This window comes from Heterocephalus glaber, unplaced genomic scaffold (assembly GCF_053883595.1).
Source record: "Heterocephalus glaber isolate CG9 unplaced genomic scaffold, H.glaber_assembly_v1.0 deba00001764, whole genome shotgun sequence".
Taxonomy (NCBI): Eukaryota; Metazoa; Chordata; class Mammalia; order Rodentia; family Bathyergidae; genus Heterocephalus; species Heterocephalus glaber.
The window spans coordinates 6,966,079-7,078,676 of NW_028258461.1; the positions used below are offsets into that span (position 1 = coordinate 6,966,079).

The following is a 112,598-nucleotide window of genomic DNA, read 5'->3' on the forward strand; positions in this document are numbered from 1 at the left end:
GTGGGCCTGCACCAGGAACAAGTGGCCTTCCTGCGGTGGCGGCCAGAAGCGCCCAGCCGGTCCTCCAAACTCCCAGCAAGTTCCCGGGCTTGGGGGCGCGGCGGGGCGAGCTCAGCAGGCCAGGAGCGGCTCCACTCCCACCGCGCCCGCCCGCACTCAGGGGCCGCGTTGGGCGCCCTGGCTCGGGTCTCCCACGTGAGGATGGCGGCTGCAGGGTCCTGGCGCCACCTCGGCTCGCCGAAGCCGCTGGCGGCCAGGCTCTTGCTCGGAGCCACCGGCTGGGCGCCATGGACCCCAGGTCTCGGGCTCTACCCGGACGGCTACACTTTGGTGCCCGTCGAGCAGGCGATGCCTCTGCAGGTGGACATGGCCATGGCCCTGGAGCGCGCAAGGGTCGCCGAGAAGTACGGGAAGAGCTACCTCTGCCTGCTGCAGGCTGTCTTCCTCGCAAGTGAGTCCCGTCCCTCCCCGCCCTTCAGCTCCTGCCCAGCGCTCCCGCCTCGCTCCTCGGCCGCTCCCTCCCGGAGCACCGGCGCGCACGCGCTGCCCCTCTGCAGGGGCGCTCCCGGCGCGGCGCTCGCCGCCTCCTCTTCCCGCACCCGCTCTGGCGGGGGGCCGCGCTGCGGGCCGGTGCAGCCCTACCCTCCGCTGCTGCCACTCGGCGGTGGCCGGCCGGCCAACCGACTGCGAAGAAGCCCGGGAGGCGACGTGAGACTGGCCCCGGGCTCGGTTCCTTCGGGGAGGTCTCTCCTCCCTTCTCACCTGCTTCGGCGCGTCCCGGGAGAGGTGGGCATAGACGGCGTCTTCCAGCGCCGCTTCCGGAACACCAAAGCCAGCCTCCCTAGGTTGCACGTGCCTGTGTAGTCCCTGGAGTTGGAAAGGCCAGGAGGCTAGCCTCCCTCCCTCCATCTACCCTCCTTCTTTCCCTCCTTCCACCCTCCCTCCCTCCCTCCCTCCAGCCCCCCCATCTTCCCGCCTGTCTTGTCTGCCCTTTTCCTCCCTTCTTCCTGTCCCCCCTCCCATCCGTCCTCCCTCCCTCCTTTTTGTCCTCCCTGCCTATCTTTTCTTTCTTCTTTTAAATAACATGCACAGGGGTAAACCAAGTCAAAAAGACGCACTGCTTCTGAAACCAGCAGGTGGGACTGCAGTCAGAGGAGGAGTTGGAGGCAAGCGGCAGCTGTCCAGGATTTGGGCTTTTTACCTGGGATCTTGGCAGCTTGATGGGTGAGAAACTCCTTTGTCCTGAAGGACAAACCGAACCAAAGCTAACAGTCACGGAGCCTCTCCTGCCACTGCTGCAGTTTGGTTGGGGCTGTGCTTGCTTGGTGTAACTTGGCTGGATGCACCAGGAGCCAGAGCTGCCCAGCTTCAGGAGGGGTGTGGGAGGGCGGGAGTTTCTCCGGGAGCCTTGTAATGGGGCGGGGGCTTCTGGAGGGGCCGCCAGGCGGGACCTGGCTTCCTGTGCCCCCTGGTGGGGCTCTGGGGCTTCCCATGGGTTACCCTCCAAACGGGAGTGTGGGTTTTCAAAACGTCGACTCGGAGGCCGTTCTTTTCGCCAATCAAGTCGCCACGCAAGCAGGGTCTGGCCCGATCTGGTCTGAGGTGGTCAGTGGTTTTTCCTGGGTGTAACAGTAGGCAAACACCTTCCGGTCTTAGGAGCGATTTGAAAGGCTTTTGGAAGGCTAAGCAAAGAGCCTCCCAGAAAATTTCTGTGCGGTACCATGGAAATTACTTTTGTCTTGTTCTCATTTACCTCCTGCATCTTCCAAAGAGTCAAAAAAATCTTCACAGGAGAAATGAATGCTTAATCACAAAAGTGAGATAGAAGTCGCCGTTTCCACTGCCAGGGATTTCTTTTATTTCTAGAGCTGTGTGCTGCTTCATGTCCCTGAACCGTTGAAGGTGCCTGCATGTGGGGCAGCTCTCATCACTGTGGCACTGCAGTGTCACAGCACCTAAGTGACACCAGTTGCTGTGTCACAGGAGCTGCCAGTACTTTCATGTCTTTCCGTGTTTTCAGCAGTATCCTCTGCCCCCCGGCAGCATGCCCTAGGAGAGATTGTGTAAGAGCACACACCATAGTACTGTAACGTGACTTTTTGCTTGGTTTTTGAGACTGGTGTGTTGCTATGCCACCCTGGCTGGTCTCTAACTCATGGTCTCTAACTCATAGCCTCCCAAGTAGCTGAGACAGCAGGTGCATGCCACCACACCCAGCTTGTATTATACCTTTAAATGTGAAATGGGTTCATATGCTTTGAAAATCTTCATATGTCTAAAATTGTGTTGACAAAGCTCATTAAAGAACTTTCTGGAAGATCACTCCAATAACGACTAGTTACAGACTGCTGGGTATCAGGAATTGCATGCAGTGTAATTAGCTAGTTCCATACACGTGTGCAGGATCTGTCAGGGCAACCTGAAGAGGGAATGAGTGACTTCCGTGAGGGAGAGGGGAAGACTTCATAGAGACAGCAATGGAGACAAAATGCGAGGTGGACAAGCAGCGGGGACAGAGTGTGGTAGGGGTAGGTGGCGAGGAGGGTATTCCAGGTGCAGGAAATAAAATGGGGGAAGAGAAGCAGAAAGCAGAAAGCACAGTCAGCTTGGGGAATTGCGAGTGTTTTAAACTGACGGGAGCCAGGTGCTGTAGCACAGGCTACTCAGAAGGCGAGGAAGGAAAATTACATGAGCTCAGGAGTTCTGAGACCAGACTGGGCAGCAAAGCTACACCCTGTCACTCCCCAAAGTATAGGGCTGGCGATGTAGCTCAGTGGTAAGCCCTTGGCTAGCATGCACAAGGCCATGGGTTCAATCCCCAACAGTGCAAAAAAAAAAAGTATAAAATGATTGGAGTATAAAGGGTGGAAAGTGCTGGAAAGAAATTTGGGGGGATAGGGGTGACATCAGCCGGAGGCTTGTAAGAGATCTTAAAGAGTTTTACTTTATTTCCAGGGAAGGCTGGTTTGTATGGATTCATGGGTTGTGCACTGCACAATTCTTAGGGGCTCCTTCTATACAGACTATGCTGTTAATGATGCCCTTGCTAGGGTGCTTGACAGTAGCTGTGCCTGTTGGTGTTACTGGGATCTTGGGGTGCTGGTCACACTGAAGGTAGGAAAAAACAGGCTCTCCAGAGTGAGTTTGGGCCAAGTAAAAGGAAAAAGAAAAAAATTACACCCTACAACACGGGGCGGGGTGGGGGGGTCCTGTCATGAAGAGACACGCTAGCGAGCACTTAGTGGCAACTATCCCTCGCTCATATTTCCCACCCCGGCCTCACTTCAAGGCCATCCTATCAAAAACAACTAGCTCCAGTTCTCCTGAGAAGTCCACCTGCAGGGGTTTGGGAGCTGTTCTGCCCATGTGTCTTGGGATTAATAGATCTCGCCACACCTCACCTTCCTGCCTCATTGGGACCCTGTGCTTTTTATGTGGGTCACTCTGGGGGCCCTGTCAAGGTTGCAGTGTGTGGAGCACGCAGTGCACAGGAAGAGTACTGGAAGTGGTGACTACTTAGAAAGCCAGCGCAGTCGGCCAAGCAGAGTGGTGAAGCCCTGCAGGGCCAGTTCTGGGGATGGGGCCCCAGGAGGAGGCCTCAGAGGGTGGAAGTGATTTGACTTGTGGACTGGTTATGACATCTGAGGGACAGGGAAGAGACTAGGTGGGTACCAGGCTGCTGGTTAGGGCGACGCGGTGGGGAGGGATGGGGTCAGGGTTAACACAGGGAATGGGAGGCCAAGTGTGGGGCTCCGTTATTTGGTTGCATTTGCAGGGCTTCCGGTGTGCTCTACCACTGAGCTACACACCCAGCCCCAGGTCACTTGTGAGTATGGGGGTCTGTGGGGCGTACTGTAGGGCAGACCAACACAGCTGAGTTGAGAAGAAGTAAATCTTTCCTTTTTCTTTTTGGAAATCTTGTTTTCTTGCTGCCATCTGTAGGGCCCATTGAATACCTCCTAGCACGGAGGTTCTTTCCCTAAATCTATGGAAGAATGCAAACCGCTCTGATCTAACTTAACCTGGGACAACTCAGAAGTTCACTACGACTACTTAACTATTCACTGCAGATTTTGTTCCATCAGGTTTTAGCTTGAGCTGTGTAAACTGCATCCATATTTACCTTTTCAATGTACCTTCCAGGATGATATAAAAATGTACTCAGGCGATGAGCCCTTCATGAGCCACATTATACTGATTTTTCTGGATATCTGAGGCTCAGCACTTTGAGTGGAGCGGTACTGAGCTTTGAACCCAGAGTCTTCGCACCAAGCTATATCCTCAGCCATTTTTATTTTTAAATTTTGGGACAGGGTCTGGCTGTGTTGCTACATTACGTTGGCCCAGGCTGTGCTCAAACTTGTAACCCTCCTGCCTCAGCCTTCCAGAGTGCTGGGGATCCAGGTGTGCACCACCACACTTGGTAAAGATTCAGCGTTTTTAGTGCCTGATTTTTTTTTTAATCTCTCAAAATCTCTAACCCTTTAGGATGGAAACCTTTTTCAAAAGGATGATTTACCTTCCTAACTCCTGAACCTGGAAATAGCTGCGTCCTTTCTTGAAGACTCAGGATTGTACTTAAAAATAACATCTGTTGTTTCAATGTGCTGTGTGCAGCGCTGCCTCCAGTGGACAGCTGTGTGTCCCTACAGTAAATGGGCCTGTTTTTGCTAATCTTTCCACACCATCCCTTCTCTGTTAGCTGTCATTTCTTGCTGCTGTTAATGTGTTTCTGCAAACCAGCTGTTACTGCCTTGTCCTCCGTTGCTCTGGTCTGTGTGTTAGGAGCTAGGGTGTGAGATATCCACACTGGCTAAAACTGTCGAAGAACAGGAGTAAATAGACTGAGTAGTGCTGCGAGGAGTCTACTTCTAATGCTTATGAAGTCTAGTACAGTACAGAGACTCTGTGATATCTATTCCTATTGCATAAAAACTCTTCATTTTCCTTTCTGGTTCTTGCCTGGGTTCTGGAGGACTGATGCTGTGAAATAAATTATTAGGAAAATCTGTGTAATACTGAGATACTACAGCATGCAAGATTGTAATACTTTACTTCCTTGAAAAACACACCAACAAGCGTGATCAGAATTACTAGCTACATTTCCCCCCTTTCCTTTCTCCAGCACATCTGTAAGCACTCGGCACTAGGAAACACTGCGTTCTTGGAAGATGCCCCTAGGATTGAAAGCAAATATCCTTGTCCCTGGCTGGCATCTTCTCAAGCCAAGTACCCACTGAAGGCTCAATTAACAAACTATCCCTTCCCTGCCCCAGGGCAAAGCAGAGCCCACCCATATGAGGACAGGCACCTTCAGTCTGGCTGTCCACAAAGCTAGGGCTGCTCTCTGTTGCACCCTCATCTCATTCCAGAGATGGCTCCGGACAAGAGGCCAGTGTCACGGCTGCAACTTCTCATTGATTTTCTCATTTCAACTTTCTCATTTTATGTGTGTGTGGGAAATTGAATCTGACTGACTTTCTATTGCTTTCAGCACCGGAAAGGTGACATTAGCCAAAACCTAAAGGTGATGAGGAAGTGAGCCCTCAGTGGTCTCTGGGGCAGTATGGCCGGCAGAGGGGCCTGAGGTGAGACTACTGTTAAGTTCTTAGTTTTTTTTTTCTGGTACCAGGGATCAGAACTCAGGTCCTTGTGCTTTCGAGGCAGGCAGCAGAACCACTGAGCTAAATCCCCAGCCTGTTAAGTTCAAGGAACAAGAAGAGGCCATGTGGCTGAAGCATAGTGAGTGTTCTCATTTGTGTGCGTGTGTGTGTGTGCGTGCCTGTGTTTGGTAAAGCCATAGGTTCAACAGGGTCTGGATCCCACAAAGCTTGGTGAAGACTTAGCCTCCTACCCTGAGTCAGCTGAGGAGCTGTGGGAAGGTTCGAAGTGAAGGACTGATTCTGTATTCAGGGCTGGCCCTAGATGCTGAATGCAGAACAGGTTACAGTGGATACCAAGGCACTGGGCCCAGGGAGCAGACTATTAGGGTTGACGACAGCAGCTGAAAGCACAGAGGTGACAGTGCAGGTGGTGTACACATCACATGCTGGACATCACGTGCTGGGTTGATTGAAGATACAGCCACGTGGACTTGCTGATGGTTTGGGATTGGGATATGAAAAAAAGAAAGGAGTCAAGGTTGATGCTAAGATTTTTGGCCTAAGCAAGCTGTTGGCAGAAATGTCCATTATTGGAGAATTGGGATCCTGCAGGAGGACCAGAAGTTTGATGCAGGGCCTGTTAACTTCAAGGTCCCTATTAATATTCATGTAGAGCTGTTAAGTAGGCAACCTGGCATCCAAGGGAGAGCTGTGGGCTGGGCATCTACATTTGGGAGTCTTCAGCCTTATAGATGGTATTTGAAGCCTGGATGAATGGGCATAGAATATGCAGAGAGAAGAGATCACTCAGAAGAGACAATTGTTTGTATCCCCCATACCATGAAGACATGAGCTTGGCCTGTGGCTCTTCCCCAAGGCAGCATGTACCTGGGGAGGGAGGAAAGGACAATGTAGAAGAAAAATGGCAAATCATTTTTGTGGTTTGTTGCTCAAATGTTTGTGCTGTCAGATTGGGTGACAGGGCACCTCGACTCGTGTTCAGTTGCTCACAGTCTGGAACCAACTCAATCCATGCTGACTGGGTCTGTGTTTAAAACTCTCCAAACAGGAAGCTCTGTAACTTTTAGTGCTAAGTAAGCTTTCTTTGTGGATACCAAAAAGTCTGTAGTTTAGTTGTTTATGGTTTAAATCCATGCTGCAGATGAATCCCGTCCTATCTGATTCTTTTTTCAGTAGGGATATTAAGCAGCCACGTAACTGCTTTCCAACTGAGAAGACCTTTATTCATTTACCTCTGTCATTTTCAATACATGATAAAAATTTTTAAAAACCCATTTTGGTGGAAAAACCAAAGGCTGATGGCAAATTGGAAGGAAGGACCATTTTACATCCAGAGTAAAGTTTGGGACTTGTAGTTGAGTTTTATCCTTCTAAGGCACCCCAGAGAGCAAATAAAGCAATGTTTTACTATAGGGCAATTTACTCTTAAGGGTAGATTGTCTTCTCTCTGACTCTTTTTCAAGGATTAATTAATCATACTATAACTTCTGTCATGAAGAAGTTAGCTGTAAGGCTGGGGGCATAGTTCAGTGGTAGAACATGTGCTTAGCATGCAGGAGGCCCAGGGTTCAAAACCCACCACCACACACACATAAATTGTTTATTTTAACTGGGCAGATGCTGGGAAAGAAAGCTTTTTAGCAGCAATTAGAATTTAGTTATGTGCATTCTGTCCCTGGAAAATGATGAGCCGGGTTGTTTCTGGAGATACGTTTGCTGTTTCCAGGTCTAAAATTTTTGGAGGGGCAGTACTTGGGATTGAGTTGAGTTTTCACACTGAGCTACATCCCAAGCTCTTTTTTAAAAAGTTTTATTTTAAAACAAAGTCTTGCTAAGTACTAAATTGCCTGAGCTGGGCTCGAACTTCCAATCCTCCTACCTCAGCGTCCCAGAGTACTGAGATTATCGGTGTGTGCCACCAGCATACCCAACTTCCAAGTCAATTTTTTTCCCATCAATCTGAAAAAGGAATAACAGCCAGCCCTAGAAAAGGGGAGCAGGAAGAAATAGAATCCCAATCTAGTTGAACCTGAGCTCATTTCTTAAACAGCTTTTATTGAGATAATTCATACAGTTAACCTACTGGAATATACAATTCAGTGGCTTTTAGTATTATCATTAAATTTTGCAACCACACTACAGTCTAGGCTTAGAGTATGTCCCTCATTCCATAAAGAAACCCCATACCCCATTGGCAATCTCTCATTTTCCCAACAGCCTTTCTACCTAGATCCAGGGAGCGACTAATACAACTTTCTGTATCTATTGCTGTACATATTCTGGACATTTCACATAAATAGAATCATAAATATATGATCTCTTTTAACTGGCCTCTTTCCCTGAGCATAGCATTTTCAAGGTTCATCCTTGTTATAGCACATGCCAGTGTATCATTTATTTATATAACTGGATATTGCATTATATAGATACTCTACATTTTAACTATCCACTCGTAAGTTGGACATTTGGGTGGTTTTCACCTTTTGACTGTCATAGATGTTATGAGCATTTTTACACAAGTGGACATATGTTTCCATTTTTCTTTGGTATATATCTAGGAGTGGAAATTACTCGGTCATGGGGCAACTCTTTGTTTAGTTTGGGTGCTTTTCCAAAGCACCTGCAAGATTTTACAACCCCATCAGCAATGTATGAGGATTCTACATCCTTCTCTGTACTTATTAATCTGTCTTTTTCATTCCAGCCATTCTAGTGGGTGTGAAATGGTTTCTCACTGTGGTTTGGATTTGAATTTCCCCAGTGACAGGTGATACTGAGCACCTTTTCATGTACTTCCTGAGCACATGTACATCTTCTTTAGATAAATATCTATGCAGATTTTTGTGACCACCTTCAAGTTGGACCCCCCTTTTTACTGTTGACTTGGGCATCTGAATTTGAAAGATCCTTATCAAATGTTTGATTTGCAAATATTTGCTCCCATTCCTCAGGTTATATTTTTACTTACTTGATAGGTCCTTTGAAGCACAAATGTTTTTAATTTTGACGGAGTTAAATTTACTATTTTTTTCTTTTGTCAGTTGTGTTTTTGGTGTTAAGTATGAGAACACATCGCCTAATCCAAGGTCACAAAAAATTACAAATGTTTTCTTTGAAGAGTTTTACAGTTTTAGCTCCTGCACTTAAGTCTTCAATCTATTTTGAGTTGATTTTTGTGTATGGGTATAACATAGATGTCCAACTTCATTCTTTTGCATGTGTATATCCGGGTATCCCAGCACTATTTGTTGGAAAGAATGAAATGTCTTGAAAATGTCTTTGAAATGTCTTGGCATCCTGGCTGAACATTGGTTGACTTTAGATATAAAGGTTTATTTGTTTACTCTTAATTTTATTCCACTGATTATTAAATCTATCTAGATTATTGTAGCTTTTTACAAAATTTTGAACTCAAGAAGTGTGTATTTTCCAACATTGTTCTTTTTCAAGATTATCTTGGCTCTTTCAGGTCCCTTGCATATCTATATGAATTTTAGGATGAGCTTGTCAATTTCTGTGTAAAAAGCCAGCTAGGATTTTGCTAGGGTTTGCATTGAATGTGTAGACCAATATAGGGATTATTTAAAGCTCAGTTTTATAATGTTACAAATTGAGGTTTTCCAACTGCGGAGTATTTAAATTTAAGATATTTGTCCATTCTGTCCATCGATGCTCTTGTTGGTTAGCTACTCATCTTTAGTTCATCATGAATTTAGAAGGATCACAATATATTAATACCTTCCAATTATGAGAATTCTTCTAGAAACCCTGCTGTAAGTGTAAGAGACAGGAAAGTATTAACCAGTGTTCTTCCAAAGGAAAACAAAAACACAAATCAAAACAAAAAATATTATCACTGACTCCATTGCCTTAGGGTGCACAATTCACCCTTAGGCAGGAAAGCAAGTCTGTGTAGGATGGAGAAGGGTAACAGAAAAAATGAGAGGCACATGCTTTGATACTACTGACCAGGAATCTATGCAGAACTTTCCAGGCTGGACAAGACTATTTGTTGATCAAATGTGTGATTCCCCCTCCCAGTGGCAGAAAGATGTCTTTTAGGAAAATAATTTGCAGTGGCTAGACAGACATGGTTTTGAACCTGCTCTGCAGTAGGTTTGCTGCTACTTTAAACAGGAAGGAAAACCATTTACTTATCTCTATTTTTATGTATGGCAAATCATCACATAAGTAGGTTTTGGTTTGGTTTGGTGTGTGTGTGTGTGTATGTGTGTGTGTGTGTGTGTGTTACAGGAACTTGAACTGAACTCAGTCTTTGAACTGAGGTACAACCCCAGCCCTGATTGATTGAGAGAGAGAGAGTCTCGCTAAGTCACTAAGTTGCCCAGGTTGGGCTCAAACAGTCCTCCTGCCTGTTGTCCCAGAGTGTTGAGATTATAAGCCAGCATCACTATGCCTGGTTTCCATATGAAGTTTTTTATACAGTGATTCAATCCCTCTTAAAATTAACTTACACGGTTTGGGTCTCTGAGTAATGAGTTCATTAGGCAACAGTTGTTGGTTGAATTCCCAAGACAAAGGCAGCACCTCCTACTGCGCAGGGAAAACTTGGCGATCTCTACCAGTCTGAGGGAGGCTAAAGGAAAAGGTTTCCACAGACAGACATAGTCAGCGAGTAGCAATTTTGGACACCAAGCTCATGGGTGGAGGGCTTCTCACTGTCACTTCCTACCCACCAATTGTAGCTCACTTTTCCTCATGCAAATTTTTTTTTTGGTCCTCTCCTTTCATTCATTCCTCTTTTTTTTTGTTGTTTAGAATCATATTTTTATTTTTAAAAAATAAAATGCAAAGTTTAAAAGTAAATACTAAACATAGTATTCTCATGCATCGTAGTAACCATATGTATTAAACATATGTATTCTACATTGCATTTGTTTGGTAACAAGAGTCCCATATGTTTATCAAGTTAAAAGACCTTAGAAAATCAGAAAAAGTATGTTAAAATTTATACTAGATGGAATAAGGTAAGAGTACAAGAATTTAGAGTTAGATATATAAAGATATTCTTTCAATTTGGCCAGATTTTATCTATATTGTTTAAGATAATTACTTTTACAACTTACAGAAGTCTAATTAACGTAATGAACATACCTTAAGCAGCAATTTGGAATGACAAAGTCTAGGGGAAATCTGCCTTTAAGTATAGCCAGAACCCTTGAGTGCAGTGTTTTAAGAAGATTGTACATATAGGGTATATATTTTATTTTTTGTTTTTTTAAAGTTTTTAAAATTTATTTTTTATTAGTACATGTTTCTAGAGTTGGTACATGCCCATAACATCTAAATTCTTTTTGTCCCTTTCCCCTCCCATCCGTCCTGCTCCTTCCAACTCTTGGTCCCCTCCCCATTTGCAAAGTCTCTATTTCTATTTTTTGTTTTTTAATTCTTTTTTTTATTCCCCTTCCTGTTCTAACCTCACCACTTCTTCCATCTCTTGTTCTTCCCACTTCAAAAAGCTCTCCATACTTCCTTTAATATGTCTTTTATTCTTTATATTTTGGATTTTGCTTATAAGAGAAACCATGTAATATTTAAGCTTGTGGGTCAGATTTATTTTACTTAACATTATGGTCACAAGGTATACCATTTACCTATGACTACCTTTATGGCAAGTTTATCTTTATTTATGGCAAAGTAGTACTCCATTGTGTATTTGCCACATTTTTTATCTATTCATCTGTTGATGGATATATAGGTCATTTCAATGATTATAAATTGTGCCGCTATAAATATGGGTATACATGCATCACTATAATATGATGACTTTAACTCTTTTGGAAAGAAACCAAGAAGGGGAATAGCTAAGTCAAATGGAATTTCTATTTTTAGTTTTTTTAGGAATTGCTATACTAATTTTTGTAGGTGTGTAGTAGTTTACCCCCTGTTCAGCTTCACCAGTGTTTGTTGTTGCTGTTATTATTATTATTTTTGGTACTGGGGATCGAACTTGGGACCTTGTGCTTGGGAGGTAGGCAGTGGAACCACTGGCTAAATCCCCAGCTGTTATTGATTTCTTGATGATAGCCTTTCTCACTGGACCAAGATGTAATCTCAGTGTTGTTTTAATTTGCATTTCTCTAATGGCCAGCTGTAGGGAACAGGGAAAAGGCGTGTTACTGGAACGCCTGCAGGGGGTCCTGATCTCCTGTGAGCCATGACAGCACAAGGTGAAGAATAAAGACAGGAAATGAGACATAGAGAAGAAGCTGGGTTCTGGGCCTGATCAATGCTCCTCTGGGCAGCAAAGACAAAGGCACCCCGAGCTTGTCACTATTTATTGGGTTCATGGGGATTAGCAGATAACTCAGAGGGTGGCAATAATCCTAAATTGACAAGGCTCTTATAATCAGAAGAAGTATCAGATAGCCTATGACCATGAGGATCTTATACTGATGAGGAGCTTAGGTTGATGAGAAGCTTATGTTGATTAGGACATTACAATGAGGAAAGACTTCTTACAGTATGTGGGATGAGTTAAGCTGATAAGGAAATTGTCCCACCCCAGGTGAAATCTTTCTCTTACTACTCAGTTCTTAAGGAACCAGGATGTCTTCAGCTGATGCACTCTTGCCCTTGAGTGTCACAGCATCATGGGACCATTGAGGTCTCAGCTGTGACTGGAGGCAAAAATGGAGTTATGTTTCTGGCATGTCATAGCTGGCCTGTTGGCAAGAAGACTAGGCCTAATTATAATTTAATTGTGAAATGAATTTTCCCCAAAATTATGTAGAATGGCTCTCAATAGCCAGCAATGTTGAATTTTTTTTATGTGTTTACTGGCACTTTGTAATTCTTCTGAGAAATATTTATTTCAGTTGCCCATTTTGTGATTTGGTCCTTTGTTTTAGGAGGACTAATATTTTTGAGCTCTTTATATATTTTAGATATGACTTCTCTTTCCAAGAAATAGCTGGAAGAATTTTTTCTCATTCTGTTTGTTGTCTCTTTAATCTGTTGATTGTTTCCTTTGTTGTACAGAAGCCTTTTGGTTTATATGATCCAATTTGTTGATTCTTAGTATTATTCCTTGTGCTATTGGGATTTTCAGAAAATCCTTGCCTTTGCCTATATCTTTGAGATTTTTACCTATTTTATCTTCCAACAGGTTTTTCTGTTTTAATATTTAGATCTTTGTCCATTTTGATTTTAGTTTAGGGCATGGTGAGAGATAAGGGTTTAAGTTCAATCTTCTGCATGTGTACAGCCAGTTTCCCCAGTACCATTTGTTAAAGAGGCTATCTTTCTTTCAGCATATGCTTTTGGACCCTTTGTCAAAGATCAAGTAGCTGAATGTGCCTGGAGTTGTTTATGCATCCTCTGTTCTAGTCTATTCATTCACATGTCTTTGGTTGTTAATACCATACTGTTTTTATCACTGTAGCTTTGTGGTATAACTTGCAATCTGGGATGTTGTTGCCTCCTACCTTGGTCTTGTTATGCAGGGCTACTTTTTGCTATTCCAGGTCACTTCTGATTCCATATGAAATTTAGCATAGTTTTCTCTAGTGATATGAGGACTGTTACTGGTATTTTTATTGGGATTGTTTTAAATCTGTATCTCTGTTTCAGAAGTGTGGCCATTTTGACTATACTGATTCTACCTCTCTAGGAACAGAATTTCTTTCCATTTTCTGATGTTATCTTCAATCTCCTTTTTTTAGAGTACTGTAGTTTTCATTGTAGAGATCTTTCACTTCCTTAGGTTAATTCCTAAGTATTTAATTTTTCTTGATAGCATTGTGAAAGATATTGTTTCCCTATTTTTTCTCAGTGAAGTTTATTATTGTTGTACAGGAACACTATTAGTTTTGTATGTTGACTTTATAACCTGCTATGCTACTGAATTTGGTTATTCTAGGAGTCTTTTGGTGGAATTTTTTCATTGTTCTCTGTGTCATCTGAAAATACTAATTTGACATCTTCTTTTCCTACATGTATCACTTTAATTTTTTTTTCTTGCCTGATTACTCTGGCTAATGTGTTGAGAACTATATTGAACAGAAGTGGAGATAGGGCTCTTTCTCTTGTTCCTGATTTTAGGGCAATGCTTTCAGCTTCTCTCCATTTATTATGATGCTGGCCATTGGTGATTCATAAATAGTTTTTATCAGATTGATATAGTCCTTCTATACCTATTTTCTTCAGGTTTTTAAAATCATGAATATATATTGGATTTTGTCAAAAGCCTTGTCTTCATCAACTGAAATGATCTTGTGGTTTTTGTCCTTGCTTCTATGTGGTGTATTAAATTTATTGATTTACATATGTTGAACCATCCCTGCATCCTTGAGGTGAAGCCTACTTGTTCATAATGTATGATCTTTTCAATTATTTCTTGCATTATGCTTGCCTGTACCTTATTGAGAATTTTTACCTCTATGTTTACACTATAGTTCTCTTTTTTGGTTGAGTCCTCTTCTGGATTTGGAATAAAGGTAATGATAGCTTCCAGGAATGACTTTGGTAGTACTCCTCCCCTTTTAATTTTATGAAAGACTTTGAGGAGTACTGGTGTTGGATCTCTAAAATTCTTGTAGAATTCATCAGTGAATCATACAGGACCTGGGCTTTTCTCAATTGGTAATTTTTAAAATTACTTCAATTTCATTACCTAGTATTGGGTTATTCAGGTATTTTTATATATTCTTGGTTCAGCTTTGGTAGTTCACATATATCTAGGAATCTATCCATTTCTTCTGAATTCTCCATCATATGGGGATACTGGTTCTCACAGTAGTTACTAATGCTGTTCTTGATTTCAGCAATCTGTTGTGATTTTGCCCTTTTCATTTCTAATTGCATTGATTTGTATCTTTCCTTTCCTTTTTTTGTAGGATTGGCTAGGGGTTTGTCTATTCTTTCAACAAACCACCTCTTTGTGTTTTTCTTAGTCTTAATTTTATTAATTTCTGCTATGATGTTTATAATTGTCTTCCTTGTACTAGCTTAGAATTTGGATTATTCTTGTTTTTCTAGTACCTTGAGGTGCATTATTAGGTTATTTGGACTTGCTCTGTTTTTCTGATATGAGGATTCACAGCTGTAAACTCCCCTCTTAGGACTGCTTTCGTTTTTTCCCATAGATGTTGTACTGGCATTATTGTTTGATTCTATGAGCTGTCTAATTTCTTCATTGATTTCTTTAATGATACATTGATAATTTAAGAGAGTATTGTTTAGTTTCCATATGTTTGCATAATTTCTGTGGTTTCGTTTGCCTTTGATTTCTAGTTTATTTGCACTATGATCTGATAATAAGTTATAATTTCAATTTTTTTTTGCATTTACTTAAGTTTAAGAGCTAGCGTGTGGTCTATGTTGCAGAAAGTCCCAGGTGCTGCTGAGGATATTTGTCTTCTGTGGTTTTTTTGGTGGAACACTCTGTAGCTATCAAGTCCATTTGTTTGAAGTTTTGGTTCAACTCTGATATTTATTTGTTGATTTTTTGTCTAGATCATCTATTTGTGACAGCGGGATATTGAGGTCCCCCATTACAACTGTGTGGTGCTTTTCTAATTTTTTTTCACATATAGCAATGTTTGTCTGATGAAGCTGGGTACACTGGTGTTTGGTAGATATGTGTTTATAATTGTTATTCCTTCCTACTGAATTGTTCCCTTAACTAATATGTAGTGCTCTTCTTTGTCTCTTTGGATGAGTTTTGGCTTGAAATCTACTTTGTCTGAAATTAGGATACCTATGCCTGTTTTTTTCTGAGTTTCCATTTTATAGAATATTGTTTTTCATCCTTTAAGTTTGAATCTGTATACTTTTTTGAATTAAATATGTTTCTCATATATGGCATATCACTTGGGTTTTGATTCTTTTTTATTTTCTATTTTTATTTTTATTTTTATTTTATTAGTACAGTTTGCAGTATATGAAGTTTATATTCATCTTGGGAAGTAGGTACATGTACATGACACAGCTTGTTTCTTTTTTAAAATCCCCTTTACCTTCCTACATAACGCCTTCCCTTCATCTCTTTTTCCCATTTTCATTCTTATTTTTGTTATTATTCTTAGCTCATGTTTATGACATATAATGTTTGTATTCATTGTGGATATTTGGTACCCATACATGGTGTATGTTAAATCTTCTTTTTCCCCTTCTCCCCTAGCCCTCAATCTCCTGGACCTTTTCCCATTTGCAAGAAATCTATCTCTTTATTTTTTCCTACCTCTCTTTTATTTTGCTCTTTGTATGTACTTTGCCTTACTCAAGTGAGAGATTTCATATGGTGTTTAAGCTTGCATGTCTGAGTTATTTCACTCAAAATTATATTTCCAGGTGTATCCATTATCCTACAAATGTCTTGAATTTATGGTTTTTTGTTATAGCTGAGTAGTATTTCATTATGTATAGATACCACATTTTCCTTATCTATTCATCTGTTAATGAGCACACAAGGTGCTGCCACGATTTAGCTATTATGAATTGTGCTGTTATAAACATTGGTATGCATGTAACACAGTAATATGATGTCTTTAGCTCTTCTGGGAAGATACCTAGAAGGGGAAATGCTGGGCCATATGAAATTTTAAATTTTAGTTCTTTGAAAAATCTCTATATTGATTTCTATAATGGTGTTAAAGATCAAATAGCTCAGTATGTCTGGGGATGTTTCTGTATCCTCTGTTCTATTCTGTTGATCCACATGTCGGTTTTTGTACCAGTACCATGCCCTTTTTATCATTGTTTCTTTGTAGTATAGCTTGAGGTCAGGTAATATGATACCTCTTGCTTTGCATTTGTTGCCCAAGATTGTTTTTACTATTCTGGCTCTCTTTTTGTTCCATAGGAATTTTAAGGTTGTTTTCTCTAGTTCTGTGAAGAATGGTGTTGGTATTTTGATTGGGATTGTATTGAATCTGTGTAAGAATTTTTAGAGTATGGTCTTTTTTTTTTTTTTGGTAGTGGGGGTTCAAACTCGGGACCTTGCGCTTCCAAAGCAGGCAGTGGAACCACTGAGCTAAATCCCCAGCCCCAGAATATAGTCATTTTGACAATACTGGTTCTGCCATTCCAGGAGATGGGGACATTTTTCCGTTTTCTAATGTCCTCTTCAATCTCCTTTTTCAGAGTACTATAGTTTTCATTGTATATGTCTTATTTCCTTGGTTAGGTTAATTCCTAGGTATCTAATTTTTCTTGATGTTAATGTGAGTGGTATTATTTTCATAATTTCTTTCTCATTGAGTTCATTATTGGTGAACAGAAATACCATTGATTTTTGTGTGTTGATTGTGTATCCTGCCACATTCCTGAAATGTCTTATAAATTCTAAGAGTTTTTTGGTGGAATTCTTTTGATCTTCCATGTGGAGTATCAGGTCATGTGCAAATAATGATAATATGAGTTCTTCCCTTCCTATGTGTATCTCTTTTATTTCTCTTTCTCGCCTGATTTCTCTGGATAATATTTTGAGTACTATATTGAATAGAAGTGGTGATAGTGGGCATCCTTGTTTTGTTCCTGATTTTAGAGTTAATACTTTTTGTCTTTCCACATTTAGTATAATGTTGGCCATTGGTTTGTCATAAATTGCTTTTATCAAATTGAGGTATGATCTTTCTATATCTATTTTCTCTGGTTTTTTATTATGAAGGCATATTGGATTTTGTGAAAAGCTTTTTCTGTGCATCTATTGATATGATCATGTGGTTTTTGTCCTCATTTCTGTTTATGGAGCATATTACATTTATTAATTTGCATATGTTGAAACATCCTTGCAACTCTGGGATGAAACTTTCTTGTTCAGGATATATGTTCTCTTTTGATAATGTGTTGCATTTTATTTGCTGATATCTTATTGAGGATTTTTGCATCTATGATCATTAAGGAGATTGGCCTGTAATTTTCTTTTTTTATTTGGGTCTTTGTCTGCTTTTAGGATCAGAGTGATGCCAGCATCTATAAATGAATTTGGATGCCTTTGTCCCTTTCTATTTCATTGACGAGTTTGAGGAGTATTGTTGATATAACATCCTTAAAGTTTTTGGAGAGCTCAGCAGTGAATCTGTCAAGTCCTAGACTTTTTTAGTTGGTAGGTTTTTTTTATTCCTGTGTTAGTTTTGTTGCTTGTTATTGGGTTGTTCAGCATTTTTTGTCTTTTTGGGTTGCTTTGGTAATTTGTATGAGTCTAGGAATCTGTCCATTTCTTCAAGATTTACCAATTTGTCAGAATAAAATTTTTTGTAGTAGTTACTAACCATCCTCTAGATTTTGACAATGTCTGTTTTTTCCTTTTCCTTTTCTTTTCTTTTTCTTTTTTCTTTTTTCTTTTTGGTACCAGGGATCGAACTCAGGACCTTGCGCTTTCCAGGCAGGCGGCAGAACCACTGAGCTAAATCCCTGGCCCTTGTTTTTTCCTTTTTCATCTCTAATTTCATTGATATGAGTCCTTTATTCTTGGTAAATTTTGCTAAGAGTTTATCTATTTTGTTTATTCTTTCAAAGAATCAACTCTTTGATTCATTGGTTCTTTGTATTGCTTTCTTATTCTCAGTTTCATTGATTTCCACTCTAATCTGTATGATTTTCCTCCTTAATATCCATTTGGTCTTGGATTGTTGTTTGTCAAGTATCTCAGGGTTCCTCATTGGGTTATTTATTTGAGATTGCCCTGTTATCCTAATGTGAGCATTGATGGCAAGGAACTTCCCTCTTAGGACTGCTTTCATAGTATCCCAGAGGTTCTGTTGTGTTGTACAGCCATTATCATTAATTTCCAGAAATTGTTTAATTTTTTCTGTGACCCATTGGGTGTTCAGAAGTGTATTATTAAATTTCCAATGGCTTATAAATGTTCTGTGGTTTCTTTTGTGGTTGATTTCTATTTTCATTGCACAGTGTTCTGATAGTAAACATGGAGTGATTTTGATTCTTTTGTATTTATTTAAGCAGACTTTGTGAACCAGTGTTCGATTTATTTTGGTGAAAGTACTGTGGGCTGTAGAGAAGAATGTATAGTCTGTTTTAGCAGAGTATAATACTCTCTAGATATCTGTTAAGTTCATATGTCCAAGTGTGCAGTCCAGCTTTAATACTTCTTTTTTTTTTTGGTACCGAGGATTGAACTCGGGTCCTTGCGCTTGCGAAGCAGGTGGCGGAACCACTGAGCTACATCCCCGGCCCTTCAGCTTTAATATTTCTTTATTGAGTTTTTCCTTAACTCATCTTTCTGCAAAAGGGTGATATTAAGACGCACCCACACTATGATTGTGTTAGTATTTATTTGATCTTTTATATTCAGCAATAGTTGTTTTATGAAGATAGGTGCTCCAGTATTTGGTGCATACATATTTATAAGCATTATCTCTTCTTCTTGGATTTTCCTCTTAATTAGTATATAATGACCTCTGGGTTTAAAATTGCTACCCTACCCCCTACTGGTTTTTCAGGGTTCTGATGCTATTGTTTTTCATCCTTTAAGTTGTAGTCTAGGAATATCTTTTTGATTAGAGCAGTTTCTTGAATGCAGCAGGTTGTTAAGATTCTGTTTTTTGATCCAGTCGGCCAATCTGTGTCTTTCAGTTGGAGAGTTGAGGCCATTAATATTGAGCGATATTACTGAGAGGTGTTCATTACTATCACTGTGGTCTTTCTCTGTTGGTGACTCCTTTTTTTCTTTCTTGGCTGTCATTTTTTGTTGTTATTGTTGATCCATGGACCTTGCAAAGTGTTTTCATTCCATCTGGGTTTTTGGCTTTACTCATTTTGTCATTTTGGTATAGGGTATTATTGAGTATTTTCTGGGGTGTTGGTTTAATATTCATACATCTCTTGAGTTGTTCTTTTTCATGAAATGTCCTTATCTCTCCATCTATTCTTGGAGTAACGTTTTGCTGCATATGTTAACCTTAGGTTGCAATTTGTTTGCTCTTAGGGATTGAAATACTTCACTTCAAGCTCTTCTGGCCTTTAAAGTTTGTGTTGAGAATTTTGCTGTAATTCTGATGAATTTACCTTTATATGTGATTTTTTGGTTTTTTCAGACTGCTTTTGGAATTCTGTTGGGTTTTTTCTTTGTTGTTGGACATCTGTCATTTTAATTATAATATGTCTTGAAGAGCTTTTTTGTTTTTTGGTATCAGGGATTGAACTCAGGACCTTGCACTTGTGAGGCAGGCACCAGCACCACTGAGCTAAATCCCTGGCCCAAAACTGTACACCTCTTTCTTTTCTTTTTTTTGGTACCAGGGATCAAACTTCAGGACCTTGCACTTGTGAGGCAGGCGTGGTGCCACTGAGCTAAATCCCCGGCCCTTTGAAGAGCTTTTTTTGATTTTTTGATTTTACTTGATTTGTGTTCTGGAACCCTTGCTAACTTGTATGTTGAGCTCTTTTCTCATATTTGAGAAATTTTCTATTATGATTTCTATGAACAAATTAGTTATTATATCTCTGTTATCTTCTAGTTTTTCTATAATTACATTTAACCTTAGTTTGGTCTTCTTAGTGTTGTCTAGATGATTTTTTTTCTTGTTTTCTTATGGTTTTTGAGGTTTTTATGAGTGCTTTGTCATAGTTTAACATCTTGCTCTCAATTTCAGACACTATGTTTTCACATTGGTCATTTTTACAATTTATGAGTTCTACACAGTTTTTAAATTCTGGGATTTCTCCCTGATACCTTTTTGTGGATTCTATATCTTTGGTGAATTTGTCATTCATGTTTTGAACCTTTATTTCCAGCTCTTCCTATTTTTTATGTATTTTTCCCAAATCCACATTGAGAATTTGGGGTGATAATTCCACAAACTTTTGGATCATATCCTCTTTGAACTCACCATGTTTCCTCATCCCTTCTTTAAACAATTCATAGAGTTTTGTTACCTGGTATTTGCTTTTATTTCCATTTGTGCCCCTTGATCTGCCGTAGGAAAGTTGGGAGACCTTGGGATTCTTTATTTCTTTGTTTTCCCATGATGGTATGTGTGTGTATATCTGTTTTATATTTTCTCCTTTTTCTTTGGTACTAAGGGTTGAGGTCTATCAGGATGGGGAGAACTTGTAATGTGTATGAAGGGTTTTTAGTAATATACTGCTTTCCCATGATATATTTTCAGCTTTGTATGTCCAGATGTAGTATTTACCCCTTCTGTTATTTAGGTGATTTGGTCTCTGTGCGTAAGTTTTGAAGAAAGAATTACTTCTGGTTGTAACAGCATCAGCAGATCTGGTCATACATTGCTTATATGATAGACCTTGCATTTATGCTTTACCCTTTATCAGTACTCTGTGCAGCCTATGTTCAATTATTATTAACAGTTGTTCTGTGATGTGGACAGAAAAGTGGAGGGAAAAGATTGAAGGTCAGTGAAAGAAGAGTGGAAATAAGGAAGGCGGGAGTTTGGTAGAAAATAATACGTGAAAATAAGGAAATTTGATATGAGGTCAGATTCAGTTTGAGTACTTTCAGTTGGGTTGAAGGATTAGTGTTGTGGGTTTTAAGAAGATATTTGTGGGAGTGAGGACGAGATATAGGAGGAGGAAGATGTAGTTCAGGATTGTGGAAAGCTATGTGGCTTCCAGCACCTGTTATAAGTTTGTATACCTATAATGTAGAAAAGAGGTATGGGAGGACAGGGCTATGTAGCATACAGAAGAGCAAAAGAAGTAGGATAGGGAGGGTGGAGGGTCAATAGAAGAGAAGATAGGAGTGGCTGAGAGAGAGAGAGAGCAGAATATGGCAAACTAAAAACTTGACAGGAGGAAGTTAAAAAGTGGGAAAAATTAGAAATAATATAATAGCATTGCACAGGAGCTTGAAGTGAAGAAACTAGTTAGGGAGATGAGTACAGGGAGAGAACAGAGACACCAACTAAATCAAAGAAAACAAAAGTAAAACAAAACAAAAAACCAAACAAAAGCAAAACAGAAAATATCCGACAGGAACTCAGTTCAAATACTCCAACAAGAGGATGTATCTCATTCCATTTTGCAGGAGAGCCTGTGTGATCACGCCATTCCCTTCTTGCGTTGATCGTGCGGTGATCATATGCAGCCACACCAGTATCACCTCTTACCTTGCCACTACAAAACTGAAGCTAACGCAGTATCAGGACTTCATTCCACTGGCTTTCAGGCAAAGTCTGATACTGTCCCAGTTATTGGGTTAGGATCTCTCTCCCTATCCCTCCCTGGGCATGATGGCGGAGTTGGCAGGCAGGTTTGGTGGTAGTTGAGGGACTGCCGAGTTGGGGACTTACTTCTGTTCTGGCATGGGTTCTCTAAGGGGTCTGCTTTCATGCACTGCCTGGGAGTCTGCAAGAAATGGCAGTGACTAGTGTCGAACTGTTTAGCTCTTCACTCTTAGGAGTCTACAGATTCCTTGGGGGGGAGGGTGTGTGCACCCGCTGGAGTCCACGGTCCGTGCCACTCTGCCCAGTGTGTGCGTGAGGTTTCTTTGCCCTCGGTGAGCGCTGGTACAGTGTCTGCTCTGTGCCTACAGATCACAACAACCTGGACTCCCCCTGGATCGTGGGTTGCTGGCCTAGTCCACCACCATTTCTCCTCTGAGCTCCCACCGCTCACTTGGCCTCTGCAGAGCCAGGCTCCCCGCCCCACAATCCATAAGCTGAGAACTGGGAGCTGAGAAGAGAGTCCACACTGTTTTGTTCCCTTTTCTATGCTGCTTTCCTGTCAGTTCCTTCCTGATTGCCAACAATCTATAGTACTTCTCTTTTTCTTCTTCCCCAAGTTGTTATTTTCCAGTGTCTAGATTCTGGATCTGGGAGAGGCTGAATTTTGCTGGAGCCCACTACTCTGCTATTTTCCCTTTAAAAGTTATTTCATTATGAAATATTTGATATATATGAAAGAGTACAGGAAAGAAGTGATATATCATATACAATCACTTTGGTATGTGATTCTTAAATATTTCTTTAATTTAGATCACAAAAAGCATCTTTCAGCACAGAGAAAGCATTTGCCCAATTTTGCCTCAATGGACTTGTAATTTCAATAAGCCCACAGAGAAGACAGGGTATTTGGGAATGATACATTCTATACATAGTCGTCTACTGATTATGTCTGAATAAGCAGATAAAATTTTAAAGCTACTTTCTATCTTCTTGTAGCATGGACCGATTTTCTATTCAGACCACCTCCATCCACTCAGAAAATTACTTTAATTAAAATGAGATTCTAACACATGAGTTATTTAATACATTAATAATGCATGTCTGAAATACATTTATGGTTGTAAAGAACAAATGGCTTTAAAAATAACGTCAGTGTCACCATTATTACTTTAAATTCTTAATATTCAAGTGATCCTTTAATTAGTAAGAACTGGAAGTTAGGACTTCAAAAAAAATGTAAGTATCAGCTCCCACCTCCCAAAACAATCCTACCAAAACAGAATATTATTCGGTAATATTCTTCAATGGAAGTTTAGGGGTGTTTTGTTTTGGGGGTGCCGGGGATTAAGCCCAGGGCCCAGAACATGTTGAATACATGCTTTACCACTGATCTACACTTTTAGTCCTGAAAATTGAGTTTTAAAATGAAGCTACGTATATACTTTATGTATAATATATGTTGTATACATAACATATATATATGTGATTAGATGCTGAATTTTAATTGATGATGCCTTTCTCTTATTTTTGTTTAAATTCTTTTATTGTTACATTTAAGGTATACAATACATTTACATTTATCATCGGGTGCTTGTACCTGTACATGATGTATCTTGGTTCTTATTTTTTCCCCATTCCCTGCCCTCCCTTCACCCCCTCCACCCTTCCCTATTTACAGAGGATGATGCCTTTCTTTTAAAAGGTTCTAGGTGAAAGAGAAAACTAATAGATGCTACTAGAATATGAATTTTGAATAAGCTGTGATTGGAGGGTTTGGTAGAAATTGAATTTCCCTTTTAAATGTCACTTGCCTGGGTCAGCATCAGCTTCTGCTATCAGCAAGGAGTGTTCTTCGTTTTGTTTTGCTTTTGAGACAAGGTCTCTCTATGTGGTTGAGCCTGGCCTTGAACTCAGGATCCTACTGCCTCAGCCTCCAAAATACTGGGATTATAGACATGTGCCACCATGCCTGGCTGCCAGGAGTGTTCTTCAAATTCCTGGATACCAAGAATTCTCTGGTCATCAATTTTTCGTTTGCATTCTTCATCACACTCAATTAAGTCGAAGTATTAGCTGTTGAGTGCCCAGTCTGATGACAGGAAAACCTTAGAGAGTCATTTTCACTATTTCCTCTCTTAACAGTGAAATTGCCTGATTAGGTATGTGTATTCTTAGACTTTCTCCTGACACCTTGAAGGAGTAGACATATTTGGAAACAATTTTGAGTTTGCAGTTGCAATCCAGATTGGAATTAGTCACAGAGCAAAAAGCAGCAGTCCTGGTTTTTTTTTTTTTTTTTTTTTGGTCGATATTTTGTACTTGTCGTTTTACAAAAGAGGGTCAGTTTTGTTGCCTTTGCTACCACATTGGAAAAACTATTAATAGATGTTGTGTGTTTTTCTGCATGTATATAAACCAAAGGAAGTCATGTTAATTGAATTTATTATTGCAGCTGCTGCCTATTTCAAAATTAGACTTTCTGAACCTAAGAAGAAATGAATTGCCATGGAGTAAGAGACTTGGCATTTAGTCATATGTCTATGGGTGGTGTGAATGCTGACATTAGTGGGTCATCTTGTCTACTTTTATAGCTTATGCCTTAAATAACTTCTCTCAAGAGGTCTGATGTTATAATAAAAATTTAAAAGAGACTAAAGTAAATACTGATTGCTAAGGTATATTTATTTTTTTATTTTTATTTTTTTTTGGTACCAGGGATCGAACTCCGGTCCTTGTGCTTGTGCAGCAGGTGGCGAAACCACTGAGCTAAATCCCCGGCCCATAAGGTAGTATATTTATAATTACTTAGTTGGTGGTTATGGCTATAGTGGTTGGTGACTATCACTGTATTTTTAAACTCAAATTCAGACATATCTTTACTCATTTGCACTTTGGTACTGTATGATGATGACTTGCATGAAATAAAATACTGTACTTTGAGACCATAATGTTAAGCAAAATAAACCAGACACACACGGTTAAATATCACAGGATTTCTCTTATATGAGACACCTAAATATGTGTATGAGTTAAAGAGCAAAATAAAAGATAATAGGAAACAGGAAGATAGATCTTTTGCAAAAGTGAAGGGGACCAAGAAATGGAGGGGGAGGAAGGGAAGAAGGGGATGAAAAAACTGTGTTATGTACATCTACTCACCATGATGAATGTAATCATTATGTACTGCAAATGTGTACTAATAAAAATTTTAAAAACAGAAACCAAAGAACTAAAAGGATGCCCCTTTAGTTGTTTTTTTTTCCTAATTTCTATGTTAAGGAATAATCCAGGACATTCAAAATTGTGTAATGAAGATTTTTTAAACTGTGCTTTCAGAATTACCCAAGAAATCTAATTCTCAATGATAGTTACATATTTTCATGACAATACACACTTTTTTTCTGCTCTGATCTACATCCCTGGCATTTTTTTTTTTCCGGTTGAGAGAGTGGCTTGCTAAATCCCTGAGTTGAGCAGACTGGGCTGAAACTCCTAATGCCTAAACCTCCCAAGAGTGCTTGCATTACATACCCAGCTTACTTTTGGGGGAGGTACTGGTGGGGATTGAGCCCAGGGATGCTCTACCATTGAGCTATAGCCTCAGCCCTTTTGTATATTTTACTTTTAGACAGGATTTTGCTGAATTGCCTAGGTTGGCCTTGAATTTGTGATCCTCCCACCTCAGCTTCCTGAGTAGCTGAGATTACTGGCATGAGCCCCATAACCAGCTACAATGTATACTTTTGGAAATGCTACCAATGCATATTTTTGCAGTACTAGGGATTGAACCCAGGGCCTCTTATTGAGCTCTATCTCCACTCCTTTTATTACTTTTCTATTATGAGACAAGGTTTTACCAAGTAACTAAATTGCCCAGGCTTCACTCTTTGCAATCCTCCGGACTCAGCCTCCTGGAATGCTGGGATTTTAACACACCTGACTGCAGTGCATTTTTTTTCCCATACTGGGGATTGAATTCAGGACCTTGTGCTTTCGAGGCAGGAGTGGTGCTACTGAGCTACATCCCCGGCTCTGTAGTGCATTTTTTAAAAAGCCCCTTGATCATATATCTGGCATTTAGCAAAGATTTTTGTCAGTTTTTATGAACTGTAAATTTTAAAAGACACATGATCAAGTCCCCAAGGAGGTTTAACCCCAGAGTAGAGTTAGAAAAACCTCCATGGAATGAGCTTTATCTTTTCATACCAGTTTCAGCTTTTTCAATTCACACATTGACTTTACAAATGGTATTAAAGAGGGAGTGTAAACTTATCAGGCTGTCTACTTTAATCACAATACTTACTATTTCCATGTCTTCACACCATATGAGTGCACATATGCAAATATGCATCGGTATTCACAAAGGTTACCCCTTGACATGCAGCACATGCAAATAGGTCTGATTCATATAAAGACAGGGAGCTTGTGATGGTACCACTGTCTTTGGAAACAGGTCAGACAGCCTTAGTCATGTGCTGAAGGTCTCTTACATAGTATTTATCATAAGTTAGGAAGTAAACTTTTTTCCCCATTTCTTCTATGTGATATATTTTATCAGTTTGGTGCTACACGTCTTTTCATTGTGTGCTCAGTATGATTGTAACACTTATCACTCTGGGTGGAACTGCCTCCTTCTTGATGAACAGAGGCCCCTGAGATCTGGGCTAGAGGCTAACTGATTTCTGTAGCTCACAGTGCACATGGCCTGGCACAAGCTAGGAAACTAACAAAGGTTTGCTGAATGAATAATTAGAGTGGCTGGTAGATACAAACCTTTAGAATTGTATTGAAATGTGGAATCCTGTTTTGTTTTCCTGTTCTTTCCTTCTATCCTCTCATTCCCTCATTCTATTTCCCATTTTCCTGTAGAATTCCACTTTGTGGTACTAGAATAAAATCTTCCCATGGTTATTTCCTTGAAAGCACAAATAAAAGACTGAGCATGGCTTGGTATAATCCTAGCACTTGAGAGGCTGAGGCAAGAGGATCCTGAGTTCAAGGCCAGCATGGGCTACATAGTGAGACTGTCTTCAAAAATAAAAAAGAAGAAAGGCTGAGAAGAGCATCCTAGGACAGCCAGCTCTGTGTATGTTTTTCACTGATTTGGAACCTATTCGTTATTATGTCTGTGTAAGCAAGTCATAAATGACATTGACTGCATAGTAGGTACTCAGACAACACTTCTGAATATTTATTTTGACATTATACATGTATTGAATGCCATCTCAGAGTTTCTGTGATCTTTGTTGCCACATCTAGAGATTTTTTTTTCCCATTTCAGACTTTGTGTTCAGTTACCCATATGTATCCTTCAGCACTATCAATGTAAAACTCTACTTGGTAAATTTCTGTACAGTTATCACTATGATAATCTTTAAGATGTCCTTCCAAGCTATCTCTTTAAGATGAATGAAAAGTAAACGCGTAGTAAGAGCCAGAGCCAAACCCCAAATGTAGTCTGTATCATTATATTGGTGCACAGATATGTGTTTGTTAATGTCAGAGTTTTAAAAATTGTTACTTAACTCATGGGTATAAAAGTTATCCAACTGCACTTTTAATTTGCATTTCACACATTAAAATGTAGTGGAACATCTTTTCAAATGTTTATTGGCCATTCCTATTTCTTTTGTGAAATTCCCATTTTTGTTATTTTTTCCATTTATCTTTCCAATCATTTGTTGCTTTCTTAATGGCATATAATCCTTTATATATCCTCAGTATTAACTACTAATTTTTGCCAGTTATATGTGAATAAATATCTTCTTCCAGTTTGTGACTTGATTTGTTACCTTCTTTTTGTTTTGCTGGTTTTGGGGATTGAATCTATGGTACTGTGATCTCCCACTTAGCTATAGCTATGTCCCAACCTTAACACTTTATCATGTCTTCGGTGAAAGAAATTTCTTTTATGCTTCATACTTCTTGAAGCCTGTTTAAAGAACTCTATCCTACTCACAGGTTATACCAGTGGTAGCAAACCTATGGGATGCATATTATTTGGGTTCTTTTAAAGACAAAAGATATCAATGTATGAGTTGTTTTTTCTAAACTAAAACCTCAGTATTCAGGTTTAATTGCAGTATTGGCACTTTACAGTATATAAGTGGGGTTTGAGTTGCCGTTTGGGCACTTGTCTTTAAACCTAGCAATCATTAGGTTATATAGATAATATCCTATATTTTCTCTGATCTGGTTCCAAAGCTGTAGAATTTGAATTCTCATGCAATGAATGACCATTACAACCAAGCTCTGAGGGCTAGGGGGTAGCTCAGTAGAACACTTGCCTAGCATGCCTAAGGCCTCGAGTTCAACCCTCAGCATGGAAAAAAAGGAAGGAAAGGAAAGGAAAAGAAGGAAAAGAAAACCCCCAGCTCTCAGCTACCTGGGAATTGGCAGATGTTCAGGGACAAGTGTTATTCTCAATTTGCTTCTCCTGTAAGGTATTTGCCCAAGTAATGTTTTTTGCCTCTGATGATTTCCTTATCCTTCCTGCCAGCTCAGCTATGATTAAAAAGAATTTAAATTTTCTTTTCCCACCTTATTTTCATATTTTGTAGCAGGAAGGCTTTTGACGACTTTAATCTCCCATATGACCAGTAAGTGAAGTTCTTCCACGTTTTTCACACTTGGAAATTCAAGCTTTTATATTCAAATATGATATCTAATGTAAGAGTTTTTCCTGACTTGAGATATGTATAAGAAAACATTAGCCATTACCCTATTTGGGAGTGACCTAAAGAGGGAAAAGATGAGCCTGGCATTCTGATGCTGCAGTAGTTTGTGATTCTTTGGAGAAGATGATGCAGAATTAAAATCTTTGCATAACTATAATGCCAAATTCATGATGTCAACCATTGCTTGAACCATCACTTTTATGTTAAATCCTTTAAATGATAATGTCAATTTTTCATAACAATGGCTAACATTTATTGAGCACTTACATATGCTCAGCACTGGTGTGAATGTGTTATGAATATTGCAATCTTTATTTATTATAACCTGTGAACTAGGTACTAATATTGCCACCATTTTTGTGGTAAAAGCTCAGGGTCCTGTAACTAGCAAAAGGCAGAGCTGGAATTAGAAGCTAAGGAATGTGTTTCTGGAATATGCATACATAAGCACTATGCTATATGGCTTCTGTAAGAAATAGGTATTTGTTAGAAAAGCCCAGAATTTAATGTGTGTCTGATTACCCAAGAGAAGAACATGAATTTATAACTACAGTGTCAACCTGTTGGTACTGTGATGTCATTGTAGTTTTCTTTTATGTACAACCTTCACTTTTTTCCTTAGTGTACATTTCTAAAAGTTGAGCCTATTTCTTGTGTTTTTAAATATTTTTATTAAAATAGATTTGTTTTTATGATTAAATTCCTTTGAAATGAAAAATGAACAAAATATATCCATTGTTCAAATGAACTATTTTCTTACAAATGAGAATTCTTTCCTTGATTTTTGTAACAGTTTTATTGAGATGTAATTCACATACCATACCATATCATTTAAATATTTAAATTCAGTATTTCTCACCATATTCACTGCCTTGTGTAACCATCACTGCAATATATTTTAGAACACTTCCTGACCCCCAGAAGGAAACTCTTTCTTCTTTAGCTATCATTTTCCTAATTCCCTCATTCCCCCCATAGCCCTAAGCAACTTCCAGTCTATTTTCTATCTCTCTCTATGAGCCTCTTACCGATATTTCATATAAAGGGAATCATATAATATGTGGCCTTATGTCTTCTTTCATTTAGTATAATTTTTCAAGGTTTATTCCTATAGTATATATCAGTTCTTCATTCCTTTGTTGCCAAATAACTTTTCATAGTACGCATATTTAACATTTTGTTTATGCATTCTTTAGTTAGTGGACATTTATTTTAACCTTTCAATTTTTATAATATTTCTCTTAACACAATTTTTGTATAGATACATGTTTTCATTTCTCTTGGATATATGCGCTATGATTAAAAACTTCAGTGGCTGTTAAATTTAGAAAATTTATTACAGTGAAAAACACATTGCCATCAATCCACTCCAAATACTCCCCCTCACTTGAAACACTTATTTTATAGATTTTGCTACTTTTGAAGCATTTCTGGAAATCCTTTTTTTGTGTGTCTTTAGTTGTGCTGTCCTGGATACCAGAATGTCATGGATCAGTTCGACACATTTATCTGTCATGGTCATTTTGACTTTGGGAAAGAGCCAGAAGTCACACAGTGCCAGATCAGGTGAATAAGGTGGATGAGGACACACCATGATGTTTTTATGAGCCTGCTTTTCTATCGGATGACACTTGGCAGTAGCATTCACTTTATTTTTAAAATCACACCTTTTAAAGACACTCCTGAAAGAACTTCCAGAACTGCCTCATAACATGGCAAGGCCAATGGGATAAGTGTGTTTCCAATGAGGGGAGTATTTTGAGAGGGATTAATGGCAATGTGTCTTTTACGGCAATCATTATTTATTTAAATATTTACTGTATAGTTTGAGCACACCTATCATTAGAGGTAGAATTACACTGTATTGGACTGTATGACAACTCTGTTTATCTTTTGAGAAATTGCAAACTTGTATTCCATATGGGCTGAACCATTTTATATTCCTAGGAAAAGTATATGAGAGTTCCAGGTTGTCTGCATACTTGTCAACACTTGTTATTGCCCATATTTTTTATTGTAGCCATTCTTGGGTTTGAAGTGGTATCCTTGTGGTTTTAATATACATTTCCATAGTAACTTAATGATATTGAGCATCTTTACATGTACGTAATTGTCACTTATATGTCTTATTTGTTATATCCATACAAATCTTTTGCCCACTTCTAATTATATTTGTCTTTTTATTATTTATTTGTAAGTATACCTTATGCATTCTGTGTTCTCTTATCTTGTATATGATTTACAAATATATTTTCCCACTTTCTGGTAATCTTTTCTCTTTGATAATTTCCTTTGGAGTGCAAATGTTTTAATTTTGTCTAGATGTCTTGGTATACATGTGTAATCCCAGCACTCTGGGAGGCTGAGGAAGGAGGATTGGAAATTCAAGCCCAGCCTGGGCAACTCAAAGACTCAGTGAACCCCTGTCTCAAAATAAAAAATAAGGAAGGCTGGGGATGAAGCTCAGTGCCAAAGCTTTGGGTTCAATCCCCAGTACTACAAGCAATGTAAAACAAAAAACAAAAAACGTTTTTAATTTTGATAAGGTCCAATTTACCTGTTTTTTTTTTTTCTGTTGTCACTTGTACTTTTGGTGTCATATGTAAGTAATCTTTGCCTAATGCAAATATTTACTTCTGTATTTTATTTTATTTTTTTGGTTTTTTTGTTTTTGGTACCGGGAATCGAACTCAGGTCCTTGCGCTTGCGCAGCAGGTGGCGAAACCACTGAGCTAAATCCCCGGCCCCTGTATTTTATTTTTAATAGTTATGTTGTTTTAGCTCATCGTGGTGTTTGATCCAGTTTTAGTAAATTTCTGTATATGATGGATGTGGCTGTCCTGTTATTTCATCACCATTTGTTGAAATGACTGTTCTTTTCCCAGGGAGTGAACTTTTCTTTCTCAAAAGTCAATCAGGTCTAAATATATGGGCTACATTTTGGACTCCTCAGTTTCATTCCATTGATCTTTATGGCTATCCTTATGCTAGTAACACACTGTCTTATTTATTGCAGCTTTGTGCTAAGTTTTGTTTCAACATAAGTTAGGTTAATCTAGTTCCCCTCATTTCTGTGTGAGTTATAGGACCTTGTCAATTTGTACAAGAGAAAAAGCCAGTTTTTTTTTCTAGGAGTTGCTTTGAATTAGTATAACAATTTGGGGGTGTGTTGCTACCTTAATAATGTTTCCCAATCCATGGACATCGGATGACTTTACACTTATTTGGATCTTTAATTTTTTCAATAATATTTGTCATTTTCATAGTATCAGTTTTGCACATATACTTTGCACAATAGAAATACAATTGATCTTGGTTATTGATCTTGTATCCTACACACTTGCTAAACTTGTTTATTCATTTAACAGGTGTATGTGTTTGTGTGTGTGTAGTTTTTGCATACAAGATCCTGTCATTTCTGAGTAGAGATAACTTTGCTTCTTGTTTTGAAAAATGACTGTGTGTTGGGGTTAGAGTATTTGCTACGTGGACTTAGGATAAAATCATATTTGTGGGTAATATTATTGTAAAATATATGTATCTGTATATATCTTTCAAGTATAAAGAAATAGTATTTTTCTTCCAAATTTCCTATTTTTGTTCTTTTTTGTTATATATATATTTTTCTGGCATATGTTTGCAGTACATAATAATGACGTTCATTTTGGGGAATTGGTACATGCATATATCTTAATTAGTTGTGATCTCTTTACTCCCCTTTCCTTTACCTCCCTCTGCCTTCTGATCTCCTTCCTCATATCCAGCAGTCTGCCTTATTGTTCCTAACCATTTCTCCTTTATTTTATTTATTTATTTACTTTTTTGATTATATTTGATTAGTTCTATGGCACTTAATATGGAGTTTGGGGAAGAAAAAATGAAAAAGTCAAATCTAAGGAAGACATTCAGATCTAAGATATATGTAGATTTCATTAATAGTAATATTTGAAAAAGTGAGCACTTTAAAATAGTACTCATGCCAGGTTTTATAACTCATGAAAAAGAGCCCTCCTCTTTTTTTTCCCCCTGCAATTCCTACACATTTTGCTCTATATATTCAGCACAAGTTGAATTCTAGGGAAACTTCAGTGAATTGCCTTAGATTACGCTGAATGATGGTAGGTAATTGATTGTCGAATCTACCACTTTCTACACCACTGCTATTCTACTGCAGGCTTGCCTGGTGGACAGCATCTGAGTTGCTGAATTGGTTGATTCTGGATCAGTGGCCATTGGCCATCCAGAAGCCAGCTTTCCTTCTCTGGAGCCTATACAAGTTTCTACTGTTTGCATCTAGTCTTGCTTTCTCACTTTAACTAGGCCATAGTTTGTATTCAAACTACATCAGTCTATATATAGTCCCTGATTCCTTCACCTACTCCTGTATTGGGGCCTTGTTTCTTTCCCTTGGAATCTCTTTCTCTGTTTCTCTGTACATGTATTTGAATCTTAAATTTCAAGGCCCAACTCATATATTGCATCATCTATGAAACATTCCCTTTCTCTCTCCTTCAATTTTGATGTAATAACCCTTTCCTTCCACATACTGTGTATTGTGTATTGTGTATTTCTCTTATAGCATATACTGTAATCTATATGGTGGTCAGTACTTTATATATTATATCTTCTGTTAATTTTTAAGCTTTGGGAGGTGAAGAGCTGTATTCATATTTCCATGGGGCACAGTACCTCGCTGCGAGGATCAAATAGGAACTCAGTAGATGTTTGCTAAATTGAATTACAACAGATTGGAAAGAGGCTGCATTAGGTGTTAGCAGAAGAATGATTTAGCATGAATCTTGGTTTTATATTGCTAGTAGAGAATTATGAGTCTTTCATACTGTACCTTTATTGCAGAACAAAGTACTACGTAGTTTCTTCTACTGTAGTCTAATGGGAATTCATTTCATGATAGTTTCAGAATTACCCTTTTATTTGTTCCACCTTTTAAAGCATAACATTTGTCAAGGCATCATTTCAATTTGTTGCATGTGCTAAGGCATTACTGTTTACAGATGGTATAGAGTATCTGTCATTCAAATTGAAAGGAAAAATTACACTCATAGACTCCCATCTGCCTTGCAGCAGGATTGAAGACTCACAATCAAATCTAATTTTATTTACCTTATACACCAGCAACAGGAAACTTTCAAAGAAATGATTGCTAGAAGTAAGCATCACTGTTAAGAATTTCAGGCTGTAAAAATAATGAAGTTTCTTGCAAAAATTTGTTTATAAACATTATGGATAAGGGGTGAAACCCATCTTTGGAAGAAAATGTGAGTTATGAAGCCATAGCTAGTTAATAATTTGCAGGAAAGCTAATTGAACATATTCTTCTGAGTCTATTTAGGTGGCCTGTCTGAAGGTTAGTGAACCAGACACATGACAGTGCAAAAGCTTTTCTAAATCTGCTGAATTCTAGTTTGAGTATGAGCTGTGCTTGACACCTGGAACTTGTTCAATCTGAGTCTTTTGAGTAAATAAATTTATCCACAGTAGCCTTTCTGAGCCTGTTTTGCCATCTGTAAGAAGAGGGTTGTGTTAATATCCACTTTGGAGGATCGTTTCTAGGACCAGAGAAACAGCATTTACAATGTCTTGTGCAGTGTCTGGCAAATGCTAGCGGCTCTGCAAATGCCATCTAATGTTAATCATTTACCACATTCCCCTCAAACCCTGTTCTCATATTGGTGGTGGCGGTGGGCTGATTGCCATGATCTTTCTGGTTGACATTTCCTTTATTTTACTTTCTATTTTTATTTGAATTCCATTTTTGCTTCTCATTTTTAGAAAAGCACATGTCAATAGAGGCATTGCTCTTTGAAGCAGTTTATTTACCATGGCCCTGTTGTGCTTGGACAAAGTGGCATGCATGTGCATCATGGGTCAGAACTCAAGTTCTTGTATTGATATGAATAAGAACCCCAGAGAGGGGATAAATGGACAGGAGCAGGTGTCTCTGTGAAATCAAAGCACAGTGGTTACAATGATCATTATTATACTCCAGGATCTGGGGTAAAAGCACTTTTGATAAAGTGGGAAGGCTTGTAGATACCCATTTACTTAATTTTTTAAACGATCATTTTCTCCATAGGAGTCATTAATAAGCGCAGTAGAATTTGAGTTCCCTGGAATGGTAATCTATACTTCAATCATGGAGGCATAGAGTCTCAGAGAAATAAGACTTGAGAGATCATTGATTCCACCCCAGCTAGAAGCTTCAATGTCCTCTGTGGCAAGCTCAGCGCAGAGCTGCTTGGCCTTTGTTTGAATGGTACTAGATGAGAAAGGACTTCCCTAGCTCGGATGGCAGTCATTGCACCTGCAGATACCTCTGAGATTTAGAATGAAGTACTTCTTCATATGGAGTATTTATAGCTTTTTCTGTTACTTTTTATTTGTCTTCCTTCTCTGAGAGGAAAATCAAAACAGCCAATCAACCAAAGGAATTCTTGATCAAATAGGTTGAAAAACACTGCGTACATAGGCCATACCGAAGGAGTCACAATGTATATGGGTATTTTCTGGGAAACATTGCTGTGTTTAGTCTTGGGTCTTTACTTTCCCCCAGAACATCCATCTAAAAACAGCTTAGCATAGTATTTGGCGTATAGGAGGTGCTCAATAAATATTTGTTTAAAAAGTGAATGAGTGAAAAATAAATCTATGAATTTTAAAGTGCACCGTGTATCAAGGTGACACCTGTTCTGTCTGCATTTCTGCAAGTGACATCAAAATGGAGAAACTGATTGCATGGATATACCTTCTTTCCATCTGTGAATCATCCCAAATATATGGGACTTTAAAAATTCTTATTTGAATTCTGAGCTTATATCCTCATTTGTACAACTAATTTTTTTTATTACAAAAGAAATATTAATGGTATTTCTGCCATTTATGCCAAGGTACTGGGAGGCTGACTCTTGCTTTCTTGTCATGTGTATATGGTAGAATGAATGAATTGGCAAGTGCTTTCCTTACCATTTGTTTCCAATTTGTGCCTTATTGTGTTTGATGGTATGAACATGAGATTCTTCAGCAGTAATAAAGATATGCTTCATTAGGGTGTTTTAAGTGCTATTTGTCAGATTAGCTACTAAATTACAGCCCTTAGTTTGGTTTCTCAACCAACCCTTTTTGGTTTTAACAACTTGTCCAAAGTAAGGGGAATTGATGTCTTTTATTTGTGCTTAATTGAACTTCTCACATAGAACAGCTTGAAAAACTTCCTATGAAATGTTTATCTGCCCAACAAGGAACCTGCTGTAATATGGGCTTGATCCAGCTTTAGTGAGGGGAGTTTTATTTCTCAGTCTCTGGTGTAAAACAGTTTAAAGGGTCAGCAAGAGAAACATTATAAATCATATTTGTCCTCGCTTTTGGATTTTGGAAGAAATCTATGGAAATGCAAGAGGGTCAGATACGAAGCAAGATAACTTCCTATCTAGTTCTCTGCTACTCTTTTGTTCTCTGCAACAATCTCGCCTTGTCCTCTAAGGCTGCTCAGTGATAACTTTATGTATTCTGTTGCCTTTCCCAGCTTCTTTTCCCTTCATCCTTATTTCCAAACCAAAACTTTATAATTTCTTAAAGTAGCAACATCTTCCCTTATCATTATCTCATCCTTTTTTTATTAGTATGGAAATGTTATTTTATTGGTACAACTGTGGGAGACATTTTAGGAATAGAAAATACCAAATGTTTTTTATATCTGTGGATTTCACATGCTTTTGGGTCTCACAGAATGTGAGGGGCCTTAGAAAGCATTTGCGATACTGTCCTTGCTTCTAAAATGGGGGCAACGGGGGAGAAGTAGGGGGTGATTACGGAGGAGCTCAGTGACTCAACTAACATGAGGGCCTGGGCCTGGTCCTTCTACTCTAGGCCACCCTCCTTTTATTTTATGCCCGAGGCCTCTCTTATTGCATGAATGTTTAAATTGTCAAGTAAGTAGACGTAAATAGCTATGCAAGAATCTCAAGGGTATGGGAAGAATTGAGTTGTGCAGTAGTACTTTCAGATCTGCCGTCAGACATAAAATTCTTCAATTTGTCTTCACAGGTATTCCTACTGATCAAGTGGAGAAATTGGGGTTTCTTATTATGTAGGAATATTTTTATGTTGAATACACTTCTATTTAAATTGCAGACCACATTGGCACTTTTTGTAGGCTTTTGAGGACAGAGAGAATTCTAGTCCTCTTTTCACAATCCTTCTTCCATGTCTCCAGGCCTAAAAATATCAGTAGGTCACATATTCATGACTGCTTAAACATTTTCTTTTTTGTTTGTTTGTTTGTTTTGTTTGTTTGTTTGTTTTTTGTACCGGGGATTGAACTCAGGTCCTTGTACTTGCTCAGCAAGTGGCGAAACTACTGAGCTAAATCCCTGGCCAACATTTTCTTTTACGTGAGGACGCACATAGTATTGAAAGAATAATTGCAAATCTCAATATGCATGCCTTGGCCTGGGATATGTGAGGAACCTTAACATGAATATAAATCTGCATATGTTAATTATGTTTTTAAAAATTGATTTTTATGTTCTGCTCATTTGCAAGTTTTAATGACTTGTACCTTGTCAATTAATTGCTTTATGTTTCAAATCTAGGGAGCTCATTCCGTAACGGGGACCATATTCTACTACTCAATGTGACTCACTGAGAACTTGCTTAATTCCCTTGAGGAGGGTGGATCTTGAAAAACTGTATCCATATGGTATGATTCGAGGAGCCCTACGAATGGTGATGTGCTACCAGCCCAACACCACTAGAGACCAGGACTTTGAAGGCTCTTTTTATCAGAGAGCAGGTGGAAAATATGGCATCAGTGAGAGATGTAGACCCACAGGCAATCTAGCAATCCCAAATAGCCTACTTCAGTGACCTATTTTCTTTTAGAAAGTCATCCTTGTTCATGGAACAGAGGCAGAGAATGGACTTTGATTTTTGGCCCCCATAGAGTTCAGTAGATTTGAACATTTCAAGTTAGCACTTAAGATCTGAGACAGCTAAAACATATTGAACAAGGTCGCACACTGTTCCATATGTAATGATAAGAAATGAGTTGGCATGCTGTTCTTCATTGAACACCTGCTGTTATGCCAGCTATTTTACATTGGCATAGCACCTTGTGAGGTAGATACTGTTATGTCCAGTTTATAGATGAGGAAACTGAGGCTCAGAGAAGCTAAGTAACTTGCCCATGTTTGTGCAGCTAGCAAATGCAACAAACTGGATTTGAATCCAGGCCTGTGGGACGGAGAATCCCGCATGATGCCCCACTCCACTGAGCTCTTCACAGACTCTTTTCCTGACTTGTAAGAAGGAATTAATAATACCTTCTTCAGGGTCATTTTAAGGACGCAGCACAATAAAAGATCCTAAAAGTTCTTTGTTATTATTAATACAGTTTTGTAGAAAGAAAAGCAGCATTATAAGAAGTAAAAGACAATGTATTACAATATTTCCACATGACTATCCATCCTTCAAGTAAATCTGGAGGCTCTGGAGTTTGCACCTTTGCCCTTGGCTTTCTGGTGACTGAGAGTAGTTTGTATCCTGGACAGAGATTCTGAGAACTTGTAACTCGTCCTTTGCGTCCAGTGCTGTTCTCAGGTGCAGGATTTCCTCGCCCTGTAGCTGAGAGGTGTGTCTGGAGGGACAGATCTGCAGGAGCCTCAGAGTTCTTTTGGCCACAATGAGAAACCACGGGTGTTTCTAGCTGTGCTTTAGCATTAAGTGTTGTTTCTTCCCCTTTCTTGTTTTTCATAGAAAGAGAGCTGATCTTCCATGTGAAGGACATCAGTCATTTCTTAATGCAAGACATCGCCTTCCTGTCTGGTAAGCAGACTTCCTCATGTATTTAGTGCAGATACATGTATGAATTGATCAGCGGAGTCAGTTCGCCACATATTCTATAGTTCATTCTCTCTCTCTCTCTGTCTCTCTTTCTGTCTCTCTCTCCCTCTGTCCCTCCACATTTAAGAAGCATTATTTTAATAAACTTTAATATATTTTGTACCTAGTTGCTGAACAAATGGACATTTGTAGAATATTTAGAGGTTTTAAAGATGTTTAAATGTGTGCTTGTGCATGTACCATTCAAAGAAGTCTTCAGATATCCATGAGAGAGGAATATGCTTGTCTCCTAGGTGGGTGCAGGCTGGGTAAGATGGTAACAGGTGAGGTGGTTTATGTGAGGTTTTCTTTTTCTCCTCCACTGAAGCTCTGTTTACTTCAAAGGTTTATTGCAAATGTTAGCAAGTCACCCTAATTAAGCAGCAGGTGTTTAATTTTGTTTTTAGGATTTCACTTATGCATGATAAACTTAATTTTCTCAAATATGTGTATGTATTTTATATAATTTTGAATATTGTAAATATACATAATAAATATTATGTACTGAAAACACGTGCTAAGAAAAAACCATAAGAACTTTACAACTCCAACCATTTTTAAGAATACGGTTCAGCAGAATTAAGTATATTCACATTTTTGTGCAGCCATCACTATTATATAGCTTCAGAATGCTTTGAATTTTGCAAAATTGAAACTCTGTACCTCTTAAATAGTAACTCCCTGTTCCATTTTCTCCTCCTTTTACTCCTTGGGAACCACTATTGTCCTTTCTGTCTCTGTGAATTTGATGATTCTAGAGACCTGATATAAGTGGAATCATATAGTATTTGTCATTTTGTGACCAGCTGATTTCACTTAGCATAATGTCCTCGAGTTTCATCCATGTTGTAGCATGTGTGAGAATTTCTTTTCTTTTTAAAGCTGAATGATATTCCATTGTGTGTATATACTACATTTTGTTTATTCATTCCTCCTTTGATACAGTACTTGTTTTGCTTCTGCCTTTGGTTTATCATGAATAATGCCACTAAATAACATTATATATTTTTAGAGGCATAACTGGTAAACCATCATGCCCCTTTTGCTCCTGGTCAGATTCTTGGGAATATTTTGCTTAAAAGCAAGAAAATTCTTTTTAAGTATTAGAGTAATTGGAATGATACCATTAAACATGGTTATATTAAACTGAGAAAAGAAAATTTTACCATTATATGCATCACTTTTATGTAAATGAGTACTTCCTGCATGTTGAGAATACAAGAAACTAACAGTCCCTTTAAATATCTATTTCTCCTAAGATGATATCTACATGTTCATTTTATTAAACAAGCATTTACTTTATAGGTGATCCTAATTGGACACTTCAGTCTGGCCTCTGCTTTTAAATGATTATAATTAGTTATAAGTGTGAATTAGTGGTGACTTAATTAATGAAACTTTATTAATTTTTTAATAAAGGACAAAAATGTGTGGCATAGTATTACTTCCTTATCTGCAGTTTTGCTTTCTGAAGTTTCAATTACACATGATCAACTGTGGTCTGAAAATATTAAGTGGAAAATTCTAGAAATAAAGAATTCATCTTTTTAATGGTATGGCGTTCTGAGTAAGGTGATGAGATCTTCTAGTGTTGTACTCTGTCCTGCCTAGGATGTGAATCTCCTTTTCTCCTGCATATCTATGCTGTATAAATAAGCAGACTTTTAGTTACTTAGTAGCTATCTTAGTTACCAGGTTGACCAACATGGTATCACTGTGCTTGTATTCAAGTAACGCTTATTTTTCTTAATAAGGGCCCTAAAGCACAAGAATAGCGATGCAGGGTCTGGGGTTGTAGCTCAGGGATACAGTGCTTGCCTGGCCTGTGGTGGCCCTGGGTTCCATTCTCCACACTGCCAAAAAAGATCATATTGCAGAGAAGCCATCAGAGCATAAAGCATGGAAGGACAGATTAACTCTGGTACTGTATGCAGACCTGCAGAGAATGTGGGGGAACACATTTCTACTGGAGTGGATCTTATCTGGTTTCAGGCCACTGGGGGTCTTGGAATGTATGCCTCAAGGATAAATGTGGACTACTCTTCTGTCTTAGTAAATTTCGTGGTATCTTAGGTTCACTTTTAAAATTTTGGAGATTTTACTTAAGATTGTCCATGTCTCCTGAGCACTTGCCTAACATGCATGAGGTCCTAGCATCCCCACAAAGCAAAACAACACACCCACCCACTCAATGCAGAACACCAGAACATATTGATAATCTTTGGGTGGAGGGAGCGCTGCGGATGGAACCCCAGGTCTCATGCATGCTAGCAAGTACTTTACCACTGAGCTACACCCCTGGCCTCAGTGTTTTCTAAACTGTGTTCTGAATAGAACCATCCTTAGGGTTTCCTGCACTGTCCAGTTGCTCTGCACAGTTTTCCTCGTGGGCTTTTTGTACTTGTTTTTAAATTGCTTCTGCTTAGGGTTTCTTTTCTTTTCTTTTCTTTTCTTTTGGTACTGGGGATCAAACTCAGGACCTTACTCTTGCAAGGCAGATACAGTGCCACTGAGCTACATCCCTGGCCCCGCTTATGGTTTCTTTTGAAGACAACATTCCCAGGAGAAAAATAATGAAAACCTCCCAATTTAGAATATAAATATCTCTTTTGTTCTTTTCTCAGAAGTTTACTATCTAGTACAGTACTTGTAGGTACTCAGAAGTAGTAATAGTTTATAGATTGGTTTGTGATAATTTGCCCTTCGGGGAACCACACGTCATTTTCTTTGATAGGTATAGTTTTACCTAAGTGATAGATGGTTCTGTCCTTAACTAGAGTGATCAGCTATCTTGTTTGGCAAATATGTAGTTATATACACAGGATATATATTAAACTATAAACAATTTATATAATTAGTTTATAGAGGTCCTTTGTTTAATTTCCTAAATTTTTTGGTTCAGAATTGTACAGTTTCTTTGTTGAATTCTTTGAAAACTCTTGGGTGGATGCTGTCATTTTCAGCAATTATCTTCACCCAGCTCTCTAGTTTTAGAATATCATATACTGAAAATTAATATCATTTGATTTAATGATTTTGCCTAGTTTGATTCAAAAGACAATTTGGGAATGAGGACTATTCAAGTCTGTCTGTCTGTCTTTCTTTCTTTCTTTCTTTCTTTTTTTTTTGGTAATGGGGATCAAACTCGGGACCTTGTGCTTGCGAGGCAGGCACCGGAACTACTGAGCTAAATCCCCGGCCCATATTCAAGTTTTTCTTAATAAAGATTAAGGCAAATGATTAATTTGATTTTTTTTCCATGTGAACTAGAAAAAAATACGTATTCTGTTTTTATTGGATGGAGTGCCCCATAGATGTCAGGCCATGTTGGTTGAGAATTTTTTTCAGGTATATAATATTCTTACAAAATTTTGTCTTCATGTCCTATCGATTATTCAGAGATGGGTGGTGAAATTTCTGACTAAAATTATGGATTTGTCTATTTCTCCTAACAGCTCTGTCAGTTTTTACTTCATGTATTTTGAAGCTCTGGTATTTTATCCACAAGCATTTAGGGTTATGTCCCCTCAGTGAACATCTTACTATCTAGTCATATTCTTGGCTCAGAAAACTACTTTATCTAAATTTAAACAGCTTCTTTTTGACCAGTATTAGCATAGTATGTCTTTTTCCATCCTTTTGCTTTTAGTATATTTGTACTTTTATATTTAAAGTGTGTTTTTTATAGGCAGCATATGGTTGGGTCTTGCTTTTTAAAATTCAGTTTAATGATGTCTGACTTCAAAATGTAATGTCTAGATTATTTACATTTAATATGATTGATTATGTGATTACATTTAAATCCCCAGTGGACCCTTGAGTTACAACCGGCCTTACATATGAACAACTTGGGTTCCGACCGGAATTTTAGTTTTAACTTAACAACCAAATCTTGAGTTACAACCTGAATGCCAGCCGCTTGTGCTTCCAGATGGTCTCAGATACAGATTTAACCCTTAAAGAGTTCTGGAAGGAACATTACAACGTCCTTTCCTGTGTGGGGGTTAACTGAGAAATCCTGGTTCAGTGTCTCTCTAAGGACTCTGAGATCTGCCTATATAGAGGAGAGAGACTTTGAAGGCTGTGTAGAGGAGCCTGAGCCTTGAACTGACCAACCTGAGATACAACCAGCCCTCGAGAACCAATTGAGTTCGTAAGTCAAGGGTCCACTGTACTACGTTGCTGTTTGTTTTCTCTTTCTTTCATTTATTCTTTGTGTTTCTCCATTTCTGCCTTCTTTTGGGTTTTGTATTTTTGTCATTCTATTTTAATTCCTTTGCAATTGTCATATTTTTATTACACATTGAATAGAAAAATGTCTTTATATAGTCACTTGAATTCAACCAAATAAGAATTATAACTAAATCTATCACAAGTTTCTATTAGTGAGCTCAATTCAATCACCACCCTGCAACTTTTTTCCTAAAATAAATTTTTAAACTCCATTTGGCACTTAATATTATCGAGTACCTCCTCTGTGTGCAGGTATTAGGCCAGCTGCTTAAATACATGTAAAGCTTATTTCCGCACTTAGGTGGCTTTCACCTTTAATGTGTCTCATCCTCTGGGCTGAGTAGAACTACAGGCCTAGGCGGAGGGACAGGTGACAATTTACCCTCAAACGAAAGCCCAGGATTATTTATTTGCTACCAAGAATTCCTGCAACACTCATCCCTGCTCTAGAGGTCTGTGATTAGGAGCTCAGGGCACCTACATGCCCTGGGTCCACCCTTCCCCAGGGCTGGGTGTGGTCACCTACCTGGTTAAGGCACTGCTGGATGCAACTGCTGCAGCTTCACGGTGCAGGAGCCTGGAAGATGGGGCCTGGGGGCTGCCTTAATTCCCTCTCCCACCTGTACTTTGAGCCCCATGCAGGTTACACATTAAATTTACAAATTAAATGCACAGAGAATTTGTGATCTTTCTGTATGTTAAACTGAAATTCCCTATACCGCTGCTGCTATTATTTTTTATGTTGTTTCTTTCACAAACATATTGGATCCTCACTTGTTTCCTATAGATCATACCATGTATTCTTTCATGCTCACCATGACTTTATGAGGCTGATTTTTATCCAATTTTCTACTTGTTGTCAAGCTGTCAATCACTCATTTAGAATTTAGGCTCATAGTTACTTCCAAGTTTCACTTAGTTGTCCAACTTGGGGTATCAGCTGTTTCTTCAGCCACATTTATTACACACATTTCATGAAATTTGTCACTGTTTAAAGTGTTAGGAGCTTAGTGCTGTTTTGGCTTACGTGGCGGTCATCATCTTTAAAGAAGCTTCATTGACTCCAAACAGTCTTTAAATCTAAAATACCCTTCTTTATGTTGTTGTCATATACATCAATTTGGTTGATTTTGTTCTACTGTTTTAGGGGGCCGGGGAAAGGACAATGCCTGGATCATTACATTTCCAGAAAACTGTAACTTCAGATGTATACCAGAAGAAATACTAGCAAAAGTGCTCACTTATCTGACATCTATTGTAAGGTATAGTATTTCATTATATAGTTCAGTTTGCTTTATATTAAATGCCCATTTGAATAACAGAAAAACGGCTTAATATAGTTATTATTGTAAATTGATTATTAGAATTATTTGGAGCTAGAATGCTTTAAAGTAGAAAGTTTAAAAAGCTGCATTAGAGATTTTATTTATGTTGAAGATAAACTTTTAAAAGGAAGCATTTTCCAATTGCTAGCTCTGAAGAATAAGAAAACATAAATCTCGGATTGTAACATTTGAAGAGCCTTATGAACAAAAATCAAATTCTAGAAGAGTAAATTTTTAGTATACTAGTTGAAGCTGAAAGGTAATCTTTTTAGAGCAAATAAAATTCACATTATCCATTAAACTTACTTTCCTCAAGGAACAGACTAGAGATAGAAAATTGTATTTAACAGTATTTTTTTTTCTGTATGAGTAGATCATTAGCTTTTGATGGATTGCCATAAACATTTAAATCTGATGTCATGAAGGACAGCTGTGTTTGGGTTTTTCCATCCCCGAGATTTCAATCTTCCAGCTCCATTTTAGCGACCTATCTTCATAACATCATGCTTTTCCTATTTGAAGATTGGCAGTAGTGTTGAAAAAGAAAATTTTTAAATAGAGAGTAGAGGAACAGAGAGTTAGATTGGTTGTCTAAGATAGCACTTTTAATACATTTCTAAATCCAAATATGCCTTCAAACATCAAATGAGAATGAAACATTCAAAAATAAAAACAAATATAGCAGATTTGGGTTATGATTAACAGAAAATTATTTCCTCTTATCCTACAGGCAAAATGGGCCTGATTCCCAGTTTACCCTTATTCTGGATCGAAGATTGGATACGTGGTCATCTCTCAAAATCTCTCTTCAAAAAATCTCAGTGAGTACATATGTACTCTTATTTTTGCTTTACATCATACTTCCTATTTTGGGGGCATGGATTATATGGACACTGATAGAGATGAAAATACATGAAATAATAAGGAGGGAAAATAGGAAGAAGATTTTGTAGAGTAGCTTGTGACAAACAACTCCCCTGTCAAACTGAATATGAAGGAATGAATAGTTAGCGGTTCAGGTTATGAATGAGCAAAGCCGCATGGTTCTACATGTCTTTCAGAGCAAGGCAAGTTTTTATGGGAATTTTAAAAATGGACATGGCCATGTTGTATACTCTTTGTATGCAGAAAAGTATAAAGAAGAAAGTGTAAAACAATAGTGAGTAGTCCAGCCACCCACAAAGAAGCACATTATAGCACTTTGGCTGGTGTGCATCTTTCTAGACTTGTTTTCTTCCCAGGAAAAGGTAGGGACATGAGTCACATTTCAAATAACACATCTCCCACAGTGGAATCTTGTTCTCTAGCTTCCCAAGTCAGAGAGAGAGAGAGAGAGAGAGAGAGAGAGAGAGAGAGAGAGAGAGTGAGAGAGAGAGAGAATGAATGAGAATGAGAATATGAGAGCATGAGAGAATCCTGGCCACAGCCAAGATGGCTTTTTCCATTATTAGTCTGTCAGGATGTAGTCACATTGTTTGACACTGTCATGGTGGTGCACCCCTGTAATCTCAGCACTCTGGGGTGGGGGCTGTAGTCACATTGTTTGACACTGTCATGGTGGTGCACCCCTGTAATCTCAGCACTCTGGGGTGGGGGCTGTAGTCACATTGTTTGACACTGTCATGGTGGTGCACCCCTGTAATCTCAGCACTCTGGGGTGGGGGCTGAGGCAGGAAAATCTCAAGTTCTAGCCTAGCCTGGGAAATTTAGTGACCGAATGAAACGGTGTCTCAAAATTTAAAAATAAAAGAAAGGTCTGGGGGGTATGGTTCAGTACACAGGTCCTGGGTTCAATTCCCCAATAACCCCTCCCCTCCAAAAGGAGGGAGGTGAGGTGCTCCCAGCCTCCTCCTGAGCTGACAAGATTGGAGTTGTCTGTGGAAGTTTCATGTGGCTCACTTCCTCTATCAGACTGGAGTGGCTGGGAATCAATGATTTTTTTTTTGAGATTCCAACATCATCAACCACCTGAAAATTTTTCCTTTGTACTTAACATTTTTTTGTTTCAGTAACTTTATTTTTTGAAAGCAGAAAACTCAGATATATGTGATCCAGTGGGAAGTTCAAATTTTAACTGATACAAAAAAACCTAAAAATTGTACGTATTTATGGGATGCCATGAGATGTTTGGATACATGTATACATGTATACATTTTATATATGAATCAGGGTAAACATATCTATCTCAAAGATTTATCATGTGTTTGTAGAGAAAACACTCAAAATATTTTCTTCTATTTTTTTCATTTCTTCTTTATTGGTGCATGTTTGCAGTACATAATGGTTACATTTATCGTGGGAAGTTTGTACATGTACATAACACATCTACGTTCGGTTTTGTCTTCTTCCCCTTCCATCCCTCACCACCCCTTCCAACTCTCATTCTCCTTTCTATTTACAGAAGCTCTATTTCCATGTTTTTCTTCAATTTTCTTTAAATCCCCTTTCCCTTCCTTCCCTCCTCATTCCTCCATCTGTTACCCTTTACATTAAGAAAATCTCCCTACTTCCTATTAATCTTTTCCTTTGTTCTTTATTCATATTTTGAAATAGGCAGTACACTATTGTTACTTATAGTCACCCTGCTGTGCAGTAGCACGCCAGAGATTCCCAGTCCTGTCATCGGAAAGTCTTGCTTTGTCTCCTCATGAACTCAGGATGCCCACTCATGGGAGGAAGTTGATTTAATTCCAGAGGCAGGGCAAAAATCTACGTTGTTGGACTTTTCAGTCAATGTCCTTTTTTGCTATATTATTTTGTCAGTGAACACAAAAATACATTAGGACTCAAACCTGGATGTGGTGGCATGTACTTGTAATCTTGGGCACTCCGGGGGCTGTTGCAGGAGGAGCACGAGCCCAGGAGTTCCAGACCAGCCTGAGCAACATAGTGAGACCCAGTCCCCGCCCCTCAATGCTAGCACTCACATGGTAAAATGAATGAGATCGTTATTCATATCCAGCATGAATTTCCTCATCTTGGGCAAGTTAGCAAGGTGGTTTTTCTTCTTTATTTGTTTAAAAGAGGTCCTCAATCATAAACAATGGAGCAAAGAGAGTACTAGAACCAAATAAGTTACTAAAATAAAATAGAAAAATTTTCCTTTATCTATTTTTTGCTTTTTCAAAAGCATTTGTATTTATTAAGTAATGTTGATTTACCTTACTTCCTGCTTAAGTATGGTAGGCAGGCATTACTATAATTGCCATATAGATGATGAAATTAAATTGATATATGCATTTTGGGAAGATTATGTGATAAATCAAAGATCAAATAGTTAAGAAACCAAAAGATCCAGAACAAAAATTGGAATTTCATAAGAGCCTATTGGTACCCTTTCTACCTGCTATTTTTTATCATTTGCCGAATGGCCCTTGAGTACATAACTAAATTCAATGTTTTTAGCAAAAGGTAGAATTTCTTTCAAGTGCATAAATCTGTCTTTCATGGATTATTGAACCCTATTTTTGGGGCTAAATAAAATAAAAGCTATTTCCCTTGTGGCTTTTTAGGTTGGTCTTTGGGTTTGTTGAGTACATTTTGGTTTATGCCTATAATCAATATTTCAATACTAAATGTAGCACTCATTGCAAGAAAGCATTTTTTACTGCTAGCTTTTTTACCTTTGGCCAAAACTGACTGGTTTGATTAAATTAATTTTTATTGTCTGATGAGTCAGCACATGACACTAGTCCTTTGGTAGTGTTTTATTTCTATTAGTCAAATAGGTTACTTGGAGCAGAGGTCTTTTTTTCATAAGAGAGAGGTATAAGGTTAGGTCTTGATCCTGTGAATTAAAGGTCAATGGCAGGGTAATGACTCATTTCTTGGGCAGGGCTACTCCCCTTTCTGTGTTCCATAGGCTGCTGCTCTCTCAGTGTGGAAGCTTGAACTACTGTATGCTCAGTAAAGAGCTCAGAGCTCAAGGTCTTTTTATTTTCTTTTCTGACAAATTGATGGGTCAAGAGTGGGGGGTGCTTGTGACAGGTAAATGACTATAGATTGTTTTAGCTGTGTGTCTTTTGAACATTTTAAATATGTCTGGTTTTGATATAATTTTATTCACATACTCAACAGCACATTAATTATATATCAACTATCAATACCTGTTGGTCACTGAAATAAAGGTAAATATTGAATACAAGTCAATTTCAAGAGCAAAAGTTGGCATTCAGAAAGGGTTTCTGGTGAAAGGTACCATATGCAGACAGGTAACTGGTGTACTTCTTTAAATGAGTGTCTATGAAATAATGATATAATTCAATTTGAAGATCTTAATTTAGGATTCCAAAATAAGTGAAAGAAGCTAGGTTATACTTCATAATTAATGAGAGGACATATTTTAAAAGTTATTATTGATTTGACTCATGATAATTGTATATACTAATGGGTCACCATGTGATGTTTTGATTTATATATGCATTGTGTAATGATCAAATCAGGGTAATTAGCATATCTATCACCTTAAACATTTATTATTTCTTTGTGGTAAGAATATTTAGAATTCTCTCTTCAAGCTGTTTTGAGGGAAAGTTGATTTGGGAGAGGATCCTGTCCATCTTTGAAAGTATACACGTTCTTTCTAGATTATTATCAGGACAAAATTTCACAAACTGTACCTTTTCTGATGCTTAAATTCAGAATAGAATTTAATAAAAAGTACAGAATTGAAATGGAAGTCACAGATGCTGGTAGGACAGGCATCAGAGGGATCAGCTAATACTACCTTCACAAAGATTCTTAGCATTCCACCTTAAAAATCCAGTTGCGCAGAAGAGAAAGCCAGTCTCATCCAGACTGCTCTGAGGAGGAGAGTGGGTTTTTCCTTCCTCCACTCTCAGGACATGCCCAATATTCTTGAGCAGTCCAGCGTGAGCTAAATCCACAAGGTTCAATCAGGCTAAGTAATTGAGGGGCCGAAAGTGTCAGCTGTGAATTACAATGAGCAGCAGGGAAAGATCTGTCAGCTGACTAATCAGGGATAGTGGATTTTTTTGCAGCCTTGCCACGGTGGTAATGGAAGCAGCTACGGTAGCTTTGTTTGATGGAGATTTTTGGCTGCCGTTTTTAAATACTACCCAAGAAGCTGCTCATATTTCATCAATGTTGCATTGACAATTGGAGAAGAAGAGTGTGATTGTGCATAGGCGAGATGGCAGAAGCAAATCCCCGGAGAGGCAAGATGAGGTTCAGAAGGAATGCGGTAAGGGCTCTGCCTGCAGTCCCGGAAAGCCTGTTCCCAAGTTCAAGTGTAGGGATGCTGCAGCAGGATGCTGTGGCACAAACTGCTGAGTGGGGCTTTTAAGGACAGACCCAGAGGATGGACTCTTGTATTTGCATGGATGGCATTGATGTGTTACTGTGATACCGGCCACAAGGCAATTTAAGGAAGTGGAGGAGGGGGAGTATCATTTCAAAATCTAAATGTCATCAAGTTTATGAAAGAGCATTGTTAATTCTGTCATTTGCTTAAGAATATATTAGCAATTTTGAATCATTTGGTAGCATAGCTTTAAATTATGAGTTAAAATAAAATCTAACAAAAGAATTTACCTTTTCTTTTCCCGTGGTCAAGTATAGTATGATATCATGGACAAGGCTGGAGGCGATTTCATCAGCACTTACGAAGGCAGCTCGCTTTGGGTGTGACTGTGCAAGTGAAAAATTTTAAAGTCTGATGATTTGAAATCTTTATGTATTCAATTCTTGATCAAGCATAAACTTTAAAGATGAAAAATTCTATCCTGTTGACAACTTTTTTCTTTTAAGGGAAAGGAAAGTGACTCACTTTTCAGTATAGGCTAGAATTTGGAAATCTCTCTTCTCGGATACATTTCAGACACTCTTCTACCAAAATGTTCCCATCATTAATTCATTCATATACTAAGTTACTCAGAAAATCTCTAACATGAGCTTTAATCTCTTTTGGGAAATGTTGAAATAACACTAGCTAATTTAACAATGAATTTATCAACAAGGCTTCAAATGCCACTCTTTTTCTTTTAAAACTTAAGATGCTCAACTTAATGAAAAAAAAAGATGCTAGTGATGTTATATTTTAATAAAAACTTGCTCACTATAAGAAGATTGAGACATCATACACCAAAAAGTTAGTTTAAAATTGGCCACAGCAAAAGGTGACATTTTAAATCGAAAGATGAGGAAAGTAAGAATTTTATTGTTGTTGAATGACAGGGAACATCAGTGGGTGAGTAAATGATTTATTTTCTAATAAAACAGCACAAAAGCCACTTTTAAAATTATAGTTAGGATACACCTCTTTATTTGGGCAAAATTATATATTGAGCTCTAAGCATGATTTTGTATTATGATAATAACTTTAGACGCTTAACAGAACATTTATGTTGCATAAGAAATGCCTGTGTATGTGTTTTGCAGTATTTTATGGAACTGATCTTAGCACTTTTTTATCAAAGGTAACTGACATGAACTTTCAGAAAGTTCCTAATTCATTTGTGTGCATAGATGTTTTCTCAGTGCCAAAGTTAGTTTCATATATACACATTAATATCCACACAAATAAATACACAGGTACTCATTGAATAGATATATCTAGCACTATGCTACATGTAACACAGATTATAGTGGTAATTACCGAATGCCAGCTGGGCTGAAGGAGCTGTCAATCTAGTAGAGAAAGTGGGATATGTTCATAAATAACTGTTTCAAAAGAACTTCCAGCTGGTGGGAAAGGCCTTATATAGGAGGTGATGACATTTGTTTGGACCTTAAGTAAAAGCATATGTTTCTTTTACCTTTTCTATGTTTTTTCCTCATAAATCCATTGCTTTAGATGGTCCCTAGGAAGAGAGATGTTGAAATGAAATAGATTAGATTATTTCCAAAGTCCAGAACTATGGTGGCAGTCAGATTTGTTTTGTTTACATAGATAGACTTTGGCCAGAATGTATAGTTTGAACCCCAGCTAGTGACAAAAAGCTTCTGCCTTGAAGGATCTCTGGAGTTAGGCTGATCCTGGAGGCTAGAATAGGTCTAAAAGGATTGTCCAGTGGAATTTAAAGTCCCCGGGGTGCCGGGGATTTAGCTCAGTGGCACTACACTTGCCTTGTAAGTGCAAGATCCTGAGTTTAATCTCCGGTACCAAAAAACATAAAAATAAAAATAAAAAAGTCCCCGGGGAGGATTGAACTGGTTGCTGGGTGGAAATTGTAATGATTGTAGCTAAATGAGAGGAAGAGATGAGAAGAAAAATCTACGCAACAAAAATGACAAATCACAAGGAAGGAGTATTGCTCAGGACCATCGTGGTGCTGCGGTCACTTGGCAAGTTGCTTGGCAACATGTGAAGTAACTCATATTTTCTGTACCTGAAAGATATCTATGTAGGGGAAGAGTGCAGAAGTGGTTCATGCCGTCGCAAACTGTTCTTCTCTCCAGCCCTAGCATATTCTGAAGAGATGGTTCAGACCTTATCAAGGTCAATCATATTAACATCTCAGTGTTATACTCTGCCATGATAGTGAATTATAATAGTTTCCATTCAGTTGGCTCCACAATGCTAAATTGTTTCCCTCACCTTGCATGGAATGTTCTCTTTGGGTCCATTTTATAGAGTCAAGGTCAAGTCATTCCTAAATGGCAAACAGTGAATCTGGGTGTACATTCAGTGTATGAAGTGCTATGACTGTGCTTTAGTTTGCTGCTCTATGAAAAGGAGGTAATACTGACCTTACTGCCAGTATGTGACAAGCCTGGCGTGTGTGGAATGGCTTTCAGGCAATGGTCCCTCTTATTGTTGTTGCCTTTCTTTGCCCTATAGGTTAAAGAAAAGCTATAGGAATAAAATTTGCTTTTATAGTAAGTAAACAAAATTTTATGTTTCATAAGGCTCTTCAAGCATTTTAAAAGAAATAACTAGAATAACTGAAACCTATGGAGAGGTTCCTACAGAAAGGCGTATTCAATGAGGTTGCTTTCTGGACTTTAATAGGGCAACAATGGATCAGGTTTATGCCTGTTGCAGTTGTCATGTTGTGACTGCTGAGAGACCATGTACCTGGGCAGTGAATGGGTAAGACGGGGAAATGTGTTCTCGAGAAGTGAAAGATGATAGGAAGCTTGTTTTGTGCCTGCTTTCCTTGAAGAGTCAGTAAGAGCTACTGCAGAGGGCTGGGCTGGGGCCCTGTGCAGGGATTGGACACAAGCCTCTGGGCCTTATGATGATGAGCAGCATATTCCGTTTGAGAGACATGCCTTTAAGCAGTCACATGTTGCAAGTCCAAAAAAATGCCTGTTTCCTCTTTCATGCAGTCTTTTTGAAAGAAAGAAAACAACAACGACAAAATAAAACAAGACTGACCCTTGACCACATCTCTTTGCTTTTTTGACGAGAGCTCAAAAAATGATTTCTGTTTTTAGAATCTGGAGTTTGATTTTAGGGGAAATAGAAATTGGGCTTCTTCGCTTCTTCATGTTTATATAACCTACAGATTAGAGATTCTTAAAGCGGCATACCAAAATATTTAGAAATGTATTCCCAAACCAAAATGGGAAAGCTCAATGATCTTGGACTGTATTTGCTCTGATGATGTGTGCTTCTGAAATCATATGCTGTTTGATGTTCACTCAAATACCAGCTTTCGAATGGATTATCCTGAAATTTTTACTGATACAAATATCTGTATATGGAGCAAACTCGCTTTCTCCGTATGCTTATATGTATGCCCATACACACACGTGCAAACTAATCTTCAATCCACATGGCTCGTCAGGTTAAACATTTTTAGTAATGCTCTGTGCTGTTCAGATCCTCATATGATGGTGAGACTCACAGAAAGGGACATAAATCTGTTACTCAGACGGAGATAGGTTCTAGTTCAGATGTGTGAAGCCTTTTGATTCCAAAGTTGGAAGCTGGCAGCCCACAGATGTGTTTGTTTCCGCTATACAGTATTTTAACAAACTTTCACTTTGTTCCCCATTCTTTAAAAATATGGGTTTCACATAGAAATCTGGGCTTCTGGCCTCTTTTGAGAAACCACTACCAGGCAGTGGCGGACCCACTTTCCCACATGCCAACATGTAGCTGGAGCTTACTAGCGAGTGCTCCCCTTTTCCTGTGCTCTGTGGTCACCACAGTCCTCACCACTTCTTGTGGCTCCTCACCAGACAGCAACAGTGTCCTTCGTTATTGCCACCTCAGTTAGGCTGTGCTTAGCTAAAATCTACGTGCCTCACATTTACATTATCTGCCTAACAGTGTAAGTATTCGGGGTTGTTGCCTTTGCTTTAGGTTGCAGCTTAGAGTTTTAACCTTGAACCTGATCCTTGTGTTACCCCATTGTGCTTCTCCAGATTCCTTCTGCTGATGAAGAGCCTGGTTTTGCAGTCAGGTGAACCTGGGCTTTAATTCTAGCTCTTGTAAGGTAGAAAATCTTGAAAAATTACTCAACCTCACAAAACTTCAGTATGTTGTTTTTCTATTGTTGCTATAACAGAATCCGCCAAACTTTACTGGACTTAGTAGATTAAAACAATGCAAATTTATTGTTATGATACTAAAGGTCAAAAGGTCAAGAGTAGTCTCATAGGGTTAAAATCAAGAAGTCAGCCTGGTGTGCTAGCAGCACTTGGGAGGCTGAAGCAGGCAGATCACCATGAGTTCGAGACTGGCCTGAGCTACATAGTGAGTCCAAGGCCAGCCTGAACTATATAGCAAGATACTGACACAAAAACCAACCAACCAAACAAGAGGCGAGGCAGGCATGCTAGCACATGCCTATGATCCCTGCTTTTCAGAAGGCTGAGGCAGGAAGATCCATAGAGTTAGTGCCTTAGGCGACATAGTGAGGGACCGTATCTCAAATAAAAGAGAAGTCAGCTGCGCTGTGTTCCTTTGCGAGCCCTGAAGGACAGTCTTTTTTTCCCTTGAGTTTTTCAGCTTCTAGATACCATCCCTCAATCACTCTGACCTCTGGTTCTGTTATCATATCTCCTCTGTCTCTCCTGCTTCCTTCTGTTTATGGTGCTAGGGATGGAACCCAAGGTCTTTTCCTTGTTAGGCAAGCACTGTACACTGAACTATACCCCAAACTTCTATCTTTTGCTAATAAGGATCGTTGTGGTTGCATTGGTCTCTAAGGATGGTCTCATTTTAAGATCCTCAATCACATTTATAGAGTTCCTTTTACCATGTAAAGTAACATCCCTAAGTTTGGAAATCATGGGGAATTGTTACTCTGTTTACAGTACTCCGTTTCTCCAATTGTGAAATGAGAACAAAATAGAACCTACTGCATGTAAATACTTCATAGTGTTGTGATGATATTATGAGCGTAGTTCTCAGAATAAACATTCAACAAAAAATAACACCCTCAGCTGAGTACTACTATCCAAACTCCTTTCCCTACCTTAAGGCTTTGAGAAGTCAGATATATATCTCCTATGTCCTTAATATATTTTTCCTAAAATAATGTTATGAAAAGCAGTAATTAATGTCAGGTTGTAGATTCACTTTTTGTACAACAGTCTGACAAGCACCCGTTAAGGTGTGGGATTGAAAGACCAAGTACATCACATTCACTTGTGGGCATGAAGAGTAGCTACAATATACCAGGTCTGCACAATATAATTTGGTGTTCTAAAACAGCTGACAAATCAAATGGATTGTTCAAGCGCCACCAAATTGCTTAGTAGCTGCTTTAATATTGGTCTCAAATGGCTACTAAATTTGAGAGTAGCTATTAGGTTAGCAGAATATCTAGGAAGATAATTCTAAAATTGTTTTATAATGAAGAACATTTTAAAAGTAATTATATAGGCAAGAAATGAAGTTTTCATCCTTTGATAGTACATTTAAAAAATAATACAGACTTCTATGGGCTTATTGTGATGAGTAAATCAGTAAACATTTTGAAGGAATAAAGGAAAAGAATGGGTGATAAAATAACCAGAAGGTTTTACTGCAGAATGATCTGATTAGAATGCAAAATTATCTTTAGAAGCAATTTATATCGCTGTTAATGTTTGAGATAAGCCACTTTATCAAATAGAGTAATGACTGATTTAGTAAATATTCACCATAAAATCCCTGAATTTACCTTACATTCACCGTATGAGCAGCTAAAAACTACCTACCCCGGCCTAACATCACTTCTCCACTACCTGCTCCTAATGGACAGTGATTTTGTTTCTCTCGTCTGTTTTGTTCCCTGCTATATGATCAGCTGTCCACAGCCTTGCTGTCCAAGGAATGGCAGGGTAGAGACCAGGGCCTCACCTCAGGCACATGTCCTATGGCCCTCTCTGTTCCCGTAGCTTCTTCTCATCCCCCCCCCCCCCCGCCACAGTTGTTGAGATAGATAAGTATCCTGGTCTTGAAGCTGGTCACTCCTATAGCCTTGCTTCTAGAGAATTCCTAAATGACAGTACTGGAGATTATGAAATTTAGGAAACTCAGAGAGAAAAAGACAAACCTAGAATCCCTGAAAGAATAAAATAAATTGTGCCTTAAATATTGGCAAAAGTATGGTGCCTTCAAGGTAGGTAAGTACAGTAAGTATACTGGTAATTTTTCCAGGAGAAGGAAAGGCTTACCTCGCCGATTTGCTCAAAGTAAATGAACTAGAAATAGAATTGGTGATTTCATTCTAAAAATAGACCCAGAGTTCTCCCAAGTCCCTGTCAACTTCTCCTTCTATGTAAACCATTGTCAGTATTTCTAAAGTCTTCTACCCAAACTTTTACTTGTTTTTAGGTCTAGGAATCCACGATAATTTTTTTAAAAACTACCTTAGTAATGTTTTTAGAGTTGACAGAGTACTTTTATATTCACTATTTTTTTAAATTCTGGAAATAACTGTGAGAAATATGTATCATAGTTAACATAAAATACACATTGTGTATATATTTGAGGGTGGGATATACATTATCTTTGGAAGTCTCTTGTCATCTTCCTTCCATTTCTGTGTACATGCTGACTTGAAATAATCTTTCTCCAGCAGCAAGGGTCAGGCTACCAGTAGCTCTGTGTCCTCAGTTTCCTTCGCTCAACACTAGTTTGAAAAATCTTAGGCTTACTTCTTACTTCAAATTTGCATACTAAAACTACTAATCACAACTAATTATTGTGTTTTGTAAGGGTCATGTAGGAAGATAACTTGTCTCATTTGAAACAATATTTAGAATAATAGGATTTGGCTTCTCAGAAGGGAGAAGTTAACAGAAACATGGCTGCCTGGGAAAATTGTGTATAGACAACCATTTTATATGTCTGTTTATAATCATTGTTTAATTTATTGATTTAATTTTGTGCTCTTTTCATTAACTTACTTATGACTATCTCATTCAGTTCTCTTTCCCTTGCTGTAGTTCTCATTGCCACTTAAGAGTTTATGGTTTTTGTCACCATCTCAAATTGATTTTTATAGTCCCTATTTGTGAGTGTTATTTCTCTAGGAGTTTAGGTCTTCCACTTCAGTGAAAGGTATTCTTTCTTTTTTTTAATAGAACTTACTTTTCACTTTCCAGTCCATAACAAAATTGAGCAGGAAGGAGAGAATGTCCTCATAAACGACTTGCCCTCAAAATAGCTTGTTAATTTTTGTTTTATAGATTTGTTCAATTGCTAGTATCACAGCATGCCTGAAATATGAGCATGTTTGAAACATTTTTGATATACTTTGCTTTAATTTCCCTCTAAAGGCTGATGACTCTATACTCCTACTAGTCTAGACATTTTCTCCTCCTTATTTGTACATAGAGCTGTCTGATGAATATGATCTGGCTGTCCTACTGACCCTTGCAACCCAACACTTCTATGAAGGGGAATGAGAATCTTGACTCCCTCCTTAAAATCTGCTTTGCTTAAGTTCCCTATCACCGTGAGGGTTGCACCATTCACCCAGTTACTCGAGCCGCAAATCTTGAGATTGATTTGCACTCTTCCTTTCTCATCAAGCATATTCAATCATAATGTCTCACAGATTATACCTCCTAAATTCTACCCTTATTCCTGCTATCTTTGTTCTAGTTCAGAATCTCTGGTTTGCATTACTATACCAGCCTCTTATACCAGCTTCTTGGTGCACCTGTCTACTTCTACTGTTGTCCAAATCATCTTTGTAAAATGCTTCTCAGAGAGGACTGAAGATGTAGTTCAGTGGTAGAGTGCTTGTCTAGGGCTCCGGATTTGATGCTTAGCAATATAAGCAAATTTGAAAAGATACAAATGTGACCATGTTGTTCTCCTGCTCTGCACCTCCTAGACACTCCCTTTACATGGAGGAAAAAATTTCTGATCTTTCCTGAAGTGATTCCTGCCTATCTTTTGACGACATCATTTTGCTTTTTTACCAGCATCATTTTCCTCTAGCTTTCTTGACTAGGACTTCTTCAAGAGGTGAGAGTTTAGTGATTAAGAGCACAGACTTGGGTACATATCAGGGTTTTACCAGGTCTTGCAAATTATACTTAAACTCCCTGAATCTCATTTTATTTGTAAAGGAGGGTAACCTAACTCCTTTATTATGAAGAGAAATTATGATAATGTTGGCAAAATAGCATAGAATGGACAGGTAGTAAGTGATGATTTATTATGAATATTATCAGACCATATCATGCCTACTCCTTACTAATTTTGCATAATGCCCTTTTTTGTCTGTGTGGTGAATTTTTTCATGTGAATCTTTTTGACTGCCTACTATGGGCCAGTATTGTTCTAGAACCCAGAGGGACAGTGACGAGCTAGAATGACAGTCTGATCCAGTAAAATCCGGTTTATGGTTTAAGACCATTTTGACCTTCATAGGTCTAGTACACTGCATATTATCCACCTCTCTTGTATAGTATTCTACTACATTTATTTTACTTATCAACTCACCATACTTTAGAGTTAATGATTATTAATTAACTTTGCTATTCAGTTGTCTTTTTCTTGCATGTTGAGTCGGGGCTAGATTTTATTAATTTGTGTACCTTCAGTCCCTAAGAGTGCTTGGTAATTTTTCATTCAAGAACATGAAAGGGGCACATAAAAGATGTTTAGTGAAAATTTTTGGATGAAAATAAAATTATGATTCCATAGTATACTTTTGTAACATTGTTTAGCAGAAGTAATAGTATTTCAGTTTTCTTTGGCTTTTAGGGCTAACCTAGGAACCCATCTCTTAATTCTGCTTGTTTTAACAGGAAACAAATGCAATTTGAGGGCAAATATAGTAGGATCCTGGCTTAAAACAAGTACAAAACTAATAGAACAGAATAGAGAGATCAACTCATAATTATATAGCCAACTGATTTTTAGTAAGAGGTAACAAGAGCATATGTTAGAAAAAAGACAGTCTCTTCAGTAAATGGTTGCTAGGAAAACTAGATGTACATATGCAGACAAAGGAAATTCGTCTCCTACCTCTCACCATATATAAAAATCAGTTTAGAATGGATCAAGGACCTAAATGTAAAACTAAAAGCTATGAAACTACTGGAAGAAAACATGGGGGAAACCCTTAAGACTTTGGTACAGGGAAAGATTTTTTTGGATATAACCTCAAAAAACACAGTCAAAGAAAAACAATTAGACAAATAAGATTATTCCAAACTAAAAATTTCATGGCAAAAGAAACAATGAACAAATAGAAGAGATGATCCACAGAGTGGGTGGAAATCTTTGCAAGCTATTCATCTGACAAGGGGTTAATATCCAGAATATTGAGGAAATCTCAATGGCAAAAACAAAACAAAACACAAACCCAGTGCAGTTAAAAATGGGGAAATGATCTGAATAGACTTTTTTTTTTTGGTACCAGGGATCAAACTCAGGACCTTGCAATTGCAAGACAGGCGGCAGAACCACTGAACTAAATCCCCGGCCCTGAGTAGACATTTCTTAAAGAAGATATATGCAAATGGATAAAAATGGATAACATATATGAAAAAAGGCTCAACATCACTAATCATCAGAGAAATGCAAATTGAAACCACAGTAAGAAATAATCTCATACCAGCTAAAATGGCTGTTATCTAAAAGATTAAAAAGTCACAAATGCTGGCAGAGATGTAGAAAAAGGGGAATTCTTATACTCTGATGATGCAAATTAAAAATTAGTACAGCCACTGTAGAAAATAATATGTTTCTTCAAAAAACTGAAAATAAAACGACCGTATGGTCCAACAATCCTCCTACTGACTATATATTTAAAAGAATTAAAATGATGGTATCAGAGATACCTGCATGCCTATGTTTATTGTAGCACTGTCAACAATAGCTGTGGAACCAACCATAGGAGTCCATCAACAGATAAGTAGATAAATGTGACACATATACACAATGGACTATTATTCAGCCATAAAAAGGATGAAAACCTGCCATTTGTGACAACATGGATGGAACTAGAGGACATTCTATTAAGTGACATAAACCAAGCACAGAAAGACCAAGACTACATCTTCTCACTCATTGGCAGAAACTAAAATTTGATCACATAGAAGTAAAGAGGAGAGTACAGGCCACTAAAGGCTAGGAAAGGGAGAGGGGAAGGGAGGTAGAGAGAGGCTGGGTGATTGGTACCAACGTGTCCATTAGAGAAGAGGAAATAGTTCTAATGTCATATAGCACAGCAGGTAAACTATAATCTATACTAATTAATTATACATTTAAAAATAACTAGAAGAGTTTGAACATTCCAACACAGAAATGATAATATTTGAGGAAAAAGAAATGATAATTACCCTGATTTGATCATTACACATTGTATACATTTACCAAATTATAATATTGGGGTTTTTTGTAATTATGTTCTTTTTTTATTCATTAAGTTTATTGGTACATTTTAGATATACAATATGATGACATTCCTCGTTGGAAATTTGTACTTTTACATGATATATCCTGGTTCTAATATTTTTCCCCATTCCCCTGCCCTCCCACCCCTCCACCCCTCCCTAATTTACAAAGACTTTGTTTCCATTTTTTTCCTTTTCTGCTATTTAGTCTTTTCCATTCTTTCCTTTCCCCTAACCCTCCCATTTCCAATTCGCCTTTGGACCTTTTCTTATTTCACATTATCTATTCTACATTTTGATCATTATTTACACTTTCAGTTTCTCACACCACAAAACCTATTTAGTATTTACACACGTGTGTCCTATTTATTTTACTTAAGAGTATGGCCTCAATGTGCATCCATATAGCTATAAATGTCTCTAATTTCTCATTCTTTATGGCTGAATAGTACTCCATTTTATAAAAAAAAACTACATCTTCTTTATCCACTCTCCAGTTGATGATGGGCAATTGAGCTGTTTCCAAGTTTTAGTTATTACAAACTGTGCCACTATAAACATGGCTGTGCATATATCACTGTGGTATGATGCTTTTTATTCTTTTAGGAAGATATCCAACAGGGGAATAGCTGGGTCAAATGGGACCTCTAATCCGAGTTCTTCAAGGTATCTCCATACTGATTTCCACAGTGGTTGCACCAGTCTACACTCCCACCAACAATGGAGAAGGGTTCCTTTCTCCCCACAACCCCGCCAGCATTTGTTATTTGTTGATTTCTTGATAGCAGCCATTCTTTCTGGGGTGAGATGGAATCTCAGCATTGTTTTCATTTGCATCTCTCGAATGACCAGTGATGTTGAACATTTTTTCATATGCTTATTTGCTGTTTTTGCTTCTTTGTCTGAGAAATGTCTGTTCATTTCAAATGCCCATTTTTGGATTGGTTCTTTAAATTTCGGAGATCTGTTTTTTTAAAATTTTATATATATTCTAGATAGTAGACCTTTGTCAGAGGAACAGCTGGTAAAATTTTTTCTCCATATTGTGGGTTGTCTCCACTCTGTAGGTGGTTTCTCTTTCTGTGCAGAAGCTTTTTAATAAGATAAGATCCCAGTTATTGATTCTTTGTGCTAGTTCCTGAGCTACTGAGGTTTTATTCCTGAAATCTTTTCCCATGCCAAGGTACTCAAGAGTTCTACCTAACCTCTCTTCCAGCTGATTTAGTGTTTTTGTTTTAATATGTAGATCTTCAATCCATTTTGATTTTAGTTTAGTGCATGGTGACAGATATAGGTCTAGTTTTAATCTTTGGCAAGTTGAAACCCGATTTTCCCAGCGCCATTTATTAAAAAATCTATCTTTCCTTCAGTGAGGGTGTTTGGCTCTTTTGTCAAAGATGAGGTGGTTGAGTGTGTCTGGTGTTGTTTCTAAATCTTCTATTCTGTTCCACTGGTCCTTGGGTCTGTTTCTTTGCCAGTACCATCCTGTTTTCATAACAGTAGCTTTGTAGTATAGTTTCAAGTCAGGGATTGCAATACCCCCTACCATGTCTTTGTTGCCTAGAATTTCTTTTGCTATTCTAGATCTCTTGTTCTAAATGAATTTTTGGATTGTTTTCTCAAGTTCTGTGAAGTATGCTGCTGGAATTTCAATTGGGATTGCATTGAATCTATATAGCAGTTTTGGAAATATGACCATTTTACTAAATTGGCTCTTCCTACCCAGGAGCAACGGATGTCTTTTCATTTTCAGACATACTCTTCAATCTCTTTTTTCAGAATGCTATAGTTTTTAGAGTCTTTGATTTCTTTCATTAGATTGATTCCTAGGTATTTCATTTTTGGGGGATGCTATTGTGAAAGGAGTTGTTTCTCCAGTTACTCTCTCAGTGAGTCTGTTGTTCATGTACAGGAAAGCTATTGATTTCTGTGTGTTGACCTTGTATCCAGTTTCTCTGCTGAATTTGGTTATTAAGTCTAGAAAACTTTTGGTAGAGTTCCTGGGGTCTTCTATATAGAGTATCATGTCATCTGCAGATAATGACAATTTGACTTCTTTATTTCCTATCTTTATTCCTTTTCTTTCTCTTGTCTAACTGCTGTGGCTAATGTTTCCAAAACTATATTGAACAGGGGTGGTGATCGTGGACATCCTTGTCTTGTTCCTGATTTTAGTGTGAAGGATTTCACTTTTTGACCATTTAGTATGATGTTGGTTGTTGGTTTTTCATAGATGGCTTTTATCAGATTGAGATAAAGACCATCTATTCCAATTTTCTGTATGGTTTTTATTATGAATGGGTGTTGGATTTTGTCGAACACTTTTTCTGCATGTATTGAGATGGTCATATAGTTTTTGTCCATGGCTCTATCAATATAGTGGATTACATTTATTGATTTGCATATGTTGAACCATCCCTGCATCACTGGGATGAATCCCACTTGGTCAGGGTATATGATCTTCTTGATGATCTTCTGAATTCTGTTTGCCAGTATCTTATTGAGGATGTTTTTATCTATGTTCATTAGTGAGATTGGCCTGTAGATCTCATTTTTGGTTAGGTCTTTCTCTGCCTTTTGGGATCAAGGTGATGCTTGCTTCTAAGAATGAATTTGGGAGTATTGATTCTCTTTCAATTTCACTGAAGAGTTTAAACAGTAGTGGCAATAGTTCTTCTCTAAATGCCTTGTAGAATTCAGCAGTGAAGCCATCCGGACCCAGGCTTTTCTTCATTGATAAGTTTTTAATTACTTTTACAATTTCATCGATTGATATTGGGTTGTTTAGAATTTTTAGGTGGTCTTTGTTCAACTTTGGTAGTTCATATGTGTCTAGAAATTGGTACATTTCTTCTGTGTTTTCCATCTTATTGGTGTATAGGTTTTCGAAGTAGGTATTGATGATCCTGTGGATTTCTGCTGAGTCCATTGTAATTTCACCCTTTTCATTCCTAATTGCATGGATTTGGGCCTTTTCTTTCCTTTTTTTGATAAGGTTCACTAAAGGTTTGTCAATTTTGTTTTTTCTTTTGAAGAAACCAACTCCTTCATTGATTTTTTTGTATCATTATCTTACTCTTCATTGTATTGATTTCTGCTCCAGTCTCTACAATTTCCTCCCTTATACCAGCTTTGGGCTTGACTTGCCCTCCTTTTCTAGAGGCATGAGGTTCAGCATTAGGTGGTTTATTTGAGCTTGCTCTGTTTTCCCAGTATGGGCATTCACTGCTATTAATTTCCCTCTCAAGACTGCTTTCATTGTGTTGGATAGATTCTGATATGTTGTATTGGCATTGTCATTTAATTGTAGAAACTGTCTGATTTCTCCTTTAATCTCCTATGTGACCCATTGGTTGTTCAGGAGTGTGTTTTCAATTTCCATGTGTTTATGAAGTTCTTGTGGTTTCTTTTGCTATTTATCTCCAATTTCATAGCACTATCGTCTGATAATATACAGGGGATAACTTCATTTCCTTTGCATTTACTTAAATATGATCTAAGAGCAAGTAAATGGTCTGTTTTGGAGAACGGCCCGTGTACGGCTGAAAAGAATGTGTATTCTGATTTTAAGGAATGCAACACACTGTAAACATCTCTTAAGTCCATTTGTTTAGGAGTTTGATTGAGTTCTAGTATTTCCTTGCTTATTTTTTATCTAGTTGATCTTTGTATTTGTGAGAGTGGGGTATTGAGGTCCCCCAGTACTACTGTATTAGTGCTTATTTGATTTTTCATGTCCATTAATATTTGTTTTATATAATTCAGTGCATTAGAATTTGGTGCATATACATGTATGATTGGCATTTCTTCCTCTTGAATTGTCCCCTTTACAAGGATTAGTGGTCTTGTTTGTCTCTCTTAATTAGTGCTGATTTGAAATCCATTTGATCTGCAAATAGGATAGCTACTCCTGCTTTTATTTGGGTTCTTGTCACATGGAGTGTTGTTTTCCACCCTTTAACTTTTTTAAAAATTAATTTTATTGGTACATTTTAGGTATACAATATAATGACATTCATCATTGGAAATTTGCTCCTTTACATAATCTCTCTTAGTTCTTATTTTTCCCCATTCACTTGCCCTCCCTTCAATCCCTCCATCTCTCCCTATTTACAAAGACTTTCTTTCCATTTTTTGTTTTTCTCATATTAATTTCATTCCCTTCTTTCCTTTCCCCTACCCCTCCCACTTCCCCTTCCCCTTTGCCCCTTTTCTTCCTGTTTCACATTATCTATTATACCTTTTAGTCCTTATTTACACTTTCAGTTTCTTACACTAGAGAAACTATTCAGTATTTACATGTGTGTCCTATTTATTTCACTTAAGAGTATCACCTCAATGTGCATCCATTTAGCTATAAATGTCTCTAATTTCTCATTTTTTATGGCTGAGTACTACACCATTTTATTAAAAAACCCCCACATTTTCTTTATCCAGTCTCCGGTTGATGGGCATTTGGGCTGCTTCCAAGTTTTTGCTATTACAAACTGTGCTGCTATGAACATGGGTGCACATATATCACTGTGGTATGATTCTTTTAATTCTTTGGGGAAGATACCCAGCAGGGGAATAGCTGGGTCAAATGGGACCTCTAGTCCTAGTTCTTTGAGGTATCTCCATAGTGATTTCCACAGTGGTTGCACCAGTCTACACTCCCACCAGCAGTGGAGCAGTGTTCCCCTTTCCCCACAGCCCCACCAGCATTTGTTCTTGGTTGATTTTATGATAGTAGCCCTTCTTTCTAGGGTGAGGTGGAATCTCAGCATTGTTTTCATTTGCATCTCTCAAATGACCAGTGATGTTGAACATTTTTTCATATGCTTATTTGCTATTTCTACTTCTTTGTCTGAACAACATCTGTTCATTTCAGATGTCATTTTTGGATTGGGTCTTTAAATTTGGGAGGTCTGATTTTTTTTAAGTTCTTTATAGATTTTGGATGGTAGACCTTTTTCTGAGGAACAGCAGTTGAAAATTTTTTCCCACATTGTGGGTTGTCACTTCACTCTCTTGGTGGTTTCTCTTGCTGTCCAGAAGCTTTTTAGTAAGAATAAGTCTCACTTGTTGATTGTTTGTGCTAGTTCACAGTCAACTGAGGTTTTGTTCATAAAATCTTTTCCTAGGCTAATGTTTTCAAGAGTTCTACCTAACCTCTGTTCCAGCTGGTTCAGTGTTTCTGTTTTAATATATTGATCTTTCGTCCATTTCAATTTTAGTTTAGTGCTTGGTGAGAGATATAGGTCTAGCTTTAATCTTTGACAAGTTGCAACCCAATTTTTCCAGCACCATTTATTAAAGAGGCTATCTTTCCTCCAGTGAGTCAACCCTTTATCTTTCAGTCTATGAATTTCTTTTTGAATTAAATGTGTTTCTTGTATGTAGCATATTGTTGGATCTTGCTTCTTGACCCATTCTGCTGGTCTATTTCTTTTGATCGGTGAATTGAGACCATTAACACTGATTGTTATAACTGATATGTATTGACTTATCCTTGTCATGACTTTTTCTTTTTGTTGAATGCTCCCTCTTTGAGTTGAATTTCTTGTTGTGCCTGATGGATTCATTCTGTTGGGCTTCCTGGGGTTTTAATCCTCATTGTCTTTTCCTAGGATATTGTCTAAAATTTTTTGGAGTGCTGGTTTGGTATTCATGAATTTCCTCAGGTGCTCTTTGTCATGAAAGTGTCTTATTTCTGCATCAATTTTGAAAGATAGTTTTGCAAGGTACATCAATCTGGGTTGGATGTTGTTTTCCATTAGGGTTTGAAATACTTCCCTCCAGGCTCTTCTTGCCTTGAGAGTTTGTGTTGAGAGTTCTGCTGTGATTCTGATGGGCTTTCATTTGTATGTGATTTGTTTCTTTTTTCTAACTACTTGTAGTATTTTGTTCTTCTGGTTTTTTTCTTCCAGGTTTCTGGGATCTTGACTATTGTATGCTTAGGTGTAGATTTTTTTTTTTTTTTATCATGGCTAGTTGGAGTCCTATATGCCTCACTTATCAGTATGCCAAATTCTTTTCCCCTGCTTGGGAAGTTTTCTGCCATTACTTCTGCGGACAGTTTTTTTTAATGTTTTTTGCACTATCTACTGTTTCTTCATTGACTCCAAGTAGTCTTATATTATTCTTTGCATCATCTAGCAGCTGGTGGATTGAGTTTTCATGGTCCCTTACTATTTTTTGAGACATTTTTTTTCCTGGTCACTAATAGCAATCCCGTCTTCCATGTCTGATATTCTGTCCTCACCTTGGATCATTATGCTGTGTAAACTTTCAATGGAGTTTTTAATCTTTTGGATATCTGTTTGTATCTGTTTTATGGATTCCATTTGTTTCATATGCTGGCATACCATCACGTTTCTCAACTCCTATTTATTTTTAATCTGTGTCTGCTCTAGAGTTATTAATCATGTCTTTCACTATGGGCACAATCTCTGTTGTTATCTGAGAAATTATTTCTGATTGCATTTTTTTCCGGATCCTCTTTCATTGCCAGTTCAGGGAGTCTAGATGGTAGAATTTCAGATTGTGCCATTTCATTGCCCCTTGGAGTTGCCTTTTGTGATCTGGAGTTCTGGTTTTGAATCTTGTTTATTTATCTTCTCATTTTAATTGATACAGTCTGCTGAGCCTTTACGAGATGACTCTTCTCACCTAGTGAGCTTCAATTCTCAACAAGCTTCGGAGAGGCCTTCTCTGTACTGATTACCACTGAACCAATTAGTGTTTCCAGAATGATGGCCTTCTGGATCCCTGCACTGGGCTATTGTCCACACAGGCTTCTAGCTAGGGCCTGCATGGCCGAGCCCCTGGCATCTGGGTGGGCTTCTGGCTGGGGCCTGCACACACTCACCGATATTCCAAATTATAATATTGTACTCCACAATAGTACAAATTTTATATGTCAATTTAAAACTAATGTCAAAATGAAGCTTTAGAGTCTAATTCTTTGTAACATGGGATGTACTTATCTGAGAAAATTCCATACCAAGAGCACTGCAAGATCTGACCTGTTAACCTTACATTATTTTTATTCCTATTATCATGATTTTAGATTTTATCAATATCCCTTTAAAAAATGTTGGCCTTTTAATGGCTTTTATGACTTTAAAATTTGTTTCTTTCAATTATCATCGTGTTTTCTCATATATGTTCAGTTGAGTGCTTGTTTTGCCAATTTTCTTTCTTTCTCCTTATAGGCTTCTTTCCCTGGGAACTTGCACTTGATTTTGGTTTTACGTCCTACCAGTTTTCTTCAACGAACTTTCACAGATATTGGATTTCGATTTAGTCAGGAGGATTTCCTGCTGAAATTACCAGTAAGAGTATTTTATGTAAATTTTTCATCTCTTGACTTCTCATGAAAACTTTGTACCATGCTGTTTGTTTTACATGTGCCCACAAAGCATTTAAAAGAATGTGAAATAAAATTTGCCTTCCAAAAATACAAATGTAAATATTCAAAAGCCTTCTGCTTATGCTGATAAAAAAGGAACAGATAAACCAATTTATAACAAAAAATTCCTTTTAAAAATGCATATGTTTGGGCTGGGGATTTAGCTCAGTGGTTTCGCTGCCTGCTGTGCAAGCACAAGGACCCAAGTTCGATCCCCGGTAACAACAACAACAAAAAATACATATGTTTTATATGTTATGTGTATATATGTGTATGTGTGTTTGTATGTGTGCATTATCAGGAACTGTTATTTTTAGTGAAAATGAGTGTTTATTTTATGTTTTTGAACTCCCATGAACTCACATCCTGAGATACTGCAAAGTACCATGTTCTTTATTTTGAAAAGATATTTTTATATGTTTTCATTGTTAGGAATAGAGTGCTCCTAAATCTTGATACTTTTGGAAAGATCAGTTTCTCCTGATACATTCTCACTAAGGACATAAAGTCCTTTACATTTTTGTAAGTATAACATTCGTTCACAAGCTGAGCCATGAACAGTGAAAATTCTTAGATGGAAGAGAATTAGGTGCTTTGGTTTCTATGGAGGTCAATGTTGCTTTCCGAGAAACGTTTTATAAAGAAAAATTGTTAATACCTGAAGCAGGTAGCACACACATGTGGGGCTTGTACAGGAGAGAATTGTTAGAACCAGTTATACAAGATAACTTTCTGGTAAATTTATGCTAAGTTCATTTTACAGTTTAATGGAGGGATGTCATGAAGGACAGTTAACAGTATCTTTCTTGCTTATTTATATAGGTTGTTATGCTGAGCTCAGTTAGTGATTTGCTGACATACATTGATGACAAGCAGTTAACCCCTGAGTTAGGCGGCACCTTGCAGTACTGCCACAGTGAATGGATCATCTTCAGAAATGTATGTTGCTTTTGCCCTTACTGTATGTAGAGCCTATAGTTCGTATTAGCCTTTACATCTAGTTCTAGAAAATTTTCCTCCTTGGGAAAAACAGATTTTTGGGGCTCCTAGTTTTGAAATACATACATAATTCAACCTCTTGATTTTCTGCCTTAGGAGATATCTAGAAATGATGAAGAGTGTCTGAGAATGGCCACTGAAGGAGAGGCCTAGGGAATAAGAGCATACTCTGCCCATCCCTTCCTGTGGCCACGTAGAAACAAAGGGTTGGGTTTTAGTTCCCGGAATTTCTGAGTTTTAGCTCTCTGACCTTGGACAATATACCCAATCTCTCTAAATCATAGCTTTCCCAATTATAAAATGGGAATAAGAATACCTTACCTCATAGAGATCTTCAGAAGACTAAATGAGATAACTAATGCAAAATGTCTGGTTCAGTGCCTGGTATAAGGCAAACCCTCAATAAGTGCAAGTAATATAATTAATCGCATCAGTCTGGTGATGTTCCTGAGGCAATTGGATTTGTAGCAAAGTCCTTCTGTTTTAGATAAGGGCCCTGTGCTTTCCAGGTGGGGGTCTGTGGTTTAAGTATCTTGGCTTCAAATTCCAGAGACATGGGAACCCTTCTGAAGGAAATAAGGAAGTTTCATTAAATCAGGTTTGCATTTCCTCATCCCTATTTGTCGTTCATCAGTTCATTTAACAATTCATTCAACAATTCATCTATTCATCCATATGAAGGCATAATGTCAAAATTACCAATACTGAGGCCAGGGATTTAGCAAAGTGGTGCCACCGCCTGCCTCGCAAGCGCAAGGTCCTGAGTTCAATCCCTGGTACCCCCCCCAAAAAACAAACAAACAAAAAACAAAAAATCAATACTGTATCTAGCCTTTAATAATCTATAAAGCCTATAGAAAAGAGCAGATGCCTTGAGCTGCATGGCAAACTGGTGGCTTATATGATCACTACATTTTATCCACTTTTCTGTGAGTGGCAATTGATTTTGTAAGCAAAATAAACAATACGACCTTACTTGCCATTTTAGAGCAATAGAGCCTTGGGGATGATGATTGCAGATCTTCAGCAGTACTTGCAGTGAATTGTGCAACACCTTGTTCCCTCATTCCCTTAGACTGTCATCTACTTTGGAATGCTAATGCTTTCCATAGAGGATATGAAATAATTGGAAAGTATCTTTATTATCCTTACCTCTCTTTCAGGAGTAAATTTATTATAAAGCAGTTTTGCCCATTGCAGAATTTGACAGAAGAAGGAAAACACTGTGATTTTCAAGAACATAGAATGCATTATTCAATACATGGCATCTATAGCAAGTAGTTAGTTTTTAGTCTCTTTTTTGTTTTTGTTTTTGGGCTGGGGATGGAACCCAGGACCTTGTGCATGGTAGGCAAGCATTCTACCACTGCACTACATCTCCAGCCCTCAAGAAATAGTTTTCATCAGTGTCAAGAACAAAAGTCTAGAGAGTTAGAAAAATGGCATTCAAGAAGATCCTTAACCATGTTTTTAGTTTCTTAGAGGCTTAGATGCAAAGTTAGAGCTGATTGCTAAGAGTAATACCAAATTTCCTTAGCAGAGGAGAGTTCAAAACATGTATGTTTGCTGTTTTACCAAAATAAAAAGAAAAATAATTACTGATATAATGGCAGAATTTCTGTAAAATAATCATTGGCTTTTTACAGGCTATAGAAAATTTTGCCCTCACAGTAAAAGAAATGGCTCAGATGTTACAGTCCTTTGGAACTGAACTGGCTGAGACAGAACTACCTGACGATATTCCTTCAATAGAAAAAACTCTGGCACTTCATGCTGAAAGGTATCATCTGTTGAAGGTATGTCTGGTACAGTGAACAAAAGTTTTGCATGATCTTTCTTTTTCTAAAAAGTTGTTTTGTATGTTCATTTCATACTGATTACTGCATATGGAAAGATAAAAGATATGTATATATTATATAAAAACTATAAAATACAATTCTTTACCAGAGATGCATATACTAGCTATGTTGAATCTAAGGGTTCTTTGTGTATATGGTGCATTATCTCATAAAATTGTTTATTTGAAAATAGACTATCTTAAAAATGCTTCAGAACAAGCAATCCACAGTCATTTTTCTTTAAATCAAATACTCATTCTCTCATGGAAAGTCCTTCTCATTCAGAAAACAAGGGCAAGAGCTTAGTGTTGGACAGATGTTCCGTTTTAACCCCCACCACAGATACAGTGTGAATTAGGAGGAGGAGCATTTGATGAGGAGCAAGGAGATTGCTTGCTCGTCCCCTTTGTGGCATGAACTAGCGTTATGACCACAGTTAACATTGCTCAGTTGATTACAAGCAATATATTTTTCAGAGTACTAGTACTTGCTGTCTTCCTTTCTTTTGTTCTTTTTATTTTTGTTTGTTTTTGGTGCTGGGGACTGAACCCTGAGGCACTTTACCACTGAGCTATATCTCCAGCTACCCCTTTCTATTTTATTTTGAGATGGGGTTTAACTAATTTGCCCAGGCTGCCTTGAATCTTGCATGCTTGACATTTTCTGTGGTAGACCAGGAGTGGGAGATTGATTTTGTTCTACTCAATTCTGCCTGGAGTGTTGAATTGTGAAGGATTTGGAGGTATGATTTTGATAATGGGGAAGTTCTTTCAGGGTCACTTTCCTCAAAAAGTGGAAAAGCAATCTCAACAAGTACCAGGTATCCAAATATCACTCCTTTCCTTCACATAGCAGTAGGTGTGCTGGGCACACTGGTAGATTCCGGCTCTATGTAGAGGTGACATATTTCAATTAAGAGGAGAGAAAGTGTGAATGTTTGAATCACAATCTAAAAGCAAAACTGTGTCTGAAAAAAGAAAGCTCTACTTCTTACAAACTGTGGTGTTGGACAGTTTGCTTATGCTGCTGTGTTTAACTTTCTTTACTTGTACAATGAGGTTGATGATGCATGGATGATACCTTCTGTACGTTTGTTGCAAAGGTGAAATGAGGTGTAGTATATGAGGGACATACAACAGTGTTTGGCACATAGTTGGCACTTTACAAAGCTTAGCTGGTTCTTTTTTGCCGTTCTAGGGATGGAACCCAGGGTCACAAACACACCAAGCAGATGCCCCACCATTCAGTGACACCCCAGCCCCTTATATCCAAATTTGAGGGGGATTTTGGACTTCCTTAGGGAAATCTTACATTACTCTTAGTTGTCTGAGGTCTATGTTTTTAGCTTACTCCAAGAATACAGCCTTCTAAACAGAGACATATGTTTCATTTTAATTAAACCCAAATGTCAAGTAAAATAAGACTTAAGGCAGGAATTGATTGGAAATAATAAATGATTAGTAAGAAAGATAAGTCATTGTTCCGGAATAAGCATTAAATATTCTTTGTAACTGTATACTTTCTGGTGTGGTAGCTTTTATTGTTTGACCCTTGGTTTATTTAAGCACATTAAAAATAGAATAAAATGGAACAGATTAGAACTTGTTACCAGTAAAAGGAGAGGCTACAAACAGCATGTGGTACTTTGGCCTGTAACAGTTTTATAAAACAATTATTCTAATCTCCATCCCTAAGGCCAGGGCTTCTAGGAGCCTCACAGCTTTTAAATTTTGTGGTACTGAAATGTGCTTTGACTTTCCAGATGCCTGTGAAGGCCGAAGGCCATTCTACCACTGGTGTTGCTATTCTGCCTGGCTTAGGTGTGTTTTCCCTTTGCTTGTGGCCATTGAGGTTGCATTACTAACCAGCTGATGTATCCTGTTCTCCCTCTGTACAGAATGATATTACAGCTGTAACCAAAGAAGGAAAAATTCTGCTGACAAACCTGGAAGTGCCTAACACTGAGGAAGCTGTCAGTTCACGTCTTGAACGTCACCGGCATATAAGTGGCAACTGGCAGACGGTTAATAAGTGAGTACTACCTTTTTTTGTTTAGAGTTCATTTATTTTATATTTTCAAATGCAGTTATGCATTTCTACCACAGTCCATTCAGTGTAAAAGACCTCTGGAAGCCTGAGGACTTCCCCGCAAGGCTGTCCTGCAGAGAGTAGTTATGCTTGCACAATGGAGTTCTGTGGTCACTGATTGTCTGCTGGACTATGATTGCCTTCCATTCTAAATGTGCAGACCAGGGTTATCTCCGACTCTGCAACACACGTTATTGTTTATAAGGAGTTCTTTGGCCTTTCTTCGTTCAGATTGCTGGCTCAAGTACATGATATGGAAACAGCTTTTGATGGATTTTGGGAAAAGCACCAATTAAAAATGGAACAGTATCTGCAACTATGGAAGTTTGAACAAGATTTTCAAGAGGTGAGTTCACACATTTCTTTCTGTATTTCTTTTCACTATACTAGAGGTTCTTTCTCCTTGAATATCAGAAACCCTGTCTTGTAGGATGCTCATACAAGGCTAGTGTAAGTAGACCTTAGCTTAGAATGAAGAAAACCTTTAGGAAAATTCCAAGGCATCTCCTCTTCAACTTATTTCCTATGAGAAAGTACTTAGGTGCCAACATGTACGATAGGGTTAGAGTTGCTCTCTACCTTGAGGTTTTTTATTCAAAGTTACTTTAGATATAAAGTATTCTCAGGCTATGTGATGACTTTCCAAGGAAATAATATATTCTCTCTTCTTGATTTTTAAATCCCATATATCCATGCTGACCTTATGATCTAACAAACTTCTTTTCTGATTCAGGAATTTGTTTCTATGAAGAGCCTGATAGCTGAAATTAAATCACGTCTGGCTCCAGATTATTTAAGGGATTGAAAGTATATTCCAGTTGGCCTCTTCTGGGCAGTCCATTGTATATTGTCAAGGCACATGGCTTTCATCCATTTCTGTTGCAGTCCTGTCCAAGCTCCTCACAGGCTGAGTACTTGATGGAGCTCACCAAGGAAAGCTTTCATTCCTTTTCTTGTATGCCTAGCTTACTTTCTTTCTGTGAATGGCTCACTTGCTATTTCATTTGTTCTAGAGGAGTTAGGTATGGGAGGACCACTGCTTTCTGGACAAAGGGCTTAGTTAATACCAGCCTTCTCCCTCCTTTCATTCAAACATCTTTTGAAATGCCATGTTCTCCATGATGTCTTACATAAAGAGAGAATAGCTTAAATCATTCTTGGTCCAGCCAGGTAAATCTGTCTCTCTTCTCCTTCCCTAACCGCCCCCCCACAAAATAGCACCTTTCTGAGCATACCAACTATGTATCTACTTATATGTCATTTGCATCCATTTGCATTCTTGTTCTGTGGTTATGTTTTGTTTCCTCAAGTCATTGCTGTCTCTAATCAGTATTGTTTATCTTACGTTGTAATCTCAACCCAGTCTGTGTCTCATAGTGACGGGCAGACATGTTCTGTGTAAACATTGAAGCTTACCTTTTTTACAGAAATTATTTGTAAATTTAAATTTGCTGAAAAGTTACAAACATAAGAAAAATAAAAACGTCTATATATCTTCTCCCAACATTAACTTAATATTTTACCTCATTTATATGTGTGTGTGTGTTTGTGTATAATTTTTTTCTGACAAATGACATCTTTTCTGACCCATTGAGAATAACTTGTATATCTTTTGGCCTCTTTCCCCTAAATGCTTCTGCTGTTTTCTAATAATAAGTATATTCATTCATATAACCACAGTACAGTTATGAAATTTGGTACCTTTAACAACAATGCAATACTTTTACATTATCTACCATCAGTATTCCAATTCTGTCAATTGATTAAAAAATTTCCCTTATAACACTTTTTCTTTCAATGCATGATCTAATCGAGGGTCTAGTATTACATTAAGTTATCTTGTTTCTTTAGTCTTTTTGAATATAGGACATTTCCATAGTCTTCCTTTGTCTTTTAAGACCCTAACATTTTGAAGAACAGTCTTTTTAAAATAAGATTTCTTCATTTTTAGTTTGTTTGACATTTTCCCATGATTAGCTTAGTCTATATCTGACCAACCAGAGTGCTACATACTGATGTACCCTTCTCAGAGTATCACATCTGGAGGTGACTGATGCCCACCTGTCCCTTATTGTTGATGTGGATTTTGAGTAACCAGTCAGAGTATTGTTGAATTTCTTTACAGTGTAGTTACTCATTCTCCACCCCTTGTAAGTAGTAGAAAATATGTGAGGAGAAAATTTGATGAATGCAAAATATCTTGCTCCTTACGAGAATTTCCATGGATCTTTTGCAAAAGGGAGGGAGACCGAGAGGTGGAGGAAGAGGGGAGGGAAGGGAGGGGAGGGAGATGAGAAAAGAATGAAGGTGTGTTATGTACGTGTACCAACTCCCCAAGAGGAATGTAATCATTATGTTCTGCAAAGTAAAATGAAGGAAAAGAAAATTACCCATAGATTTAACATCTGTTAGTGATTCTTTCCTGAAACAGTCTTTACTGTGGGGTGGCAAAATGATGATTTTCTAACATTTATCCATCCTTGGTAGGCATTGTGCTAAAGCAAGTGCCTTCTTTTTTTCTCATTTATATGTTTGATCCATAGATTGTTCATAGTTTATAATTTATTACTGTTCTTAATTATGTTGGTATTCAAAGCTGGCTACTCTATCCTTGTATGTCCCAACATTTGAAAAAAATCATTTTCTTTCTTTTTGGCATAGAGGTATTGCAAGCTTATCTTGTATGTCTTCTGTGTTGATCTCAGAAACAGACATTTTCCTGCGTGACCCTGTCTTTTTTTCTGGGAAATGATACTAAAAATTAAGATCAGAGTTCTAGGTGTGCTAATTGCTTTCAGGACCATTCGCCATAGAGCTGGGGAGTGTATATGAATGCATATACAGTGCACATATATACGTGTACACGTGTGCAAACACACACCCACATATTTGTGACTGCATGTGTGCACAGTGATTTTCTATAAATCAGAAGTACACCGTGATATCTCAAAGGTTGCATTTTAACAGATTATAGCTATTTCTGTGAATAAAATAGCTGAACATATTTTCCATATGTGTAATTTTTTCCTTAGTAACATTCTTGTTTTATAGCCTTTCCTACAAAACTTAATTGTAAAGAGAAAATATATAATAACTTGTATGTTTTTAAAACCTGTGTATTTCCTAATTTTAGCTTGTGACTGAAGTTGAACTTCTGTTAAATCAACAAGCAGAGCTGGGTGATGTAACAGGGAATATAGCCCAAATAAAACAAAAGCTTAAACAACTGGAAAGCTTAGATGAAAATTCTCAGGTAAGATTACATTTTAGATGTTTACTGTATTTATGGAGTATAATATTTATGTTTTGGGGACTAAGTAGTACAAATGCCTATCATGCTTTGTCTCTCATCACATTTGATATCGTTAGCACTATGACACTGGTCTAAATTCCTTTTTCTTCGGTGTAGCCCTGGGGTGACACTGCAGGTGTGTCAGTAGTTGGCAGAGTGGAGGCAAGGCTGCTTAGGTCATTTTGATGCTCATTTTAAATATGTTAGAAGTGCTCGGGTCAATGATGACTGTCATGGGATTTCCAAGGCTGAACGATGTAAAATACATTAGTTTTCATCTGGCACGTGTGTACCTCAGTTGATACATGTAGTTCTGTTCTAAATCTTACATACCAGGAACAATAAATCATGTCTCCATTCAGAGTAGAATAGGATGGTTTCCTTGCAGTTTCTGTAACTAGACACATGAGAGGTTCTCAGGGGATCTTTTCTGAAGCTAATGTTGCAAGGGTAAGCCTTTTGCAGCCTGCGGAAGTATGATATCACATCATTTTTAGGCAATGTATCTCCTCAGTTCTATTTGCTTCTTAATTATTATTTGCTTTCTTTCTTTAAATCAGGATCTATTAGCAAAGGCCCAATTTCTGATCTTACATGGACACAGGCTTGCAGTAAATCACCATTATGCACTGGACTTAATCTGCCAGAGGTGCAATGAGCTACGTTACCTTTCTGATATCTTGGCTAGTGAGATCAAAACAAAACAGATACAGCTCAGCAGGACCTTCAAGATGCATAAACTACTGCAGCAGGTAGTATGATGGGAAATGATCCATTTCTGAAAAAGACTATAAATTTTTTCCTCGGTCCTCTTGGCCTGACGTATCATTTGTCCTTATGCTTTTTGGCATACATGTTAACTTCTTAGAGGTTACTAAGGTCAGGGTCTGATTATAGCTCTAGATTTAAATTTGTAATAAGTCTTCAGGACTGAGTTTGATTATTATTTTTCAATCCATCTGCTCATGGAAGAGTCACGATAGTTCAAATTCTGTCCTGTGTTGTGAACATCAAGACTGTGGTGGTGATGTCTTCCATTCTATGTTGAGTATATCTCGGAAGACTCTATTAGAGATGGTTTGCATTCAGAGCACCTTTCAAAGCCTGGTGCACATTTTGCTGAAGCCCAAAATTCCTTCTGCATTTCATAGTACAGCACAAAAAATTATGATTTGAAAATATTCTCTATGGCCTATGGGTCTGAACCCTGTTATAATTAGGTGATGAATGGAAAGGTGACTGTACACACCTGTTCTTGTCGGGGGTGTGTGAGATAGGAGGAGCACTTACACACATCATATCTGAGCATAAACATTTTAATTTGTACATCTCTTTTTTGGGTAAGGAAATCTTTCTTATCGATTGCAATCATTAGGCACTTATATGACACTGTATTTCCTAGGAGTTTCATATTTCAGATACTGATTCGGGGAAAAAAACATACAACTAAAGTGTTGAGAAAATGGTCAGACTCCTGCTGCAGAAGTAATTACTTGTTATGAAATAAATTCAGTGCCTCCCAACCTTGACTGTACATCAGCAATACCTGTGGAGCTCTGGGAAAGTATAAATGCCTGGCTTATGTCCCAGAGCTATGGAATCAGAATTTCTGGAGGCAGAACCCACATATTTTTAATTTAAATAGCTCTGAAAGCAATTCTGATTCACAGAAGCAAGGGCTGATGCCCACTCTATTTCCTCTTTGTTCATTCTTTTTTTTCTTTTCTCACTAGGCTCATCAGTGCTGTGATGAAGGGAAATGTCTTCTAGCTAATCAGGAGATAGATAAGTTTCAGTCTAAAGAAGATGCTCAAAAAGCCCTTCAAGATATTGAAAATTTTCTTGAGATGGCTCTGCCCTTTATCAGTTATGACCTGGAATCACTACAGTATGAATTTGATATAATTTTATCTCCTGAACTCAAGGTAGGAAGCTTTTATCCTAAGAAATAGATTTTTAAAAACTATGCTTAAAATAGTGCGAGAGTCTTATGACCCTTCAGTAACTTTAGGGCCTCTTGCATGTACACAGTCCTCTTTAAGGGTGAGAGGTGACAATAGTGCCACTGTCCAGCATTGAAGAATCCAAAAATATATTTTTCTTTTTGATCTTTGACTCCATTATTTTCAAACTCGTCCAGCATACTACACACAAGAAAGGCTCAGAAGTGTTGTGGGATGTTTGGGCTCCTGTTAAGAGCACTCTACCTCAAACATCTTTCCTTTGTGCTGCAGTGGCCAGCTGCAGATACTACAGGAGCACAGATCTGGCTTATGTTCTTGGCTTGAGAACAAAAAGGATAAAGAAAGGATCTGGATCCTCTTGGTGAAAGGGGAGCTGGCAGAAGTTGGTGTGACTAGGACGGAGAGCTATAGGTTAGCTCAGTGTGGTGCCCTTGGAGATGCCACATGGTAGATAAGAGCATCTGTGATGCTATTTGCTGATAAAATGTGTAGTCAACCCTAAGGTTGGACCAGTATCCAAATCCATGCTTAGCTGCACATCCTAGGGCAACAATGGCGAACCTTTTAGAACTTTCATGAAACAAACAGCCCGCTGCAGCATGAATGCCATAGGCTCACCACCGTCTAGTGGATGCATCAGAAAAATCGGAAACATGATTGTACTTATTATCCAAGTGATTCTCTGAAAGCAGCCAAGCTTAACTCTAGCTGCCTCAAAGCATCTAGGAGGGGCAGAGGATATGTTATCCAACGTGGCTCTGAAGAGCCCTTTGCACCCTGGAAAACTATAAAGAGTGTGCTGCAGGCAACAAAATACTGTGACAGTGTTCACTTGATTGTTGTCATGATTTAGTGGTTTTCTCCTGCTAAATAGAAAAGAGTACTATGCCCTGTTTTCTGGCCAGTGAGGGCAAATCACTCTGTGCAATGACCAATTTTGTGACTGCTTGATAAATTTCTTCCCCGTGTTGCTTTGGTTGAGATCTTGGTTTCCTATACATATTAATCTGCTTTTTGTTACTTTACTAAATTTCATCTAATTGTATTTCAACTCTAAATTGATTTGTTTTTGTCTGAGTCTGAGAACTGTAACAGTTTGTTCTGACCTGACTTCAGAAAATATTTCATAGAATTATTATAAAACCTACAGATTCAAATCCAGACTGTACAGCTCAAGCTTGAAAATATTCGAAGTATATTTGAGACCCGGCAGGCTGGTTTCAGCAACGTGACAGATAAGCATGTGAGGCCAATCCAGTTTGTGGTACCTATGCCTGAAAATGTGATCACATCCAGAGTGCCATTTTTTTCACCTAAACCTGGTAAAATATCTTATATTCACCTTCTCTGTCTCTTCTCATTTTGCTCTTGTTTACTTTGTTACTCTTTGATGTAAGTGCTGAATTCGTTCTGCAGTCCTGATGAACTGAAAGCTTCTTTTAACATCTTTGGTCATGTTTAAATCACATTGCCCAAGGCAGCAATCAGATTGAGGTTTTTGTATAGTTCTAAAATGTGGTAGTAACACAGAATAGTGCACGATGGTGAACATTTCAGGACTGAGTATTCTAGCTTTAGAAATGAGTATGCAAATTTTAGCAGTGTTGAACTCACACTCTTTTTCAGCAGATGGAGGAAAGTATGTGAAACTGATGTATACATATGTGTGGATGCACACACATAATTATTAGAATAACTAGAACTCTAAACTCTTATTTGGTTCTTGTGCTTCTGATGTGTGGATGACTTAAATAATAGGATTTAAATAGGATTTAAATAATAGGATTCTAAATAGGTGCTGGTAAACAGAATAATGTTGTTGGTAATTTTTTTTTCTTTTCTTTTCTTTTTTTGTTTTGGTACCGGGGATCGAGTTGTTGATAATTTCTTATTACAGAGTCCATTTCCTAATTTCAATCTTTATAGTCTATTTTAATGATGTAATAGCCACACTCTGAGTTCTATGGGGAAAAAATGATCCTTGTACTGGTGTTGAACTACTCTGAAAATAAGATATACCTTTTGCCGCAAAGGTTTCTTTCATCTGTCTTTCAAGCTTCTTAGTACAGAGTAATTTGGATTTTGAGGTCATAAGTTAGTGGAATTGGTAAACACAGGACTAAATTTAGATTCTAATCTAAAATCAGGGATGTCACTAGTGTAGGGGAACTGCTTTGAAATTCGGAGAATTCTTGAACCTGGGATAATAAGCCACAAAATCCTTCTCATTGGATGCATGAATCAGATTTAAAGGAAATAATGAGAGCAGGTAATCAGACTAAGATGATGAAATTTTTAAGTAATAGTTATGAAATATATATGTATACTCAAAACTACCAACAATGATAAATTAATGATGTTGACTAAATTGAAGGTAGGAGAAATGTCAAAGATACTGAAAAAATGAGCAACAGCAACAAAAATAAGGGAATGAAATCCAATAGCTATGAAAGGAAAAATAGAACAGATCGATATTTCTGAGTAGCTCAGTGGCACAACACCTGCCTGGCAAGCGAGAGGTCCTGAGTTTGATCCCCAGTACCAAAAAAAAAAAAAAAAAAGTTTATTTCTAAGCATAAGATAGACTTCATTTAGATTTGTTCCTCCATCGGCTGTGTGACCTTAGGCAGTTCACTTAACTTCGCTTAGCTTCAATTGTCTTGTCTGTAAAATAGAGACAATAATGTCCACTGACCTCAAAGGGCTGTTGTGAAGACAAACGGAAAAGAATGTGCAGAGTACAGGAAGAAGTACCCAGTGAACTGGACTTTCCCTTCCTCCTGGATAAGGCTTCTTGCTTAGTGTTCTGAAAGGTTAGCTCCTCTGGAAGTGATGCATCCCAGGATGAGGAGCAGGGTTGTGAGCAGACTGACTGTCCAAGACTCACTCAGGTCATGAGTCACCCAAAGAAAATTTTGTTTGGTATCATTTCTTTTTCTTCTCCTTTTTCTCTGCTATTCTTATTTAATGGCATTACACTTTCTTTCTGCAGTGGGAGTTGGATACTCTTTCTTTCAAGCATGTAAACTTTTTTCAAAAGGTACCCATTTTTATTATATTTCTTATCATCAGTACATTCTTGAGTTTGTGTACACGTGAAAAACCAGTTTGGCATCTAAAAACAGCAGAAGTTCTGCCTGCAAGTGATTTTTTCCCTTTTTATTTTTTTATAGCAACCATCCATTACTCTCTCTCAGGATTGAACCTACCTTGGAAAATGGCTATATGAAAAGTAGACTGTACTTCTGAACTTAATATCTCTCATAAAAGAACTACTTAAAAAGAAAAAAGAAAAACAGTGATGTTAAAATGAATCAGGATTTCTTTCATTTTAGAATCTCCCATGCCATCCGTAATCCAACTATTTGTTGTGGACTTGCTTCAGTTTAAGAGTGCTTAATAGGGCTGGGGATTTAGCTCAGTGGTGCCGCCGCCTGTCTCGCAAGGGCAAGGTCCTGAGTTCAATCCCCGGTACCAAAAAAAAAAAACAACAAAAAACAAAGAGTGCCTAATGTATGTATGAAGCAGAAGGCCTCATAAATAAATGGCATGGATGCACAAATGATTGACTCCATTACCCATCATGGTTTGTAAATGAAATCAAAGTGTTACTTATGCTACAAACCTTGTTCATTTTACCCTATTGCTCTGTGTGTAATGGGAATTAAAACGATCTATTCCAGACCACTCTTTAAGACTTTTAATTGCCAAAGCAAATATATAAGATCTGATCAAATCCAAACATGCGCTAATGTTTCATGAGAAACGAGTCAAACTGTTTTTTTGTTGTTCTTTGTTTCTGTTTATTTTTTTCTTTGCATTGAATAGAATCTTGCACCTAGCACAGAGCCTGGCAACTAAGAAGGTGTAATAAATATTTGTTGAATTAACAGAGTGCAGAGGGAAGTTATGGAAGGACATTGCTGGGGAAGGATAAAATATAAAATGGAACTTGAGCTCCGAAAACTGTATCTCTAGCTTCCACTTGATCTTAGCCAAAAGGCCGAGAAGCCATATGTATCTCTGGATTAGATCTTTCTGCTAAGTTTAGCTTATAAATTTGTGTTTACGATGCACCTCCTTGAATTTCCCCCAGGAAACACAGACTCAGCATAGCCCGAATGACCAGCCTCTACTGCAAACACTCTCTTCCCCATCTCAGTCAATGATGCTACGATCCCCCCGCTTGCTCTCCTCCTCGCTCCTGCCCACCTCAAATTGGTCAAAAACTTGTGTGTCCTGTGGATCTTTGCCTTCTCAGTGTCTGTCTAACTCTTCTCTTCTTTCCATCCCCACTGCTTTCCTGACCACCACTCTGGGGGTCTAAGTTGAAGTCATCTGTGCCCTTGACAGCTGCAGTAGACTCTCTGTCTCCCCATGCTCCCTGCCCACCTTTCCTTCCATTCCTTCCATACCTTACTCATGTTTTGGATTTAGATAAACTATCTATCTCCGGAGCACTCTCCCCCTCTCCCTGTCCCCATGCCACGTCCTCCTTATCCATCAGATTTCCTGTCTCTAGGCCACTTCCTTCAGGTAAGCTTGGCCGTCCCGCCTCTCCTCCCCTGCACTCCAGTGCAGGTAGCCATTCATCCAGCATGGTAACAAGTCTCCCATGTCTCCTCAGCTTTAGTGTAATTGCCTGCTCTCTGTCTTACTCGCTGGACTGAAAGTTCATCTTCATGTATCTCCAGACACAGAGCTTAGTGTATCGTATAGACCCGCAGTCGTTTTGATTATCTTTACATTGTTGAAAGAATGAATGCATCTGCCTTACTCTTCAGAAAAAGGTGTATTCCTCATAAGTCGTGTGTATATTCTTTTGGCATCTCAGTGTATTTGGGAAGAATTAATTAGTAAAACTAACTATTGTTCTCAGAATTACCTTTTGTAATGGGTTCAGATCTATGTATATCTGTTCCTTTAAAATAGGGCACATCACTATGAGGAAACTAATTTTATATGGTAATTCCTGCTAAGTCTAATACATACTTATATATGATTATATAAGCATAAGGTTCATCTATAGTATAGGCGAATGCAGTATACAGTCACTATAAAAACACATCCTTTTCGTGAATGTGCCTGACAAAAAGTATATTTCTTCACACAGAGAGGGGACCCCTGTACCCGTATGGGTGACTGCCTTTTAGTGGTCCCGAGAATTAGGAATTTAGCTGAATCTTTGACTGGGCCACATCCTTAGGTTTTTAGAAATATCTGACTCTTTGCTTAATAATACAGGGGCTCACCTTGGTAAGTTTGGCATTGAAAAAATAAATAGTAGAGTTTTGAATTTTGATGAAGTGGGGTTTTTTTTGAGCATTTTAGCATGCTTTGAAAATATTTTGTTTACTGGTTAGGAACATGTATTCCGACAGTAGACTATATGGGTTTAAATACCATCGCTGCTTCTTGAAGAAGAAACTAACATCAGTTCCTTATCTATAGGATGGGAATAGAAATTACCTACCTCATGGGGTGGGTTTGAAAAAGAAAATGCATCCACAGGGCTTAAACCAGTGCCTCATGTGTAGTAAGTGCCAAATAAATGTTAGATGCTCTAATCAGTAGGTTGAATATTTGGGTTTTTTGAAAGTCTTTTGATTTGGTTAGTCAGTGAGCTACAATCTAATTAAATGTTTCTCTGTCAGAATGAACACTTAATTCTGCAAATAATAATGAACATTAACACCTAGCTCTGTGCTTGGCAAGTAAGTGAAAGAATGATGAGAGAACAGAATCATGCTCAATAAGAAGTTGAAATTGTACAGTTAAGTCTAACCAATCACTGTCTTCTATAGCATGCATTAAAAATACTAAACATGTTGAAATATTAACTATTTAATACATATGCAGGTATTCAAGTGCTAACTTTAATTCTGGCTTATAATTCTTTGACATTTCTCTACTAGGGAAGAAGACATGGAGACAAAATCAGAGCAACTTAAAAGTAAATATCATTAATTAATTCAAAATTGTATTGCTGCAGTTACACAATTGATATAGGTGCTTAAATCATAGTTTTTCATTCACTACACTAATATTGTAAATTTAAAAGGTTATTTCATCTAGAAGAAAAAGCTGCTGCTGCATTGTGTCTAATTGCAGTACTGGCAGAAAGCCAGATGTATGAGAAGTTTTTAAGTCCTGATGCAAGATCAGAATCATTGCTGTAGAACATCACATATAAGTTCCAGTTTCTCTTTACCATCCCCCTCCTTTGTAAACCTAAGTAATGTCACCTCTTTCTACAGAAGGACCTTTCCTCCATGAATGAATCCAGTCCTGTAAGTATAAAACAGGGTCAGAGGCCGGGTTCTAATAATGGACCACACAGAGGCTAACCATGGACTCAGAAATGACATCCATTCATTTCTTGATATATACAGTGGTCCCTCCTTATCCTTGCTGCCTCTCATAGTTTCAGTTACCTGTAGTCAGCGGGGATCCAAAAATATAAAATGGAAAATTACAATGAGAGAGAGAGAGAGAGCGACAGACAGAGACAAACAGACAGAGACAGAGAGACAGACACAGAGAGACGGAGTACATTCACATAATTTTTAGTACAGTATATAGTTATTATTGTTCCATTTTATTGTGAGTTACTGCTAATGTCTTACTGGGCCAGATTTAAAAGTTAAACTTTTCATAAGTGCATTTGCACAGGAAAAAATATGTACATGTAGGGTTCAGTACTGTCTACATCTTTCCACACCTGTATTTCAGAAACCTGTTAGGAGTAAATGGTACACGCCTACCTGATAAGTGGAGTATGCAGTATTTTTAGTAACTATAATATGAAGATGATAGTAATTAGTGTTCATTCACCAGACATAACAAATCAAAGCACACCCTGCAAGAAGGAGTATAACATAAGTGCCAAGCCATGGACTCTGACACTTGCCTCATTACTTATTAAGCATGTGAATTTGACCAGAATACTAAGCATCTCTGAACCTCAGTTTCCCATTCTTAAAATGGAGGAAAAACCACGATAGCTTTTTAAATTGCTGTGAGGATTGGTTATAAAGGTGTGTATTAAGCACTTAGGATTGTGCCTGCATAATATATAGAAAGTAGTATAGAAAGTAGTAGTAGTAGTCTTCCTTTCTACATGTATTTGTAATATGTAGGTCGCATTTTATGGATATATTATTTAGCTGATAAACCCTGAATTTCACTTTGGGTTCTGGTTGTCATAAAGTAATGTTACATTTTTTTGGATGTCAGGCTTTTGGAAAGCTTAACTATTCATATGGCTGAGATCCCAGGAATATATTTCAAATGCTTCTGCAGAGGATTTAACCATAATAAGTCTCATGCAGCTGACTCAATAGACCAGTCCAAGTCCTCTGAAGTCTGCAAAATAGGACAGCAGTTTAGGATCAGGGGAGCCATTTGTAGCAACAGTTAACATGTGACACACAGGAGAGACATACAAATTACAGACATTTTGAGAAGGAATAGAGGATTCCACATGTCTTACTAGCCCTGGAGTTTATCATTAGATTTTATTGCATTCAAATTTATGATAATACCACTGAGTCATTAGGAAAAAGACCAATTATGTTGTATGTCCTTGATTGAAGAATTCAAGGATGAATGTAATATTTTCTGCAAGGGTTTCCACAGAACTCATCAAGGCCAAAAAGCTGTTTTTGTTCTCCAGTGAATAAACTTTAGTTATTGAGAAAAATCAACTTTTTATGAATTAACTTCATTTCCCAAAACTGTGAAGTAAATGAAAATGTATAAAATAAATTGCAATTTATATCTGAAATCTGTCTTGCTAGGTAACTCAAATTATTTATTTTACTAGTACTATATGTATCAAAATTATTTTTGGAAAAACACTGCATTATTTTTCAATTTATCTGCAGAGTTAGGAGCCAGAGTAAACTTAATTTGATCTAGATGTCCTTGAGGAAGAGCTTTACCCACATAAACACTAATTTGACTCTTATTTTCATTATTACAGATAGAAGTGGTACATGATTGTCGGGAGAAGAGGAGCCCTCGCCCATCCTCCAGTCTGGACAATGACAGTAGCGTGGCTATTATAAAGAAGTATCCTTTATTTATTAACATAAACTCACGTACTCATCCCCTTGGTTCAGTGCTCACGGCCAATGTGCTTAGAACTTTCATTTTTCACAATGGGGTCCTCCTGGCTGTGATTAAAAGGACACTAGGTGATGTGTCAGAATTCTTGGACTTAGTCCTGGCCAAGCTATGATCTATTTATCATAGATAAATTTGAGGAAAATTAACCCCTTTCAGAATTTTTATCTCTTCTTTTTTCTCCAGATTGGAAAGGAAAATGAAAGGTTGTTTTTTCAGTGTTATTGAGGTACAACTGTCAAAATTATAAATATTTAGGGTATACAATGTAATGTGTATGTTGTGAAGTCATTACGATACATAGTCAAGTTAGTTAGCATTTTTATCACCTAACCATAGTTACCTTTTTTGTGGTGAGAAAGCTAAGTGTCTAATATCTACTTTCTAAGCAAATTTCCAGTATGTAACACAGTGTTATTAACTATAGTCACCATACTATATGTTAGATGCCCAGAAATGATTCAACCTATAAGTGAAAGTTTATACCCTTTGGCCACATCATCACTTTTTTTAAAAATAAGAAGGGAAAATGAATGAAATTGTCAAATCTACAAAGGATTATGTAGATGCTATTTTGTAGATGTTAACAATGATCATTGCTTTGCTTTTACAGTATTCCATTAGTAGTCTAGTTTTAAGAATAGTCCCCCCTTTTTTTTTTTTTTGGTACCGGGGATCAAACTCAGGTCCTTGCACTTGCAGGGCAGATGGCGGAACCACTGAGCTAAATCCTCGGCCCTAAGAATATTCCTTTTTAAAATTTCATACCACAGGGTTATAAATAGCCAGCGTTTTACAGCAAGTTGTATAGACATACACACATTTTTTCAAAGATTTTTAAATGTTAAATGTTAAATACTTTAAAATGTAAAAAAAAAAGAAAAACAGGGTCCAAAGTAAAAATTTACTTGAATGGATTACTTTAATTTAGGGAAAAGAAAATGAATTTAAAACATAATGACAGTTGGAAACCACATTGAAAGGAAAATGTATTTTATTTTATAGAGACAGTAGACAAAGTTTTTATAGAAAGTTAAGTATGATCTACATTTGGGAAGACCAGGATAATAAATCTAATTCATGTTTTAGAAATACTCAGAAAATTACTGAAACCTCAGTCATTCAGGAATAGGTTTTGTTAGTTTTTAGCAAATTGATTCTTAATCTTAGTGAGCTAGAAATATTTTTAACTTAATAATGACCCTTCAGCATCCCCCTTTATTTTTTTATTTTTATTTTTTTCCCCTTTCTTTCAAATGTATCTAAAGAGTCTTGTGGGTAGTACTTATTCTAACAGCCATAATATTAGCTTCATATTTTGATGGTAAAACAAAAACTATTAATAGTTTCCATGTGTTAATGTGCATTAACTATTTTTACTTTAAACAATTTAAAATGATAACAAAACATTGCAATACGGTTTTCAAGTGACAGAATAACCAGTAAATATGTTCTTTTCATCTTAGGCATGTCCTCAATGAGCTGATACAGACTGAAAGAGTATACGTTCAAGAGCTGTTTACTGTTTTGTTGGTAAGTGACTCAGATTGTGCCTTTACCCTTTTCCTGAATGGTCCCTTGCTACATTCATTAGAAAGTGTTTGAGGCAGTTTTATCTTGGTTCCCTTCCTTGTCACATGCCAACAGTGGGCATTTCTCCTATTGCTTGAGGTTGCATGCTATTTAAACATGCACATTTGTTTTCTGTCTCAGTAGTGGGAATGATTGTTTCAGAATTTATTTCAGAAGAGAGAAGCTGTTCTCTTAAGGATACAACAGATTGTTATAATTATTCCCAGGGTGCTACTTAGAGATTGCAATGTAGAGAGCTGAGAATCAGATAAGACTCATTTAACACAGATGTTATGATATTGATTTGGTCTGAGAAAACCAAAACACATTGTCAATTTAAAGAGTTGGTGACCTGTACTGTAATTGTTCATATTTGGTTTCTATTTTGTTTCCAACACCACAAGCTACCTTGAAGGTCAAGGAGCTGTCATTTTCGTTTACTCATTGAGTGGAAAACCTTGACTTTGCTCTTCTGCCTTCTAAAAAAAAAGTCATGGTTAAATTTAGGGACTAGGAGAGTTGAATGTTAAAATTCAAACATCTTTACTCACAACTTCTTTATATATTCTGCTGTACCAATATCTTTGGTAGCCCAATAAAATGTTAATGCAAATATTTTTCAAATGTATAACTGTATTTATTTTGAATAGGGCTATAGAGCAGAAATGGATAATCCGGAGATGTTTGATCTTATGCCACCTCTTCTGAGAAATAAAAAGGATGTTCTCTTTGGAAACATGGCAGAAATATATGAATTCCATAACAAGTATGTAATTGTCCAATTGAATATTTTTCAAGAAAAATTTAAAGGAGCTATAACTAGTTTATTATATTGCACATCAATATTTTTTTTCTCTGAAAATTTCGCAGCATTTTCATGAGCAGCCTAGAAAATTGCTCTGATGCCCCAGAAAGAGTGGGACCTTGTTTCCTGGAAAGAGTGAGTCTAATTATTTTTTAAAATTGTATAAAGATGGGCCACCAAAGTAGTAACTCATTTTTCAGAACAGATTTGGTGACAATAGTTTTTTTTTTATGTCTATGTTTTTGGGAGAAAATAATAGCAAACAAGTTTTGTTGCAGAACCCATTGCAGTGGAGTCCTGGAGCATGCTCTGTATTCTGTGGTATCAAACGCTTGACTTCAGTGCCTCAGTTCTGAAGGACCTAGGAATGGTGATTGTGGGAATCCAGGAACCATTCTGGCTGTGAAGATGTAACCATTGGAATCATCTTAGTGAAACTACTCTTGGGCTTGATATTTCCCTCTAATACGTGTAAAGTCTTAGAACCAAATCTCGTTTGGCTTTCAGCCACCAACATATCTATCACAGACCTTTCTGTTCCTTTTATTCAACAAAATCATTCAGAGAGATTCATTACTCCTCATCCCAAGAGTGTGCTTGGTACAGTTGATATCCAAGTGACTGTGCTCACTCCGGTAGAGTTTACTTTCAGAATATTTTTTGCTTACCCTGCTCTTCTTATCTACTTCCTTCTTTTCCTGAAAGATCAATTTGGTCTTGATTTGAGAGTCAACGTGAAAGAGGCAATTATGGAAAAGTTCAAAATAAATATTTCAGAAGGTGTTTAGGAAAGGAGAAGGCTAAGAAAGGACGTGTTTCTCAACATGTTCTAACTTTAAACACATATGAACTATGGACAAATTTTTTGCCCAACTTCCTCAAGCAATAGCGGTCTATTTTCTCTTCTGACTGTACTACATAAAGACTGCACATCCTATATTCTGCTGTGTATCTCATAAGGGTAGCACAGTTCTTGGCAACAAGTAGTGGTTTAATGAATGCTTATTGATGCTGTGTTAATTCATTTAATAGCCATCTAATGAGCACCTACTATGTAGTAAGCACTGTCCTAGGGAATGTGAATACCAAGCCAAAGACTGTTCACATAGAAAAATGGCAACCATTGTGTATGGGATGAGTTGCATTGTGTTAGAGATATACAAAGGATCCTATGGGAGTCCAAAAGAGGGACATCCCATGTAGACAAGAGGTGTAAACAATGGCTTTATAAATAGATGACTCAAGTTGAATGTTAAAAGGATGAATAAGAGCCCGGTAGATGAGGGTTAGGGAAAGATGATTCCAGGGAGAAAAAAATTACACAGGCAGGTTATGCAGCAAGGGCAGTGCCCTAGTGATGAGCCAAGGACTGCAGGCTTTAACTTGGAAGTTAGCTGCAAGTTCATTCTCTGGGGAACTCAGAGACTAATAGCATAGAAAGAGCAAGTTTCTTGCTGCCCTATCAGCTCATAGTTATGAGAAAAGCAAATTTTATAGTTCAGAACTACAGGTCCTGAAATTCCTTGGGTAATTATGCATCTTGTCATTGGGTCCAAGGGGCCTGCTCTTCCTGGAATGCAAAGAGGATCCCTTTAGGTCACTTTCCTTATAATGCTTGGCCATACTTGCTGTCGCTCAGCTTTTCTTGCTAACAGAATTCGTACCCACAAATTGGTAATATATTTGAATTTGCTCTTTATTACAGAAAGATGATTTTCAGATATATGCAAAATATTGTCAGAATAAGCCCAGATCAGAGGCAATTTGGAAGAAGTATTCAGAATGTGCCTTTTTCAAGGTATTTTAATTATTCAAGTATTGTATGTATTATGTCTGGAAGATATTGGGATATATCTTACTGTATCTGTAAATTAATTTTTCTACTTTGAGTAAATTATATATGCATATAAGTTACAGTTCTACTTCACACACACACTCACACACTCACACACTTACACACTTACACACTTACACACTTACACACTTTCTGTTCCCCAGAAACAATCACTTTCAGTGCTTTTAGCTACTTCTTTCGGTATTTACCTCTGTATCTCCACATAACATGCTGTCTTTCTCCTTCCTCCCATGAAAGATGAAGATTTAGCCCTTCTTTCCTGCCCAATGTCCCTTGACCATACACACATGTAATTTTTTTCCTCCAGATGCCAATATAGCTATGTTAGAAATTTGGGTAGATTGAAATTGTTTTTAATTATTAATGCTATATAATTTTTTTGCTTCAATGAATCATGTGATATATATTTTTCTTCCCTTTTGTTCTTCTTGCAATTATCTGTTTACTCACTTAATTTTCTTGTTACTTATCCTAACTCCTTCCCCAACTTCTCTCAGTTTCAAGAGTTATAATAAGATATTCTCAGTGTACTCACGCACTGTGATTTTCTCTAAATTTCATATTATTTGAGAATGTTCCTGTAGAGCTTTCTGACCTGCTCGTCTAGACTCACTAGGCCTGCTGCACTTTCATCTCAGCATCTTGGTCAATATCGTTTTGCAGACACAGCTCACTTACCTCTCGAACAGGCTCTTCAGCTTCCTAGGGGTCAAGTGTTTGATCATTTTTGCTTCACTCTCTTGTTTTTAAAAAATTAACTTTATTGGTACACTTTGCTAAACATAATGGTATCATTCATCATAGAGAATTTGTATCTGTACATAATATATCTTGATTCTTCTTTTTCCCCATTCCTCTCCCCTCCCTTCAGCCCTTCTTTCCCTCATTTACAAAAGCTTTGTTTCCATTTTTCCTTCCATTTTCTTTTTTTCCTTTTCTCTTTCTTCCCTCCCTTGTTCCCCTTCTCATTTGAACATTTTGTTTCCACTTCCCAGTATCTATCATCCATTTTGATCCGTATTTATACTTTGACTTTCACAAGAGAAACAATGCGATATTTAAACATATTTGTCTGATTTATTTTACTTAAAAGTATTTTTAGGTAAATGGATGCTCTCTTGTTTGGTCAGACAAATCCTCCAGTTGTTTATTAAGAAATTATGTATAGTAGGTAAGTTTTTGACAGTGTATGTCTTCAAATGTCTTTATTCTACAGGGCTGGGTACAGAATTCTAGGAAAGAAATAATTATCTTTAGAAATGGAAAGGTTTTGTTCCAATGTTTTCTGACTTCCAGTGTTGCTTTTCAGAAATCTGGTGCTGCTTTAATTTTTGGCTCATTGCGGGAGACCTAATTTTGTCCTCTGAAAGGTTATGGGAACTTAATTTATCCTTAGGATTTGGATGTTGGTGTTGTTTGCATTGTTATGCTAGTGTTGTGGTGGTCACTTTGAATTTGGAACATCCAGGCCTCATTTACTCTGATTTTTTTCTTTAATTTCCTCTACCCAGTTTGCCCCATTCTCTCTTTCTGGAATTTCTGTTGTACAGACGCTGGATGTCCTGGACTGGTCCTCTATTTCTTTTCTCTTTGTTTTCTAGTTCTTGGTCTTTTTGTTCACCTTTCTGGCATTCATTCTTTTATTTTTGTCATTAGGTTTTCAGTTTTGAAAAGAACAATTTTTGTTCTGTCCTAGCTCCTTTTAATAGAATATTATTTTTATATCATAAATTCAATAGTTTAATTCTTCTATATGAAGATAATAGATTTTTTTCCTTTAAAAATAGTTTTCCTTTAAAATTAGTTTTTTTCCTTTAAAAATAGTTTTCTTCTTTCAGAATAGTTCCTGTTGTCTTCAAATTGCTTTTCTTTTCCTTCACTTGGTATCTGCCACTCATTTTAGGTGCTTTCCTTAAATGTCTGATGATAATTGCTGTTCACTTCCATTGGGAGTAAGCACAAAAAGGCTCAATGAAAGTTTCCTGTACATTTGTGTGTTTATTGACAATGATTCTCATTCTTATGTGGTTTGTCTCAAGCTGTTTCTTTGGGATATTCCTCAATACCTGTATCTTTAGGTCCTTTCTCTTTGTCTGGTTACATTCCCCAGATTGCTATCTGGTGTATAAGCATCTGGCATCCAGTGTTGTGGTCACCACATTGAGGAAAAATCCCACCAGTTGCTCATTTTGTAGTTAGAGATGAAGTACTCTACTTGCTTTCAATGTGGTATTCTGTCATGGTTTGGACCATGTATCCCTTAGTCCAGAGACACTCTGTTTTACTCTTTCTAGATAAACATCTATTCTTCCAGGGGAGGAAAGGATAGCCACCTAGTTGTATACTGTAGTGCAGTTATTGGAGGGATTTTTATTTTAGATTTTCATACTCATTTCTTTTGATAGCAGTTTATTTGAGATATAATTAAAATGCTGTAAAGTTCACTCTTTTAAAGTATATATTGCAGTGGTTTTAGAATATTCATAAGGGTGTATAACCACCATCACAATCAATTTAAGAACAGTTTTATCACTAATAAGACACCCTGTACCTTTAACAGTCATATCCCCTCATCCCTGTAGTCCTAGGCAATCAGCAGTCAGCTTTCTGTCTCTATGGATGTACCCACTCTGAACTTTTCATATCGATGGGATCGTACACTATGTATAGATCTTTGTGTTTGCTTCTTTCATTTAGCATGATGTTTTCAAGCTTCATCCATGTTGTAGCGTGTATCAGCTCTTCATTCTTTTTATGGCTGAATCAGGTTGTGTTGACTGGGGATATTACATTTTATGTGTCTAAGCATCAGTTGATGGGCATTTGGGTTATTTCCACCTTTTGACTGCTATGAATAATCCTGCTTATGAAAGTTTTTGTGAAGTTTTTGTTTAGATACCTATTTTCATTTCTCTCAACTCTATACTTGGAGTAAAATTGTCAGGTCCAATGGTAACTCTGTGTTTAAAATTTTGAGGTACTATTGGACTGTTTTCTGCAGGGACTGTTCTGTTTCACATTCCCACCAACAGTATATGAGGGCATTGATTGGTCCACATCCTCACCAACACTTGTCATTAGCTAATTATTTCTTAAACAGACTTTGAATACTGATCTTTTTGGAACCCCACCTTCATCATCTTCTTTCAAAGGCACTTGGTATCTACTTCCTGAGTCTCTGTGAAGGGCGCCGGGACTGAGTGTGGGGAGATGTTCTGCACATAAGCCAAGCTGTTCCTTGCCTTTCCCCTGTGCTAACTTGACATTCACTTTTCTCCAGCATGTTCAGACGTTTATCACTTCTCAGTTTGGATTTCAGTTTCCAAACTTTGTCAGTATTTTCTCTTTTCCCATCTTCTTTGGGCTTTTGCCTCGAGAAAAATAGGTTTTCCATTATTTCAGTTGGATTTTGTGAATGAGGAGATCTAAAAGTATGCATCTGTTCAACATCTTTAACCATAAATTGATCAATTTTATTTGAATTGGATTGTATCTTGGATTTTATCCCTATCCAGTGGAAGGTCCTGGATCTTATTCAGATATATCCTTTCCCACTTTCTGTGTGTTCTGCATTTTCTATATGAACATTTTCCCTAAGCTGCCCCATCTTGCCTTAATTATGAGCCCTACAGTGTTCCCAGACCCAGTGTCATGTCCCTTATATTTATGGTACAGTGAGTCAATTGGTGGATGAAATATAGCACCAGTTGACGAGGGCTGTATTTTTCTTGTAATCTTAAAAATGTTTCTTCTCATACCCAGTCTGATCTATATTTAGCATACCCTATTTCTTTTCTGGACATTGGCCTGTGGAGCTGAGTCTTTTATTAATTTTCTTGTATATATTGAAGAATTTTTTCTTCCCACTAATATACTGTCATTCCTTGCGTTGTCACTTTGTAAGTATTCCACATCAATACAAATTTATATATGAAAACGTTTTAGTCTTTGAAATACTTGAATTTTCTACCTTCCGAATGTTTGAAATATTGTTTGTTGTGGTTATTATCATGACTTGTAATTTCTGTGCCACATGTAACAGATTTTTCTGACCAGATGTTCCTTGAAATAAATGTAAGAAATATTCGTGCATTGGGTCTAATCAAGGAACACTTGGCATTTTCACAGGTACATGTTTTAATTTAAATTTATTGATAATTATCTTCTAATGACAGGAACGTCAAAGAAAATTAAATCACAGGCTTGGTCTGGATTCTTATTTACTCAAGCCAGTACAGCGAATCACTAAGTATCAGTTACTGTTAAAGGTAATTACATGAAGCATTTGTTTGTTTCTTTATTTACTTGTGTGGGTCAGATGTGACAAAGCCATTTAAATGGAAGTCTTTGGGAAACCAATAGGCTGACTTTGGAAAAGGGAAAGGGATCAAGGAAAGGGGGAGAAGAGGAAGAGGATATAGAGAGAGAGGCAAATGGATTCAAAACAATCAAGATATAATGCGTGTGTGTGTGTGTGTGTGTGTGTGTACACCAATTCCCCAAAACAAATGTAACTATTATGTATCATAAATATACACTAAAAAAGGAAGTCATTGGCTGGAAGTACTAGAAATTAGTGGGCTCAATAAGTAGGAAGGCTGTAGTTGGCAGTAAAATCAGGACACTGTGTATTTTCTATGACTCCAAAGGGCAGCAATAAGTATCAACCCAGAAATAGCTGGAGCATTAGCTATTTAATTTTCCATGCAAGGTGCGATGATTCATGCAGAGTGTTGAACTAAAGAACTTTGGATATTATTAACAAGATCTAAGGTAACATATTTTTATAGTTTTGGGATTCTATTCCATGTTGACCTTCTCATTGAAAAATGCAAACGGCACTCCCCCAGTGCAATGTGAAAGGATCAGTAAATTTGGTGTCAAGCACAAATACAACATAGCTTGTTTTAAAATGTATTTTCATCTCTATGCTATATGCATCGTGAATATATCATGGATTAAACATGATTGTATATACAGGATTAAAAAGCACATGTGTAATAAAACTTATGTGCTTTAAAAACTAATCTCTAATGTGTCTTAATAGCTATTATTCCTGAGTTCCAAAATATTTTTGGGGGGTTACCGGGAATCAAACTTATGACCTTGTGCTTGCGAGGCAGGCACAGTGCCACTGAGCAAAATCCCCAGCGAGGCTTTTTGTTTTATACTGTTCAGTCACTATTTAACTCCTTCCTCAATTTTGACATTGTTATTAAATATAGTATTAAGGTGACAAAGAGCATATGAAAGAAATTACTTTAAAAAGTGACATTATCTTTGGATTCGTGCTTGAAAGCATGTTACCCAAAAGTTCATTCATTTTTCCAACTGTTTTAATATGTGCCTAATATTAACTTTAATGCCTGACTTCTAATTATAGGAGCTATTGAAATACAGCAAAGACTCTGAAGGTTCTACTCAGTTACAGGAGGCACTCGACACAATGCTGGCTTTACTGAAGTCAGTTAATGACTCCATGCATCAGATTGCAATAAATGGCTATATTGTAAGTAAATCTTAATAATTTTTGGAATTTTAGAGAGAAAGCATATCAATATCAGTTTCTTACTCTCCTAGAATCAATTGAGAAATAACATATAAGAGACAGAAAAATGGAGATCAAAATAGCATTATTACTAATAATGCTAAGTGGAAAATTAGCTTCTGACATTCTCCATGTCCTCAATGGCCTACTCCCAAGTCTAGACCTAGAGAGATCTTCCTTAAAGGAGTATTTAAGACCCCTCGGGAGGCTATTGTTTCAGAATTGCTGTTTGCTCTAGGCTGGCATAGAGATGAAAGAAAAAGATTAAATCTCCAGTTTGCAGCCTTTTAATAGATTGGCTCCACCCAGTGGGGAAACTTGGAGTGGTGTATGTCACGAACCAATTGGAGAGATGGACAGAGATAGTGTAGCTGAAATATCTCTGCCTGGAGATGATATGAAGCCAGGGAACTGGAAGTTTCTTTTATCCTCCATCCCCACAGTAATTTTGTACATATGAGATGCATGGCGTGTTTCACATAAAAGGTTATAATAAATTCATACAAATTATGCTTCAGAGTTTTAGTAGGTCAAGCGAAACACTAAAATGCTGATGTCAGGAATTTGAATGTCACTCTGCCTTGTACTAATGGTCTTTGCTTTTCCATTCTAGGGAAATTTAAGTGAGCTCGGCAAGATGATAATGCAAGGTGGATTCAGTGTTTGGATAGGACACAGGAAAGGTGCTACAAAAATGAAGGATTTCGCTAGATTCAAACCAATGCAGAGACACCTTTTCCTGTATGAAAAAGCTATTGTTTTTTGTAAGAGACGCACTGAAACTGGAGAAGGCTCTGATAGATACCCGTCATACAGTTTTAAGCACTGTTTGAAAGTAAGAGAATTTGAACTGTGTAATGTAATATTGAAACTTTTTAATTTTCATTAGCACATGCTTGCAATACGTAAGGATTACATTCCTTGTATGGAGTTGATACATGTACATAAAACATCTTAATCCCCCTCTCCAATCTCTCAGTCCTTTTCCCTTTTGGGAAAGATCTATTTCTCTGTCTCCTATTTATCTATCTTTTATTTTTCACTTTAATGAGTGGGTTTTATACTTTCGTCACACATCACTTTATTTACAGGGAATCTTAAGTAGAAGTCATATAGAAGTCAGGCTTGAAATGGGGGGGGGGGCGCAGACCTTTGATTCCTTCCTTCCTCTTTTACTGCAGTCCCAGGCATTCTCCAAGGGGCTCTCTAGTGTCCTGCAGAGCACAGTTTGAAACAACAAGAAGCGTCCCAGCCTCCTGCATGAACATTCTCTTGCCAGTGGCACAGACTGAATTCTTGCTCTTCCATCAGGGGCCTTTTAATGTTACAGGAGAGGCAAAGAGGAAAGGGTTTCATCCTTTCCTTCAGTGCAGTTTAAAATGGGAGAAATTATGTGTTTAGCGTAGTCCCACCTTTCTTTCTGCCCCTTCTGCACTCCCAGGGCCATGCTTCCTGAGTATCCAAAGCCACTCACAGCTAAATCCTCTCCATAGCTGCCCTGTCCTATCCTTCAAAACGGTTTTATTATCTCCTACAACCAAAACTACCATTCTCTCCTAATATTAGTTTGGTATTAAAACGAGAGCAGTACTGTTTGAGGAAGTCACTGGTAACCCAGTAATACTTCCAGCTGGATCTGCCATCAGACAAGAGGAACTTCTCTTTCACATGGGGCTGTAACTCGTGAATTTGATCATTTTTTTTAACACCTAATGAAGTTTACCTTTCACTTTTTAAATTCTAAAGATGATATAACATTTTTTAGAGAACAGTCAGAAAATACTGAAAATTATTGCCCTTGGTTCCCCAACCCCTAGCATTTTAGCCATTTTTCATGAGCGTGTTCTTTTAAGTTGTCATTACCGGTATATTTGAGAGTCGATGGGATTCTCGGCAGCAGTTATGAAGGGGCCAGGTGATGCTGTCGTGCAGTAGGTTGAGGTATTAATGTACAGAGGCTACTAGAGAAACTGGCCTTGGTTTTGATTCTTTCTGTAGGGTCACCTGCCCCAAGTTACTCCTAATAAGATGCTCAACCCGGCCCAGATCTTCCTACTGTTTTATCCTCCTCGCTTCACTTCTGGATCCACAGCAGCCACACAGCTTCTTTAACACTCCAGCTATCTTCAGCACAAATGCCCAGCTGCTCATTTAATACTAACAGTCCACCTCTAAGCCCCCAAATTTTGACAAGTCTTTTATGTTTCTGATACACATGGATTAAGTACCAAGAAGTTGTAATGTCTTTCAGGCAGGGTTTAGATCTGTTATCCATGTGCTTATTCTTTGGGAAGGGGCTTTCCCTCCATAGGCAGGTTTAATCCAGATTCATCAGATTCACCTTTTACTTGTGGGGGACCTACTTACTACCTAATACAGAATTTCTGATTTTTATTGATATTTTACCTTTAATATGACATAATTATGGTCATGCCAGCAGAATGTTTCTCAAGTACAAAGCAAGGAGGGACCAATGTGAGGTAATGAAATCAAGAGAATTGAAACTGTAGTAGTTACCATAGAAACAAAGGTGAGAAATATTTCAATGGAAGATAGAATTCTGGGCTTGGTGACTTACTAGATATAGGAAAAAAGTAATACTTGATTCTTGAAGAAAAATCTGTTTAATTTTTTCTTTGATTCTCTGATAATTTCTAATATCCTTAATTTTAAAAGTTAGTCAATGATGCCTGAAAGGCTTTAGGCAAGGATTTCTAGGAAAATGGTGATGCTGCAGTTGGTGAAAAATGGAAAGCAGGGTGTTTCTCAAGCTTTATTGTACTTGCTTCCTCTTGGTTATGTGTCATGAGACTCCAGCATTAAGCAATCTCTGGCATGACTAGTCAATACGGTACTTATCAGATAGGGGTTACTTATGTCAGAGTCTTGCCTTGGTGGAGAGGACCAGTAGAGATGCTTCACTGCTGAGAGTCTTCTAGATCTTGTCTGGACTTCACCATAGCACACTGGACTCCCATGCCCTGATCATGTCCTTCTGTATTTTGAGGACACAATCAGGCCATGTTGTATTTTAAGTCAGCCACTTATCTGCAAGTGAAAACCCTCTCTAAGGTCACAGTTAATCAGATAGATATACTGAGTCCTTCAGATTCTTCAGTTCATGTTTTATTATCATTACCTCTTATTTTAATTGAAGAAACATGCGCCTATGGCTACATTTTCAGAGCAACTCCAAAGTTCACTTAATAATCATGTGCTATATGTTAGCAGTGAAAACTAATAAAAATATTGCAGTTCATATAAGGGAAAGAATAGGAAGCAAATTCATACTCTGAAAAGCTCATTATGTGATCTGAGCACTTAATGCATATTAAGCTGTATGAAACAGAGGTTCTTTTTATTTCATAGGTAAGGAAATGGAATTTCAGAAAAGTTCAGCAACTCACAGCAAGACACATAGCCCTTTCTGACTCCAAAGCCTACGTGCTTTTAGCTTACCAAGCTACTTAAGATAAAAGCCATGTGATGAAACACAATCAATTTTTTTAAAAAGATTGAATGTGACATTATTATTCATCTTATATCTGAATATTTGAGCAGAAGTAGGTTAGAATGGTGTAGTAAGAACCCAAAACTATTTGGGGACATTTTCAAAGTAACTTCTGACTATACTCAGGATGCATATCAGAGGCTCTTTCATTTCCAGGCATAATTGCTTTCCTTTTCCTTAAGAGGGAATCGACTAACACTACCTTTAATACTTATGTTCTAATTAGGGCCATTTAGGAGGCTAATAAGTGGAGCAGAGTGAGACAAACCTTCGGGTAATTAGGTAGGAATTGAAAGAAAAGGAGAAAGGCAAAAGAGAATATAGAAGGAAATAAAATTGCCCCAAATGGAATTAACCAAGGTATTATTAGCAAATGGTAGAGAAGATTGTACAAACCACAAACATATGGAGAAGAAGAAAAGCTGTGATAAGAAATATTGTGTACAGAAGTTTTAGTGGCTATAAGAAGACATTACTGACTCACGACAGATATTTTAGTTTCTGTAGTGGTTGGTTCTTCTCTGTCCCATAAAATGGATGTATATAACTTAGAGGAATTCTACAGAGATAAGTATTAAATTTGTAAGATTAATAATCTGCAAATAATTACTTGAACCAAATATTTAAATTTCTGATGTTTTTTCACTGATGTTTAGTTTGACAATAGTTTGTTATAATAGTGTGTAGTTAATTTATAATAGGATTCAATGGTAGATGGGCTACTTGGATACTTAGATTTTATTACATTTGTGTCAAACACTGGGATGGAGCTCATCATCCAAACTATAAAGTGCCTAGTTCCATGCAAACACTTAAATACTGTGCCTATCATTCTATTTATCATTTCATATTCATTGAATATAAAATGTGTATTTTGCCCGTGATAAATTCTGTTCCACTTAGAGTATGGTGATGTAGATTTAATGTAATTTTATATTCAAAATAAAATGCTCGTCAAAATTTTGACATATTTGTTGTAGATGGATGAAGTTGGAATCACAGAATATGTAAAAGGTGACAACCGCAAGTTTGAAATCTGGTATGGTGGGAAGGAAGAAGTTTATATTGTACAGGTTGGTCATTATAAAATTATTCTAGAAACCTTAATCTACATTAAGATATAAAAGTCTGAGTTGGTAAAAATAACTTTGCTCATATTTCAAAATATCTCACTCTTTTCATATAGATCACTTGCATATTATTTGAGTATTTTTAGTGCTGTACTTAACATTTTTTCCTATAGTACGTTTTCTTTTAGTTAAGGTACTACTTCAGTTGAGGTGTTCTATAGTGCTTTTTTTCCCTAATTACACTAGGAGACTTATCAACTGTAGCTGACAGTTCAGCAGGTGCGTCTCTGACCTCATCAAGTTTCTAGATCTATGAAATCGCCATGATTCTGAGTTCTTCTTGTTCTCAGCATTCAGAGGGCACCTGATTTCAAGACATGGGGGATATGACAGCTCAGATTTCCTCCTTGCTTCTGAAGAACAGGGTTAAAGCTCTGTCCAGAAGAGCTGTAGAGTCCACCCTCTTTCAGGGAAAGTGAGAGGAATCAGAGTATTTCAAGAAGATGTTGCCATCAGTATTCAATAATTCTTTGAATCATGACTTGTGACTCCTCTAGAGGCTGTCATCTGCTGCAAATGTGCAGTGCTTTTTCTTTAATTCTGCACAATCCCTAAAAATACTTTGTTCTGGTTTTAAGACATAATACTTGGTAAGATTTGACAAACCTATCTTGTAAGTAATGGGATGATATTTAAGGAAGCTTTCATGTTTCATCAGTTACAAGATTATTCTGCCATAATTTTATTTTCAGAAATATTAGAGTTTGCTCTATTTTACCAATATAAGACAAGAATATTTATATTTTCAAAATAACCTTACTGAAAAGAGAAAAATCAATGAAATTATATTTTGCATTTCACCCAGTTGTTGTTATTCCACTATTTAAGGACAAATTAGGAATGATTTTGACTGTATTATTTCATCCAATCTGATAACTGATGGCTAGCTTCTTAGAAGTTTTAAGAACCAAAATGCTAGAATTTGTATATGGTGTTTTGGGAGCAGATCACGTTTGATATATTTAATTACATTTGTTCTATTATAGACACAGTGTTTTTAAAGAAAATGTGCCTTCCACCCTTTTTACATCTTTAGGCTCCTAATGTAGACGTGAAGATGTCATGGTTAAAAGAAATAAGAAATATTTTGTTGAAGCAACAGGAGCTTATGACAGGTAAATTCAAATATGCATTCTTCAGGACAGGAAGTATAGTAACAGCTCATGGACTCAGATTTTGTGAAATTTTTGCAGAGAATGGGACTGATATTTATTCTATTTATAATGAATAGGTTTTAATGAAATAAGTGGGAAATTGAGATTCAGAAAGTAATTTAAATTATTTTATACTACAAAATAAACCTTACTGCTTGAGAAGCAGTTGAGAAGCAACACAGTGATCTGACTGTGTTAATTCCCAGTCCCTCAAAGGAGGCAAATTGCTTAGGAACTCAAGTAATTGGTACCGGATAAGGTTGGGATAGACAGCTGTTCCCAGTTCTAGGCTGGAACTCCTTGAATAAAATATGACAATGTTTGGACCTTTTCCAATTCCAACTTTACACTGGCCTTCCCTCTGGTTATTTCAAGTCCCTGGAAGTGTGTGTGTGTGTGTGTGTGTGTGAGAGAGAGAGAGAGAGAGAGAGAGAGAGAGAGAGAGAGAGAGAGAGAGAGAGAGAGAGAGAGAGAGAGAGTGGGGGGGGGGAGGGAGAATGAGAATGAATGAGAATATGTCATTAGCCTTCATGGAAGTAGGAAGTGTGGCTTCGGAATGATACTTATATAAACTCTGTTGTATTTCATAGTTAAAAAACAGATGCAACAGGATCAGTTAACAGAACAGGATCAACTTTCTCCTCAGCAGAATGATGAGTAAGTGATAATTGTTTAAGAAATATCACTCCTACAATCGTATCTTTTCTGTGTGTAATGGGAAACAATGTACTACAGTATCTCAGACAAAAGCAGACCTGCCATTTTAGCAATAACTCATCCGGTTTCACAAACATCATTATCCCAGTTCTAGCCATGTGTTTGTTGGTGCCTGATGGTCCTTAACAGTTATTCCTCAGACTGTTATTTAAACATAATTAAAATGCTTTGCTCTCCAGTTTTATCACAGGAAGATTTGCAAATAGGCAGGCAGTAAAAATGGCCGCACTCATGGCTTTCTTGTCCAGGTATTTTTGGTTACCTTCAATCTGATTGAAGAAAGAGTTGTAGGAATGTGGAAAGGGATCAGATAAAGGACTGGCTTCCAGCTTTCAGTCCCTTGATGGAGAGCACTTGCTGGTGATTTAGCCTTTCTTTCTACCTGGTTAGAGAGGTGGTTTAAATCCTGGGAAGGAGCCGAGCCTAGACACAACCACAAGGTCCCACACTGCTGCTGGTGTAGAGATGTGGCCTTTATATTTTGCCTTTAGGAATCCTTGAAAGTAGAAAGTCTGCAGATCACTTGCATATATGCAGAAAGAGTTTCCACACTGATTCCAAAGTCCTGGCAAAGAGATTAACCGTGCAGTATCTATGTGATGTAGGGATTGTTGAATGATTTACAAGAAATATTTGTTTTTCCTTTTTTGCTCATCATCTTTCAGAAGTAACTAATGTGAGAGGCAGTGCCACTCAGGCTCATCTGGGGCGTAAGGAGAACCCAAGTCACTGCTCAGTCTTTTATCCTACATTATAGAAGCAAAGACTTTAATTTGCATGCAGGAGTTAGCTTAATAGTAGCTGGTACAAACTCAACAGTATGAGGCTTAATCCACAGTTTCAGGCTTAATCTTAATTTATATACATCTTCTCTAATTCATTAAAGATAAAAGTCCACAGAGCCATGGAAATTATACACAACATACTTGCCTTGAATCTAGAAGGGCCTGATTTTTTCTTTGCATAAAAGAGAACCTGCTGACTTGAGTCCTAGGATTCAAGCTTCTCTATATTATGAACTATTGTCATGCAGCTGTGTGAATGGACTCTCAGAGCTTGTTCTTAACACATGATATCGGTGGAAGACACACACTTTTTAACTTCGTACTATTCTTAGAGTGTATAGAAGCTCACTTATTGTTATTCATTACTATTTCAGAAAACCACAGGCAGCTTTTGTAAGTGTTGAGGAAACTGAAACGGAGCACACCGGTGCTATGGTGGAGGGCAGTGAGACTATTGTGTCAGTTCAGGCAGAAGCAAATGCAGGTATGTGTCATGGTCATCTCAAGATGAGATTCATGGCTGTGCAAGTTCTTAATTCCCATTGCTAATTTGAGAAATCTTTCCATCTGGTGGGCACTATAGAGCAGTGGTTGTCAAAGTGTCACCCTGGAGCAGGAGCATTAGCATCACCTGGAACTTGATGTATGGAAGGCATCTTCTTTGGCTCTCTCCACCCCAGACTTTCTGAGTCAGAAGCTCTGGCTGGGCATGAGGCCCAGCCATCTGAATGTGGGCCAACCTCTATACGATTCTGATCTGGGTTCAAGTCTGTTAGCCCCTGCAGTAGAGGATGTAGAGATGACTAAAACATACATTGATCTCAAGCAGTGCACTTTTCATACTCTTACTTTTTTCAGTACTCTTATTTTAATAGATAGAGAAGAGTCATTTACAACTGGAATGTTTATTGTTCTTCTGAGAATTGTGCTATTTGAAGTGATTTTAAACATTTATGTAATTCAACAAATGCTAATGTAACATGATCTGTAAGCCCATAATTGTGCAAAGTATTGGGCATACAGTCTAAATAAAATACATTCAGCCACCATTTTTATGAAGTTAGGAGAGTGGAAAGATTATTCAACAAGAAATTAAAATTAAATGTGGTAAATGTCACAATAGGGAGGTACAGGTGCCGTAGAAGCACACAATAGGATCCCCTAAACTACTCGGCATCAGCAGCATAGACGCCTCAGGAGAAATGCTAAGCAGAGTGCCTGGTACTCAGTACTTAAATATGATAGTCCTTAAGCTGGAAGAGTTTCCGAGTAGTTGAGGAGAAACAAGTACTGATAACCTTGCTCAGTTTTCTGTTATCCATTTAAAGGTCACTTCCCTCAGGTTGGCCCCCAGAGCACTAAGGTGAGAACCTAGTATCAATGCATACATTTGACAGGTATGAAAACCAAGTCAGAGAAATTGCCATGACTTTTCCAAGGTTATGTGAATAGTTTGATGTGGCCAAGATGAGATTCTGCTAATTTGTAATTTAGACTACTTAATCTAAGTCAGTTCATGTTTTAAACAAAATTAAGTGCCACCTACAGTACAGGGTCTTAGAGGGCATCTAATGTGTAATACCTGATCTCTACCTAGTAGCAGAGATAAGCCAAGCCAAAATAATACCAGGTAGAAGATAATAAGGACTGTTTCAATGTAACCAATACAATTCTGTAAGGAAGGATAAATATTCTCTAAAATGTTATTTAACTTAATACTTTTAACAACTCTCCCACCAACCCCAATGTGCAACCATTCTAAAAAGTAAAAAGAGAATGGGACAGTCCAGGCATTTTCTCGGAAGTTCCCAAGTTCCCAAATAGTACAATCTAATGAGCAATTTTATTATATAGTGCAAGATACTAATCTGAAGGATACACCCTAGAGTATTACGTTTAGTTTACTTCTCACCTTTTAGTGAATCAGCACCTTTAAGTAATGGCTACACTCAACATTTTTCTTGTAGTTTGGCCTGAGAAGTCACAGTCTGCAGAAAACCCTGAAGAGCCTGAGGAATGGCCAAGCAACTATTTCTACTCTACTTTTGATGGCAATGAAGAAGGAAATAGAACCTTAATGGTTAGTAGTGACATTAAAATTGTTGAGGCAGTGTCATTGATGAAGTAGATGGGACACCTAGAGACAATATCTTAAAGTCATTAACTAGATCCCATAGCCAAAACATTTGAAGCATATCTTATTATGAATATTCAGTAAATAGTTCTTTCTTTACCTAGAACTCAATTGAGCTATACACAGAGCTCCACTGAAATTGATGAAATATTCAATCTTTCCAAATCTCTGTAAATTGAACTGTCTTATCTTTTTCTTAAAAAAAAATTTAAGGTGTTTCTTTCAGTATTTCTCTTTATGTTTATAAGATTTTCTTTAAATTTTTATTTTAAAATAATTTATAAATTCACAAAAATTGGCAAAAATAGTACAGAGCAGTCCTGTATACCCTTCACCCAGGTTTCCCTAATGGTGACATCTTGAATAATTATAGTAAATTTTCAAAACCTAGGGATTGACATTGGTAATATCCACAGACCTTATTCAAATAGATTTCACCAGGTTTCCATGCACTTATTTAAGTGTGTATATGTAGCTCTGTGTAATTTTACCCACTACTGTGTTTTTCATTTATACATATAAGAATCAGAGAATAAAGAAGCTTCAAATATACCGTAGAAATCAGTTTAGATTCCAGATTGGAAAATATAGGAAATAAAAATTACATGTTAAAAAAAGACTTCAAAACCTCTAGGGAATATATTTTAGCAAGTTCTCGAAAAATGTGCTAATGATACCAAATATCAGCATATCAGAGCAAGGGGAGCACCCTGAAAAATTAAAGGAAGTTGCTTTAGGGCAAATGTGTTTTGTAGAAGAAATAGTTTCCAAGTAGTTAAGCTCCTACTGGTTTATTAGAAGGGAGTTTAGACCACTGAGGGGAAATCCCTACTTTTCAGAAGCCACCAGCTTGGAGGGTGGAAATGCTGCTTTGCAGTGGACTGCTCCTTGGTGTCTTTCAGAGGAACCCACTCATTTATTTCAGAAGGTCTAATGTTGGTGTGAGAGAGTAACAGCATGGGTAATGACAGGGCTGCACAGCATTGACTCTGAAATCCTTTCTTTAAAAAAGTAATAGTTGTTCTTCTTCGGATAATACGATGACCATAATACATATTTGTATGGTAGCTTATAGTTTACCAAATGACTTCTCAATTAATATTAGCAGCGCTAGTGTGAGAAAGGCCAAATTCTCTTACCTGTAATTTACAGAGGGGAAACTAAGACTCGAAGATGGCAAGAGATATGTGTAAATTGTCTAGAATATCAGTTCTCAAGTTTTGAATAAAGGAATGCTTTATATTCTTAAAAATTGAGAACACCAAAGAACTCTCATACAGGTTACATCTGTTGATATTTCCCTTACTATAAATGAAAACTGAGAAATAAAAGTTTATTTATTGTACATTATTAATAACCTTATTGTAAATGTGTATAAATAACATCTTTATTAAAAATGACATTTTTCAAAACAAAGAAATGAGTGAGGAGAGTGGCATTTAAATACTTTTTAAATCTCTTTAACGTCTGGTTTAGTAAGACAGTTGGATTCTCCTATCTACTCTTGCATTCAATCTGCTATGCTATCACACACCAGACAGTCTGTAGAAAACTCTGCTGTGTGTTTGTGAGAGGATGAGAGTGAAAAAGGCAAATAATGCCTTAATGTGTGCTTGACTTTCATATCCCTTGAAATGATCTCAGGAACCCCAAGGGTCTGCCTCCCACTTGCAGGACCACTGGTTTTGACTAGTATTAAAGAGATTAATTTCCCTAACTAATATTATCTGAGGATGAACTGGATTAGAGTACTAGGTAGTTCAGATGTGACCAAAAAGCCAGAGCAAGCCAGTTTGTGTTTAAGCATTTGTTATAGATGACCTGTGAAGGAAGGGATTGTTGAGAACTGAGCCTTCAGTAATCATTTTTCCAGCTATGGAGTCACAAAATAGACTAAATATGCAAAATTGATCAATGTTTTAATCACGGGATGGGAATGCAGGAAACCTGTTAATTTTCCTCTTCTCCCAATAATTCTCTGAGTTGTGCTACTAAGGAAATCGTACAAAAGAGCAATACAATGCATTGTATCCCCCACCCCAAAATGAAGTTGGAATGACCTGCTCTCTTTTGGCTTCACTTCATTAATTTGAAAACTGAGAAGTAATGGGTTCCACTTCCCTTGTAGAGACCCATGTCGGACATGGCTGTCCTATATTGATGAAGCTACTATGTCAAATGGCAAGTAGCTCTTTCCTGCCTGCTCTTCAGCCCATTTGGAAAAAATACTACTCAAAGGACGTTCAGCCCAAATGATGTGGATGTTATTTTCAGGTTATTTCTTTTGGACTTGCAAAAAATCAACAGCACATCATTTTTTCTTTTGTTTCAACAAGTTTTAATTTTGGTACTCTTTATCTTTAAAATAGTGCATTCAATGTATAAGATATTCTGCTGGAAAAAATTCTCATCTCAACACTTTCGGACTTAAAAATTGTTTCTTCTCTGTATCTTTGTAACCAAATGCAATCCGTGTGCCTTGGATTATTTAGCTTATTATGAACTAAGTTAAAATTATGGCTGCAAAATGATTAAGGTCAAGTGAAGCACAACATTGTGATTTAATAGGCTTTTATTGGATCTAGAGCTTTTGTGACCATTATTTTAACCTGTGCAAAAATGATACATACTTCAGAAATCCTTTTGGGGGCAGTAGTAAATTTTGTTCAGAGCTATCGCCTTTTGTATGTGCCAAAATAAAAATTTCATAAGAGTAGTTTACAAATAATTGTATTTAAAATTTACTATTTTCATTCTTGTTTTTTTCTGGATTTATGCTTATAATTCATGTTACAAATTAATTGTGCTGTATTATTTTCTGTACATTTCATGCTGTAATTCTCTTTTTCCAAATAAAAACGAAGTCTTCAGGTTATATAAACCCAGGTTCTGCTTTGTTTTTCCATCACAAGCTGCTCAAGTTTGTTCTTGCAAAGCTGTTTCAGCTACCACATTTACCTTTGAAGTAGAGCGACTTCTTTATGTCCAGAGAGAAGGCAGTTATGCAAGCAGTTTTACAATCAAATTTGTAATACAATTTTTCAAAACAACTTTCCAGTCTCCAGGGAAATATAAAGCCCTAGCAGACTGCAGGAAGAAAGGTTCAGAAAACCTCCTGATTAGAAATGGTGATGTCATTCAGCTTCTCCATGAAGATGCTGAGGGTCAATGGTAGGTGTGTTTGCAATGCCTGCAATGACTTCTGGATTGTGCACATGTGTAGCTAATCAGACATTTCTGCTTTATCTGTATCTTTGTTGTACAGTCTTCAACAGCAGGGATATCCCACGGATGACTTTCATTTTCATTGGTTCAGCCATGCCTATATAGCTCACTGAAAGGAATGTTAACCTTTGGTGAGTGAAAGATGCTTTGATAGAATCAAATGCTATGAGTCTGCATGTTCTTTTGTGATTTACCTTTGCTTCAGATGATTTAGCCAATACATTTAGCCTTTGTAATGGCTACAGATCACATTCTATTTGGTTAAGTCATTCATTAATCACATATCTAATGAATGCTTATTAAGTGTCAGGGATCATGCCTTGCTACTTTATAACATAGCCACAGTTCTCTTTATCAGTTCAAATATTGACTTTTTAGCTTTATCTTTCTATTCTTGTGCATATGACTTTATATAGCACCAATTGTAAGATGATCCTGCCAAATATAGTAAAGTGGACTGCATTAAGCTTCCATATTTTTTTCTGAAATTTTAAATGAAATATTTCTGTCTTCCTCATGTCAATAAGTTGAACTGAAATTCTATACTGACTATATACTTTAACCCTAAAGCTAGAAGAGTATGCATGAGGGTAAAAATTAATAATGGATCATTAAAGTAATAATCATTTTTCTAGTAACTTAATTCCTTTCTAGCTTACTAGAAGAGTCCAAGCATAGTGTCCTGAAAGTCTTTGAATACATACAATAGCTTTGTGAAAATTTGAGCTGAAGTATAATCTCTTTATTTTTATTATCTTGTCATTGTTGGCAACTAACTCATTTATTATTTAGGTTGGTGAAAAATCTAAACAAGAAAAGAAGGTCTGATTCCAGGAGACAGTTCACAGATTTTAATCGCTGACTGTAGGTTTCAGAATGCCAAAGATACAGGTATAAAATGAACAAACTGTACAACATTTGTTTGAAGATTAAAATGTCCAGACCTTTGCCAAATATGACACTGGCATAGAGTAAAAATGTCTCTGCACTTCAAAGCAAAGCTATAGATGTATTACGCTAGCTAAGATCTAATGTTTGCCATCAATAGGTTTCCATTTGTGAATACAACTTTTTAAATCTGTTAAAGTTTTCCCTACAAAGTTGATTGGCTTAAAAGAGATTCCAGATACTGTGGTGTCTTATGCTTTAGGATTAACTACCGAAGATGTGCTTTTAAGGTACTAATCTTACTGTCCAAGAATACTTTACCAGTGTGTACTTCTACTGTCCAGGGAGGAGCATGCAAGTGGACACACACACACACACACACACACACTTGTATCTGCACCCAAGACATCTGCAAAAATAGTATGAAGCGATGAGAATTAACCTAATGTTCCTTTCTACTAACCAAACCCTTAGTACAGAAAATTTCTGTATAAAAACCATGGTTCTTACAGATTTCTCTCCTACCATGTTTCTCGAAAAATAAGACCTAACTGGAAAATAATCAGCCATGAAAACTAGCAATAAAAAATGCTAGCCCTCATCATTCTGCCCTTGCCTTACCTGCCTTACAGAGTAGCCACTGAGCAAGAGATAGTGATGGCAGGTAAGGCAAGGATAGGCTGATTGGAGCTGGCAGGTTTTTGTGAGAATAGGAAAAGTTTATTGAGAGATAGCTTTTGAGAGACAGGAGAGTTCCCAGTTGGGTGGCCACCAAGGCCCTTTGTCAGGGGTAATTTATACAGCAAAGTCACAATGTGGGTACAATGTGGGTCAAATTATAGTCAGCCAATAAGGATACAAGTATAGCTGCTTAGCTAATATTGATCTAATAGAGAAGCAGGGCACATAGCAAGGTTATGTGGCTAACAGCATTAACCTTGGCTTATCTATGTCTTTTAAAACAGGAACATTTTGAGGAATGGATGGGCCCAGGTATTCTCGTCATCCCCCTAGGTGTTTGATGTATACCTGGACTTGATGGGCTGCACGGTACTAATTATAGTACAGTCTCACATTCTGCTTACCCCTTAGGGAAGTACGAAAGTCTGGTCATTATGATTTTATCTTGAGGCCTCACCTTCCTCAGATGCACCTCCAGCCACAATTCTGAGGTCTTTATTTTTTACTGATTTCCCTGAGAATCCAGTCTCTCTCTGACTCTATACTAATTTTTATCTAACTTAGCTGTCTATAATATTCTCCCTTCTGAAGAGGTATCCCTAACTATGGTTAGGGGACAATGGGCATAGATTCAATGTAGCTGCTTCAAGCTGAGAAGGATCTATGTAGGGGAGGCTGCAGTCAGGGGCCTTCTCCAGAAAGCTAATCTAATGCACCTTGGATAGAAGTCATGTTGGGGTTTAGCAGTTAGGAACTCCCTTTAGAAGGTCGATCTAGTGGATCCTGGTAAAAGGAGTCTGGCACACTTGTTATTTCCATCTGCACAATCACCTGGAGTTTGGCAGCCTCTAGGTGAGAATAAACAAATTTTTCCAAGAAAATAAAGCACTTACAATCAAAGCATGCACACTAGAATGGAAAGGCAGATTGGGAAAAGGTCCCACGTCCACACACTGCTTTTAAGGGACTGGAATAGCGACTGTAACCAGCTGGCTCCTAGACCTGTCTGTTGATGGAGGTTATCTGTAAGTCTGATATTTCTTTTAAGATTTTTTTTCCACCAGATTTGATTTATCAACAAATTTTATTTATTAATGCATAAGTCCTTCTAGCTTTAGGAATAAGACGATGGAGAGTTCTGCAGTTCTGAAAGACAATTTTAGCTAAGGAATTTAAATATTCTTGCTCAGCGTTTACAGCTTCCACTGTAGTTTTCTGGCCTGATTGAACTATAACAGTATACAGCTACAAGTGTAGTTCGAAACTGACAGCAGGGGCCAGTGATTGGAGCCCCTTTTTCTGCACCTTTATTACTGTGACATTTTTAAATACCTCTTTTGGTTATACTTTTCTGATGGGTGTTTAAGACCAAGTTAAAGTGAGACCTGTGTTAATCAAAATTAACTTCTCACTTTATATCAAGTTTAGTTAAGGTTCTTCAGGGGTTGGTTTTGGAACCATGTACTGAGCCTCTCAGCTCCTCTGTCAGTGTCAGCCTCCAGGATGGGTCATGGTCTTGCTTGAACATGTGGCTTCCTGTGCAAGCATGGAAGACATTTCTCTTGGTGACACTCCTTTTCAGCACACTGTACATTGGTTGACTTCTCTTCTCTGGAGTCAAACAATCTACCTGCTCAGGAGGTTTGGTGACTCACCAAATTTGTAGGATCCTATAGAAAATGTCCCCTAATGTCTTGGATTCTTGTTGACCTTGGAGGGCCAGGGCCAAAATATTGGCTGTCCTCTTAGCCCAGTTATCTTTCTAGCTCTGGTCTTCAAACCTCAGTTGAACACCAAAAACAGTTGAAATACATAACATGACCAGGGAACTGTTATTTCCTTACCAATCATAGTTGTCTTAGAAGTTGAATGCCCACAAAATGTTAACAGAAAGCAATTGTAAAGTTTTAAGAGACTAGAGATCCAAGGCAACATAACACTTCAGCATGACAATCATGATAACATTATTGTCTTTGAAACACATTTAAATCTTCACTTAGTACAAAATAACTTTTTAATCAGTTACCTTTATCTAATTACAAAATACTAAATGGCATAAAGAAACTTTTACCTAATTTGTTATCTTGTAACAATTTTCTGTTACCAAAGTGACATTTAAGTGGAATGTACTTGTTTATAGATATACTTTACAGATTATTAATGGCTAGTCTCTAATCATTACAGTGACATTGTCTGGACTACACAGTATTTACATACTTGTAACTGTTATAAAACAATTACATAACGATCACACAAGCACAAGCCTCAAAACATATCCACATAATCTGGCTAGCTGTCTCATTTTGGATTGCATGCAGATTTCGTCAAAAGTAGTTGGAAAACAAGTAAGGGAAAGCCAGATGCTTGAGTTTGAAAAAGTTTACCACCACAAATAACTTTGGTATGGAAGTCACTCATATGATAAATTTTAGTTTTATATTTTTGAAGGCCTGTACACTTGGGAAATACAAATATATCATTTAATATACCATGAGTTTAGCAATAATTGGTACCACAACTATATAGAAATCTTTACATATTTAGTTTTTACTCTTAAGAAAAATTTTAGACTCCTGTAACATTTTATAAGGTGTAACTATATTGATAAGAATTAAGGACATCTTTACAGCTCTGATAAGTTTAGGAAACAGTGTTAATGAGTGAAAATAGATTTATTACCCAATATACAAGTGTATCTCATTTACACAGTAACAAAAATGCTGTTTAATCAAAGCCAACAGATATAGATTGAGTTTAAATATCAGGACCAAAGTTGAGATGTTAAGTTATGATTATTTTTAATGTTTAAGTTCTAAAGAGCACCTATTAGTTACTTTTTACATATTAAACTTACATAGTTATAACTCTATAAACTTAACTTTAAAGCGTAAACTCATAGCCTAGCTTGTTTTAGATGTATAGATACATATATGCCCAAATACATACTTCATTTAAGAAAAATATTTTTATAGCTCAACAATGTCTTGTCCTTTTTTTTTTTTTGGTCCTTTTTGAAATTTTTATAGAAAAACATTTGTAGAGGTTTTCAGGATAGATAAATTCATTTAAAACAGCAGCTAAAAACAGGCTCGAGGCTTACATAAGAATAAAAGCCATAAAGTTTGATAACATAAAGATTACATATGATTTAAGTTAATATGTGTGTTTCTGTGTGTTAACTAAGTATACATTATCCTCCCAAAATTCTGCTTGGGTTGGCTTATAGATAAATACTCAAGACATTATCTCAAATACTTGT

At 37.4% G+C, this 112,598-nt stretch overlaps 1 protein-coding gene across 24 annotated transcripts; it reads left to right on the plus strand.

The window, feature by feature from the left end:
* The first annotated feature begins 633 nt into the window (after positions 1-633).
* Mcf2 (MCF.2 cell line derived transforming sequence) lies at positions 634-107,420 on the plus strand. Of its 24 annotated transcripts, none has more exons than XM_021242527.2 (30): positions 634-786; positions 38,188-38,256; positions 43,694-43,808; positions 44,602-44,692; positions 66,830-66,949; positions 67,849-67,965; positions 69,672-69,821; positions 71,761-71,894; positions 72,183-72,297; positions 75,085-75,204; positions 75,804-75,995; positions 76,977-77,168; positions 78,358-78,529; positions 80,200-80,247; positions 83,123-83,160; positions 83,465-83,497; positions 85,192-85,280; positions 86,801-86,867; positions 87,557-87,672; positions 87,777-87,846; positions 89,417-89,509; positions 93,742-93,834; positions 94,950-95,075; positions 95,728-95,949; positions 99,606-99,698; positions 100,792-100,870; positions 101,500-101,566; positions 102,786-102,895; positions 104,379-104,491; positions 106,674-107,420. In XM_021242527.2, exons 2-30 carry the CDS (start codon positions 38,232-38,234, stop codon positions 106,704-106,706), a joined length of 3,033 nt encoding a protein of 1,010 aa, XP_021098186.2. In that variant the 5' UTR covers positions 634-786; positions 38,188-38,231; the 3' UTR covers positions 106,707-107,420. The 24 variants fall into 24 exon arrangements, 23 of the variants coding, with proteins under 23 accessions (XP_021098186.2, XP_021098187.2, XP_021098188.2 ...); XM_021242524.2 differs by lacking the exon at positions 634-786 and adding an exon at positions 1,073-1,224; XM_021242525.2 differs by lacking the exon at positions 634-786 and adding an exon at positions 1,073-1,224 and having other exon boundaries at positions 83,468-83,497.
* The last annotated feature ends 5,178 nt before the right edge of the window (positions 107,421-112,598 follow it).

What these genes read in the sequence shown, in the direction of transcription:
- Mcf2 (XM_021242524.2), top strand. An exon ending in AACTGGCAGACGGTTAATAA is followed by an intron (nt 71,895 to 72,182) that starts GTGAGTACTACC and finishes TTCTTCGTTCAG; the next exon opens with ATTGCTGGCTCAAGTACATG. An exon ending in TGCATAAACTACTGCAGCAG is followed by an intron (nt 75,996 to 76,976) that starts GTAGTATGATGG and finishes TTTTCTCACTAG; the next exon opens with GCTCATCAGTGCTGTGATGA.